The sequence below is a fragment of the Amia ocellicauda genome, chromosome 21 (genome assembly GCF_036373705.1).
Source record: "Amia ocellicauda isolate fAmiCal2 chromosome 21, fAmiCal2.hap1, whole genome shotgun sequence".
NCBI lineage: Eukaryota > Metazoa > Chordata > Actinopteri > Amiiformes > Amiidae > Amia > Amia ocellicauda.
Window position 1 is genome coordinate 19,324,027 of NC_089870.1, and position 141,926 is coordinate 19,465,952.

At 42.0% G+C, this 141,926-nt stretch overlaps 10 protein-coding genes and 1 pseudogene across 13 annotated transcripts; 5 read left to right on the top strand and 6 right to left on the bottom strand.

Annotated features, from left to right (window-relative positions):
* Positions 1-1,352: 1,352 nt before the first annotated feature.
* On the top strand, positions 1,353-4,646 carry nfkbiab (nuclear factor of kappa light polypeptide gene enhancer in B-cells inhibitor, alpha b). Its single transcript, XM_066694120.1, has 6 exons — positions 1,353-1,649; positions 2,578-2,683; positions 2,869-3,076; positions 3,322-3,410; positions 3,662-3,916; positions 4,070-4,646. Exons 1-6 carry the CDS (start codon positions 1,402-1,404, stop codon positions 4,100-4,102), a joined length of 939 nt encoding a protein of 312 aa, XP_066550217.1. The 5' UTR covers positions 1,353-1,401; the 3' UTR covers positions 4,103-4,646.
* A 4,906-nt stretch (positions 4,647-9,552) lies between these two features.
* On the bottom strand, positions 9,553-15,864 carry psma6a (proteasome 20S subunit alpha 6a). Its single transcript, XM_066694121.1, has 7 exons — positions 15,679-15,864; positions 14,728-14,822; positions 12,817-12,898; positions 12,268-12,423; positions 10,813-10,991; positions 10,212-10,306; positions 9,553-9,759 (listed from the first exon to the last, which is right to left on the bottom strand). The coding sequence occupies exons 1-7, from the start codon at positions 15,752-15,754 to the stop codon at positions 9,702-9,704; spliced, it is 741 nt and encodes a 246-aa protein (XP_066550218.1). The 5' UTR covers positions 15,755-15,864; the 3' UTR covers positions 9,553-9,701.
* Positions 15,865-17,725: 1,861 nt separating this feature from the next.
* Positions 17,726-38,778, bottom strand: prorp (protein only RNase P catalytic subunit). The gene is made up of 7 exons (XM_066694480.1): positions 37,288-38,778; positions 36,812-36,859; positions 36,169-36,301; positions 28,291-28,398; positions 18,563-18,711; positions 18,194-18,389; positions 17,726-18,000 (listed from the first exon to the last, which is right to left on the bottom strand). The coding sequence occupies exons 1-7, from the start codon at positions 38,226-38,228 to the stop codon at positions 17,869-17,871; spliced, it is 1,707 nt and encodes a 568-aa protein (XP_066550577.1). The 5' UTR covers positions 38,229-38,778; the 3' UTR covers positions 17,726-17,868.
* Positions 38,779-38,852: 74 nt separating this feature from the next.
* ppp2r3c (protein phosphatase 2, regulatory subunit B'', gamma) lies at positions 38,853-45,391 on the top strand. The gene is made up of 13 exons (XM_066694482.1): positions 38,853-39,041; positions 39,429-39,553; positions 39,723-39,827; positions 39,947-40,059; positions 40,323-40,420; positions 40,674-40,744; positions 41,499-41,631; positions 42,491-42,546; positions 42,752-42,827; positions 43,136-43,272; positions 43,391-43,528; positions 44,673-44,732; positions 44,828-45,391. The coding sequence occupies exons 1-13, from the start codon at positions 38,975-38,977 to the stop codon at positions 45,014-45,016; spliced, it is 1,368 nt and encodes a 455-aa protein (XP_066550579.1). The 5' UTR covers positions 38,853-38,974; the 3' UTR covers positions 45,017-45,391.
* Positions 45,392-45,785: 394 nt separating this feature from the next.
* On the bottom strand, positions 45,786-50,168 carry fam177a1 (family with sequence similarity 177 member A1). Of its 2 annotated transcripts, none has more exons than XM_066694484.1 (5): positions 49,887-50,168; positions 48,797-48,970; positions 47,728-47,794; positions 47,264-47,361; positions 45,786-47,041 (listed from the first exon to the last, which is right to left on the bottom strand). In XM_066694484.1, exons 1-5 carry the CDS (start codon positions 49,953-49,955, stop codon positions 46,841-46,843), a joined length of 609 nt encoding a protein of 202 aa, XP_066550581.1. In that variant the 5' UTR covers positions 49,956-50,168; the 3' UTR covers positions 45,786-46,840. The 2 variants fall into 2 exon arrangements, with proteins under 2 accessions (XP_066550581.1, XP_066550580.1); XM_066694483.1 differs by having other exon boundaries at positions 48,788-48,970; positions 49,887-50,154.
* A 1,042-nt stretch (positions 50,169-51,210) lies between these two features.
* Positions 51,211-59,712, top strand: fbxo33 (F-box protein 33). The gene is made up of 4 exons (XM_066694481.1): positions 51,211-51,784; positions 54,496-54,606; positions 55,095-55,777; positions 55,907-59,712. Exons 1-4 carry the CDS (start codon positions 51,357-51,359, stop codon positions 56,164-56,166), a joined length of 1,482 nt encoding a protein of 493 aa, XP_066550578.1. The 5' UTR covers positions 51,211-51,356; the 3' UTR covers positions 56,167-59,712.
* Positions 59,713-61,232: 1,520 nt separating this feature from the next.
* On the bottom strand, positions 61,233-70,856 carry LOC136716880 (melanoma inhibitory activity protein 2-like). Its single transcript, XM_066694288.1, has 19 exons — positions 69,801-70,856; positions 68,685-68,816; positions 67,544-67,565; positions 67,322-67,410; positions 67,145-67,213; positions 66,780-66,890; positions 66,518-66,589; positions 66,261-66,365; positions 65,624-65,746; positions 65,219-65,330; positions 64,777-64,823; positions 64,455-64,545; positions 63,692-63,830; positions 63,264-63,332; positions 63,052-63,112; positions 62,657-62,692; positions 62,317-62,384; positions 61,967-62,049; positions 61,233-61,459 (listed from the first exon to the last, which is right to left on the bottom strand). The coding sequence occupies exons 1-19, from the start codon at positions 70,095-70,097 to the stop codon at positions 61,293-61,295; spliced, it is 1,893 nt and encodes a 630-aa protein (XP_066550385.1). The 5' UTR covers positions 70,098-70,856; the 3' UTR covers positions 61,233-61,292.
* Positions 70,857-89,704: 18,848 nt separating this feature from the next.
* LOC136716904 (melanoma inhibitory activity protein 2-like) lies at positions 89,705-99,336 on the bottom strand. The gene is made up of 19 exons (XM_066694321.1): positions 98,281-99,336; positions 97,165-97,296; positions 96,022-96,043; positions 95,800-95,888; positions 95,623-95,691; positions 95,258-95,368; positions 94,996-95,067; positions 94,739-94,843; positions 94,102-94,224; positions 93,697-93,808; positions 93,255-93,301; positions 92,933-93,023; positions 92,170-92,308; positions 91,742-91,810; positions 91,530-91,590; positions 91,135-91,170; positions 90,795-90,862; positions 90,445-90,527; positions 89,705-89,937 (listed from the first exon to the last, which is right to left on the bottom strand). Exons 1-19 carry the CDS (start codon positions 98,575-98,577, stop codon positions 89,771-89,773), a joined length of 1,893 nt encoding a protein of 630 aa, XP_066550418.1. The 5' UTR covers positions 98,578-99,336; the 3' UTR covers positions 89,705-89,770.
* A 2,617-nt stretch (positions 99,337-101,953) lies between these two features.
* exoc3l4 (exocyst complex component 3-like 4) lies at positions 101,954-119,801 on the bottom strand. Of its 3 annotated transcripts, none has more exons than XM_066694595.1 (13): positions 119,585-119,801; positions 115,494-115,826; positions 114,209-114,430; positions 113,472-114,093; positions 112,655-112,772; positions 109,557-109,682; positions 107,256-107,350; positions 106,322-106,432; positions 105,454-105,577; positions 105,009-105,131; positions 104,563-104,718; positions 104,302-104,423; positions 101,954-102,756 (listed from the first exon to the last, which is right to left on the bottom strand). In XM_066694595.1, exons 2-13 carry the CDS (start codon positions 115,795-115,797, stop codon positions 102,582-102,584), a joined length of 2,298 nt encoding a protein of 765 aa, XP_066550692.1. In that variant the 5' UTR covers positions 115,798-115,826; positions 119,585-119,801; the 3' UTR covers positions 101,954-102,581. The 3 variants fall into 3 exon arrangements, with proteins under 3 accessions (XP_066550692.1, XP_066550693.1, XP_066550691.1); XM_066694596.1 differs by having other exon boundaries at positions 104,563-104,715; positions 115,494-115,829; XM_066694594.1 differs by having other exon boundaries at positions 115,494-115,829.
* A 594-nt stretch (positions 119,802-120,395) lies between these two features.
* On the top strand, positions 120,396-126,042 carry LOC136716941 (zinc finger protein 260-like). Its single transcript, XM_066694387.1, has 4 exons — positions 120,396-120,399; positions 122,149-123,402; positions 123,487-123,653; positions 125,905-126,042. Exons 1-4 carry the CDS (start codon positions 120,396-120,398, stop codon positions 126,040-126,042), a joined length of 1,563 nt encoding a protein of 520 aa, XP_066550484.1.
* LOC136717257 (zinc finger protein 678-like) overlaps positions 125,921-141,926 on the top strand; it is a 20,671-nt pseudogene continuing 4,665 nt past the window's right edge.

Here is a 141,926-nt window from a genome sequence, read left to right on the forward strand (position 1 = left end):
TATTTCCGGTTTTGCACATTTTCATCATAAAATTGCAGGTACATGAATGCAATTGGCAAAATTCAATAATTCCAGGCGAACTTTCCACAGTCAAAAACATAACCACCTCATGCACGTTTGTTGGACAGGGCTTAGACAGGGGGTCTCCTGAGGAAAGTTTGAGTGTTTTCTTCACAATATGACACAAGTGTTGTTGTTTCAGCACTAATATGATTACATATAGTTATTATGGATACATTTCCAGGACCAGTGAGGCATTTGCAAAATAATACCACAAGAAAAATAAATACAACTACTGATTACTGTCCATATAATAACATATCCGGAATGCATACAGAAAACGTGGGGCCAGGGTTATCTATCTGAAGCAGAATGTCGCACGGCAATTAATGTTGGGAAAATACAATGACAGTAAAAAGATCAAGATCAAGACTGAAAGGCACAGCCAAGAGCAGGGTCGAAGGGGGAGCAATACATCTGCAAAGCAGTTAGAAAAGGGTCATATAGGTTGTGACTAAAAACAAGACCAAAATCGAAATCAACACCTTGCTAAAAATAATAATTCTGATATATATAATTTTGTATTATAATTATCATTTTCCATTTTTCTGTGTCTGTGGGGGCAACCCCACCCACTTATTGAACTCCCCTATAGACTGTGAATCTACCCGTAGATGGGCCAGGTTATTTCCCCCAGAAAAAAAATCCCAAAACCTTCCACACGCAGCAAACGCAATGTGCGGGATTGAGCGGGTCCAGGACTCACAGCGGGCATGTGAAACTGCACCATTTCCTCTCATCTCACACTTCACAAAATTCCTAAAATGGGTAAAGCATCACAAATCTTCCTTTGCTGTACAAATGCATAGTGGGAAGAAACAACGTTGCGTTTTAAATGTTAAACTCAATGCTTGTGTTCATATGCAGAGTTTATATGTGAAAATATATTTGAAATGGATTTAAAACCATTAACCATACATATATGATCTGGTCTTGCATAACATATGTTATAACATATGCAGGTTTATAACTGTAATCAAATACAGCACTGTTCATAAAGTCAATCCCCTCATGTTCGTATTGATCATTGAAAATGAATAATTAGAAATGAGAATTAAACCTATCAGCTTTCTCACTCCACTTCAAGATCCATTCTCAATAAAAACGGCTATATACGGCGGGGACTTTGCCATTAAATGTAGACTGGGGTTGCATTAGTAGGAAACTACAGGTTCTCATTTTTACTAGCCTTCGTGCGGGGGTTTTGCTGTCGAGTTTCCCTCGCTCGCGGAAATCCCCGCGCAAGCCCCGCCCAGCGGCGCTATATAGAGGCGCGGCGGCGCAGGACGGACACTGCAGCTGCTCTGCTCACAGCCCTGCGGACCACGGCGCTGCACCGACATGGATACCTATCCTACTGTGAACGGTACCCGGGGGGATTATAACATGGGAGACCGGGATTCAAAGCTTGGAAAACAAGTGCCCTGCGTGGAGGACAGGCTGGACAGTGGCGTGGATTCCCTGAAGGAGGACGAGTATCAGTGCATGGTGCTGGAAATGGAGAACATGGACCTGACCCGAGCCGAGCCCGTGCGCAGGGACGACAACTGCGAGCCCTGGAAACTGCAAGTGACCGACGACGGAGACACGTACGTTTGAACTTCTGATGCTTTCACGATACGTCGGAGATCTAAAGCCCGGGGGGGGAACAAACAAAGAATCCTTTTTTTTGTGCAAAACCATTGCGCGCTGCAGCTCGGTTGTTACGTGTGGCAGACCCGTAGTGCGTCACTACCAGCTCAAACTGTAACGTCGCTGCAACGCTGTTACGCAATCTGTACAGATGCACGGCATATGTAAAAACACTTTACTAAATATTATTATTCTTCACTTTTTTTTTTCCACCAAAAAAGTGAAGAATAATATTTAGTAAATTCGTGTTTTTAGTTTTTCTTGCTGTTTGTGTAACAATTGTTGAATAGTTTGCACTATACATGTGCAAATGTTCAGTTAAAGGCAGTTCAATAGATGCACGGCATATGTTAAAAATGATACAAATATATACAAACGCAACATTTGTTAAAAATGTAATGGGCGTGCAGTGTTGTGCGCAGACGAAGCCTTTGAGAAGGGCTGTGTGTGCTGTATGTGCTGTATGTGCTGTGTGTGCTGTGTGTGCTGTATGTGCTATGTGTGCTGTGTGCTGTATGTGCTATGTGTGCTGTGTGCTATGTGTGCTGTGTGCTGTATGTGCTGTGTGTGCTGTATGTGCTATGTGTGCTGTGTGCTGTATGTGCTATGTGTGCTGTGTGCTGTGTGCTGTGTGCTGTGCGGACTCTGCGCTGGCGTCAGCTGGGCGGCGCTGGAAAGTCCCTGGCGCGCTGCCAGTACACAGGGCGCTGATAAGGCGCAAATGTGTCAAGCTGTTACAAGTGGAAATAACCAGAAAAAGCCCAGGCTTGCGAAACACCAAATTGCTCATTCGATGATTGTTCTTGGAGATTTTTTTTGACAGTGACTTTTTTACTAGTGTTGCATCTGAATTAAATCATTCTTTTCCCCCCTCTTTTAATACAGATTGCTTCACCTCGCCGTTATCCACGAGGCTACCGACTGCGCCATCCAGATTATTGAACAGTGTCGCAATGACCCCTACCTGAATGTGCAGAACAACCAGAGACAGGTAAATATTTATTTATTATACATTGCTCATATTTGTCCCAATAGAATCGCAACTAAACCCTCCCTCCACACACAAACACGCATCAAACAAAACTCGCATGCATTTAAAACACCACCAGGAAGTCCTGTATCAGACTCCTGTCCACTGATGTCACACTGATTGACCAATCTGCTCTTGTTTCTTAGACTGTGCTCCACCTGGCAGTGATCATGGAGCAGCCCCAGGTTGTGGACAAACTCCTAAAGTCTGGCTGTGATCCTCATCTTGCTGACGAGAGTGGCAACACCGCACTGCACATCGCCTGCAAACAGGGCTCCCTGCGCTGCTTTGGCGTCCTGATCCAGGGCTGTGGGCAGCACCTCTCCACCATCCTCAGCACCAACAACTACAACGGTAGGCACCAGTTCTTGGCCCTTAGCATAACTGAGGCCTTTGGGGACTCTTTCCATCCAGGCAGGTTATGCTCCTCGGTTTCTAATGCTGAATTGGAAACCAGTAATGTATTTAAGAATTGTCTTGATTTTAGTTTCTGTATGAGGCCTTGATCTTCGTTTTAGCTTAAAAGGTACTGATCCAGTTGCATTACCACTGAGGTTCTCCTGCCTGGCAATGACCAATTCTCTCCTCTTTTGTTACAGGCCACAACTGCATTCACCTGGTTTCCATCCATGGCTATCTCTCCTTGTTGGAAAGACTCATTCATCTTGGTGCTGATATTAATGCACAGGTAGGTTTCACTTCTGCCACTTTCACACTAATTGATTCCCAGATATCGAGGAGGCAAAAGCACAGGGCAGCACAGATCAGAGAGTTAATGCTTAAAGTGAAAGGATACAGTCTCGTGGACCAATGAATTGTCCAAGTTTTGTTCAGGCTCAGGCTGTTGAAAAGGCGTAGATGTAGATCCAGATACTTTAGTGTTTAGAGATCTATGCCCATGTTGCAGTCATCTAACCTGCCCTTGTCACGTTTTCACAGGAGCTGTGCAATGGCCGGACCCCTCTGCACTTGGCCGTGGACCTCCAGAACGTAGAGCTGGTGAAACTGCTCATCTCCAAAGGAGCTGATGTCAACAGCCTCAGCTATGGCGGCTACACCCCGTACCACCTGACCTACGGCCGGCAGAGCACTGAGATCAAGCAGCTGCTGTTGCCTCTGACTGCAAAAGAGCTGAGAGAGCTGCCCGACAGCGAATCCGAGGACAGCGAGGAGGAGGTCATGTCCGATGATGATGTAAGTATCTGAACTGTCCGTGCCTGCACCTACACTCATGAAATGTCTTGAAGAGTCTTTAGCATGTGGGGTCTAACCTGGACCCTTTTAGGGATGTATAGCAGTCTGAAATGTATTGGTAGCTAATATACGCTTTCTTTTCCTTTCCTCCAGTTATACGACGATATCCAGTTGGTTGGGCAGTAGTGGGCGTTCCAGAATCTCCATTGCTCTCTGGAATGGGCATGAAGCAGGAAAGTGGCAGCAGTTGGCAGGTCCCAGAATCAGTCTTGTCCAATCGCAAGTGCCAGCACAAGGCAGCGTGTTGCCAGGCTGTCGAGGGCACGGACAGGAGAGGAGGTCGAGCTGGCGAGACACGGGAATCGTGTTGGCTTAGGGATCGAGGGACACGGTGAACCCAAGAACACCACTGGGACCATGGGAAAACATGCACACCGCAGATGACCTGTCTGGTTTCTCCAAAGGACAATGAGTCCTTAATAAGCCATGATTTCACACCAACTTGTGTATCACGAGTATAACATGTATAGTGTATATAAGCAGAGATATATATATATATTTTTTGTTAATGAAATCTTGAAAACCAAAAAAAAAAAAAAGTGTATATTTGTAAATTGTTTATTTTTTTTCAAACCTGATGGAATGATGTGTAGAGTTTCATTTGTTTGGCTGATGCCTAAAATATCCAAACTAACTTGACTCCTGCAGAATAAAAAATACTCCATGTGAAGTATGTTTGATTTGCCTTCATTTATGGGTGTTGGGGTGGTAGGGGGAGAAGATGAAAAGGTTGCCCTCCGCAGTACATCTAATGTATTGTCCTTTGTCTAAAACTCTCAGGCAAAATTCACTTTTCAGTAGTTTCCTGATTAACCATATACTCTAATATTTCAAATGCTTTTCTTAGTCTAGAAACTAACCTATTCCCATTCAAGTAATCCAGCTCACTACACAACACTCCCTCTGAACTTCACTGCTTTTAAATTCTACTTTGACTATTCCTGTACAGTTATTAAAAAACACTTTAACCGAAGAACAAGTTAAAACGCGTAGAATCTCAGACAATTCTACTCGGCTTCCAAGGGCTACAGGCCACATTGTCAAACCGGATGAAAAGAAAACTGGGAGTTGAATCTGCAATGTTGCCATCAACCGGTTTTAATTTCTTTGGAAATCCCTACAGAGCAGTTCAAACTTGTACACCTGTATGTTTTAAATCCATCACATAGGAAAAAACTAGGTGTATTAACGTAATTGTGATCAAATTAAGAATTTAAAAGGAATTCAACCCCCCCCCTTTTTCCTCATTTGGAATTTCCTGAAAGGGTGGGAACATCCGCCTTCCACTACTGCACGAGCTGCATGGGAAATTTGAGCTGTACCAAAGTCCATGTGAGGAGGATCACGTAGGATATTTCCCTGGAATTATTTCACAGGGGATTCCTCACTAGATGGGGAAATAATAAATGCACATAGAGCAAAATTTCACAAAATGTCCAAGACTATGAAATCTAGTCGCTGGTTTGTTTATCTGTGAGTGAGTCACTCACAGCAAGAGCTTTTCTGAATTTCTATCTAGTTCTCAGGAACTGGCAAACTGGGCACTTCCACTTGCATCCTTAACAGCTATTTACTGAAACAAACAGTGACAACATACTCCAGTTATTCGTTAAAAAAAAATATGTATAGAAGCAAATCAATAGAAGGTATTGTAGTCTTGCAATTACAATATACAATGTATTTATTTGTTTTCATTAGATTTGAACTCCAAATACTTTGAGGTATGTTCCACTTACTCTTAATAACCCCTTTATGTATATTTGTGTTAGTTAAAACACCTCGCCCACTTGCCTTTCTTCCCAGCCACCTCCGATGTGAATTTGCATTTAAAGAAAACAATTTGGTGTTACAAAAAGTGACACTAAATTTGAACAGAAAGACAAGAAAGCTTAACACCTTCACATTTTCCAACCATGTGAACTATATTCCATTTAGGGATCAGATAAGACTAAGAACTGGTGTAGTGTAATTAGCTGTAGGACACTTTTGGATTAAGCAGAACTGTTTGACTGTGTTTCATCTTTTATTCTGTGGCAGGATCATGCATCATTAACATGGTGCAACATGAAATTAAGGTTAGTCAATTTACCCATTTTTAATGCAGGTTTCAAATACAAATTCCTTTCAGAATGATTTTCCTTTTTGACAAGAGGACTAGCTAGTGCTCCCAGTCAAAACTGCTGGTCTGAGATGAGAAAGGCAGTTTGATTGTTGCACACCCACACTGTAGAAAATTACTTTGAACTTTATAAATACCAATACAAATAGACTCTTCCCACACTGAGCAAAGCCACCACCACATTTTGACTAAGTTATGTTCCCTCTCCCAGCACACATTTGTAACCCCCTTAAAGAGAAACCCGAAGGAGCATTTGAAGTAGATATATATCCTTTTATTACTACTATCAATGTATATTATTTTATCCACAAGCTCTCAGGTCACGTTTGCATGAATCAGCTGTGAAGACAATTTTTGTCCTAATGCACACAATGCCAAGAAACAATACTGTGAACAGAACAAAGAAGCAACTTTGTCAACAATGTCAACTTTATAAATCCCCTAAGATATGAAGTGTGTAAATAATTGTGTTACAGTAACTGCAAAGGCTATGTTTGGATGTGGTTTCATGTAAATCTGTGCGCAAAAACTCCTGGGATTTTGCATTTCTTCAGTGCACCTTTGATGACTGCCTGAAGAAGAGAGATCAATGCCGTCTAGTGAATACCCTTGACTACACCTCGGTAATTTCTCATGATTCGGATCATCCTCTTGCAGACACTTCATAGTATTGGCAGTGACTTATTCGCAGCACTTAAATGCAAATGACTTCATGAGTCATAACTGGCAGCTGTCTAATCATCAAAAGCAGGAAATGCGCAAAAGTAAAATGAACAAATCATGCAGCTTGCCCGAGACCCAGAAATTTGGTCTCTTATGATTCAGTGCGATTAAAGAAATGACAGGGCCAGGGCATGAGCGGAAAATCCAGGACCTCAGAGGCAATTCAAATCCTGGAGTCGCTTAATCAGAAATGAAGCTCATTGGACCGCAGAAAACAAATGCAAATTGGTTTAGGTATACCGTTTAAGTACCTTGTTGAGTGCACTCTTCCAGGTAGGATGTATAGATTAATTACTAAGTTCAGTATAAGTTTGAATTTTGTTTTTGTTGCACAGCGACAGTCTGCCCATGAACGAATTGCATAAAAGGGCCATGCATTTCAATTTAAAAGGAAGGAACATGTATTTATTTTTTTAATGAGGTCACCCCAAAAAATAAGAATGCATGGAAAAAACTGTGGTCTGCTTTTTGCCATTATGCCACAAGTATGCTTTGTGATTCAATCCTGTGATTTACCATCTTTATTGCAGAATCGCAGTCTCAATCCAAAAGTCCTGTTCATCTGCCAAACATGCCCTCAAAAACAGAAGTTAGGTCACTGCTTAGTATATCTATACAAACGCACTGTGTTGCATTTGAAAAATATTCTCTCCAAACGCAACTTACTATAAAAAACATTCTACATATATTGAACATTCGTAAAGACAAATTATATAGAATATTTTGTTATTTTTAACTTTGCAAATGTGGTTTGGCAAACAAAATGGTAGGGATGGGTCCAGGGGTGTTTGAAAGAACCAAAGCTGAGAAGTGATGGTGGTCATGTGACCATTTGCGTACTTCTCTTTACCAAACAGGAAGTAAAGAGATAACTAATTCTCTTTTCCTCCACATTAAAACCCTGACAGAAATCCCCTACCTCTAACTGCCTAAAGAAACAGACTGACAAGAAGGGGACACAAACTTGTCCTCCTAAACCATTTACCAGAAGAGAGGCCGATAACTGCAGGACAGTATTTATAACTATTAGGATTATTAAAAAATGCATATTTGTATTACAGGTTTTATCTCTTAAGCAGTAAGTTGCATTGTTGCTCCAGCTCATCCAGAACTCTGCAGCTAGTTTGGTATTCTCTCTGCCCCGATTCTCACACGCTACTCCACTGCTCCGCTCCCTCCCGATACCGGCACGCATTCAGTTCAAGACACTGACCCTCACCTACCGCTGTCTCGACCACACTGCACCAAGCTACCTTCAGACACTCATCTCCCCATACATCCCCTCCAGACCACTGCGTTCCTCTAGTGCCAGAAGACTAACTCTGCCTCCTTCTCATCCCTGGCCCCTAAGTGGTTGAACGACCTTCCCACCGAAGTCAAAACAGCAGAGTCCCTGACCTCCTTCCAGCACTTACTCAAGACGCATCTTTTCAGACAGTACTTATAATATTAATCCTTTTAATCCACGTTAGATAGCACTTCACAGTTTTATTATGCTTCTTGCGTTATTGATGGATTTCCTCCTTGCTCCCTTTCCCGTCACACTTGACTCTGACCCTACATCTTGACAGCACTTAGCTTTTACTTTCCAGGTTGTAGGACCTCACTTACTGTACTTGCCTGTGTAAATTGGAAGTTGTAAAATGTATGATATTTTGAATTGCTATGTTTAATGTAAATTTGAATTTGTAATGTTTGATGCCTTGTACTTAACTATTCTTGCACTTTGTATTGCACTTATGTTGTAAGTCGCCCTGGATAAGGGCATCTGCCAAGAAATACAAATAATAATAATTGTTAAACAAAATTAAGCAGCTGTCAATTTTTTTATGCAGCCAATCACCTCCGAAGAGGAGGGAGCAAATGTGTCTCAGGGGTGCGTTACTATCGAATAATGTGTGTTGATGTTAGTAAACGAGTACTTTCGAAGTCTTTAATCAGGAAATCCAACTGCTTATGATGTTGCATGTTGGTTTTACAATCAAGGGTTCGTGGGATTACGATCAATGGAAGCGAATGAACGAAGTAATGCAGTTACCTTGTGGTAATTAAATGTTTGAATTACACACTGAAAACAGAAGCGAATCAGCCTATTAAGGTGGGTGCAGTGGTGCAACCCATTTTTTTTAGTATAATAATAGTAACAATATTGTGCGTTATCACATACAGTGCTGTACTGGTAAGCATAATTTCAAATCGAAACTCATACCGAGGAAATGTACCTGTCTAGCAACGACAGATGTTAGTTGCACCACTATAACCTGGATGTGGTAAATCTACCTGAATCAAGACGGAAAACAGGAGACACTTCTTCACACACAGAGGCGTCACAATCTGAACAAACTCCCCAGTGATGTGGCTGAAGAGACAATTTGGGAACATTCAAAAACAGACTGGATAGGAGCCTTGATCACTTAGTTATTAATGGACACCAAACGAGCACGATGGGGCGAATGGCCTCCTCTCGACTGGACACTGTCTCATGTTCTTATATACTATTTTACAGCGCATGTGTTGCATGATTACCATTACTTGTGTTGTTGTTGTTATGTGACGGTAACAGAGTATAAGGTCGTGTTACAGTCCAGGGAAGAAACGTATTAAAAAAATAATTTACAGTCATAGGTGTTCCAGTAAAACATTCCCTCTGCCATGAATATAAAAATGCAATTAAAAGATCCAGAAAAAAAAAATTTGAATATACTCAAGAAAAAAAAAAGAAAAAAACCCAAGCAACATTTTCCAAAACCTTATCTTTAATGGAACAGGGTAAATATACAGCAAACATGGTCATTCAGCTCTTGACCGGCAATCTAGACTCTTACGCAGTGTTCACAGGGGGTCGCTCTCTCTCCGGCCCGGGGCTGCAGCACCCAGGAGGACTCAATCTCGCTCCGCTAGAGACACCAGGTGTGTGTCGATCTCAGCTTCCGAGAGAATCCTGGGAGAGACGGACAACAGTGAGTCCGAGGACCGACCGACCGGCACATCACATCGCGACGAATTCATGAATATCACCAACAGACAACCATTTACACAGATACGCTTTCGGCCGCATACAGAGAGTGACACCGGAAAAAAATAAATAAAGGATAATTCTTCCTGACTGAACACAACCTGAGAGACCCTTATGTGAACTATCACTTTCTCTCCCCCTCTCCCTTTTCAAAGTTTCTGAAATGGAACTGAAAGAGTATTAAAATCCCTTCCTCAAATTAACAGCCTGGGGTCCATACAAGCAAACGAAAGTGAAAGTTTTTGTTTTTTTCCCCCTCTCCCCTAACATGAGCCGGATGTTTTTTTTCATGACTTCCTTCTCCTGTGCTCTGACTGGCTATCTGACAATCTTACACCTCCCGCTCATGTAAACGGGTCCAGCCAATAACAGCATACCTGAATTTAGGCTCTTCTGTTGTAATCACGCCGATCTCGAGCTCCGAGGGCTTGAAGTCGATGGACAGCACTGTGGACAGGCAGGTAATTGCTGTCTGCAGGGAAAGAAAAGGAAAGAAAAAAGGGCAATATTAATTTTAAAAGAAAATGCCAGGATTCCCAGAAGACTAAAATGCACAGTATAGCTGTGTGTATGGTTTTGCACCTATATTTAGAATGAGGCTGAAGAGAAATAGTGTCTCTGGCTTTTAAGATTTTTTTTTTTTTTTCCTATTTTCACTTTTTAGTTCTTTTTAAATTGAGGCTTAACTGCTCTTTAGTTAATAAACTGTGTCTAAGATACAAGATGTTCCCCAGATAATCCCATCAGCAGTGCTGGTTAATCATCATTGTCTCAAAAGGGTCATGTGCCCGACAAAAAAAAAACCTATGCTAATTCTCATATTTATCACAATAAAGCCCTTTGTTGCACATCCCAAGATGAAACCAGAAAATGCTGAGCACAGAAACATGAGGGGGAGGCCGAGGAATCATTTTAATCAACAGTTCAGGATTCCACAGACGAGATGTACACCAGAGAGCCGTGGGTTTTGCTTCTTACCTCTACGGTTTGCTCAAAGGTCCAGTCAAGTTTCTTCTTCACCTTCTTCTCAAGGAAGCTGGTGGCCTCTGTCTGTTTGACCCCGGCAGCCGTGGCTTTGAAGCCGCAGTAGTAGCCAGCCGGGTCACACTTGTATACCTGAGGGCCAAACTCCTCGTCCATCCCGATCATGATCATGCCTGCGGTGCAGAGAGACGCAGGACAATGAAGACCTGCTTCTGATGGGCTGAAACCACGATGGTCTCTCAACAAGGTATTTTAAGGTTTGAGCAAATCGAAGGTCTGATTTAGTTATGCCATGGTTTGCTTTTGCAGAAGACTGATCTAAGATCGCAGGCTTGGGTTAGGGAGTGGGAAAATGTGTCCTGTTCTCTCTAAACAGTTTATTTTCAATTACTGAAGTTGCAGCCATGTTAGTCCAAACTGCAGACATTTTATGTCCCCCCACGCTAAGCCCAGCTGCATGCTAATGTGCTTTAACTGGCTTTTTGTCATGCCACAGCAATTTCTCTGGCCATATAATTACAGCACACCAATCAGAAGAGAGGTGGGAGGGCCATCGGTCACGGTGTTATTTCATGTGTGTGAGGGTTTGACAACAACAGTAGCATTGTGAAGTCTTAGCCCGAGAGAAGAAACTAATGGTGACTAATCAAAATCAATAATACATCGGTCTGGAGATATAAAAGCACCTTAATGGGGGCATTATGGACCATAAAAAAGCTTTAAATATGAATTTGACAGAGTACATTAGTCAGAGTAATGATGTAAACAAAAACAGCTGGAATGGTATTTGACCAACCCATTTCTGTAGATGTGATTCGCCAAGGAACTAAACAGCAGCTCAGAATCTACATAATGTTTAGATAAATGAGTCTAACATTTTAATTTTCTGTGTACTGTGTTAATAATATCCGTCATTAAGATCTATAACTCTTTAACCTAGAGAAAAATATAATTATAGTCACACAATTTGCAACATAATGGCAATTTGCTCCAGTGTATTATTACTAATACACTACTGTACTCTACTGGAATACTCTTTTGCAAAGGGACAGACTTTTTTGGCTCTGTAATTGAACATTGGGTGGTAGAAGCAGAATCCCAGTTTAGGTATATCAGTTGCATTGGGAATTTTAACATCGTATCAAATAGTCTATCCCTTTTAAAAAGAGTTACAAATCTGTCAAACAAACAGGTCTCCTTTAAAGCATGTCTTTATGATGAATAACTGTGTTCCAGATCAACAAAAACAAAAACAGAATTATAATCACAGCCAGTTAAATGATATACATTCTGTCTGTAAGGTGTGATCATTTGAGCTCAAGTACTAAATCAAGTGTACATCACAATCAATGTCATTAACAACAGTGGGGAGGCATCAGAGGATAGTAAAAGACTGAAGACAAAACTGAGATAGTTTTATCATCCATCTTGTAATCTCTGTATACTTACAACAGCCAAGAGGTCTCATCTCAGCGTTCTGTGTGTACACCTGAGAGATGTCCGCGATTCTCTTACACAGCATGTCCACAGGGATCTCATAGCCATATTTATATTTCCAGTTTGCTGCTTCGTAGCGGGCTCTCTGGACTTGGGACCTGCTATCAGCTTGATGAAGAAAAATCAGACCACTGAGCGCAGGGCAAGTGGAAACGATACGAGCAAAGATGGCATCTAGTGCTCAACAGACCTCTTCTGTAACCCAAGAAAGTTCAAAAATGGTAATTCTCCCATTATGAAAATCACTTGTTTTATTTGTATTATTGTATTACACCCACACTTTGTCTGAGGTACCAGTTTTTTCCCCCTCAATCACAGGTCTTAACAACACTTTCAGGTTAAACTTTCAGAAACTTTTACACACTGGTCAAGTGTGCAATAAATTCAATGCATGTTACAAAAGTACCACTATTTAGCCATTGTGCATTGGAATTAGAGCATACCCTAGATCAGCTTCAGAAGGTGGAGAAATAGAGCTCAAGATATCAAAGCTTCGGTTACCTGTCATCCCAGACATCACACAACCGATGTTTTCAGTTATTCTGAACAAGTGGGTGACAGTGTTGGAGTCCAGAAGCTTGTCCTGGAAAAAATACAATATTTAAATCAGTGTGCACATGTAAAAAACAAAAAAACAGCCTCCAGCTTCCACTCTCTCTATTTCCTTAAATCAGTAATACGTGATTAAGATTATGATAGTAGCTGTATGTGACTGATATCCACATCACACTTTTACTGCCTTCAGCTTATCTGACTAATATTTACATGTATTTTCTCTTAATATACACTCACCTAAAGGATTATTAGGAACACCATAGTAATACTGTGTTTGACCCCCTTTCGCCTTCAGAACTGCCTTAATTCTACGTGGCATTGATTCAACAAGGTGCTGAAAGCATTCTATAGAAATGTTGGCCCATATTGATAGGATAGCATCATGCAGTTGATGGAGATTTGTGGGATGCACATCCAGGGCACGAAGCTCCCGTTCCACCACATCCCAAAGATGCTCTATTGGGTTGAGATCTGGTGACTGTGGGGGCCAGTTTAGTACAGTGAACTCATTGTCATGTTCAAGAAACCAATTTGAAATGATTCAACCTTTGTGACATGGTGCATTATCCTGCTGGAAGTAGCCATCAGAGGATGGGTACATGGTGGTCATAAAGGGATGGACATGGTCAGAAACAATTCTCAGGTAGGCCGTGGCATTTAAACGATGCCCAATTGGCACTAAGGGGCCTAAAGTGTGCCAAGAAAACATCCCCCACACCATTACACCACCACCACCAGCCTGCACAGTGGTAACAAGGCATGATGGATCCATGTTCTCATTCTGTTTACGCCAAATTCTGACTCTACCATCTGAATGTCTCAACAGAAATCGAGACTCATCAGACCAGGCAACATTTTTCCAGTCTTCAACTGTCCAATTTTGGTGAGCTTGTACAAATTGTAGCCTCGTTTTCCTATTTGTAGTGGAGATGAGTGGTACCCGGTGGGGTCTTCTGCTGTTGTAGCCCATCCGCCTCAAGGTTGTACGTGTTGTGGCTTCACAAATGCTTTGCTGCATACCTCGGTTGTAACGAGTGGTTATTTCAGTCAAAGTTGCTCTTCTATCAGCTTGAATCAGTCGGCCCATTCTCCTCTGACCTCTAGCATCAACAAGGCATTTTCGCCCCCACAGGACTGCCGCATACTGGATGTTTTTCCCTTTTCACACCATTCTTTGTAAACCCTAGAAATGGTTGTGCGTGAAAATCCCAGTAACTGAGCAGATTGTGAAATACTCAGACCGGCCCGTCTGGCACCAACAACCATGCCACGCTCAAAATTGCTTAAATCACCTTTCTTTCCCATTCAGACATTCAGTTTGGAGTTCAGGAGATTGTCTTGACCAGGACCACACCCCTAAATGCATTGAAACAACTGCCATGTGATTGGTTGGTTAGATAATTGCATTAATGAGAAATTGAACAGGTGTTCCTAATAATCCTTTAGGTGAGTGTATATTGTAATAGTAGTTAAAAAGAAGTTGCTTAATTACACACACAAACTGCACACAATCTGTGCCCAAATGCATTTGCGGTGTGGAAATAGTCTTATTACTGTGCTGCCTCCTGATCAGCTGATGCATGGCCTACTCACTGAACTTTCCTTACTATCAATGCATTTCTATTATAAAAGACTCCTAACACTTAATGTATTCTCCAGAATCAAAAATCAAACGGACAAAAACAATCATCCATAACTATACACCTATAATTTCAGTTGACAGGCTAAATGTGTTAATTGAATAAGGACATGGATGTACATTCAGAAAGGCTAGAATTCAAATATATAGGGCTGCAATTACAAATGGAGGCTGTGTTGTTAAATATGTGATGCTGAAGCCAGTGTTCACACACATACCGGCACTTTCTTCTGTGTGACGACAACCGCACAGTCCTTCCCCCGGACAGCGACTGACGTCAGGCCTCCCTGGTTGATCGCCTTGAACGCATATTCTGTTATATTAAAAAAACATATTGAAGCCATTAAAACAATACTGTAAAATCAATATATTTTTATTCTTATTCATTTTTATAAGGGAAAAAAAAACGAATTCTATATACATAAGAAGTAATGACATGTAGGTACTGGTGTATTTATTTTTGGTTCATGTTCAAAATGCACTTGATAATGCTCTTGTGTAAGTGGGTACCTAATGTTCCAATGCTTTTGAAATGCATAATACATTAATAATGTACTGATAGTTATTTAAAAGTATTAGCCTAGTAAACATTTTCATTATTGATGATGTATATATGCATTATATATATTCAATTATAGGCTCTAAATAAGTACATTTGTAGGTGTATCTTTAAAAAAAAAACGTGATCGTTTCTCTGAACAATACTGGTGCTCAGTGATGGCGAGAGACAGTGACATAAGGGCTTTGTGTTGCCGAGTTTGCTATTGTGATCTATGGGTTTCTAAAAATTACTAAAAACACTCATTTGCGAAACATAAAACACACAAAACACACTTTGTGCATGATGTGGCATCACATTTATCTATACAAAGCCTTACCGGCATGCAGTTAAGTTTCCCGGTGCGGCATTTTGCACAATTAGGCCTAGAGAGCCCGTGTCAGGATGACGTGAATTACGAACAATAAATACAAATAAACAATACGACAAGTTTAAAATGTCAAAGACGGAGAACACTTCGGTTAAACACAACTAATCTCTAAATACGGACGGGAAATATCAACATATATCGCTTGCTGTTCAGTGGGGGATGGGACCCGATAATGACTGAGCAGTTACTACAGATGCTGTACTTGTACGATAAGTAGGAGACACGAACTTCCGTACTAACCTACTTGGTAGAGTCTCCCTTCCGGAGAGAAGATGGTGATGTGTCGGTCAAATCCCGCACTGGATCCCCGGGACATGATGCTCTATTTCAATCAGTGTTTAGATAAATATAAAAGTGAACATATACGGCAAACTGAGAGAGAAACAACATGGACACATTGAGTTGACCCGGAAGAAGTATTCTCCAGACCCGCACTAGCACATCCGGGGTCAGGGGGTAAAGGGAGGGGTTGCCTAGGTGACAGAGCAGTTCTTGTTTTGGATGACTTGACACGTGACTGCTGTACACGAAAATCATAAAACCTTGTGATCTTATATTTATAGACAAGGGAAATGTATTAAAAATTACCAATTAAGTCGTTCTCATAATAAAATGTTCTTTATCTGCATTACAAATAATTGTATTGCCAAGTACTATAAAGCAATAAAAAAGGCAGAGTGTTAGGGTATATTGTGAAAAGTGTAGAATTGAGACCAAGGGCAGTGATGTTCAGACTGTACAATGCACTAGTTAGAGCTCATCTGGATACTGTGTGCAGTTCTGGGCTCCACACTTCAAGAAAGATATCGCTGCTCTAGAGGCAGTTCAGAGGAGAGCAACCAGACTTATTCCAGGTCTGAAGGGAATGTCCTACTGAGAGACTGAGGAACTGAACCTTTTCACCCTGGAACAGAGGAGACTACGTGGGGACTTGATTCAAGTCTTCAAAATCATGAAAGGCATCGACCACATCAAACCAGAGGAGCTTTTCCAGATCAGCAGGGACACACGCACCCGGGACACAAATGGAAATTGGGCTTCAAGGCATTCAAGACAGAAAACAGGAGACACTTCTTCACACAGAGAGGCGTCACAATCTGAACAAACTCCCCAGCGATGTGGTTGAAGCTGAGAATTTGTGAACATTCAAAAATAGACTGGATAGGATCCTTGTATCACGAAGGTGTGCTGTGGTAAGTGGCACCAAGACGTTAGCAGCTGATCCTGTAACTTGCGAGGTGGGACCTCCATGGATCGGACTTGTTTATCCAGCACATCCCACAGATGCTTGATTGGATTGAGATCTGGGGAATTTGCAGGCCAAGTCAACACCTTGAACTCGTGATTCATCAGACCAGGCCACCTTCTTCCATTGCTCCGTGGTCCAGTCCTGATGCTCACGTGCCCATTGTAGGCGCTTTCGGCAGTGGACAGGGGTCAGCATGGGCACCCTGACTGGTCTGCAGCTACGTAGCCCCATACGCCACAAACTGCGACGCACTGTGTGTTCTGACACCTTTCTATCAGAACCAGCATTCACTTTTTCAGCAATTTGAGCTACAGTAGCTCGTCTGTTGGATCGGACCACACGGGCCAGCCTTCGCTCCCCACGTGCATCAATGAGCCTTGGCCACCCATGACCCTGTCGCCTGTTCACCGTATTTAAATAGCCTACTTAATATATATAAACTGTGTGGCAGAGTTTTCTTTAATGTTCGTAAAATATTTTGAAAGCTGTACATTTTCATTGCACACAAATACAGCATTAAAGTGTTTTGATCCAATTAGGTAAAATCCACAGTGCTTAAAACATAATAATACAATTACACCAAAGAAACAAAGCTACAGTACTCTATTCTGCATTTAAATAAACCAGAAGAGAATTCCCTTAGAAATGTTTTCCAGTAGCCAAAATCTATAAAATTAGTATTATATAAGTATTAAAATTAGGATTGTTACACAACAAACATCAGTTGTGCCCACTTGCCAATAGCATAGAATTATGAAATGAGGCTTTTGTTAGTTTAATAGACTTTAACATTATTTGCATTTTATTGCCAATGCCATTTGTGTGAATCAATATACAATTTAACAGCATGGTTTCATTATCAAAAGTATACACATTTCTCTAAATGTCTATGTCAGTATTGATTTGGTTAGGCAATGCACCAGAAGTTGTCACAATAAAATACCATTATATGTTTGAAAATACAGGACTACAGAAATGAGTCAAAAGATAAATGGAAGTATTTCATCGTCTGTTATGATTAAATCAGAGAGGCCAAAGTTCACAAAGGAAACATTATTTATTTACTGAGATTATTTTATTTCTGTACATATAATAGCTCCTCTTCCTGGGCAGATGGAGGTGGAGGTGTTTATTTCCTGCAGAGTATTCATGACAATAACGCTGAAGAAAGGCGGCCCTCTTCACTTGTTTCTTGTGAGACACAGCCATGTTTTGGGGACCTCGTAGGTGCACCTCTCGACCCACTGTGGGTCATACGGAATGTGCCAGCAATTGTCATCTGTCTGGATGATTGTGTCATAGCTTGGTATTTGCTGGAATAAAAAACATTGATCAAATTGAGATGCGTTTCTTTTGAATATTTGAATCATACACATGCATCTGGACTGATGAGAGAGAACTGTCCTGGTGTCCACCTTTCCACCAATTCCCAGGGCAATTATGGTGCATTAAGAACTGACAATAATAATATCTTCTGATTTAATCAGCCCACCATGGACAATTTACCTGAAAAACAATTCTCCTCAGCGAAAGAAAGTTGGGCAGTACCATCTGGTGCCCGCGCTGCCACTTAAAGAAGAGTCGTCTGGTGCTGCTGTTGGGCAGACAGGCCTTGTGGTCCCTCATTAGGTCTCTGCTCACGAACTTGCAGTGGTTTCCTGAGTGCAGGGCTGCGTAGAGCAGGAACGGGTCATCTTCTGAGCTGTCTCAACGAAATATGACCAAGTAAACCATCAGCACAACTGTTATTTTCCAACTTTTTATTCGCAATACCATCTTCATTCTACACTTTACACATATACCAGACAAGGACATACAGGACTGATAACCAATCTGTATATATATAAATCAATATCCTTGGCTGTCCAGACTCACATGTTCTCGGTGAAGAAGCAGTCTGCTTTCTTCTGAATAAGAGACATGTTCCCCCGGTCCCAGGAGCGCGAGGGCCTCAGCATGTGCTTTCGACCCAAGACCAGAACTCTAAGGCCATCCTGGACCAGCTGGGACACCACGGCCAGCAACTGCAGGGACAGAGACACCGGCTCAGCTTTTCACATTGCTTGTAAGGGCGCTTCACTAAACAATGGCAGGGACAGGACTGCGGACTGTTCTGGTCGAATATCGAGTAGCTAGAATAAAATGCTGGCCATTGTAATATATTAAAAAGAAAACATGTATTTTGTTACCTTCCCATCAAGTGATACTTCAGACATACTTTTCACCTGCTTAAAGTTATCACTACTGTAAATATTCATCGCGACAGTGTGATCTAAAGTGTGTAATATGCTTACAAAGTCAGTTGCGCAGAGAGCTGGCTTTTGTTTCACAAATTTTTTTGTGAATGAAAAAAACCCCATCTATTAAACCTGTCAGGCTGCCAAGGTTTACAGACAACCTTTGAAGCATGACTTTAGTCTCTTTCTGAAGTTACAAACGACCAGAAAACTCACTTTGCCTAAACCACACTCGACAAGTGGGACTTAGGAAATGTGTATTATTGTCCTCTTCGTTTTAGGTCCCTCTCCTACTCACTCCGAGAGATTAGTGGGGGATATCCTGCTGCCCAGGAAGTGGTTGTAAGTGTCTCGACTGTGTGTGACTCGGCTAACACCAAAAACAGTCAAGCAGTAATAAAGGAAGTGTGGTATTGGGGGAAGGATGACTTATACTTCACCATGTAGTTTACCACCTCAAATATATCCCCGTCACTCCCTTCCACATTTCCCACTGGCTCATCCATTGTCTTTTTTAAATACAGTAAAATGTGCAATGGTGTATGAACAGTAAATAAACAAAACAACACCATAAATAATTTTAGTTCTTTGTGCTCCCGGGAAATTCCAGAAAGCTGGAAACAGGTACTAATGATGACATGGCAGATTCTGAAGTCAGCATGACAAGGAAGTATGACTTGTTGTCCCTTTTCTTTTTTTAACATTCGCATACTGCAGGTAGTACTTACAGAAAGTAACATTCCCTTATAGTATTTTACAGGACGCTCATAGAAGACTGACAATTTCTGATGCAATGTGCTTCACAAGATGATCGTGTAACACAAGAATGTAATAACATTAAACTAGAAAGTCACACGTTCTATCGATTTTAGGGAGACAGAAAACTGTGTGCATCATGGGTCGGGCTTCTTCAAGAGTTGCTGCACACAAGCCAGGAACATAGTAATAAATAAGGCGTTCATGGAAATAAATAGCAGAGATAAAAAGGTATATAGATATATTTGGTTTAATTAAAATAATAGAAAAGTTAAAAAAGAAAAATTTGCAGCATGAAGTGTCCCCTTGAAATTACTGGGTCCAACAAACACAGCTTATGTGAATATAGGTTAAAATAGGAAAAGCTCTGACCTTTGGCACTATATTTCATTCTTAATTTTCTGCTAATTTATTTTAAGGAAGTGGTGAACACATCAAGCCAGTTGAATTTTAATCTTGGAAACCACCACTTTACTGCAGTATCCTGTTTTAGATCTGAACTTTCCCCTTCTGGAGTTCAAACATGCTTGCACTACTTCTTTCTTTATTAACACCCAACCGTGTGAGACATGCGCATGAAATCTGCATGGTAAACTTCCTGCTAAAAACTCCCCTTTTTTTATCACTGCGAATATCAAAGAGCAGAGTGCCAGGGCAATTGTATAATAAAATCTGACTCACTCTTCACAGGAGACTGAATCATAAAACTGTGAATACACTGCATGATAGATACACTGTAAATATGTGACACTGTCCTACAACTTTTTCCCAAACCGTTCTCTTTTTCAGGAAGTAGAGCACTATATGAAAATGCATCCTGTGCAATCCCAGCAACCTGAATGTATTATCCGTGTTTCTCAGCATATACTCAAAGTGGCTGAGTGAAAAAAGGTGTTGTCTGTATACTTAGCTCAGAAAGGCTTCCATTAAGCTAACGGAAAAGTCAAACACATTCACCAGTAAGCATGCCTGAGCATAACTTGCAGAGATCACTGATATGCAATGGTCTATAATGTCAAAAATATGTTCCAAAAAAACAACAACACTGTCAATACAATGCCAGATCAGTAACGGTTTTCATTGTGAAAATGTATCAGATAAAACAACAGGCCTTCTCTTTGTAGGCCCACTTCTGTTTTCTTTTATTTGCGTTATTACGGAGCCTAAGTCTTTGTCTATCTTTATATCCCTTGGAGTGAACTAGGCTAGATTCAAACAGGTCCTATTCGAATAAAACAAAAAGACACAAGTTGAGAAAGTTCACGTTTCTGTCTGCACGCCCAGATACAAAACAAAGCCTTCACAACGTCAATGAATAAAGCACAGGAACTTGAGATCAGACTGCACAGAGGGAGAAATATAGAGTAACACACTGAATACCTCTGTAAAATGATCTGCAGTTTTGACTTACACTCATGCAATGGGCAAAAGGATGTGTCCCCTCAAAAGTGTACAACTTTATCCCTGCATGCTTCACACAGAAATATGCATAGTCTTCCATTTCAGGTTCAGCAGATGCTCAGATATGTATTTTGCTTGCTATTCTTGATGACACTATAGAACGTTTATTAGCGTGAGCAACCAACTTCAGCATTATTCTCACACAGTGCTATTATCAGTGGGAGGAACTATCTTTCTTCTCCGGAAGCTGACCGCACCAGATTGAGTTTGTGTTTTATGGAGAATAATCCTCAACAAATCAAGCAAAATCAAAAACCCATCTGAAAACGGCCTTGCATAGAAAGCAGAGGGCCACTTCTTTTTGCATTTCATCAGAGGACACAAGGAAAGTGTCCATGCGCTCTTTGCAGCTCGCACATATTTGTGTCTGTGTTGGAGTGAAGAGACGTTGCAGCAACTCAAAGGGAGTCGAGGATAGGCCCGGATTCTCCGCTCAGCCCCATCCTGCAAAATCCCCCCCAAAAAACAGCGTCCCCTGCACCCCAGCAGGCCGAGGCTGACGAATACTGTCTGGCGTGCCGTGCGGGTTCGTAAGAGCGAAAGAGACAGTTATGTGTCTGATAACTTCTCCCTGCCATCCCACAGGTTTTTAAGGTAACTCTCCCTTCCTCCCTCTCTTTCTCACTTTTGTTATCTCTTGCCGATCTGGGGAGTTTTTTTTTTTTCTTTTCTTTCATCTTCCACCCTGAGAAGAGAAAGTCCCTCGCCGCGGAGGGGAGGTACCAGCTCTGTTTGGAAGGAGGCCGCCAACACAAGGAATGTTTAAGTAAAATGGCGAGTGGGACACTGTCCAGCACACAACCCACCCAGTTGTTCCCAAGCCTCTTTCAACTGAAACTTTCAACAACTTTGGGGTTTCTGTTTAAGACACTGTGACTGTGAGTGGGTTTTACATATAGTGTTGTCTGCTTTCATTAAACTAAATATAAAAATATAGAGGACGGCTTGATACTGCAGACTGTTTTCTTGCAAGTAGTAGATGCTCATTAAAAAAGGTCTGTTATTACAATTGCTACCACATTTATAAAGCCAAATTATAATTGAAGTTTTAACTGTGATTACCTTGTTCCTAATTTCTGAATTCTTCCAAAAAAGCAGAGATCATACACATTTTTTTTTCTTTCTTTATCGAGGCAATGTTGTAAACTTCTGCTACTAGATACAAATCAGTTTCTTTATTGACCTCCTTGCACTTTTTAAAATGTAGGCTCACCTATGTGTTCAGTGTAAAAAGACACTGACTTCCTCTGGCCTGCTATCTGATGTAGGCTTTAGTTCAACGGTGGCAGCTGAGTAATACACATGAAAAAATGGACAATGAATTATAAAGCTGAAGTGAACTTAAAGAAATAAAGAATTCATCTTTCAGATCAGCATAAAAGTGTCACAGCTTCGCATTTAAATCTATCTGACAGTGTAAATCCTAGATACAAAGCGTTGAAGTGTCACAAATGAAACATTATCATCAGATTGCCACTCTTGTCAGTGTCTGTGGTTTGTTTCTGTGTTTTTGTGAATATGCACACTGTTTGGATCATCACAGTAGACTGAGGTTGCTGCTGCTGGTAACAAACAAAGCCACACACACACACACACACACGAACGCACAAAATTTGTAAAAAAAAAAAATCCACTTTTAATAACTTTTGTATTTCACTCCTAAGTTAGTCATATTGTAATAAAAGCAGAAAATCCCCCTATACTTCATTCACGCTTCTGAAAGGGGGTCTGTAGGCGTTCTTAAAAGTCGCTTCCTGCCCTGCAGTTGTGCGGCTGTGTGCAGCGCGGCGTACACTTGCTGCCTTTGCCATTTTACGGTGCATGAAAAGCAACCCACAGCTCACAAGGGGCTTTCTCAAACCCCCCACCTGCCCTCCATCACCCTACCAGACACAGACAGAGATCTTTCCTATTGAAAAGCCATCCGTGCAGCTTTGCTCAGGGTTGTGCTGTGGAAAACCTCAGACCCTTTTTCACTGATGAATCCCGAGGTCAAAGACACTGAAATGGGGGAAGCAAGTTCAGTCAAAACTTCCTTTTTATATTTTTTTTCTCTCAGTCAAGCTGTCATACACTTGACGTGTGACTAACTGGCCCTTTTTGGCTATTGACACAATATTCTTTCCTTCCTTTTGTAATACCAAATTAAACACAAATTATGTTGTGGCGTATGAGTTTGTCTTTCTGAAATCCTGAGTGGAATCAGTTCAGTCAGAACTTCTTCACATCAGGACACATCTCTGTGTGTTTTTGTCCTTTTGCTGCAGAAGTGCTGATGGCTGCTTTGCAATATTGCATGTGCTGAAACGTGTTTTCAGCCTCTTTGTTTTCACCGAGATTATCATAAGTGTGTGGTTGCTCTACATTCAGAGATAAGGTAAAATAACTCAAACTGAAATTAACCCTCAAAGTTTCCTCTCCCGTAGTTACACACTCAATAAGTCCTTTCCAATGTACAGATTTGTTTTGTCAGCTCCAAGAAATTAACACCTAGGTCCAATAATGACTGTAGCAATTTTTTTTTTAGCCTTTTGGTTTTGGTACCATGACAGTGCATCACGATTTCAAGGAAAACTGTATTGTAGGAAAAAAAGTGTTGTTTGTAAAGATGCCAAAACAAAAACGTTAGGTTGGGAAACTGGGTACATTTGCATTTTTCTGGTGAAAATGTGATACCTTACCTAAAGGCTAGTAATGCTTTATGATTTTACACAACCTGGGCGGCAAAGTGCACACAGGGTTTTCCCCCCGATTCTCTACATCTGTCAGACGAAGCCGGTTATGCAAACTGTGATGGAGCAAAGCTAACTATAATGCCGGTCAGAGGTGGAATTCAAGTAAACAGATTACTGATAAAGCAAAGCAAAAGGAAATATTCAGCCCAGGGGGTTCACTCAACTAACATAAGTCTTAAATGCCCTTGAAAGGAATATACTATTGTATTTTTTACTCAAGCAAATTATCTTTAAATGCATTCTGCTTCCTGGACAAGAAAAAAATGTTGTATGTATTAACAGAGGGGTGTGATTAGGAGGAAAATCAGGAAATACAGCTACAGTTAAATACTACAATCTATGGCCAACATAGCAATAAAACTGCGGTTACCGTTCTCAAAGTAAACCACATTCACAATTATCCCTCTCTATGAAGGCGAAGACACAAAAAAAGCTCCTTATCGAATTGATCAAACTCTGCCTTGTTTGAAAAAGGCTTACAATCATAGTCTGTACAGCCAGAAAAGTCAGGTGCAGTTTATATTGCTGTAGACTCTATTCACAATAAAGCAGAGAGAGAGGTCGTAGTTCTCTGCTGAAGTTTGGCTTGTTGGGCTTCTGTAGAACAATCTAAAAATACTGAAATTTCCCCTGCAGGAAGCCACTGTGGTGACAGTAGTCAGCTATCAGGTCTTCAAAGAAGCCTCCACAGGCCTCACCAAGCTGCCTCCTACTTACCAGCACTCCCCCTTCCCCGGGTCACATGACCAAGATTCCGCCCATGGGCTGAGGTCAGATGGAAAATACAGTTGTTACCTCTGAAGGGTCTGGAAAATTAGCTTAAAACTTATATAGGAAACTCCAAGCTCAAAAACATTGAGTTATGTCTCTGTCGAGCTATAAAATCCCCCCAGACAGAGCAATGGAACCTAGGATTGACGTTCACCTCTCTCGACAGTGTGGACTTCGCCAACAGCAACCAGAACATGTGTCTACACCTCTGTTGACAACGAGGCGCACACGTGCACGAGAGATGCATATGTCCTTGTGGAGGATACGACCTGAGCCGACTCAGGGGGCTGGACGGCAATTGGGGAATACCATGAGGGGGGGGAATTATTAACGTACAATATGTCACCTAAACCCTGTGAAGAATATCAGACATAGCGTTACTCTCTGGGTCAGCCTGCATCTTCCCGGCTCCAGAGCTGGAAAAAACGAGCTCAGTCCTCCGTCCTCATGGTAGGGCTTTGCTAATTGTCGCCTCTACTCATCACACATTCCTGTCCTGACTGGAGATGCGCTCCAGTCACGCGGCACTTCGGACTTCAAAAGACACACGTATTGTTCAAATGTATGTTATTATTTTCACAGCACTGTTGTATGTACAGCAGGAAATGCTGCATCAATCCGCAAGAATTAGCTTCCTTCCCCTGATTCAACGGATGATTAAGAACTCTGACCCAAAAAAAGGAAGACTAGTTTGCCAGTAATTCTTGTTCCAGTAACACAGAATAAATCTCTGTATCACTCACGTACGTAGTACAAGGTATGTCACATGTAACCTTTCATTTGACTGATGCATCATGATGCTCTGTAACAGAAATAAACAACCTAAACAAAGTTAATGTCCACTTTTTCACATCACAACAAGTATGATTTGTTTATGTTCTTTAGTCTGCTTCAAACATAGGGCTTTTTTAGGTTACTGCAGTAAAATATGTAAACACAGAAACTCACACACAAAAGGGAATTTGTGGTACACTAAAACTCCCAACAGTGTTATAGTGAAATAAACAAAGCAGGACGCAAGTTGACTGTGCTTTCCAGGATTTGTTTTTAGATGAAGTGTAAGTTTGGTAGAATTCAGTAAAGAAAACACACAAAGAAACAAATTAAGGTAATCACTACAATGAGAATTCATAATTACATGAGCAGTAGGTTCAGTTCATTGGTAGTGAAAATGTCAACCCAAGTTATACCTCTTCTTGGGTTGAGCTTTATGCCTCTAATCTCACAGACAGATCACTCTCAGGTTTGTAAAATGGGGGGGGGATCTGCATCTCTCAGGATGTGGTGCAATGTCAGCTGGTTCATGGCCTCATTTGAATGCGAAGAGTCTCCGTGTGTGTGTGTGTGTGTGTGTGTGTGATGGAATGAAGGAACCAGAAGGGTCTTTACCGCTGGAAGGTGGAAAATGTGAAGCGACTGAGATTTTCTACCTTGGTGGTGAGATGGTGTGATTCCACCAGTTTGTCATCACAGTGTATTGTGAGACTCCACATCCCCCCAGTGGCAAACACAGCACTACTACACTCTTCAGACGCACTGCCTCTGAATGAGTGAATCTGCAGTGGATCGAGAGTTATCTCTATTTGTGTTAAGGACACAGAGGAAGACGGCTTATCGGTGGAGCTGGAAAAGGGGGCTTTCCCTGCCATGTGTCTGCCCCGCACAACATCATCTCGGGGTTATGTTATAAGAGGAGTTTAATCAATGTGATGCACATCAGGAAAAGCCCGTCGAATTTGCAAATGTCTGATTTCGTGTCGTTAGTCTGTTCAAGTCTCACCACAGAGTAGTTTCACAACAGGAGAGTCTGCGATGCTTCCACTCTTTTCCTGACCTTTTCAGAGCCAAGACAGGTTTATACAAACAAAAACAGAAAGAAAGCTCTTGGCATCGGTGGTTCCGTTACAGAAGGCACAGAAACCCACGGAACAACCTTTAAAGTTCCCTGCAGAGCTTTAATTACATTCATGTGGGGAAATTCAGTCAGCATACGTATACACTTGTGTGAGAATCGAAGAAGAGGTCAGTGAGTCACTCCGAGAAAAGATTCCCCTTGGCTTTGCATCCTAACATAGCGACATTAGCCATGTTGTCATAGTGATGGTTTGTTTAACTCTTAAGCCACGCCTTGTACTTCAGCAGGGAGAATAATACACACAAAAAAGAATGAATCACACTGACGCTCGCTGTGAAGCAGGAAAGATGAGGCGATTGGCAGTGAAACCAGAAAACATTCCAGAAATTCCAGACCGAAGTACCGCAACTCCTTCTCTCAGTGTCCAGGTCTCCCTGTCCACACCCAGCTCCTGCCCCTGAGAAAAATGTCCATATATGGCCCCTATTTGATCTATTGCTCATTTTAAACTGAAGTGCAGGAAGAGGACAACCCCAAACTCGCGCCTCATTACAGCCTTCCCAAGTGTACGTATCCGCCAACACGCATTTTCCCAGCATTCATCGCTTTGCATCCCTCCCCCCCCCCAACACACTGCCTTTGCAACAAATCCTTGGCTGATTCCACCTAATGTCGGGGTTGGGGGGAGGCTTGTTCTCAAGACCAGGTCATCTGTCCCTTAGTCAAGTGAGTCTAGACCAAAATAAACTCGACCTCCTACTACATATGACTGTTGGGGTTGTCCGGACTCCCGAAATTAGAGAGGAGACGTTTACAGTAAGAACAGATGACTTCTTTCTCCAACTAGTGCCAGAAGGGCTAGACTGAAAAAAATCCCCATTTCTCAGTAGATTCCTTTTTATGTTGGAAAACTATTGTGTACAGTGCTCGTACAAATATAAAAACACATGTGAACCCCTTTGTGTATACAGTTCATAAATATCAGTCCATAAATATTTGGACAGTGACACAGCTGTCATCATTTTGGCTCTGTACACCACCAAAATGGATTTGAAAGGAAACAATCAAGATGTGCTTTAAGTGTAGACTTTCATATTTAATTTAAGGGTAGTTACATCCAAATTGGGTGACCGATGTAGGATGATGTGATGTGGAATGTTCTGCAATGACCAAGTCAATCACACAGTGCACCCACTTTGGATGTAAAAGATGAAAGTCTACACTTAAAGCACATCTTGATTGTTTCCTTTCAAGTCCATTGTGGAGGCGTACAGAGCCAAAATGATGACAGTTGTGTCACTGTCCAAATATTTATGGACTTAACTGTATGTAAATATATATACACATACACAATATCTATATATATTCATTTGTGAGGGACTTTTTCTCAGTGACCTATTCTGTGCATGAAAGACAGAGCCATGTATTTGTGGCTGTGGCTTGCAGCTTCCTTTGAATCTAATTCTGTAATGCTGCCATTCAGATCTTGCACTGGGTTTTTGTGAAGGTGTTTTTCCCGAATTGTGGGAGGTAAAAACCACAGCTAACTGGTGACCACCCTCATTTCCGACTGGCTTCTACCTGCTGTTAACCTGGAATAGTACTTCTGACAATGTTGCGCAATTGTTCTGGACATCTTTTTCTTGTTTAAACATCTCATTGCAGTATAGTTGTTGTGGGATATTTGCTTTATACACACAAGAAACTGTGTGTGAATTCCTGTTGTATAGGCCGAACTGACTTGTTTATCTGTAGTGGGGGAAAAAAGGGGAAAAGTTAAACACTCACTGTTTCTGACTGATTCCCTTGGGTCGAGGAATTGGCCACGTTGAGTCCGTCGATCACGACATCAAAGGGAGGCTTCCTCTTCACAAACCTTTTGAAGGTCTCCAGCTCCTGTTCGGGTGTAAAAGTGTATCTGAATGTGTGTCTAATTATACTGTCGTACACCGGACTACACTGTCTCAAGATTTATGAGATTGACAGGGTCTTAGCAGTGGGTCTCAATCAAAACTACAACAGCAGAGTTATCACTAAATTAAGTAGCTCTGTGCAGCTTTATTGCCATCATTGCAAAGACAAAGACACTGGAGGTGTGTTTAATTCATAAATTATGTTTAGAACAAGGCAGACGTTCTTAGACCAGTGCCTTTCAGAGCAGTTTAAAACCATGTGTAAGAATAACATGGACTCTTTGGGAAATATATTTGTTATCATCTCACAGATGCTTAATGAGGTGAAGGATATTTACTACACATAATATAATTGCTGACAATAATGTATAAAAACTAAACATCGCTGCAATCTTTACGTTTTACTTTCATTTACAGGTTTGTTTGCATGTGTTCCTGCACACATCCAGAAAAAAGTGCTTTGCTTCAGTTTCAAAACAGGATCCTGTTAATCTGGGGAATTTTCTGTAGTGCTTTTGTTGACATACATCTCATCCTGAGCAGCGCTAAAGGAAAATGCTGGCCAACAAAGCGTGCAAAGACACACACGGCTTCCAAGGAGACTGTTAATTAATCATGGAACCGATCAACAAAAAATGTGTTGTGGAACAGGTTTAATTTATCTTCTTAATCTCTTGGCTGTGTGCACGCTACCACCTGCGTTGTGTGCAACAGGATAGCTTGCAGTCACTCCAAATCCTGCTGCTGTCAACACACACCATGTTTCCAATAAGATCTTATTAATATCTTGAATACAGTAGGTTTGGTGTACCATTGCATGAGATGTGTACATGTTTTACTACTTAAACAAACACACTTCTCCTTTTCTGACATTTGTTTTCTTCCTTACTTTGTTTATTTTTTGTTGCCAATTTCCAGTTCCTTAATGCAAAAAAAAAAAAAACCTCTCCAGGCATTTCCCAGTAACTACAAGGTCAGACCACTTTCTATTACTTCCCCTTTCTCCGTACAAAGTCTGCAGATGCTTGATCAGAAAATTGATCTTCCTCCGGGGTACCGCCAAGCCACAGAGTTTCAGGACAGGAGACATTGTTGCAATACAGGTGAAACTCTGCTCCTTTGTGGCATAAGGGATACAAAATCTATCTTCTGGAGTTCCCTAAAATTACCAGGAGAGGGCTTTATTTGAGACTAAATAAAATAAAGTGAAGATCACAGTTTTTGTGTACCAGAAAGTCAAATGTGTGTGCTGTGGATTCGTCTTTTGACTGGCAATTCCTAATCGACTGAGGAAACCCATTTATTGTCTAATACTGTTCTCAGCAGGTCTTGGTTGATATCTAGTGATATCTTGCTGTGGCAGTTGCAGTTGAAATGCATGCGTCTGGACAGGGGAGCAGGAGAGCGAGTGTGGAGGGGGCAGGGTCCTGTGCGTGTCTGAATTTTAGGGGATTTCCTCACTGGGAGACCAAAGAGAGTTTTAACACCAAACATTGTCCTAACACTCTATGCGCTTTTCAATTCCCCTTGCAATCAAGACAAACTGGCCTTTTGGTTCCTGTAGTCGCATAGTGGGGGTAGTAGCCTCTGTAGAAACAAACCTGAGGGTTGCAATTTATCAAAGATTAAAATATAATCTTCACACACTTTCACACTTACAGTCTGTTTTTGCATCCTGAGCTATTTTCTCATTATAGACCAGATTCCAGTAGCTCAGCACACGGTGCAATTCTCAGAATCCGCAGACCCACGCATTTCTGAATGGACACAAATGGAGCTTGCATGCAAATAATTCAACTGCCTGCCGAAATACTTTTACATCGAGTGCTGAGGTCTTAGTTTCCCATCTGGAGATCATCTTATTTAGGATGGAAATCCTTCTGTCCCAAGTTTCCTTTGGGCTTTTTTTATATACAGATCCCATGTGTTCAAAATAGGGAAATTCCCGTTTTGCTTCCCATGTTGACTTGGAGAAAACATATCTTTTTGGCAGACATTAGTATTTAGCCTTTATTATAATATAGAATATAATGGAATATGTTTTTTATTATGTAATTGTGTTTCAAAAGCCCCCCATGCACAGTAACAAATAAAAAAACTGACCCTTTATAGCTTATATATTGATTTAGTGTACTGTCCTTGAGCTTTTTTTAAAGAAAATACAAAACTTGCCATGGCTTAGGTATGCCATAGGTACCTGGCGTGCGTTGGTCATTGTCTGGCCATGAGGGCAGAAGTACAGTAGGGAAGTTAAAACCGGGGAATCCCAGCCCGTATCGGCCCATGTGAGAACAGGCGTGTCAAGAACAGTGTGTTCCCATTGTGACTTTCTCAAGATAAACCTCTGTGAGCAGAACATGATATTATTATTTTTTTTTTTTAAAGAACCTGGTCACGCGCTTCATAACATACTTCACATGCTTGTCCCTTAGCCATGACGGCAGGGAAACGATAACTTAAAATTCCTTTAATCTGAGTGGTACTGAATTATACTTTTGTTGACTCAAGCGAAGAAGCAGAAATTTAGGAAAATCTGCTTTAGCGTGAATTGTGATGAGTGTCAACCTTTTTAATCTAACTCACTCTGTACACGTTGCAGATTATCAACTACAACAGCAAATAAGTTACAGCCACTTTTGCAAAGGTGGAGTGTTCATGTTAACTAAAGTATCCACCATTATTACCACATGGACAGAGTACACACTGAACAGTTGACGTTGGAACCAGGGTGTACTATTTAGGTGAGATATTGATTACGAAAGACAATGCAAAGTCATGTTTGATTCCAAAATATGTCCTTGTAGTGGTATGTTGTAAAGAGACTTGCTAAATCCGGTTCTGCTGCTGTGTTTGGCTGGCAAAACTAGAGGGACAGGATTTTTCTTACTTAAACACTGCGCAATACCTTAAATGCATGGCAGAAACAGTGTCACAAATGTGTTACTTTAGTTTAGCACATCCTTATGACCTAGTTTGGTATTAGACACACATTAATATTTTAAATATTTGGAAAGTAATTCGACTAAGGATAAGATTAAATCCAAACTTTGTAAATTAAGTCGCTACCAAGTACAGTTTTACAATTTTCTATTAGCGGGTGGGTCAAAGATTTGATTTAATCCTGGTATACACCTATAAAAACAGAGAGAATGATAAGCCTTCTATGCCCTGACTGAAATACATTCCTTCTATTCACCCCTGAGGAGGGAAATTTGCATCCATTAACATGCTAACGCTGGGATTTTTTTCTCTCTCTTCATGGTAACAGCTTGTTATTTTTTTCCCAGAAAACTAGTTTGAATTACACGGAAGTGATATATATACGAAAGGGAAGACAATACGACAACAAGAAAAGAACCAGAGTGTTGAAATTCTGTTCTTGCTAAAACTTTGAGTGCATGTTGCTGGTGCAGCCAGAAGAGGAAGCTGGACTGTGATGCACAACCTGCAGTAACCCAACCTGAGGTCTCGCCTCATGATGTGCAAATCTAGAAGCACTGTACATTCCCTGCTACTCAGAACTTAATGTGCCCATGTCTTGCTGTGAAATTAATGCCCTCTTTCACGCCTCATCTCTGTAATTATTAAACCGTTAAAAATGCTTGAAGACCCAGTACTGGGGACATATCGTTAAACTTTCATAGCTCAACATTCCTATAGTCTTTCAGCTTGTATTGATCTATAATACTGAGCACAACAGACTCAGATCCACTTCATAAAAAAGTCCCAATGCAAAGCACTCGTTTGTGTTTTATGGAAATACACTCCAACACAGACTGCTTAACCCACATGTTTCAGGTAAATACAAGCAGAAAACAAGTCTTTCCTCAAAATAAATAAATATAAATAAAATAGTATATATATAATTTTTTGTTTTGTTTTCCAATTTGAAATAAACTTAAGGTCCTTATGCATTTGTTCAAGGCTTGTTTCACTTCAACAAAGTTAATTTTCTGTTCAGGGTTAAAGTGTACAGAGAAGGGACTTTCCACTATCTGTTGTGAATAGCTCTCAGTAAGCAGCTGAAATTGGAAACCACTGTCTGTTGCTTTTTGCTGCTGCAGATTTTCTTTCAACATTCAGCAAAGTATGTGTTGTAGTGGATGCCTCTCGAAAAAAGAAAACGCATACCACATTAAATACAGAAAATCCAGACCCTTTATATGCAACATTTCCTTAGCTTCAACACCTACAAATAAAACACATCTTTGATAAAACAATAAGAAGATAAATGTAGACAAATATTAGTCAACACTTTCATCGCTTTGAAAGATTTTATCGCTCACAAAAGATGATATATCTGCAGGTACATTTGTTGAAATGGTTAAGATTCTAAGTATCCTGCATGCAATCCTAAACATTATTGCCCTAGATTTATTTTCTCACTGATTAAGAGGCTACTTTTATCCTGCGTACTGTGCATGTTGCACGCATATACGTATTTATTTAACTACTTATGTATGGATTTCTTTATCTTTAATTACGTTTACCTAGCTACAAAGAACAGTCAGCATTTGGGTCACTGCACATATTGTTGCAGTAATGCTGCAATAATACTGCACGCTTTTGCAGTATCAACCTGCCTCTGAAATGGTTTATTGTTCTTCAGGTCCTGCACACGACCAAAAACTAAACTAAACTGGATTAAAACCGCAATCCTGCATTAAAAACATCTGTAGAAAATGGTCTCCCTTAAACACAGTGAAATCCTAATTATATTTCTGTACAATAAGAAGTTTAAACATGCGGGGTAGCTGAAAGTTTGGGGATTTTGACGTTCAAAAGTGGAGACTGAGGTAAAAAACAACTGCATATTTCTGCCTCATGTTAAAATGCCAGCCTGCTTTGTAAAGTGGTGCTCCCTCCCTCTTAACACTAGACCGAAATGTGTGAAACAAACAAAAAAGACAATACTAACGCCTCAGCTTAATTGTTCCTTTAACTGCTTCTGGAATGTCTCTTTCCTTGCTCAAACACCCTTGGGGCCCCAGTGTACTATAAGAAACACAGAGCTTTGTTGTTTTGATTTTTTCTTTCTTTCTTTCTTGTGAGAGCCCTGCGCTAAGGAAGTACAAAGAGAAATAAGGCAGGGACATGTGCTGGAAATCCCCCGGCTTGGGCTAAATTAGGCGGCTGGCTCTGCAGAAGGCACAGCTTTCTATTTTGATTGAGCCACAGTGGCTGACCACAGGTGTTCTTCATTTCCTCCTCACAGCACCTTTGGTTCATCTCCTTTCAGTTCCTTAAGCCTCACGGGAGATTTTCCTGAAAGGTGCATGCATATGGGGGCAGGGAGAGGGGCGTGTGAAAACAAAAGCTGCACAAATAAGAATATCATCTGTTAGGCTACACTTGACCCTAACCTCTCCTCAGAACTACCGCCCTGTCTCCCTACTCCCCTTCCTCTCAAAGACCCTTGAGCGGGCGGTCCACAATCAGCTCTCTGCATTTCTTTCCCATCACTCACTCCTGGATCCTCTACAATCCGGCTTCCGCACAGCTCACTCCACTGAGACGGCTCTCCTGGCTGTCACTGACTCCCTCAGCTGTGCTCGGGCAGCCTCCCTCTCCTCAGTCCTCATCCTCCTTGATCTCTCTGCAGCATTTGACACCGTGGATCACTCCATCCTCCTCTCCTGCCTCACTGACCTTGGAATCTCTGGGACTGCTCTCACCTGGTTCTCCCCCTACCTAAGCGACCGGGCCAACCAAGTGACATGGCAAGGCTCCTCATCCACCCCCCAACCTCTCCTCACAGGTGTTCCCCCAGACTCCGTCCTGGGCCCCCTCCTGTTCTCTCTCTACACTCGCTCCCTGGGCCCCCTCATCGCATCCCATGGTTTCTCTTACCATTTTTACGCAGGTGATGCACAGAACTTCCTGTCTTTTGCCTCCTCTGACCCTCTCATCTATTCCTGTTTGTCTGCTATCTCTGCCTGGAAGCAATCACACCACCTCAAGCTCAACCTCTCCAAATCTTATCTCCTCTTTTCTCCCCCCTCTTCCTCATTTTCCTCATGACCTCTCCATCTCAATCCCCTTGAAATCTACGACTCTTTTCCTCTTCTTCCGCTAAGAACCTAGGAGTCACCCTCGATCCTGCGCTCTCCTACACTCAGCACATCACCACGCTGACGCGCACCTGCAGATTCTTCCTGAGCAACATACGCTGAATCCGACCCATCCTCACCGTCTACTCGACTCAGCTACTCGTCCAGTCCCTGGTCCTCTCCTGCCTGGACTACTGCAACTCCCTCCTGGCCGGCCTGCCTGCAACTACTACCCGCCCGCTCCAGCTCATCCAGAACTCTGCGGCTCGTCTGGTATTCTGTCTTCCCATGATTCGCACACGCTACTCCACTGCTCCGCTCCCTCCACTGGCTCCAGATAACGGCACGCATTCAGTTCAAGACCCTGACCCTCACCTACCGCTGTCTCAACCAGACTGCACCAAGCTACCTTCAGACACTCGTCTCCCCATACATCCCCTCCAGACCACTGCGGTCTTCCAATGCCAGAAGACTATCTCTGACTCCTCTCCACTCTCCTTCCTCCAGAGCTGCTACTTCTCATCCCCCTAAATGGTGGAACGCCCTTCCCACTGAAGTCAAAACAGCAGAATCCTTGACCTCCTTCCGGTGATTACTCAAGACACATCTTTTCAGACAGTACCTGTAATTTAGTCATTCATTATCCTGTAAGATTGCACTGATACAACGTTTTGTCATACTCTTGCCTTTGCATTAGTAGCACTTGTATTGTTTATGTTGATTTCCCCAATGCTCCCTTTCCCTTAACATCCTATCTGCACTTATCAGCTTTTACAATCTAGGATGTAAGACCTTATATATTGCTTACTGTATCTCCTATACACTTGTGTAAATTCTAAATGTGTAAAATGTATTATGCCTGAACTGTATTGTATTATTGTATTGTACTGTATTGCACTGTATTATTGCACTTTGTATTGCTCTGATATTTTGTAAGTCGCGCTGAACAAGGGTGTCTGCTAATAAATAAATAATAATAATAATAATAATAATAATAATAATAATAATAATAATAATAATAGGCTGGGAAAGAGGGCAAGTGGGAGAAAATATCAAATTTTCCCTGCTGTGTAATGCAGCATATTTCAGTGCATTGCTCAAATTTGTGTTTTACAGTTGTTTCCAATGCGATGCAATAAAGCACTTATGCATAATATAGCTTACAATAAAAAAATGCATTCCTGTAAAGAAGTACACTTTAGAGAAAGATAAGGACAATTAAAAATCATACAAGAGCAATTACAGATAGATATACACTATAAAGCTGCAAGGAGCTTATAGTCTAATACATGACACAGAAAGGGTAAACATTAATTTAAACTCTATACTTCATACCACATAGAAGGCTGCTTCAAAGGTCTACATTATGGTCTACAATATGTTGACTTTGTTCTCTCTTGGCTTCAAGAAAAAAAAAAGCGGTTTGGTTGCAGGCTAAAAATCAGAAACTGGATTTCCCCCTTATTTATTTTCAAATCTTTTTGTCCTGGTGTGTCCTTGGGGCCACCTAGTGGACAACCTTCAGAAACAAACATGTCCAAACATACACTTAGAGCCATGCAATCTCCCAGCTGAAAATACAGTGATGCACAAAATGTACGTATATAAAGCAAACATGTACAGATATGTTATATGCAGTGACTCTGTATAAAATACATGAAGGAGGAGAAGGAAAAGAAAACATCTAGACGAAATTGTCTTACTTCTGGAGTGGTCTTATTGAAGACATCTGGGCCCTCGATGACATCACGCATCACACTGTCCCTCAGCTGTCTGTACTCGTCCTCGCTCAGCTGAATGGACTCCAGGCCGGCTTTGCAGCTCTGACATACACCTCTGGGTAGTAGAAGGGCAATTACTCCTGGTTATTATTGTTATTGTGGCTATTAATGTGGTCTCAAAAAAAAAAAAAGAAAACAGTGGTCCCAAGCTAACCTTCTTCAAAATCAGCAGGCTTGCTATATGAAAATACTTTCCCATCTCAGCTCTTCTAAAGGCTGCTAAAACAAGTAGATGTGGAGGCAGTTTTGGAGATGCTATGCAAAATCGGAAATAGCAGAAAGTCCACTGGTTTGAGATCATCAGATGCTTGCAAATGTGTGTTTGTAAATAAACACACATTACTGTAGTGTCCCCCGCCCCTTCCTGTTGCCACTTTTAGTAATCGACTTATACGTAGAATGAGAGAAGGTATTTCCTGTCGATACAAATATACCATAAGACAAGAACTCTCAAGTCTAATTTTAGCTTGTGCAGAGGGATAACGAAGGATCATAAACACAGTAGTACTTGGTCAGTAAGGCAGGAACTCAGAAGAAAAGGAAATAAAGGTGAGAATTTCATTACCTGGCATTAATCGTGGCCCAGCTTCCTTTCCACTGGTTCCCTGGTAGACTTACAGGAAAAAAAAAAAACATTAATTTCTGCATTTGCTTCGGAATATCAAAATAATACACATAATAGACTTTCAAGTAATACATGAGCATATGTTTACTTAGACTTTTGAATAAGGTTTTCTAAAAAGTAGAGTAGTGAATGAAAGAGTATTGGAAAGCCACAATTGTGCAGCTTTTGTAAATATAAAGTCAGTGGCAAATGGGACCAATGTGATTTTTGTTTTTGTTTTGTTTATAAAATAATTTGACTAACTAGTAATTAAAACTAGGATAGAATTAAATCCAGAGTATTTTGGGCCCACTTCTCATTCAGAGTGCAGTTACCACAGGTGTCTTGGGATTAAATTGAATTGTTTATTTAGTTCTCACATATCACTGCAGTCATCTTAGACACAAAATATCATTGTGAGTCTCAGTGCAACCTACCTTTCAAACCAGGCCTTGATAGACCGTGCCAGTGCCTCATCTGGATAGATCTGGTTCTCTCTCATATAGAAGAGAATGGAGTGCAACTTGCTTTCACTACTAAGGTCCGACCCACTGTTGAACAGTAACTGCCATATGTCCTGCCTGGGATTAACCCCCTTCTCCATCATTTCATCATACAATCTCCAACCAGTTGCGGTATCCCCATGCTGGACAGCCCCATTGATGGCATCCGCATAGTTGCGTGCGGAGGGGGTGATGACTTTCTTGATGGTTTCCAAAAGCAGCAGACACTCTTGCCAGCGCTCAGTCCTGCTAAAGCCTTTAACAAACAGGCTGTAGGCCCCCATATCCAGAGTCTTGAAACGATTCTTCATGATGTCATACATGTCAAAGACCTCTGTGTGGTGGCTGCCATGGACACACACGGTCAGGTACCTCAGAAGGAGTTCGTAGCTCAGTGTTCCTGTCTCCATTGCCACGAAGGCCAAAAGAGACTTGGCAACATCAATGTCAGTGTTGGCGACCAGCATCTTCTCCATCATCCTCACCTCAAACCTTTGAGGAATCTTGAAGTTCTCCTTTAGATTCTTCCACTCCGTCACTGTCAGTGGGTGGCTCGGGATGTCACCCCCTTTAGCCGACACTTTTCGCCCGTCTTCATGTGGATCATCCCCCATTTTCCTCTTCTGGAACTCGGCTGTCCTGCTTGCTGTCCCAGCATCGAACACAGATTTGGGACGAGCTTGCCTTTCTTTGCCAAGATAGTCTTTCTGTTTTATTCCTTGTTTCTTGTATACCCCTGGAGGTTTATTGCCCTCTCTGGTGGATAAGCATTGCACATTCTTGTGCATAAAAAACAGGTGAGTCCTTGAGTAAATTAAACGTGGGTTTACCTTTTTAAAATGAGCTCTTGTGTATGAGAACAGTAGGGATCCCATCTTTAGAGATTCAAATGTGGAACTGCTTTGTATGAGTCCACATTAAAAGAGAAGCCTTAGATTTTCACAGGTTCAATACGAGAAAGTAGTTTACAGATGCCTAAAGTAGCACCATCATGCTTAGAATTAGTAATCTTGTAAATTCAAAAAGCAGAAAATAAAAAACGCGTTGCTTTTTTATGCAGCTTACTTTTCCAAGCTGTATCACTCAGCAGCCGTCTTTAGATATCGGCTGTGGTGAATGTCACAAAGCCTTGTAAAGTCGACATGTAGATTGTGAGAATACAAGAACAATTGTTTTCACAACTTGATATTAACCCATGGAAAGAGCTCTACTTTCTGTTCTGCTGATCTGAATTGAGTTCCGTTTTGCTTTATTCATTCATCATAGGATAACAATGTGAAGTATCACGGGTACAAATGATTAATTTGATCTGAACCGCTGTATAAATATGGACAAAGGTTATTTAACTACCACTAACAACTTCGATTAGATGAAAAAACATGCTCGTTGACAGAACTCCCGCAGAGTCGCATTTAATGACGCCATAAGAAAGCGACGAGGTGCTCGGAGGTTAAAGGTTATTTGCAGACTGCGCCTTCACTCCCTGTTAGCCAATCATCAGCGGCTATTGCGCTGTAAAAACAAATGGCATAGCGGAAGGGAGAGTGGAGCTTGTTTTGGGGAAGCTGGTGTTTTATTTTATTTTTTTATTAATGTGACTTTTAATTAGTCTACTATTGTAATGTCAGACAATAAAGTGGTGGAATGGAAGGAGTTACTGAAAAGAAGGCTGGCAGCTTCAAAGAAAGGTAAGCGAATAAGAAACCTCATTCATCTGAAAAGATAGATTTAGTATCGGTAGTTTATAAAATATTGCTGATTCAGAAGTGAATGTGTCAAAATCAAACTGTAACAAAATGAAAATGTATTCACTTAACTTGTCTTCTTAAGCAGTATATATTTATGTATGTATTTGTTTTGTTTTCTACTTCCAGGGTATTTTTAAAATAAACGAATAAAACCGTAAACGTAAATGCTTTCTGCACTAACTCTTTGTTTCTGTCCAATACGTATTGCCATTATAATAAAAGAGAAAATAACCTTTAAAATGCATATCATAATGGTTATAAATGCTTAATGCTGAATGTATGTTGAATTGAACTGGATACCATTCATTTAAAATTATTTTTGCACAGATGGCAAGACTGAGCAGGAGAAGAAAGAAGAGGAGATTAACCTTTTTACAAAACATTACTTGGAGTGGAGAGGAGGAGGGAAAAGGGATTTCTCTTACAAGAATATACCACGTTTCTATTACCGGGTAGGTGCAAACACAGATCCAATGAACATTTCAGTACTTTGACTGGCACATTGAAGCACAGTTGGGGGGCACAATCCCTGGGAATTTTATGCAAAATATTTGTGAAGGGTTTAGTTTTTAATTCATTTATTTGATTTAAATCATAAACATGACAATTGCCTTCCTGCAGCTCCCTGCTGAAGATGAGGTTTTGCTGCAGAAGCTAAGAGAGGAATCTCGAGCTGTGTTTTTGCAGAGGAAAAGCAGGGAACTTCTGGATAATGAAGAGTTACAGGTTTGTTACAAAAAATCCAGACTTTTGACATTTTTAACAAATTTATCTATGCGTTTTATTAGAGGTATTTGTTAGTCTTTCTTCAGTTAAATGCTATCTATCCCTGCTTTACATCATAGAACCTGTGGTTTCTGTTGGACAAACACCAAACGCCACCCATGATAGGGGAGGAAGCCATGATCAATTACGATAGTTTCCTCAAAGTAGGAGAGAAAGCTGGAGTGAAGTGCAAGTAAGTAAAAACTGGCCATGATATAGAGTACACACACTGTACAAAACTGGAGGCTGGAAAGGTTGTGATAGGAGTGGAATATGTAACTGAAAAGTAGAATCACTGCATCTGGCCACACTGTTACAAAATGCACCGTACTAAGTAGTTATTGATGTTCATAATATATATTTTAAAGCAAATAATCGATTATGATCAGGAAGGGGCTATTGGAAACCAATACATAATCTCAAATCAAATCTGTGACTGTTCTGTCCCCCAAACAGACAGTTCTTCACTGCTAGAGTTTATGCCAAGCTCCTGCACAGTGACCCGTATGGAAGGATATCAATAATGCAGTTCTTCAACTACGTCATGCGCAAAGGTTTGTCCTGAGTCCAGCTGCTCGTCTGTGATTAAAACAAACCAATTCCTTCCCACAGCATGTTTTCTGAAAATGGGAAGATAAGGGAAGTGTGACACCCAGTAGCTGCAAATGGTAGTGTTTCTTTATGCACTAATTAAGACCTGTCTGTTTGCTGGTATTTCTTGTATGTCCACATTTTTTCTCCCCTAATTATGGTGATTTTGATCAGTGTATCTCCTCAGTGAGTAACACAGACCCTCTCTGTCTCCAGTGTGGCTTCACCAGACAAGGATCGGATTAAGTCTGTACGACGTGGCGGGACAGGGATATCTGCGGGAGTCGGTAGGTGTTCTGAAATGGGACACCTTTTACAAATGAAACCTTTAACTTGGCACTACACAATTATGCTGCAATTCAGTGCATACTTCAATTTTTATTATTATTATTTTACAATGACTAGCTGCTCCCCCCAGCTCTCTCTTTTCTGGAAGTACTGCTGATGGATTTGAAAGACAATCCATGCAGTAACCTTGTGGTCTGAACTTGTGGAGATCATCTTGTGTAGTTGTCTGATCTGGCTTCAGAGCTTGGCAAGAATTGCAGGTTGATCATTCGTACAGTGTTTCCTTTGTTTTGTTGTAAAAATGTATTTAAAACATATTGAACTGACTTAAAATAGGCACACAACACAATATCATAATATGGAGGCTTGCCTACTGTCAGATGTATCAAATCATCATTTATGCAGGTTTGCTATGGCTGTTCTAATTGTGACGGTACAGAGAAGTGCTTTGCAACACTATTTGAGCTGAATATTGTTTTGATGAAAAAAGACTAGACTACATGCCTACAGAAATATGGAAATCCACAGTCAATAAACTTTATGCTGCAGTCTCTCTGTCTATTAGAAACTGTCAAGTCCTTTTCTGGACTGAGAGATGCTTTCTGAGGTAGGAATGATCCCTCAGATGTTTTCCTTCTGAAGGAGGCCTTGCATCTCCTGTTGGTCACGCAGCCTCAAGGCAGTGTGGCGCTTAGAAATAATCTGTCTGTGGGCGCCGGTGTCCTGAACTCTCAGCACTGTGTTGTTCGATAGGACCTGGAGAACTACATCCTGGAACTGATCCCCACACTGCCACAGCTAGACGGCTTGGAGAAGTCCTTCTATTCCTTCTACGTCTGCACAGCTGTCCGCAAATTCTTCTTTTTCCTGGATCCTCTTCGCACCGGTTTGTAGTTTTCATGAATTCGCTTCTCTCTTGCGTTTCTTTCAATTTTAGAACGCATATAGCCTTTTTTGTCTGATTTTAGATATGAAGGGAACAATTGCCCTGTCGTCTATAAGCCTACATCATTTTATTACACCACACTGACCTTGCAATCCACACCTAATGACTTTATTGCAAATAAATGTTTCTGTAGGAAGAACACATTCCAAATGATAAACATCGTCTCTGCTGTTCTAGAAATGTGTGTTTTTTAGCTGCTCGTGTGATGGCTAAGATTGCTGTGCTGTTTGCCTTAACCGAGCCTGCAGGGTTTTATTTGGCATGACTAAAAGAGCTGGGCTCAGTTCGGGAGCTTTGGGAACAGCAGTCTGGCTTCAGAAATCGGCCACGTCCCCTAGAGAGTTTATGTTGTCGGGTGATTAACTGTAATCTATTCTCACTGGTATACTGTATGCTATCCCAGTGAGAATAAAATTTGCCCAGTCAATCTGTCTAATGTGTGATAATTTGAGTAACCTGAGGTATATGAATGACAGTCTGTAATATCTATTTTATATCTGATTTAACCCTTCTGATTCACATAACGCATGCTATGTGTAAAATAAGTTGAAAAAACGTGAACAGTGAACAAAAAGTGACTCATCTGCTTTAGACAGCTTGCAGGTAATAGCAGTGGTGACCCTGAGATCAAAATGACTGTTGATTACTATAAAGAGATGTTTCTACAGAGCTGCCTGTTTCTGCTTTATAAAGACCTAGAAATTGGATTATGTATTCCCATCTCTGAATACTTTTTTATTTTTATTTATTGTGCTTTGCAAAAGTTTAACTTATTTTTACTACTTCTTTTTATCTGCAGGAAAAATAAAAATTCAGGACATTTTAGCTTGCAGCTTTTTGGATGATTTGCTTGAGGTAAAATGTATTTTATTTATTCTCATATTTTGGGTCTGCCTTGTTAAATACATTGAGGAACATCTAGAGAAGAGTTGCTTTTATTAATTCATCTCCACACATTCTTGAAATGTCACAACCTTGAGTTGGCAAATACTACGTCTGTTACGATCCAGTACATACCTGTGTCCTGCATACTGTTACACATCCCATGTTTGTGTTTCAGCTCAGAGATGAGGAGCTTTCCAAGGAGAGTCAGGAATCAAACTGGTTTTCGGCTCCTTCGGCGCTACGTGTTTATGGTACATCATAATATGCTTTATTTTTTCAGGCTGTTGGAATAGTTTTTGCATCTAATTCAGATAAGTCTTAATCAACTCCTCCTTAACCTGTGTTCATTTTAATATTCAAAAGAGAATGTAAAGGTGCAAATTGTAACTTGTCCCCCAAAGGTCAGCTAACAAATAGCATTGATTAGCTCCTTAGCAAGCAAGGAGTGCTGAAAGGTTACAATAAACAAATGAGAAGGACCTTTCTCATGCTCCTAGGAGTATGTTTATAAAATGAAATACCGGAGGTGCTGTATCTGAACAGTTTTGCCTCGTTGCAGGTCAGTATTTAAATCTTGACAAGGACCACAATGGGATGCTGAGCAAGGAGGAGCTGTCGCGCTACGGCACAGGAACACTCACAAACGTGTTTCTGGATCGGGTCTACCAGGAGTGTCTCACGTACGATGGAGAAATGGTAATTGCCAGCCTGTTACACCCGATATCGGATAAGCAATTGGCAAAATACAGATCATTTTATCTTTCCCTGTACATTATTTAAAACTGTGAGAATTGCCTTTTAAATTTGTTCTCAGGATTATAAGACGTACCTCGATTTTGTCTTGGCGCTGGAGAACCGGAAGGAACCTGCCGCCCTGCAGTACATTTTTAAATTGCTGGACATGGAGAACAAGGGCTACCTCAATGTGTTTGCTCTCAATTATTTTTTCAGGGTGAGTAATACTGGGTACAAGTTTATAGACTTACTGAAATGGCAACCATTTACTAATATAATGTATTTATTTCCTTAAAGCCTGTGCTAAATCCCACCCAACACATCAGGCCTAGCAGAAAATCTCAGATCAACTGCAGAGCCAGTGTGTTATTTCTGTGGGTACTTATTCACTAAAACAACCCCTGGATTAAACTTTATACCAGTGCTATAATAATTCTGATGTTAACTATTAACAGCCAATCTGCCAAGTTTAAATACATTCAAAGCATAAAACATGATCTATTTCGAATGTTACCATGATGTCTGAGCTGTTGCACTGTAGTGAAGATGGTCTCCTCTAGAGAAAGCCCACTTTGTTTGTTTTTCAAAAGATCTTCAGTGAAAGGAGTGTGGCGATTCCTCCCAACATGACAGTGAAACAAACCCCCTGCTGTCCCCCCAAGCCCTGCCTTTCTGCTTCCTTAAATAAGACTGTCTTTGTGTTAATTACAGTACGGCAGATAGAGCTCAGCTCCAGCCTTTTGCCTGAGGAAAGAAACTTCCTTTATGGGATGGGGGAGTTTATATGCAGAGCAGGTGCTTGTCAGGGAGAGGATTATAACATCGCTTTGTTAATTATTGTGGCATAGTCTTGAAATCTATTAAACATTGATGACTTTTTATATATACGTTTCGTACCAGCCAGTTCCTGGACTGTTTATTTAAGGTCTGTAAGAGCTATATGACATACTTGAACTAGATTCCCCCCCCACTAATTAACACAGCCTCTTTATATTACATTTATGTCTTCTATCCACCCAGTTGTTTTTAGCTTTAGTGAAAAAGCAAAATGATTTATTAGGCGTACGTGAAGGTACTAGACATTAAACCACTGATAATTTTTACAAGAATAGATGCACATTCTTTAAGTAATATTTCACTGCATGAAAAGGGTTACAAATTTGCAGCTAAATTGATGTTTATGCTTTTAAAAATCAAAACCAGTCCCCACATCTACACAAGACTGCATTTTTAGAGAAAAGTGTTGTCTTATGCAGTGCTGAGATCCTTTAAATGTTTTTCATTCCCCCTGTCGGAATTTCCCAATATGAAATGGTAAAGGTGTGGGCAGTCGGCTGACCTGTGCTCTTGTTTGCACTCAGGCTATCCAAGAGCAGATGAAACTACACGGGCAGGAGCCAGTGTCCTTCCAGGATGTCAAGGTAAGGATGTATTTAACATCAGGCTGTGAAGAAAAGTGCTTTGACTTCATTTACTCTTCTCTTTGACATTTTTTCACTTTGTTTTTGTGTCACAGGATGAGATCTTTGACATGGTGAAGCCCAAGGATCCATACAAAATCACTCTGCAGGACTTGGTGAACAGTAGTCAGGGGGACACCGTGAGCAGTATCCTCATCGACCTCAATGGCTTCTGGACGTATGAAAACAGAGAAGTCCTCGTAGCCAGCGACAACGACAGCAGCGTGGATCTAGACGACACATGAAGCTCGAGCTGAAACGAACGCCAGCGATCTGCTCCCTCTGGGGAAGTGTACAGTGTATTATAAAGTCCTATATTAACAGTGAACCGGTCAGTTTGTATTCCCAGTCCGCAACATGAACACATCCCCCATTTCTGGTTCCTCACAAAGTGCACAAACCAATGCATGTTATTGATCATTATTAAAAGTTTATTAAGCTGTATTATATACAAAATAAAATGCATTTCCTTCCGAATTAATTATAAAAAAAGCCTTCCACTGAAACATGTACATAAATAAATTATAAAATTGTTTTATAAACAATGTGAGCTAGTTTTACCTTCCTGTAGCAGACAGGGTGAAATGTAGTGCGAACAATTAAAGTAAGTGCAGACTGGGTTTCACTTGACTTACTCCCTTTTTGCAGACTTCATCCTCCCGTAGGCCACGACTCACCATTGCTGCCTTTGGTTTTAACATCCGGTCAATCTCTATTCATGGCGATAGCTGGCAGTCATGAGAGTAAGCTTGTGGTGGGCTTTATTTATTTGCATCTATCTTCTATAAAGGAAACCTATTATACCAGGACTGCAACATTGAAGTAATACAGATATGAAACTGATGGGAAGCATATAGCTGAATTAATAAGCTGCAGCTTTGGTGTCTAACTCTCCAAATCAGTAGCTGTCTGGTCCCGACTGAAGCAATTCATTTCTGCAAATACTGGGTGTTGTGTTCGAGGACCGCTACGGCAGTGTGTCACACATATGGCAAAGATAGACAGAAGACTGTGTCCGAGGTATATCAAGGTTTTGCTTTAAGAATCGCATACTACACTTCTGCATAGCGTACGTGAAACACCATCGGATCAGCAAGGAAGTTAAGGTGAGACAGTAAGATTAAGTAGCTAGGTTGGGATTTCCCTCTGATTTCCAATAGTCCACGCATTGGATAACCTAATACAGATCTGAAAGTAGCTGCTGAATCAGATCCCGACTGATTTTACATCGCTTTGGTATTTTATAATGTAGAATCGGATCCATACGCAGTGAACCCAACTTAGAAATACAGCTTCGAATGATGAGCCTGCATTCTTGTTATTATGGCTATCCACAACTACAAACAACAATTGAAAAAAAAAAAAAGGAAGATTCACAAAGATAAGTAGCACCAGCATTTTTCCAAAAAATAAAAGACTATTCAGGGTTTTTTTCCATTTCCCAGGGAGAGAGTCTTTGATGCTACTATTTGCATTTTAGGAAAAATACGGCGCTAGTAAATCATGCAAGTAAAATTAGTATCTGCAGAAAAGAACGCGAAACCTCAGGTAATCTGTAGTGCACAAGGGTCTCCGGAGGCGCCAGCTAGAATCAGTTCACCCATATGGCTGCGCATTTCCGACACGAAACTGCAATAGGTGACATAGGTACTAGGTTTCAATATACTCTTCTGGCAAGGTCTTCTCAGTCTCGTAAAACCTCCTCAGGCTTTGCGTGTAAAGGCCACTGGAATTATACAAATGTTTTAACAGAGGGATAGTTGCAGTAGACGTACATTAATCATTTTTCAGGGTTACAGATTTACTCATCGCGAGAGAGAGAGAGAGAGAGAGTCCTTCACAAGATCAGTGCTTCCCTACGAGATCTCTCTCACCTGTAGACTAATGATGACTTCACACAGGACATACCAGGAAAAGGTGGGTTGGGTGTTTGCAAACGTTACACACACACACACACACACATTAAAGGGGGAACAAATGGTTAAGTGAAGTCATGCGAACAGAGTGATGCTGAAAACATACGAAAGGTCAGATGCCCGTCTTCTTTTATTCTTCTCCTTCACGGCGGGTTAAGTGGGAATGGGAGCCGTCACTCTGTTGCTTTCCGAAATCACGTGGGGCTCCTTCTCCAGCTCAAAGGTGACGTTTACGAAGGACGCCGACGGCTCTGGCTGCTCCGTGTGTGGCTCCTGGCCCTGCGGGTTCTGCTGCTCCTCGAAACGCCGCTCCGCCTCCTCGGACATGCGGTTCTCCACCTCCTCCTCCTCCTCCTGCCAAACGCATCATTCAAAGGGACTGGGCTCAGTATTTTCAGCAGAGGAAAACAAAAACCTTTCACATAAAACAATGCTTTAACCCTTTACAGAAATACATTGGTTTTATATCTCATTTTATTTCAATTGCAATGCATGAAAGGATTAATCCGAGTCTCGGTCCGTGTACTGCAATTCAGCAACTATTTCTGAGTTATCAGTCCATTAATGGCCACATACCTCCTTCTTCACCCGGTAGTATTCGTCGATGGCATATTGGTATTTCGGTGAGGTGATGCCAAAGAGCGATGCCATCTTCTCTCCCATATAGTCACACACTGAAAATCACACGATGGAATAAGAAAATTCACAGGAAGGTGGAGTATATTAATGAGACTGATACTACACAAATTATTCAAAACACACATAAATCCATATATCTTTGTTTACAGAATTGGCAAGATTTTTTTATTCATCCCCCTTTAATGTGAACTGGAAAAAGAAGAATTAACTGGAAATATACTACATCCAGAAGCTAGCTTGAGTCTGCGGTGATAAAATGATACATGAAAGTTACCAGTGAGTCAGATTTACTCGGGATGGTATATCGAAGAGTGCAGAAATTGAATTGACAGAATCATTTATAAAAATAAAAATAAAGTGTTCCTCCATGACATGATCTTGCACACATTTCCGACACTTACCCGATATAGTTGAGGTGGCAACTCTCCACATGTGAAACCAGAAGTATGGTCCCCAGGTCAGCTTGGACTGGAAGGAATACACAGATAGATCAATTCAGTAAAATTAATTCAGCGCATGTCAGTAGAGAACTCCAACCACAACCACCTGGTTAGGGAATGTTTGGAGACAGAGCAGAAACTAGCAGGAGGTTTTAACTTAACTACACCCCTGGCAACTCAGACACCAGTCTAATGAGAAGCTGGACGCAACGGGAGTAGTGGGAAATGATGCTCATGGAAATGACTGCATTAGACTTCATCAATCAATCACTGTTTTTAGTGAGTAAATAAATAGACCAACGAAAAACAAAAGTGTAAACAGAGCTCTATTCATGCAAAAATTTAAATGTTTTCAGATCACAGTGTGTACTCGGATCACTGCCATGAAAAATCCACATAGCAGTCATGCTTTTTAATTTTAACTCTTTAAGTTCAACAAAACCATAAATCTTTGCTAAATCCTCAGAGAGAAGCAATTTGCATGACAAGAAAGGCCATTCATTAGAGCACATTTTCCATCTTTATTCAACATTGAAATTGTAAAGTAGAAAAACCCAGCAGCTTCTTTGTTTTAATAATCCGAACACCTACTATGTTTTACCCGCAGGCTCTGAACCCGATTTATTTCTTGTAAAGCACAAGTAACTTTCCATTACCTGCCAACAGCTCACTTTCACTCCAGCCTCTCCCTGATTGAACACTATGGCACACATTCAAGTAACACCTTCACATAGAGGCATTCAAATTGTACATTTAAAATAATTTAGACTAGAACATACCTGTCACTAGCTTCGTGGAGCTATGCCTTCACTTCTTATCAGTGTTGTTAACAAAAGGCAGTTTAGTCAAAGGTGTAAATGCCTAATTCTGCCTTAATAGCTTGACTGATATGCATTTATAAAGTACAAATATATACAAATAATATTTACAACTGCCCCCAAAAAGTGTTGCCCACACTGAGCCTTCCTCCTGCCAGTGTGTGGTACAGTGCAAAGATGGAGGGTGTTCAGGGCAGCCTTACTGGATCTACCGTGGGGAGTAGGTCTTTCTTCTCGGGTATCTCCTCCTCCTCTTCATCAGTGCTGTACTCCTCCATGGTCTCCCCACTGGCGAAGTGAATGACCCTGCGGGGCACCTTCTGCTCCTTCTTCTTGCCCATCTCGCCCAGTTCGACGTTCTCGAAGTCCTTCCCAACACCTGGGGTCTGCCGACACACACGAGACAGCAGTCTGATGTTTACTCACGAACAGAGCAGCACTTCTCTGATGTGCCGAGGGTCATGGACCTCAGAATGGCATCAAAACCAACACGTTGCATTAGTAAAACTGTAAATAAATCTGATTATATAACTCAACTAATAACCTAAATTAATATAAATTATAGCCACGAGAAGAACATGGCCAGATCCCATCGGTCATCTGTCATGTTTTTGATGACTTCATCCTCATTTAAGCCAAGACTCACCATTGATGCCTTTGGTTTTTTCCAACAGGTCAATTCATATTCATTTCAATAGTTTGCAATCATGAGAGTATGTCTATGGAGGGCTTTATTAAATGTTTTGGCATCTATCTTCTATAAGGTCACATGTTGCATTACTGAATAAGTCTGCAAATAACATGAGGAAAGAATCTCGGGGATATTACAACTAATCTAGTATAAACGAATACAATTTAGCGACGAGAAGAAGTTGGCCAGATCACATCTGTCACACATCTGTCATTGTCTTCTGAACCACAGTGGATCTGTCGGTGCGAGGGGTCCATTGTTCAGGCAGCACAAGCAGATGCCAAGACAGAATTTCTAATATATTTTAAAGGCTCAACAACGTCAATCGATCACAAAAGCCTGTGTTAATAATGACAATATAAAGACTACAAATTGTTAAGAACACGTAAAACATGACACCATCGATGCATGATGTCATATGCTGCATTTGAAAAAGAGACCTCAGCTTGTATTCAGTCATGAGTACCAGGAAATAAGTAAAGTATGCATTCCTAGCAACAACTGCTGAAACAGGATAGTGCACTATATTGCTCCTGGTTAAGATCAACAGAAGCAGCCTCGGTTACGGCTGGATCAGTTGTGCATTGACGATCAATAAATAGATACTTTACCTTTTCCATGTCCATATTCTGTCCCAAAGACACGTTTATGTTCGTGAGATACAACGACAACTGTGCCATCTCCCTTTCCCTGCACGTCTATGATGTAGGGCTGTGTTGCTTTTCTTCAGGGCGAACCAGGAAGTGACGTAGTATCTCCGACGCGTTTTCACGCAACCCACCGCTTCTCCGGGCAAGCCCCGCCCACACAGGATCCGAGGCGCTGTGATTGGTCACTGGCCGCACGCAGACACAATTGACAAGCATTTCCTGCAAGGTGATTGGCTGCATATGAAATGATGGACAGTCCTCCACTGACCAATGCCGGCGTCGCTTGCCCGGAGAAGGCGTGGGTTTCGTAATAACGCATCTCCGAACGGGCCTTCAGCACTGTGGAATAAATAATGTGTTCATAATATTAATAATAACAAAGTACCCATTATAATCATGTTGTTGTTTTAGTTATGCGAATATAAATAAACTGGACAGTCGGCGAATGAATATGGATGTCACTTGTTTTAAATTGTAGGCTATACAATATTACACAGAATACATTGAAACAGACTACAGATTAATTATTATGATTAGTAATAGTCGTCATATGGTTTTATCTTTAGTGGTGTTATACGGGCTCCAAACAATAACAGAAGGAGCCTATATAAAATCCAACAAAACTACCATTTAAAATGTTTCGTATTTGGATCCTAGTCAGCTAGCCTCACTATTGAGCACCAATAACAGTAAGCAAACTACTCTTTCTTTAGGCTTATTTGTTTTTTAACTATTTAAGCACATGATGTAAAACACGAGCAAGTTACACTGAATGCTTTTGATCATGTAAAGACTTGGCAAAATACCAAATAAACATATACATGCTTTAAGCACAGCTGCGAAGCAATATAATTTAAACTACAATTTCTAGATGGTTCTGGGTAGTGAAACTCGGTGAAGCCACAGGGCTCCCCCATGACAAGCCCGCAACGCCCGGCCTTTCTCCCTTTCCGCACCAGCGTCACGGCCGCCGGGGCGCATGCGCAGTGACGTCTGCAGACAGACTCCCTCTGCAGTAAATGTGGAGGTATAGCAAAAATAACAGGGATTGGACTGTACCATGTCCTAAAGTGTGTCAGGCGCCGTTATGTCACCTTGGAAAGGCGATCCACTGTTGCTATTCCTATGGGGAAATTATGAAAAAACATCTAATTTTCTGATTTAAAATGAAACGTATACAAAAAGTGTTTTTTAAATGCATGAACCACTAATTAACATCTGTTGACTATATTGAACACCCCCCTTGCACTGGCATCGTGGTGCGCCCCGGTAGTAGTGAAGGGAAAGCTGCTGGGCAATGTTTGTTTTCACTGGAGGGGCTCTGCGCGACAGCTGTGCCGCGGCGGGTTCTCGGTCGAGCGGCGTCCTAGCAGTGCGTAGCGGTTATTATTGTCTCTCTCTCGGGCCGCAACAGTCCACAGTCTAGCGGCCATGGCTCTGTGCGGGGGTGTCGGAGCCTCGGCCTTACCGAGCGAGCTGATCGTGCACATCTTCTCCTTCCTGTCCGCCCGGGACAAGCTGCGGGCCTCGGCCGTGTGCTCCCGTTGGAGGGAGTGCCTTTTCTACCCGACGCTCTGGACGGAGCTCAAGCTGCGGCTCGGCGGGGGCAGTGGCGGGGGCGGCGCCGGTTCCGAGGAGAGCCCGAAACTGGAGTTCCTCATGCGGAAGTTCGGCTCCTTCGTGCGGGAGCTGCAGCTGGAATTCGCCCCCATCGAGGGCTATCTCGGCCCGCTGCACGGCGGGGAAGGCAGGATGGAGTCCAGCGAGGACGACCCGCAGTTTGCCGGACGCTGGAGGGATGCTCTCCACACCTACCTGGATCAGGTGCTGTGCGTCCTGCGGAGTCTGAGGCATAACAGGTACTGCACTGCGATGAGGCGTCGTTTCAAATCAAAATAGCGAAGCTACATGTTGTCAGGTGCAGCGCTGGTTAGCCCACGGGTCACTCGTCTTAGTTACGTAATCGCTCCGGGCTTCCGTAGCCTCTGGGCTTCACGGGGATTAGCTCTACAAGTCATTAATGGTATTTTCATGCGTGTTTTCCTGGCTGCATGGTAGTCAAAACTGCTAGAGTCGCCTGACAGAGGAAGAAAACAAACCACTAGTTCATGATCGGTCATTTCCCCCCAGTCATACCAGGGATGCTGGCAGCCATTGCGTCACGAGTTGTGTTTTTCGAATGCTTACCTTGACCCCTGAACTCGGCTAGTGACCCCTGAACTCGGCTAGTGACCCCGGTGCCACTCTGCGCAGATAGTGATCTTGTCCCAGCTTCAGGCATTGTGTGGGTTGTGCGTTTGTTTTTGTATCAACCAAATGGTATTTATATTTCCAATGAGCTGATTGTATTTAAATTAAATTAATAAAGTTGTTTTCCGCCACTACGCAATTGCAGCGAGAGCGTTTAAAAAAGCTGTGATGTCGCAGAAGGAGCTAGATCTGTAGATCTGTGCGTGATCGCAGCCATTGATTTGTTCTCAACCCGTTCACCTTTGAAACTGCTGTTTTTCAGTTGTCATCATGCACAGCACGAATGGTGGAAACGTACAGTTTACCATATGTAGGAGACTTATTAAAATGATTGACGTACTTGGGATAAACTACTGCTGGAACTGTCGTTGGTGCCTCTGGATTTATAGCTTTAATCATCTGATGGAGATGTTTATTTGCACTACGCCCTGTATCCAAAAATGCTGCAAAATACAATCACTCCAGGTATCATTTGCATAGCTTTATGGTGAATATCCGACTATAACTCCTGTTGCAATGCATTACCTTGAGGAAATGCTTATTTAATAATTTAGTAATTATAAAACATGTCTGTCGATGACCTGTACTGATCATGATTACTTAATCTGGTTTTGTTTCAGGCTGTAGGATATCCACTGGTGTCGTCTGCTGTCGTTTTCATGCTTTAATGGACAGCAATGCCTGTGTGTTTGTTTGTGTGATGCAGAGCCAGGGTGGATGATGCGTCAGATGTCTATGCAAGTTACCCATTGAATGCGGGGGCGAAGCACTGTGCTTTAAAGGTTGCCCGTTTTATGTGTTTGAAACAGCATCTGTGCTTTATGCATTTGATTTGAATGGCCGTTAGGGACTTTTGGCATGCAAACACACAGTAGCATTCTTCATTTGACTCCAAATATGTAATGCGGACAACTGTAAGCTTTTTTTGTTTATATTGAATATCCTTGTCAGTCAGCAATGTGTCACTACAAAGGTCGACCAGTTTCCAGTCCTGCCAGTGGGTTTTTCCAGTTCTCTATGAACGTGGTGTCTCTTTACTAAATGCGTTGCTTTTTTTTCTGATGGTACAGCAATTCTGTTGTGTAGTAGGTCTGCTGGCATCCAAACCCAAAACAAAACAAACACACATGGCGTACAAAGTGATTTAATTCTATAGGACATAGTGTTTAAGAGTTTGCATGGCAAAATCAATAACAATTTAACACATTTACTTGTGTTTTCTAGTGTCAAACATATGTGATGAACTATCTCCACAGCACAATAGTTCAAACTGGGAAGAACCCCTTGACAGTTAAGTCTGTGTACTTGTGCTATGTGGTTTACAAAGCGTTATAATGCATGGGAAGTAGTTGCTTCAAGGTCACTGGCACAGATTGCAACAATCTGATTTGTTGAGGAACAAACCATGCCATATTATGATACTTGTTTTCAATGTGAACAATAAGACTTGTGATATTAGATTTCTTTGAGCTCTAAGCTGTTCCTATTAGAGTATTAAAGGATGTGTGTTGCTTATATGATGGAATATGGGGGCTGATGTCTAGTGCAAGATATCTTTGCGGCTTTATGTTGCATTTTAAATCCTATTATTCCATGAAACAGTGGCTCAGTCACTGTTTTCTTCTAGATTTTAAGAACAGTAATTAAAATGAGTGGCAGGTTTCTCCATTGAACAAGTGTTCTCTCCATGATTGTCACAATATTGTTCATGTGTAGTTTGTGGTACATCAGGATTGTTTTGTTCAGTCATTTGCTAATGAATGACATTGCATGACAATAGAGGCGTGTGGGTAATGTGTTCCAATATAGGCATAAGCATTTACCAATTCCAGCATCAGTGCAGCTTGTTTGATCATAAATGTACTGGACTGGAATATCTGCACATTATAATCTGTTTCACATCAATTTATGCAGTGTGGAAATCGCACTCATTTACAGTATGTGTAAAATGGAACAGGACGACAGGATGAAGTAAAATCCGATAATGTTTGGGAACAAAAAGGGTTCTCTTTCTCCAACAATGATTGCTTCTGTTTGAGCTGGTCAAGGAATACAGAGATAACTATGTCTGGAACAACAATGGTATTATAGCTTAGTTAAATGCATTATTTAAACAACAAAATCCAATTAAACTTTGTTTCTGCTGTCTATTTTGGTCTGTGGGACGTTTTCCCTTTTTTCCTGCACATGGTTGAACGCTACTGAACTGCCAGAGATTGGTAAAGCCTGTGATTGTAGCTAATTTAGGCCATGTCAAGCCCTGAGTAATATCCAGTAATGTTCCACTTGCTTGACTATCACAATTGTCTGTGTGTTTCAGGAACCTGCAGAAATTGAGCCTTTATGGAGACACCTGTATTCTCCAGGAAGATGGCATTTTGGACAGCACCCATCTCAGCCAGGTTGACCAGGGAAGCAAGAAAATAAAAGAGTGAGTCGCAGGAGAACTGTCCTGTTGATTTATTTTAAAGGGTATTTTATGGTACTTCCCTTTTATTACAATTTGCTTTTGTTTTTTTCTTTTTGTTTTTTAGAAAAATATGCAGTGACTAAAGTATCACTTGGAACAGGGGTTCTTAACCTTCTTTTTTAGCTAACTTTGAATCAACACTTGCATTTCAGGAGTGACATCCCAGGGGTGAAAATATCAAATTTTGGATGCTTCCATATGAGCTCCTGTTCATTGGAAAACCTGTATAATCACACATACAGGTTTTCCAATAAACATCAATTTACTAGCCTTTGATACAATTCATCTCCTTTTAGTGTACAATACTGATTTGACTGCAACCACCTTCAGAACAAACCCAACCTATGATGTAAGCAAAGTGTCGTGTAATTCCCCTGCTGTCAGTAGTGCACAGTTCCCTGGGCCCTGCTGAACGATGGCTGGTGTTAATGGCTCGTCTCCTCCTGCAGGATTCAGCAGCTGTTTGAGGAGATCCTTGCCAACAGCCGGCAGCTGAAGTGGTTGTCCTCTGCGTTTATGCTGGGAATGGTGACCCCTAACTCCCTGTCCACCATGTCCAACTCGAGTGCCAACTCCCTGGAGCACCTGAGCCTGCTGGACAACCAGCTGCCCTCGCTGGTCCCCGCCGCCGAGCTGGAGCGCCTGCTGCACCTGCGCTCCCTGGCCCTGGATTTCTGTGACTTCACCTCCGAGATGTGTCGCCTCCTCGCGGGCCGCGACCACACGCCACTGCACCGGCTCTCGCTGCTGCTCAACGGCACCTGCCTCTCAGACAAGCCCCTGGACGCCACGCCTGGCGACGACGACTGGAAGGCCCTGGTACGCCACAGCGCCAATCTGCGGGTGTACGTCATGGCCCTGGACGTGCGCAGCCAGGACCTGCTGCGTGTGCTGAAGCCCAGCCTGCCCCTGGAGAGGATCCACTTCGACAGCTACTCGACCTGCGCCTCCGAGGGCACCGTAGAGCTCATCTCCCTGCAGTACCACAAGACCCTCACCCACTTCATCCTCATGAGGGACCTGGTGGAGAGGGACGACGTCGGCTTCCCGGACCTGAGTGACAACCGCAATGAGGACCCGCTGGTGCTGCTGGCTTGGAGATGCACCCGTCTCTCCTTCCTGGTCATCCATGGTAAGTGTGTAGTGGAATGGTGCTTTTCAATTGAGCTTTCTTCTTTCCTTTACCCATTTTTGTTCCCAGAACCGGGTCTGGGTCTACAGACGTGTTTGAAAGCCTGTTGACGTCCCTCCGTTGTTGCAGGTTACACCGTGTGGGCGCACAACCTTATCGCCATCTCTCGCCTGCGTGGCTCCAACCTGAAGCTGTTGGCGGTGTCGGAGGAGAGCATCGACTTTGACCAGGAGTTATTCCTGGAGGAGGATCCTGTCAACAACCTCATCAAGGAAGTGTCGTTGGGACTCAACCGCCCCTGGCACCCCATGATGGACACCAGCGTGGTCCTCAGCGAGCCCACGCAGCACTTTTACAGGGAGATGCATCGCTTCAGTGAGGGTGTCTAGCCTGATGGCAGCACCTCCCTGTGGTCCCCTGTGGTATAACGGGGGCCCTGTCTTTTTATTTTATGTTTTCCTTTTTTCCTCCTTTCTGTAGTGTGAATTAACCCTTTATACGTGCTGTGTTTAATCAGTATTAGCTCTATATTTATATCTATCTATATATCTTGCTTCTTAATCGGAGAGTATAGTCGGGTATCGAGTTAGTAGCTAATGAGTGAGTGTGGGGGGGGAAGGGCTTTTTCACGGCTAGCTTGCGAGACTTTTTAGACGTGTGATATATATATTTTTGTATAGGGGATTCTAGAGTTGTCGTAAGCGAAGCGGGTCTGTCGTCGGTTGTCAATCCGTCCCCCGCCGCTGAGCCGACCAAGTCGACCGTCACTCTTCCGCATCTCGTGGCTCGAGTCTTCCGGCCGAGGATGGAGCGCTGATGGAAACGAGTCCAGCCCTTCAGCCCTCTTGTCCGACGCTTTTCCAAGATGTCGCTGTGTTCGGGTAGACAATCCTGCCGGTTTTCCGACGCGGAAGTACAGACGCACTGCCGCCGACATGGCTTTCCTCACCGCGGCCGCGGAGCCGAGGTTGGAGTCCCGATGTTGTCCGTGGTTCAGTAGGTTTCTTACTTCCCTCGCTCGGTGTCTCCTGAGCAGGAACACTCGTTGACATGGCAGTCCATTTTAAAATCCTTTTTGGTCCGTCTCAGGTAGGCAGCACGTTAGAAGATGTAAGAAGCAATCGGCCAGTCTGTCCGTCTGTTTGTTAGTCTTGAGTCACAGTTGCCTTGGACATCTAGTTGTTTCTATATCAAGGTTCAAAGCATTTTTTTATTTTTTTTTTGCATCTGCTGAGTTTGGGATGGAAAGAGAGAGGAAAAAAAGAAAAGCAATTGCTTGTTCCATATCTCAGGAATCTTGCGCCAATGGTACTTCTTTGTGATATAAGGCTTCTGTCTTGTGCTGTTGTCCAGGCCGTATGTGCCAGAAGGCTGAATACTGTGTGAATTTGAAAAGCTCTTACAAAACACAATTTAACTTTCCTATTACGTCATTCCCTCTGTAGTTTTAAAAAGGATAGACATCATTAGCATTCGTCTCTGAGACTTTTAAATATTTCCCAGCAGGTGGATTTTGTGTTTTTAAAGCTTACGATGGGGGGTATATTGCTTTTGCATAAATAGCAACAGGTAGATGTAATACTAACACCGTTTTAAGGATAAATGTACCCTTAAATAGAACATCGCTTTCCATCTCCGTTAGTCTAAACAAAAACAATGGTAACATTTCTACAGCATCCGCATGGTTTATTTCGGAAAGAGGACTTTTTCTGTGGTCTTCATTTCATTTTCTTTATTAATTTCGTTTATCATACGTGTAGAATTGTTCGTCTTGCAGTTTCAACACATACATTCCTAACATCAACAGCAGTTTTCGCTATTTCAGTGGATTCTAAACTTTGCATTGTACGTGCAATGAAGTGTTTTTAATCTGTTAATCAGCCCGAGTCAGATCAATGAATCCGCTGAACACCATTGAAACCGGGTGAAAATTCCCACAGATTACTAAACCTAACTATGCTCAGCAAAAGTTGAACACCGAGAATGCAGTCTAGAGACCTAAGATGCGATCGCAAAGGACATTGATTTTGCGTGATAAACATCTCAACCTGTCTGGTTGCTGTAGAATGCAATGTAATTTAAGCACAGTGTTCATGCTTGAGAAGAGCAGATCTGGAAGACAAAATATGAAAAGTTGTGTTCAGGGGATACTGTCTGTTATTTTAAAGGCCTATTCTTTTTAAAATACAACACCAACAGAAAATGTGAGCCTGTATTTGGAATTTGGTACATATACGTGGGTATTGCAGCCTTCTCAACGGGGCAGGGAGTCAACTCATTGAAAACTAATGATCTTTCATGCTGTGCCTAATTCCAGATCGCTTTCATCTCAAAATCAGCATTATCGGTTAATTTTTTTTTTTAGTTTTCGTTAATTGTCTGGTGAAGAATTATCTTTCTTGTGAGAGAGTTTACTTGCATCAGTTTTTGTGAGGTTAAAAAAAAAAAAAATGCATATATCAGACGGGAACGAAAATATTGTATGAATATCAGAAAGTACCACTTTCTTACCAGTGAACAACAGGAAACGGCCTTTCTCAGGGTAACTGTCAGACTAATTGATCGGAGAGGAGTCAATCTGCTCAGGCTTCAATATGAATGCTAGTCGTGAAAAACCTTTCTCAACAAGTCACTGGATTTTACTTCTGTCAGCGCCTGTGTCAGCTGCCAAAGATCATGGAAATACAACCCTTAAGAAGTGCCCACATGCTGGCAGGGGCAGGCCAATGGCTGGTCAGCCGAGGTATACTACTACTAGATTTACGTACTAAAAAGTCGAAGTTCGACCTGTGTGGTACACAGCTGTGCTGTGGCTTGGTCATCAACTTTAGAACTCTTTAACAATGCACCTGTTTCACTGTGAAGAGTGAATGTAATTTAAAAATCAAGGTTGGTTCAATCAAACCTGTAAGCTGCTATGAAACGTTAAGGAACATTCCACTGGGGAGATGAAAGGCCAAATGTCTGCATGAAATTATTTATTTTTTTACTTTAAATTCTTTGGAAGGGGATCCAGTAGTTAATAGATTAACTGGTCTATTTTAAGAGTTATGTTTTTTGCAGTGTGAAAAAAGCTAATTGCATAAAATACTTTCCCACCTCACCCTTTTCTTTATCAATCATCATGGCATATAAAGGGGGAAAATAACATGATGTGATCATACAGAATGTCCAGTTATTTCTTACAACTTGGATCTCCCATATATTTTCTTTTAAGTGTTTGTTTCAAAAACTTCATATGCATTCTCAATCGGATTTCTCTTATTGAAATAGGGAAGCTCTTACTACACACCATCGCTTGAATGCAGGTATTGGGAATTTACTGCCGCCTGTACCACTTCACCGACTCCAAAATCTATTTCAAAAATTGAATATCCCAGCCTTAAGATTGCTAGATCAAAGCTTGCTAATCAGAACAGGGTGTGACCTTGTGTGCAGTGGGGGGTTGACCATAAATGCTTCCTATTTTTTGGCTTATTCCAATTGATAGAAAAAATGTAAAACTCCATAATCTCCCGCTGTTTTCGGTCCACTGCTGTGTAGGTCAAAATCAAGCGGCACCAGACACATTTGTCCATGGTTGGCTTGCATAACAAAAACGTCAAACTATGCAAGAGGAATGCATATAATCTCTGGCTCTTTCATTATTTTATTTTTTTTCTCTGTAATCTAACTAAAAGGTAAGAACTTACTTGCAATGATACTTGGCCTTATTATTTTAAAATCTTGATGCTTCGGAAGCCAATTCAGTTTCAGGGGCAAACGTGGGTACAGACATAGTCTCTGTGAGACTTGCCAGCTGACCCCAGTTTTAAGTGGTACGAATGTTGTGCATTTATTGTTTAAATCAGGACAGTTTGCGATAATGAAGTCGTAAAGTGGCCACCGTGGGGTACTAGCAGTGCTAAGACCTGGCTGCTACCTTATAAACTTCGTCCGGATTCTATTTATGAACATGAGGAAAGTTTATAAGAGTGTTGTTTTACAAAAATGGTTTTACCATCTTAATGTTTAATATTTCGACAGGTGTGCACTGTCTGTATTTTGTCTCCAGCGAGCACATAGCGTTCGGATTTTATATGTACATCAGCAAACGTGAATCCACTGGCACAGTTGTGAACATGCCAGATGTGGTGAGATTTTATCTATTGAAAGTGATCGGATATAAAATAGAAAGAAGAAAAACCTGACAGATGTGGGTAAACCAGCCGAATGTGGATTGAATTAATGTTGAATGGTTTATGTTGAATGCATTTTCTTTTTAATCCGTAAATAAAAGCATTAAAAAAAAAAGACAGTTTGTTATTCTTGTTTACTAAATTATGATTGCAAATTGTGTGGTTTTGCACGTGACAAGGTTCCCAATTAGCATTTTGCATCAAGCATCAAAATAAGAGATGATAAAGATTTTCACTTAAGGATTAAGATTTTTTTTTTATACCATAGTTGTTTAGAAATTATGCAAATGCTAATTAAAGTTGGTGCCAAATATTGATAACCTGATTATGATGCATCATTTTGAATGGGTTAAAATAATCAGTGTTTTCAGCTGAAACACTTTTGAAAAACATTCTCACTTTGTTGTAATAAAAGTGAAAAATTGACTTCATTTCACTTCTGTCACAGGTTTGTTTAGATATGGAATCGGCACATTTACAGGCTGCAGGACTTAAACCTTTCTGCGAGTGACTTGCTGTTTGCTTCTCTTTTTTTTTAAAGAACTACACTTTCTGGGGAATAATATCTATATATGTATTGTCTGCCATAAACCCCGACCACGAACAAGTCACACAACAGAAAGTTGGGGACGTCAAAGCCAGCTTTTAGGATGATCATTTATTTTATTTGACACAGGGAAACTGAAGTAACGAATCGAAAACCAGACATTAAAAACGGTTTCTCATTTTATTCCAGATTTATTGCAAATAGACATTTCCGAATTGCAGATTTGTACCTAAAATATTATTGAAGCTTTCTAGTGCCAAAATACAAACCAATACATATGTTGAAGTTATCGAGGTATTGCTTTACAGGATTTTACGAATCTGTCGTGCTATAATGAAATGCAATAAACATGTTGTTAATCGATACAAGCTTATTTTAGTGTCTGATCGCTGCTGAATTGCTTTTCTGCATCATATTATTTTCATGTCATGATTAAATGCATTACTAATGCTTCACATTAAAGCAGCGATGGCAGGGACTGAATTAAATGCAAAGCGCACGATTGCATTACATTTAATTCAGTCCCTGCCATCGCTGCTTTAATGTAAAGCATTAGTATTGCATTTAATCGTGGCATTAAAATACTATGATGCTGAATGGGAAAGCAGGGATCAGACACTAAAAGAAGCTTGTATTGATTAACAAAGTGTTTATTGCATTTCATTATAGCACGACAGATTCGCAACATCCTGTAATGCAATACCTAGATAATATCAATGTGTATTGGTTTGTATTTTGGCACTAGAAAGCTTCCATAAAATACCAATTCAATTACAGCCAATTAAAAAAATCAAACAAACAAAAAAAATGGTGCACACAACTCCTGCCGTGTGAACGACACGCGTGTGCCTCGTCCGACCTCAGATGTCCTCCTGGGGAGGGGGCAGTTCTGGTCCCCACACTTTCCACAGCCTGGGGGTGATGGCGTGGGAGGGGGTCCCTGGACACTGTCTCGCACTGATGGGAGAGGAGAAAACAAAAAGGCCGAGTTGACACACAGACACAGGTATTTACATCCCCTTGTCTTCCCATGTGTGACTCCTCACTATTACACGGCTGGACACACATTTCTGTCAGCGCACAATAAACCGATTGAGACGACAAAAACACTCCCAGCCCACAGGCGGAGCCCCTCGAGGGGGAAAGAAGTCGGGGGTCCGCGTGGCAGCGCTCGCCTGCAGTCAGAGCGGTCAGAAGGATTCAAACATCTTCCAGATCCAGCCTTTCCACTGTATGAGGTCTCTGTGCTTGAGGCCGATCCAGGCACACGTGCTGTAGACGCCCCTCCACTGACTCGGCTCCGTTCGCAGGCTGACTGAGTGAGTCGACACACTAAGGCCTCCCAATAAAATACTGCGTTTCAGCCACTCCAGTCAGATTTACTCACACCTGGCCTCAGTGGAGCCTTTCTTTCCTGTCCCCCCCTCAATCAATCATGCTCCAGGAGGTAGGAGTATACGTCACCTCTCAACAGGGAGCTTCCAGGAACGCCCAGAGCAGACGGCTCTCTCTCCACCAGCTCGAGTCTAATCTGAGCCTCTGTGATCCTGCATGAGAACAACACTCGGTGAAAAACTGTGTTTACAAAACAGTCTATTACAACAGAGTCGTTCTGTTCAAATCGTCTGTAAGAAGCGGCACTTTATCAGTACTGTGACTTCATCTCTAAATCCGTCACCTGTGTTTCCTCTCTTTGTTTTTAGAATCAGTTGTGGTCAATTCCATGATCTGGTGTTGCCCGTGCGGTGGCTTGTATGGATGTATGAAATGTGTTCAGACTCCTGAGTGCCAGGATGCTTTGCCGTGGCTCTTACTTCTGTCTGAGGTGGCAGTTCTCTATCCTGAAGTCAGCCAGGTCTCGATCTCCTGCCCTTGCTGCCAGCTACACACACACACAAATAAACAACACAGACAACAAAACCTCAACAAAATGTAAACAATTTACTAAGGTAGATCTCTTTAACACGTGTTATTTATCTGCTATAAAAGAATAATAATAATACAATGAAAGAATAATGACATGCTTATTTTAGATATTGTTTTTAGCTCTGCTACACTTACGGGCCTCCACTGATGATCTAATGTGAAGAGGCTACTGTCTTATGCACGCAAACCAGTGATAACTGACAACTTCAGTAACTCGATCATACATACCCAGTTATAGTGAGCCGTCTTTTCATGGGCAGCGATCTGATGAACACAGAGAAAGCAGATTGTAAGTGACTGAGAGGGACTGCCCGGCTGTATAAAGGAATCTATATCACAAAACCGCGTGAGTGAATCACTGACTCTCTATTTGACACTGTTAAAAGGTGGCCCCATACAGCACGATAAAGACACCCAATTCAGGAAAACATCTTAATATCATCCCTGTTTTCTCACACAGACAAATCAGGTTCCGCTGAAAGTGTCAGTCACACTAAAGCTGAGCTGAGAGTCTGGCCTTCTCCGTTGGGTTTCTTGTCACCAAACTTGCGATATGTCTGCCCCATAGATTGTTCTCTCCTTTGACCTCCATGTTCTGTCGTTTTTACACACAGATAACAAACCTGACTCTTATAGGCCTGTTCAGTTCTCTCCAGCTCTTCTTCCAGTGCCTTAGATCTCTGCCTGCAATGAGATATGTATTTTTTAATCCTACAATGAGCGTTGAGTGTTTTAACTGTCACGCTGTGCAACTTTTCCGGAGTCTAGATCACTGTAGCTGCGCAGATCACGTCTGCCGAATAAATAACTTGTGGGATCGCCGTGTGATCTCTACCTGTAGCTGCTGAGCTCCTCCGCGGCCTCGTCCGCCTGCAGACGCCCCCTCACCTCCACATCCAGCTTCCTGCTCATCAAAGACAACAAAACCAGAGAATCTGCAGTTAGTGCAGAAAAATCTCAAATCCACACAGAAACTCAGTGACTAAAGTTGACCTACACATGAAGTCTCTCACAGTAAAAACTCTTCTCACAAAGGACTTCACCTGGTCAGTGTCAGCTGGTACTGAGGGGGATTTATACTTCAATTCTGTAAACAACCCCAACTTCACCCTAACCCATTCTGCCAGGCTGTCGTTCCCCTCAGTCAGGCGGGTAAAGCCAAAAGCTTCACATAACCACTCACTGACAATAAATGCTAGATCGGGGTTGTGAACTAGTGAAAGTAACCTTGTGTTTCTCGTTTGATCAGACACGATGACCTACCTGTGTAACCTCAGCTCGTTCTCCTGGTGTATCTCAGCCACGATCTGCACCTTCTCCTGGAGTTTCTGAGTAGCGCTGCGGGACCGGGCATTCTCACACTCCAGCAGAGCCTTATCGGCCTGAAGCTTTTCGAAGCGCTCTGCCAACGGGAACGGGAACAAATTACACTCTGACTGAAGCCGTGAGACGCCTGCAAACGTTTCAGCCCTTCAGTCGAGCTCTCCCCCCCATGAAGAACAGACACATTCACTGATATCTGGGCCACAGATGGCACAGTGTAGGGAAGAGATATTGAGGCATGTGTGGGAAAGCAGTATCACTATAAATATGCCCCCCTTTCAAAAAGTGGAGTCATGGTCTGGGCTCTGGACTCCGAGCTGGGGGTCGTGGGTTCAGTCCCAGGCGGGGGACACTGCTGCTGTACCCTTGAGAGAGACACTGTACCTACATTGCTCCAGTCAAAACCCAGCTGTATCGATGGGTCACTGTACTTAAAATAACAATGTGATATAAACTGGATAGTGGCGTCTGCTAAGAAATGTATTAGTAAAAAAGGAGAGATGGATTATTTTATCTTCATGGGACTGCAGGGCTGTGATCTTGTGGAAAACTGCTAATATGAACGATGGCTTTCGGATTGAACTCTAGGAGATCCCGGTGATGACCTCTCTCTTAAAACACAACACAATCCGTCAGCGAGACTTGTGTATGAAGAGATGCGTTCTGTCTGTGAAGGTGTGACTATTGTGTGTTTATTAACTACCTTGGAGATCTTTCCTGGCTTTCCCTTCATCAGCCAGTCTGGCAAAGACCCCGTTTCTCTCTTCCACCACCGATCTTAAGTCTGCATTCATCTGAACGGGAAAAAACAGAAATCAGCTCAATACTGAAGCTTCCCTTCAACGTCCTGTCAGTACAATTAAGATCCTGATGACATAATGGTGGGACAGTTTGATTATTGTCCTCAGCTATCGATTACAAAACGTCTCTGTGATACAGAATCACATGAAACACAAATACAAAGAAATGTAAAGACCAGCTGACACTTTGTATTGTACTGTATTGGGTTTTTGAATGAAACATACCTTTGCTGCATCAAGAAGCTGCTGTACTTTTTGCTTCTGATGTGTATCTGTTTAATACAGGGAGAAAACGTACATATTTTAATATCAAATAAGAAGAGACATTCTTGGTGACAGCATTATCCTATCTTTCTCCAAAACACCCTGATCTATATCGTGTGATGAGCAATGGGAATGATCTATCCTGCAGTCTGGAGATTTCCACCCTATTTAAAAAGGTCTGGATGCCCCACATAAACAGTTATGTCTTCAGAAGAGGTTTTGACTAAAATCACACTGATCTTTGTCAGCTTTATTGATAAACACACAAATGCTTTTATTGCATCCCAGTCCTCACTTGCTTTAAAGAGACTGAAGCTGAACTGTTTCAGTGGGTCGATTCAGGCCACATGATTTTAGGTTTCTATTGCAAAACAGCAAAACACAAACACAAGCTGATCTGTACCTAGACCATCTCCGTTCCCTGGGGCGCCTTTCCCGTTATTGTCCTTCCCATCAGCTTCCTCTTGCAGCTCGGAGTCCCAGTCCGTCAACTTCAGCAGGCGCTGTGTGAGAGTCTGACGGCACACAGAGAGGTCAGGGACCATGTACGAACACACACTCACTCCAGCAGCCCCAGCAGCAAAATCTATCCGTGTCACCGGCTGATGAAACTCATAACGATGGAGATTAACCCAGAGTTGCTGCCCATGCTTTACAATGCCCCACACACAACTTGAGGTTTGATAGCATTCCCGTCTGTATCACCAAAGCTCCCTCAGAACACCTGCAGCTGAACATAGAGAGGCGTCTCTGTGACAGAACAGGCCTCTCAGTTTCTCACTCACTACATGAAAAAACAGTCGTTAACCTGAATGTGCTCGTCCTTATTGGAGCAGTCCTCCTGCATGCTGCTCTGGGAGCTCTCACACATCCTGATCTGCTCAGCGAGGTCATTCAGCCGCTCATCCCACCCTTCTGCTTCTCGTAGAAGCTGGGGAAATAACCAAGCAAAGAAAAATCATGATCAGATATTTCGATCTCGCAGCAGCTGGGCGCTGACTTGTAACAGCGAGCCGTGGTTTGGTCACCTGACACAGGCACCTGAAGCTTAGCGTCACCCTCCCTGTAGACAGGCTGAACTCTCCCAAATAACAGTGCAGAATACACTCGATAAACACTGCTTTCAAGGGCAGATCACCACGTTAAATACTGCTGAGATAAATGCATCAGATAATGTCCAGATATGAGTTTAACTTGCCCCTGATGTGAAGAATAATTTATTTTTCATTATCTCCAAAGTAACTGTGTACAAATTATCTACAGGCAGAGGAATACACCCCCCTTTATCCTGGAACAACAGGACAAGTGCTTCAAAAATATGTATTAACAGCATTGTGTGATGTGAGATGTGAGGATCACCTGCCCCACAGCAACATGCATCACATGAAGCTTTTCTATTTTATAATCTTCACCACTGAGGAACAGAAACATGCAGTGACCCATACCTGGCCTTCACTCTCTCGAAGTTGACAATTCTCCTCTATTGCTGCTTGAAGATTTTTCTTCAGCCGTTCTCTGTTCATTTCGTGTATTTTAAAGATGGTCTGTGCCTAGACAAAAAGGTGTAAACATGTATGTTTGTTAGTTTTTTTAATTAATCTCCTTATGATAAATTCATTTAATTTAATTTAATCATTTAATTTACAAAGGAAACAACACAAATAAACCAAAGTAAATCAAAGTAAGCAGCACATCAGCTTACCTGCTCCATCTGCGATTTCTGCTCTCTGGCTTCTTCCTCCATGTTCTTCAGCGATAACTGCATTCCTGCCAGCTGTCCACAACACACACATTCACTTATTTTCATTACATGGCAATGATTTCCATCTCACCTCAATAAACACAACACAATTCCAGGCTTCAGTTACTGGCCCATATCCATCACACCATTCTCTGTAATAACGAAGACCAAAGAGGTATGATCAGCTCTATAGACCTTTCTTCAGAAAACAGTTCATTCTTACCAGGTCATCTTGCTCTGATCGTGAGGCCTTCTCAGAGTCCAAGTCCTTCTCTATGCGATCCAGTTCGTCCAGTATTTCTCGATTGGACTGCACCAGATCCTTAGACATTTCCTTCAGTAGCAAGAACGAGAAGAAAGTGTCTCAATTCAAAACCTGCTCATTTTCAGCTGTAGAGAATGACGGTGCCAATATGATTTTTATAGTCACAGTGTAGGATTTCTGCAACAGGCAGGACAAAGTCTTCATTAATAAAAGTTTATTCACACCAGGAAAGGGAGAATATTTCTGTGTCTGACTATTTCAGAAAGGAGATTCTCTCTTAGTCAAGTGATTGACTGAAGGTGTTCTGTTATATATTTCATTACCAGCAGGTTTGCCCTCTCGGCTTGTTCTGCAAGTTCGCCATTTCTCAAATCAGCTTCCAGTTGTTCTAACTGTAAAATAAAGATAAATCCATCAATATCTCCAGGCAGCACAAAATTCACTATACAGGTGGATTTACACTCAGATGAAAGGAGAGGAAGTGTGTAAGACCATCTTACTTTCTGTTTGCGTTCGCTGAGGACGTCCAGGACTTTGCATTTCTCCTCAAATGCGTCGGTCACTCTCTGCCCCAGTTTCTTCTCCTTTCCTGGAAAACAAAACAAGATTCTGTCAGTAATTGACTCTACGTTTATAGTCTGTAGGTCTACAGACTTGACTCCCGAATATTGCGATTTGTTCAAACTATATGAATTTCAGTGATAAAATCTCAGTCTACTCACCAGCATACAATCTGCTTTTTATCTGAAAGGGGAAAATATGAGAGAAAAATGTATTAGAAGTTAGCATTAATCAGGTTAAAACTGTTAGTAACAACCTAGAAACTGGAATGTTCTTTACAAAAATATGTAACAATAATTATAATCTTCCATTACATACTATTTTCTATACATTTAACACGATTAATAAGGTATGCCTTTAGCAGTGTAGACTGTGGAGGTTGATATTCTTGCAATAATTGAATTAACCTGCCCTGCACTGCATGCACAGACTGAGTTCTTTACTTCTTTACTTTAGCTTTGAGTAGCTAAACTGACTTTGTGTCAGATAGTACATTTGCATTATAATTCTTGAAACAAGTGTATTTTATTGTACGTGTCACAATGCATTACATACATAACACATGGCCAAGGCTTGCCCATCAGCACACAGCCCTTAACTGGCCTTGGAACTACAGGCATCTTGATCACCTTTACTGGGGGCTCAGTCTCATGGGACGACCGTCCCCCTTTTCAGCCCCTGAGAATGGATCAGTGCCTGGACAATGTCCACCAGGAACACTTTCAGAGTGTCAAACCTCCCTCTCCCAAATGCTTCGACATCACGGCGCTAAAGCAACCAGCTATTATTGACGGCAATATCAAGAAGCTGCCAAAAAATCTGCCGATGCAATTTTAGAGGTGTGTGAAACAGAGCTAGCATCATGTCTGCCAAGCGTACACCGCCCATGTGTGTATTGTATTGCTTCACAATTTAAGGGCAAGACACCAGCAATTAATAATAATAATAATAATAATTCAACTACTATTAAATAATTATATTGATTATATTGGTATTATTCAGAGGGCTGTCGTAGCAGGATCGTTCAATCTCTGGCATTTCTGAGGTTTTACCAAACGTCCGAAAGTTGGTCACGTGACAATCACATCGCTTTTTACTTTTCTTGGGGCTCATATATACAGACAGTCCATGACTGAGAACAAGTAAACACAAAGACACCATTTCTACCAGACAGTAATGTTATGTTAAGAGTCGGCACAATAACATCAGCCTATGCAAACCCTCTTGTTCCAGATTGTGAAATGAATCCTCCTTTTTCTCCTAATAAAGTAACAAATTATATAGAAACTCAAATACACTTACTGAACGAAAGGCTCTGCAGAGGAACATCAATATGAATATTCCTCCCAAAAATGCCATTAGGGGGACCACTTCCCAGGGCAGCCCAGAAAAGTGTGGTCTAGGCATCTTACTCCCTGGCACAAATGAGACAGCCTGAAGAGAAAGTATGTGTTACACAACAGACACACAATGAGTGTACAGCCTGCATGTTAAGAGATAAACATTGTACACCTATTCATGATCTAATCTTTTAAACAATCAGCACACAAATAAGGCTTCTTGACATGTGAAACATGGTTCAGGTCACCATCGTTAGTCAAGCAGACTGCGGGAGAGTCTGAGCCAGGAGAGCTGCACCAGTATTGGTGTTAAAATCCTGCTTTATCCCTCATTACACTGGGATTTGCCTTATTTCACAACCCTGCCATTTTAACACTCATCAATGCAACATTATTGCGTTCACACAGCCATTATTCTGACCAAGGAAATGAGGATTATCTTTTCCCTTCGGACAGCACCATGATCTCACATTGCATGGCAAGTGTCACTTTATTATATATATTGTTGTATTACAAGCTAACTTATATAAATATTGTTTCAATTAACTATCATTTGGACAGTAGACTGCATTCAGAGCATGTGTGAGATCATTTGATAGCAAATTGTCTATCAGATGAGTCCTATTATTGACCAACGGCACAGCAGATGCACAAAAACCACAACTAGTTGTTTCTTAAGTCAACTTCATGTAACGCCAAACAGGGCAAAATATGGATGACAAGAGTCTGGCTTTGACCCAGATCACTCACTTCACCACTTGAAGCTTTTTAATGAAGAACTGTTATGGTAAAATAACGACTTGTAAAAGAAGAAATGTGTCAGTCATGGCACCTTGAGTATCTCTATGATCACAAAAATACAGATAATGTACCAAGTTCAAATGTTCAAAATAGCCACAGTCACAGACATCACTAGAAATAGCTATACAGGTACCATTTTCTTGCACTGGCTACCAGATCGTTTTGAAGACAACAAATAAATCAAGAACAAAAACTGAAGCTTTTTATATAGATAATTAAAAAAACATACATACATACATATCAATCAATGCAATAATTATGCAGGATGTTCACTTACGTGCTTCACCTCCTCCACGTCTAAGGAGTAGAACACTTTTGCTGTCATGCGAGTACCAGTAGTAGCTGTAACAACTATGTCCTTAATTCCTTCCTCTGTCTTTGTATCTGTGTTCACTGAGGTCGATTCGTTTTTGCTCAATGAAACACAAGAGTGAGTCGGAGAAATCGCCGAGATTAAAATCGCACGTGTTATAGCCAGGCACAGAGTCACCAACTGTGTACAATGACCTTGACGTACGTGCCTAGAGACCTCCCCATTGGTGACGTGTATATTGCTGTTTGTGACGTCATACATTATAGAACGCTGGACAGTACGCCCAAACAGCACTTCATACCGGCCCAGAACAAGCTTAACCAATTACAATACGTGTCGTTAAATAAATGCATAACACATCTATAACATCGTGCACTTGGGACACAATCTTTATATTGTATGGCACCCCTTTATCTTGTCCTGATGACGTTGTAAAAACTCAACAACCTCTCACATCAGACTCAGATCATTATTCCATATGATATCCCTCCATATTAGCTTCCGTATGAAACTCAACAATAAATGTCTTTTTACTCACATTATGCACAGTACAGTAGCCTATGCATATGCATTGTAGCCTCTACAGCTGTGTAGCAGCTACTCCCCCTGCAATCAGACTCAAATGCGGGTGTTTGTGCACAGAAAAATTAGGAGAAATGTAGCTACTCACACTTGTTGTCACTTGCTAACAACGTGACATCTCTGACACTGACAAAGCGTCCACATCAGGGACCAGTTTCTGAGTAGTTGGGGATTTTCATGATGTGGTTCAGATGCCCGTGTGAGCCGAGGGCGCAGGTCGCTCTTGCTCAGGTCCATTATGGGGGACGGCGGCTCACAGCACAGCATCTCTGAGGACAACATGTTCAAGTCCACGTCGGCGATGCAATCAAAGCAGCATCTCTCGGCCTGGCGGGTCATTTCTTGTGATCAGCCCAGCGCCTAGTGGACACAATGGGAACTACACGTCTTCATTACTGTAGTTTCAGAGATGATGTGTTTTAGGAATTTAAATGTTTGACTTCCCTGCCCTGGACTGAAACTGTTAGATCAGGCAAATTTCCTTCCCAATGACAAATGGTCCCACAATTCAATTATAACCTGAATTCCAAGCACAATAAACTATAATCTATAAGCAATGATGTAATTAGAGTGTTGCTCTCTTGCAAGATCTGTATTAATTATTATTATTATTATTATTATTATTATTATTATTATTATTAGTAGTAGTAGTAGTATTAGTAGTAGTTATTGTTATTAGTAGTAGTAGTAGTAGTAGTAGTAGTAGTAGTAGTATTAGTCTATTGTTCTATTAGAAGATTATTATCTGTAGTATTTGTATTACTATTTACTAAGGTGGTGAAATGCAACAAAAACATTTCCACCACAACATAAAAACTTTTCCACCACAACACAACAAATACTTTTCCTCAATAGAAATAAGGAGGAAGGTCTGACTTTAATTGAGACCTGGGGGAGAATCTGTTTGGTAGCATTATGAATTAAATAACTGCTAAATTGATACAGCAGGGGAGCTGTTTGAAGCTGTTTGAAGATCTAATTGTCTCCTATAATTGATGTGCTCACAATAGGATATAAACTTATCTTGGACTGGTGTCGCTCCTTGCTTGAGACCACTCTCCCCCGTATACTGTGTGTCACAGCCGAGAAAATGGGTCATTCTATGAAACGGTGCCCTTTATAGTATGAACTACGTTTAAATTAAACAAATTTGTTATTATATGTGTTTGTTTCTCATAAGATAAACTGAAAACAAACCATTTAATGCTTGTATTAGGCATTTAAAACACTTTCATAGTCTTCATTTTGACCTGTCCCCCGATATGGTTTTCCAACTTGTAATAGCCATTAATCTAATAAAATTAAGTAATATTATTTTTTGTTTTTAATAATGTAAAGTTAAATGTGTCCTTTCAGTCCTGAAATATACACTCACCTAAAGGATTATTAGGAACACCTGTTCAATTTCTCATTAATGCAATTATCTAACCAACCAATCACATGGCAGTTGCTTCAATGCATTTAGGGGTGTGGTCCTGGTCAAGACAATCTCCTGAACTCCAAACTGAATGTCTGAATGGGAAAGAAAGGTGATTTAAGCAATTTTGAGCGTGGCATGGTTGTTGGTGCCAGACGGGCCGGTCTGAGTATTTCACAATCTGCTCAGTTAGTGGGATTTTCACGCACAACCATTTCTAGGGTTTACAAAGAATGGTGTGAAAAGGGAAAAACATCCAGTATGCGGCAGTCCTGTGGGGGCGAAAATGCCTTGCTGATGCTAGAGGTCAGAGGAGAATGGGCCGACTGATTCAAGCTGATAGAAGAGCAACTTTGACTGAAATAACCACTCGTTACAACCGAGGTATGCAGCAAAGCATTTGTGAAGCCACAACACGTACAACCTTGAGGCGGATGGGCTACAACAGCAGAAGACCCCACCGGGTACCACTCATCTCCACTACAAATAGGAAAAAGAGGCTACAATTTGCACAAGCTCACCAAAATTGGACAGTTGAAGACTGGAAAAATGTTGCCTGGTCTGATGATTCTCGATTTCTGTTGAGACATTCAGATGGTAGAGTCAGAATTTGGCGTAAACAGAATGAGAACATGGATCCATCATGCCTTGTTACCACTGTGCAGGCTGGTGGTGGTGGGGATGTTTTCTTGGCACACTTTAGGCCCCTTAGTGCCAATTGGGCATCGTTTAAATGCCACGGCCTACCTGAGCATTGTTTCTGACCATGTCCATCCCTTTATGACCACCATGTACCCATCCTCTGATGGCTCCTTCCAGCAGGATAATGCACCATGTCACAAAGGTCCAATCATTTCAAATTGGTTTCTTGAACATGACAATGAGTTCACTGTACTAAACTGGCCCCCACAGTCACCAGATCTCAACCCAATAGAGCATCTTTGGGATGTGGTGGAACGGGAGCTTCGTGCCCTGGATGTGCATCCCACAAATCTCCATCAACTGCAAGATGCTATCCTATCAATATGGGCCAACATTTCTAAAGAATGCTTTCAGCACCTTGTTGAATCAATGCCACGTAGAATTAAGGCAGTTCTGAAGGCGAAAGGGGGTCAAACACTGTATTAGTATGGTGTTCCTAATAATCCTTTGGTGAGTGTATATTTCAAATACAACTATAATTTAGTCATGTCCCTAGTCTTCCGTCAACCCTGTTACTTTTATGAAAATCACCCTGTGGACTATTTCACAAATTACATGACTCTCAGCAAGTGGCATCATCTGGCTCTTTTGAACAGCATGGTGCAAGGATAAGGACATGTTTCCTGCTTTTAATAGATTTAATAAATGTTTTCTAATGTTTGACAGAGTGGGACAAGCTTATCATGTCAACCGTTACCCTTAATTAATGTAGTAAACATATCTATATATATATATATATATACACTCACCTAAAGGATTATTAGGAACACCATACTAATACTGTGTTTGACCCCCTTTCGCCTTCAGAACTGCCTTAATTCTACGTGGCATTGATTCAACAAGGTGCTGAAAGCATTCTTTAGAAATGTTGGCCCATATTGATAGGATAGCATCTTGCAGTTGATGGAGATTTGTGGGATGCACATCCAGGGCACGAAGCTCCCGTTCCACCACATCCCAAAGATGCTCTATGGGGTTGAGAACTGGTGACTGTGGGGGCCAGTTTAGTACAGTGAACTCATTGTCATGTTCAAGAAACCAATTTGAAATGATTCGACCTTTGTGACATGGTGCATTATCCTGCTGGAAGTAGCCATCAGAGGATGGGTACATGGTGGTCTTAAAGGGATGGACATGGTCAGAAACAATGCTCAGGTAGGCCGTGGCATTTAAACGATGCCCAATTGGCACTAAGGGGCCTAAAGTGTGCCAAGAAAACATCCCCACCACCACCAGCCTGCACAGTGGTAACAAGGCATGATGGATCCATGTTCTCATTCTGTTTACGCCAAATTCTGACTCTACCATCTGAATGTCTCAACAGAAATCGAGAATCATCAGACCAGGCAACATTTTTCCAGTCTTCAACTGTCCAATTTTGGTGAGCTTGTGCAAATTGTAGCCTCTTTTTCCTATTTGTAGTGGAGATGAGTGGTACCCGGTGGGGTCTTCTGCTGTTGTAGCCCATCCGCCTCAAGGTTGTACGTGTTGTGGCTTCACAAATGCTTTGCTGCATACCTCGGTTGTAACGAGTGGTTATTTCAGTCAAAGTTGCTCTTCTATCAGCTTGAATCAGTCGGCCCATTCTCCTCTGACCTCTAGCATCAACAAGGCATTTTCGCCCACAGGACTGCCGCATACTGGATGTTTTTCCCTTTTCACACCATTCTTTGTAAACCCTAGAAATGGTTGTGCGTGAAAATCCCAGTAACTGAGCAGATTGTGAAATACTCAGACCGGCCCGTCTGGCACCAACAACCATGCCACGCTCAAAATTGCTTAAATCACCTTTCTTTCCCATTCAGACATTCAGTTTGGAGTTCAGGAGATTGTCTTGACCAGGACCACACCCCTAAATGCATTGAAGCAACTGCCATGTGATTGGTTGGTTAGATAATTGCATTAATGAGAAATTGAACAGGTGTTCCTAATAATCCTTTAGGTGAGTGTATATACTGTTAGGTCCATAAATATTTGAACAGCAACACAATTGCCATCTTTTTGGCTCTGTACGCCACCACAATGGATTTGAAATGAAACAATCAATATTTGATTGAAGTGTAGACTTCCATCTTTAATGTGAGAGTAGTTACATCCATATTGGGTGAACGGTGTAGGAATTACACCGATTTGTATATGTGGTCCCCCCAATTTTAAGGTTTCAAAAGTAATTGGACAAACTAATATAATCATGAATTAAACTGTGAGTTTCAATACTTGGTTGCAGATCCTTTGCAGTCAATGACTGCCTGAAGTCTGGAACCCATAGACATCACCAGATGCTGGATTTCTTCCCTGGTGATGCTCTGCCAGGCCTGCACTGCAGCTGTCTTTAGTTCCTGCTTGTTCTTGGGGATTTTGCCTTCAGTTTTCACTTAGAAATCAAAACAAACCAATCAGAGAGAGAGCAATAACATTAAGTGTGGCCAAATGAACTATTTGGTACATTCTTAAAAAGAAAGAACGCGCTGGTGATCTCAGGAACACCAAAAGGCCCAGAAGACCACAGGAAACATCTGCGGTGGATGACAGAAGAATTATTTCCCTGGTGAAGAACAACCCCTTCACAACAGTTGGCCAGATCAAGAACACCCTCCAGGAGGTAGGCGTATCTGTGTCAAACAGAAGACTTCACCAGAGTAAATACAGAGGGTTTACCACAAGATGGAAATGGAAACGGGAAGACCAGATTAGAGTTTGACAAAAAACATCTAAAGAACCCTGTACAGTTCTGAACAACATCCTCTGGACAGATGAGACAAAGATCAACTTGCCCCAGAATGATGGGAAGAGAAGAGTATGGAGAAGGGAAGGAATTGCTCATGATCCGAAGCAGACCACCTCATCTGTGACGCATGTTATGGCATGGGCAGGTATGGCTGCCAATGGAACTGGTTCCCTTGTATTTATTGATGATGTGACTGCTGACAAAACAGCAGGATGAATTCTGAAGTGTTGAGGGCTGTATTATCTGCTCAGATTCAGACAAATGCTTCAAAACTCAGCTTCACAGTGCAGATGGACAATGACCCGAAGCATACTGCGAAAGCAACCTATTACCTTTTTAAGGTGAAGAAGTACAATGTTCTGCAATGGCCAAGTCAATCACCTGACCTGAATCCAATTGAGCAGCATTTCACTTGCTGAAGGCAAAGCGGCCCAAGAACAAGCAGGAACTAAAGACACTGCAGTGCAGGCCTGGCAGAGCATCACCAGGGAAGAAACCCAGCATCTGCTGATGTCTATGGGTTCAGACTTCAGGCAGTCATTGACTGCAAAGGATCTGCAACCAATTATTGAATTTAATTAATTAGCATGTTAGTTTGTCCAAATACTTTTGAGCCCCTAAAATTGGGGGGGGGGGGGGGGCACATATAAAAATGGGTGTAATTCCTACACTGTTCACCCAATATGGATGTAACTACCCTCAAATTACAGATGAAAGTCTACACTTAAAGCACATCTTGTTTCCTTTCAAATCTATTGAGGTGGCATACAGAGCCAAAATGATGACAACTGTGTCACTGTCCAAATATTTATGGACCTAACTGTATACATATATTTATTTCAAAATAATTGTTAAAAACTACAAAAAACCTGTTTTAAATGCTAACCATTTGTTTGCTTTACCTTCATCACATGGATAGTAATGGCCAGTTTAGGCCTAAATCGTCAACCCTGTTACATTTTTAACGGTAACAAGGTTGACGTAAACACTTGGAAATGTACATATTTACTAACCATATTATAAGATAATAAAAACTACACCCTAATATGTCTACCTATATTAATAATAGCGAACAGGCCAAAAAGATCAACTTTAGTCTCCTGAGAGCACGAGACGTTCTACCACATAACAGGCAAGTAATATGGGCAAGAATATGTTTTTATCACTTTTCAGACAGGGTTTCTTCCTTGCCAGACTCACATAAAGGCCCTTCTTCTGGAATGCGATGGAGACTTTTGATACATGAACACATTTCAATTATTAGTAAATTGTTTTAATTTTTATTTTGATTTGACATGGTGCTCAAGGCTTTGTCTATCAGTGAGGAAAAATCTGAATTGAATCTACTTCAAATTCTGAATCTGAGACCAAAACATTGAAAAAGTTGGGTGATGAATACTTTTCAAGGCTCTGTATGATGTACATATATGGTGTTTCAATTATATCATTAGGGAGGGAGGGATGTGTGTTTCACTCTCCTGAACAAGACTGGATCTTATTTAAAACTGCTCAAGCGGTAGTCAAAACATTTAAAATATGAAATAAAACACTCTGAAATTTGAAGTTACACATCTCTTGTATGTATGTTTTCTAGCAAACTGAAGTGCTTTTTCAGCATAAATTTCAATTCCCGGGCTAAGTTGATTTAAAAAAGTGTTTTTCAAATAGCATTTGTACACAAAGGGGCACTTAAAGGGCAAAAATATGTTGGAATTATTCGAAATATGTAATTCTGACATGTTTACCTACTAACGTATATGTCAGTAACAGGGTAGGCATTCAGGGTAATGTAAGTAGATGTTGATGTATAGGAAACAGAGGGTGGCGATTAGAGGAGTTGCTTCTAACTGCTGGTGTCTTTGGTCTATATCTCAGTTCAGTTTAACCCTATAGAAAGCGAATCTGTGGCCTAGCCTAATAGGAGCTGATTGAATATGTCGTGTTAATTGTCAGCACAGCCTGACTGGCGCAGTGGGAGGCAGGTGTAGATTCAGTGATTGCGGCCGGTTTGTGTGTCTGGTCGGCAGCAGTCCTACTCTCTCTTCAACACAATGCCAAATCCCCTCAAATATTTTTAAAAACAACTTTTAAAAAGTGAAAAGGCACCTGTTTCGTAGAATGACCCAAATATCAGTTTTTACTAAAAGGTGTATATTTGTGCAGGCTGCATTATGTTCATTCACTTCACTTTTCCTTTACTTTACAGCCATTTAAAGTAACTGTTTAAAACAACATTCACAGAAGTCTGAACTGTGGGATAAATGCTTCAGGTATTCATTTGTAAACAGGCCCAATCTGAGCTCAATGGGTGTTAATACAAATCAGTAACACCACATTTTACTGATACAAATAAAGCTGTTTGTCAACACAATTTCCATTGGTCAAGTTTTTATAGTACATTACATATTTTTCAATCTTTCTAACTAACTTTTTTAAACTGATGTTATGACACAGAAAACGTTTAACCTTAATATGTATATATATATATATATATATATGGGTATTATTTGTATCATTCGTATTGTAACTTAAAATGGCTGCTTTCTGCACATATCGTGCAATAGCTCTGTGAATTAGAAATGTATAATACACACGAGTCATACTTTGAAATTGTACAATATGTGTTTTAAGATCAGCCAAATACATACCGAAAAAATAACGTCCTTAATAAAACTATTGCACTGAAAACATGTCAGTATTCACTTGCAATCGTAACGTTATTTTTTAATGTAAAAAGAGGACAACAACGACAACAACACGATCAAGGTCCTGTGTAGTTCAAACCCAGTACCGACAGTCGTTTTATAATATAATAAATACCAGTTTTGCACAATACAGCCTTCTGTTACAAACGGCAGCTCAGGGCTGTTTGAAGACTTAACCTCATTCATAGTTTAAAGAGCGAATTGTCTCGTTTCACAGCATCTCCAATACCTGTGAAATGGCCTGGGAGTGAAGATATTAGGCGCAGATCTGTGAACAATCATTATTTTTCTACTTAAACTAAATTCATAACGTAGACTATAATTAATAATACAGTATATAGCATGTTAAGCGGTTTAAAAATGCGATTATGAAGTGTTTATGATGCATCGTGTGGTTTATTTATTTATGTATTAATAAAACCTTATTATGATTTAATTTATATACTCTATTTTATGTACACATTATTCCGAGGTACATTTATTTATTCATTCATTAAGGTGGTTATTATACATTATTCTGAGGAAACGTTTATTAACTTAAGACTGATTATTTAAGTTTATTTTTATTTATTATAGCTATAATTATGTTTATTTATTATAGTTATGTCAAGTTTGATCTGTTACTTATAAGAATGCATGTGTTATTTTTATTGAGATTATTAATTTATTATGCTTTATTTATTTATATAATTTAATAAAATGTGTATTGCTGTTATTTAACCAGCTAAATATATTATTGTTTAATCGAGTAATTAATGAATGTATTAATATTCTTAAGTTATTTTTGAAACATTATTATTAATTTTGTATCCTTAGTTATGTTTATACATTGTTATATACTTTTATGTGTTATTTTATTATTTACATTCATAACGTTGTATTTAAGTGTATGATTTTTGTGTGTGTGTGTGTTTATTGCTTGTATTTAGCCGGTTATATATATTTCATAAATAACTCAATAAATGAATTATTAATATTCTTCTTATTTTTATGATTATTGTTATGATTGTTATTTGTCTATTACGATTATGATTGCTGTCATTAGTTATGTTTAATATATGTGCTTATTATAATGCTTTATTATTCCTATGCTTATTTATTAAACCTTATGGATGTGTTCATTTGAAATGATTAACATTGATTAGATATAAGACCCTATCAGTTGGTTTCACAGACCTTGATTAGCACTAGTCTTGAACTACTCTACCTAAAATAACATTGGATAGTCCAAGACTAGTGGTAATCTGGGTCTGGGAAACCAGTCCTATATGTTGTTTCTCCAAGGTGTAGCGAGGTTGGGGGTAAAAACCTTAGTTCCTGCGATTTATAAAGGAACCGCCACTCTTTGATGATATGGAGTGACGGCAGGGAAATGGGGTCCATGTGTCGAATTATATTCACTGCATCGAAATGAAGGATGGCGAGCGACCAAGCGGCGAGGGCTGCGTCAGGGAGGTCTTTAAACAGTAGCGATGCCCAACACACAGCACTGCACTCTCATAGCGCACAACGCTGAGGGTTTTAATGAAGTATTTGGTGTGAAATGTTGTGACGCCACACATTGTAGCGCAGGACAGTAAGACCTTGCGTTTCACTGACAGTGCTTTCAATCAGCCTAACACCAACTTCCTCCCCGTGAGATTGAGCGCTTTGCCTAAACCTCTGGGTTTTGAGGCTCAGAAGAAAGGCTGGTTCTGCAATTTAGTCAACGCGGCAGGAACTCAAAGTTAAAGAGGGTCCGACCCGGACCGCTCTTATTACAGTGTTGATACCATGATAGACCACGAGGGCAGAGTTCTTCAAATGGTACGATGCGGTTCATGGCGTTGTTTTCGATTTGAGAAAGGAATTGGACGCCTACTGTAAAAGTAATGTAGTGACCCTTAAAGAGGCGTGAGTCTGGTTTTGAGCCGAGGTCAAGATCTCGTGTCCACACCCTTCGCAATAAACCACCATAGTGTCTCTGCACGAAAGTGAGAGCCAGTTTCTTACAGACACACCACTTAGGACAGCATTGGGTTGCAGATATAGAAACATGTAGAAACAGTTCCCCAGGGAGTATCGGTCATGAGTCACAAGAAACAGTGAAAAGCCTTAAACCCGGCACACACCAGTGTGTCGTGTCGCTTCAAACGTGACGCGCAGCAGACAGGGCCACTGGAGCATTCTGTTCAAATTCTGTTCCACAGCCCAGATCGCCGGAGCTGCGGCAGCACTTGAATGCAAGTCACCTTGGAAAAACTCCTGTGCCCAATATATAACAACCCACGGGATCACCGTGTGATCTCTGCCTGTAGCTGCTAAGCTCCTCCACAGCCATGCTGATCTTCTGGTCAGCTTCTCGTCCGTCTGCAGATGCCCCGTCACCTTCACATTCAGCTTCCTGCTCATCAAAGACGACAAAACCAGAGAATCTGCAGTTAGTGGAGAAAAAGTCAAAACAAACTAAGGTGACTGAAGTCTCATTGACCTGTACATGAAGTCTTTCATAGTAACTCCTTTTGATTAGGATTTATCGCTGTACATTAACTCTTCCCACAAAAGACTTAATATTTTCACCTGGTCAATGTCTGCTGTTACAAGGGGGAATTTATTATTAAAACTGGGAGTAAACAACCCCAAATTCACCTGCCCACTTCCGTTTGAAAATCTATGAATTAGAGCCCTGCATTTCAGCCCGAGCCCGACGGGCCCCGACTTATTTACGCCCCTAGGGCCGGGCTCCGGGCCAATTTTCACGTCATAGTTCAAACACTGGCCGGGCATTGGGTCTGTTTTAGACTCCTCCCCCTTTTTATATTTCAGACATGAATTAATTCAAAGAAACTATGAGAAGTTGATGATGGTAAAACAAACATGGAAAGATGTTATATAATCTATCACACTGACACGCATGACACAGTCTGCTCACACACACAGGTTTCCCACGGACAACACGAGAGCAGCGTGTCTTCAGCGCAGCTGGAAGAGGACAGAAGAAAGCAGGACTGGACTGAAACCTTCCACTGTGGACGCAGTGCTTTTTCTCCACGATGCTCTGTGAAACACTGTTCTTCTGGCTGTAGCCATGTTAAGACTAGGAGGCTGTCTTGTTTTTTGTTTGATTGGACTTTATTTTCATTAGTCTAACTGTTGGAAACTATTGGACATAAGAATGGCCATGTTCTGTGGTGGCGCCTTGATTTTTGAGGTCAGGTAAAATAACCTGCGTGTTTTATTTTATTTTATTTGTTTGGATCGTACAGCCCGTTCGTTCGTTTTTCCGCACGCCGTTGTGAGCAGCAGAGCAGCCTGCCTCAGCTTGTCAAAAATGCCTTTTTACTGTGGTGGTGATAATGAACATTTAAACTAACATTGTGTGATATGCTTGAAGTGTTTTATATCTATCGATTTTATTGTAGGCAAGTCAGGGGTTGATTTGAGAGGCTAAATTGATCAAACCTGATCAACTCACTGGATGCTTGATCGTCACTTTAAAAAACAGAAACTTTTTACTAATTTTTACTAAATTTTTACTAATTTAACAATCAAAAAATGCTCCAAATGTTTTTCTAAATTAACTTAATAAAGAAACGAAAAGAAATATAACTACTTTGCAATAAAAAACAAACCTGAACTATTTTAATGGCTGCAACAGTAGTATAGACTGTTTAATTGAAAAAACATAAAAGAAAACACGGGCTCCAGTGGGACTCGGGCCGAGAATTGTGATAAGCTGAGCTGTCGGACAAGGGCCGGGCTGGGACCTGAGCGTCTCGGGCCAGGGCTGGGCTGGGGCCTAGATTTGAGGCCCGTGCAGGGCTTTACTATGAATATTTGCTTCTACTGCACACCCCTCCCCATTCCCACCTCCTCCCCAGTTGCTCGTTGCTTCATTCCTCTTAGCAGGGGGGGTCCGACAATCCAGACCATTCTGCCAGGATGTCAAGCGGTTATAACTAAAGCTTCATATACCCAATCACTCACACTTATCGCTATTTTGGGCTAGTGACCTACCTGTGTAACCCGAGTTCCTTTTCCAGGTGTATCTCAGCCATGATCTTCACCTTCTGCTGGAGTTTCTATGTGTCGCTGATGGACTTGACACTCTTAGACTCCAGCAAAGCCTTATCAGTTTGAAGCTTTTTAATGCGATCTGTCAGAGGGCACAAAACAAACGTTGTTGTGGGGGTATTCTACACTCACTGACACCAGGGCCTCGCTGACGGAGGTGAGCATGTCCAGGCGCAGCGAGTGCAGCAGCAGGTTGTGCTCGGTCAGGACGGCCAGCAGCAGAGTGCAGGTGTAGCAGCCTCTGCAGCAGCTTCACAGAACTGAGGTCACACGCACACACTCACACACACGCACACACACGCGTATGCACACGCACACACACACACGACAATCACTGGGCTGGTAGTCAACAAAACACCAGCCAGCTCCTTCTACAGTATTGGTCAAAATAAAATCTATTCAAAGTCTTCTTAAAACTGGAATACTTTATAAAAATAACACTTTATATGAATACAGTTAAAGAAGCCATGCAGTTGTGCAAGTATTGTTTTAAAGCAAATGCTGTCCAAAACTTTAACAAATGGAAATGCTGCAGGTGGTAGGAGTATGTCACCTCACGTGTCGGTCCTACGCTCTCTGCCTGAAGACAGTGTTCAGGTCTTGGATGAACCATGGGTCTCTTTTGGTATTCCTCAACAGCTCATTCTTACCCGTTCATCTTGCTCTGATCATTATGCCTTCTGGGACTCCAAATCCTTCTCTAAGTGATCAAGTTCCTCTAGTAACTCAGTATTGGACTGTTCTAGTTTCTTAGACATTTCCTTCAGTAGCAAGAAGAAGAAGAAAGTGTCTCAAAGATTCTCAATTCAAAACCTGCTCATTTTCAGCTGTAGAGAATGATGGTGCTATTATGATTTTTATAGTCACAGTGTAGGATTTCTGCAACAGGCAGGACAAAATCTTCAGAAATAAAAGTTTTATCACACCAGGACAGGGAGAATTTTTGTGTGTCAGAAAGGACATTCTTCCTTAGTCAAGTGATCGAGGGCATTCTTGGATATGTATTTAATCACCTGCAGGGTTTCTCTCTCAGGCGTGCTCTGCGGGGTCACCATTTTTCAAATCTTCTTCCAGTTAAAAATCAATCCATCCATATCTTCTGGCAGTACACAATTCTCACCCTCTGAAACACAAGGAAAGTAAGTGTGTAAGACCATCTTACTTTTTGTTTGCATTCACTAAGGGTTTCCAGGACTTTGCATTTTTCTTCAAATACTTCAGTTTGTGCGAGTTTCGTCTCCTGCAGTAGAACATCAATATGAGAATTACTCCCAAAAATGCCATGAGGAGGACCACTTCCCAGGGCAGCCCAGAAAAGTCTGGTCTAGGCCTCATATTCTCTGGCAGAGATGAGTCAGCCTGAAGGTAAAGTATGTGTCACACCACAATAGACGCATAATGAGTATATAGCCTGCATGTTAAGATATAAACATTGTACACTTATTCATGATCTCATCTTATAAAGGAACAACACACAAATAAGGCTTCTTGACATTTGAAACATGGTTCAGGTCACCATCTTTATTGCTGTCAGATCTGGGAATGCCAGGAGGGGTGGACCCAAGTGTCAGGCGCAGTGGGACCTTGTGTAGGTCTATCTATATGATCACACCACTAGAAATAGCTGTACAGTTGCCATTTTCCTGCACTTGCTACCAGTTAGTTTTGAAGACACCAGACAAATCACAAACAAAAACTGAAGCTTTATATATAGATATTTGAAGAAACAAACACACATACATATATAATCAATGCAATAATTTTGCAGGATGTTCACTTACATGCTTCACCTTCACCTTCTTCGTGTAGTAAATTCTGGCTGCCATCAGTAGATGTACCAACTAAGTCATTGATTCCTTCCTCTGACCTTGTAGCTGTTTTCACTTTGATGATGTTTTTGTCAATAGAACATAGAGAGAGTCGGAGATATTGCTGAGTTTAAATCACACGTGTTATAGCCATGCAAAGTTGACCTACTGTGATGGGTATCCCTCATGTACGTTGCGTGAGACCTGCCCCCATTGATGAGGCGCGCCTTTATTGTGGTTTGTGAGATCACAAATTGTAGAACTCGACACTGACGACGGTGGAATTAGTTTTTACAGTGACAGTAACCAAACAGGTGTTCAATTAACAATTAATAACAAGGAGACCAATATTTGTGAACAGCTAGCTTGTGTGAGTTTTTATTAGCATCCTTCTTAAACCTTCTGTTCCACATCTTTATATCCCATATCTTGAGATTGTAACCCCCTAGTAATGAGCAACACGTACACCAGAGCTGTAGTGAACTCCAAAGTGATTATTTATTGCAACTCTCCTAATTATACATTCTAATCTAGGGAAGCCTCCGTAGGTCAAACTATGCTTTAAAATATCTTTACACCCCTGTGATACAATGAGAACAACAGTAACACAACCCAATGCAAAACATGTGCATATGTACAGTCTCAAATATTCATGTTAGTGATGAATCTTAAATCATTCACTTTAAAATAAACATTTTACCTGCATGACTTTTAACAATCTTCAAGATGTACCTGAGGATCTTCTCAATACAGGAAAACAGAACAGAAAATCTTCAGTGTTTAGAGAGTATGACCTAGGGCTACTTCCTGCAGGACGGTTGCTTTCTGTTCTATGCATTTGGATCTTCGATTCGCACCACATCGTATCTTGACAGTGGTTTCAGGCTTTTTGTTGCTTTGTCCTAATTTTGTTTCAGTTTCCTCTTCAACAACTCTTGCTACTGCTTCAGCTCTTCTGCTGCTCCTCTGAACAGCAGGATCTCAGGATAGTTGGAAAAGTAATCTATCACTAGCAGATAGTCTTTGCCATTGAGGTGAAATATTAACTTTTTGCCTTGGTGCTGTTGGAAGGTCAGCAACTGTCATGGACTCCCTTGCTTGCATGTTGTGATATTTTAGACAAGTTTCACAATTACCTATCATCCTTTCGATATCCAGATTCAATCTCGTCCAGTATATATTGCCTCTCTAGCTCTTCTCTTGGCTTTTTCACTTGTCATGAGCATGTCTTGACTCGTATTCTGTGATACAACTATTCTGTCTCTGCGGAGCAGTCGCTGTGGTCTGATCTGGTAGTACTGTACACATGAGCCCTTGGACCAGCCTTGATGCAGATTTGTGTCCCTTGCTGTCTCTTCTGCAATCTGCTTTGATTTGCTCTGACACAGGTCAGAGAATCGCATTTACAAAATTAACAAATATGTATTTCTCTCTGTATCATTTCGATTAACATTTACAATAAGTTAAGTATCCTATATTAGTGAGCAAGGGGTGGCGCAGCTAAGTGAGGTAGCATACCAGCGCAAACCACATAATGAGAGAGTGAGACACAGATGTGCACACAGTTCAAGCATGCAAGGAGCAAGTGCAAGACAAGTACAGTAAAGCAACAAAGCCGGACGCAAGTGTTTCAGATGTGCTAAATGAAGTATCTACACTCAGTGAGGAAGAAGATGAGGGACATTTTCTGGGAGAGGTCACAGACGTTGCTGACGCAAACAATGCGTGGAAAGTGAGACTACTAATACAAGAGTAAAATAGAGTTCAAGATTGACATGGGGGCAGATAAGTGTCATTTTGGAAAATACTTTCTCAAATAAAAATTATCCTCCACAGCTTAAAAGCACAGCAGCAAACTGAGACCCCAGGGGGTGAACTGAGCTGTGTGGGTCAATTCACAGCCACTACTAGACAAATGGGGCAACAGTTGAGTTTCAAGGTCTTTGTGAAGAAGGGGTTAGCTGTGAGTAATCTCCTAGGCTGTCATGTTGCGGTAGCAATGGGATAAGTAAAGAGAATAGAGGAACTCAAATGTGCTTACCTAACAGAGCTAGGCAATCAAAATAACCCTTAATGATGATCCTGTACCCTACAGTGTTCATACAGCCAGACGTGTTTCTGTCCCAAGGTGAGAAGTGTGGAGAGATTGAGGAGATCAAAGAACCTACAGTGGTGTGCATCCAAGGTTCCTGTCCCCGACAAGAACGGGCCGGTGAGGATATGCGTAGACCTGAACCCACTAAATAACACAGTAAAGAGGGAGACGTATGTTTAACCCAGCATTGAAGATATCAAAGCTGGCCAATGCAAGGGTATTCTCACTGCTAGCAGTGGCTTTTGGCAGATACCATTGGACAGAGAGTGTGCTAAGTTAACAACATTTAGGCCCATAACCCCCTTTGGAAGGTATTTCTTTCATATGCTTCCTCTTGGGATAACGAGCGCCAACAGGGGGAAATCTTCCAATGTGGGATGTCTGAGCACCTGAAACAGCGACAGGGCGACATTCTAGTGTGTTCAGACAGGCCCGAGGAGCACGAGAGAAGCTCCACAGCGCTCTTCAGACACGTGTTTCCTAAATGATTTATCATCGCAAATGCTTGTGCTGTTTTGCAGGTGACAAGGTTCCTGATTAGCATGTTGCCTCAAGGATCAAAATAACAATGACAATGTGTTAAAAGAGATGGTAAACATATTTTCACTTGAGGATTAAAAAAGGAAGGAAAAATGAAGGATGGGATATACCCAGGATGGGTTAAAATAAATGTCCTGTACTACAGTGAAGTAAAAAATCATGAATATGTTATTTTCCTGTTGATTTCTTTCTACACAAAAGAAGTGTTCTTTTAAAGACACGCAACTCCTGTCAGGAGCCTTCAGACAGTTTGTGTGTGTGTGTGTGTGTGTGTGTGTGTGTGTGTGTGTGTGTGTGTGTGTGTGTGTGTGTGGTCGAGTGCATCATTAAGGAAACCACTATGTGGCTGAAACCAAATAACTATAGAGTTAAAAAAGAGAAAAGCCAGCACATTATACTTTATTTAGTTGTGGCAATCGAGTATTTAAAATGCATGATGTAAGAAGCCACTTCATTCCCCAGTGCTGGACTGGTTCATACTGGTCTCAGCATTTTCACTCATGTTTCTGGGCTCCTTATAACGGCCCTCACAGGTGGGAATCTAGGAATCTGTAAGAGCAGACAAACTTAGAAAGGAAAACTTTATTTTTTACACTGTACACATTATCAATGTAATATTAGTGCCTGTTCTCCACAACCATCAGGGACCAGTCTGGATGGTTTTAAGACTAATAATTGTGTGTTAAACTTAAAACATGCAGATGTTTTAACATTGTTCTCCTGTATATGTAAGTAGAAATAATGAAATCCCCTATGGCAAGGACTCTTCTGTACAATGCCGCTCTATTCACAATATTAAACAATGTATATGAGAACATAAGAAAGTGTCCAGTCGAGAGGAGGCCATTTGCCCCATCGTGCTCGTTTGGTGTCCATTAATAACTAAGTGATCGAGGATCCTATCCAGTCTGTTTTTGAATGTTCCCACATTGTCTCTTCAGCCACATCGCTGGGGAGTTTGTTCAGATTGTGACGCCTCTCTGTGTGAAGAAGTGTCTCCTGTTTTCTGTCTTGAATGCCTTGAAGCCCAATTTCCATTTGTGTCCCGGGTCCATGTGTCCCTGCTGATCTGGAAAAGCTCCTCTGGTTTGATGCGGGCGATGCCTTTCATGATCTTGAAGACTTGGATCAAGTCCCCACGTAGTCTCCTCTGTTCCAGGGTGAAAAGGTTCAGTTCCTCAGTCTCTCAGTAGGACATTCCCTTCAGACCTGGAATAAGTCTGGCTGCTCTCCTCTGAACTGCCTCTAGAGCAGCGATTTCTTTCTTAAAGTGTGGTAATGAAAGTGAGCACTGGCACAATTTCAGCATGGAGAGAGTAATGACCTTCAGGCCGTTAGGTTTCACCCATGAGATGCACGGATCTGGCTCGTATTTGCAGTGATCGCAATGCCGCTGTGGCAGGGAGGGGGTTAATTGTCCCTCCCTGTCTGCTCAGGGACTGCAGGTGGTTGGGGTGATTGATCAATTAAGGTCAATCAACCCCAGCCTCCTGCTATATAAGGAGGCCTCAGCCGCCCATGAGGGGGTTGGAGAGTTGAGTTGGTTTGGGAGAGTTAGGGTGTGTGGTGTGTGTGGTGTGTGTGGTGTGTGTGGTGTGTGTGGTGTGTGTGGTGTGTGTGGTGTGTGGGGTGTGTGGGGTGTGTGTGGTGTGTGGGGTGTGTGTGGTGTGTGGGGTGTGTGGGGGTGTGGGGTGTGTGGTGTGTTGTGTGTGTGGGAACAAGCAAGTGGGTTTTTGTATGCTTTGCTGTTTTGTTTGTTTTTGGTATTGACACAGTGAAGTCTTCAACCATCCTGTGTCTTTCGCTTTGTGTATCTTTTTGGTTGGCCCTCGTGCCCGTTTGAGTTGTGCATTTATGTAATAAAAGTCCTGTTCTTTTGGTACCTGAGGTCTCTCTGAGCCTCCATTCCTGGCCGCCCCACCGTAGCCGCTCTTCACAATGTTAAACAATGTATATACATTTAAAAACCCTCAGTTTTAGAGAACATTTGTAGAATCAAAACTCGTGTTGAGGTTTGAATCTGAATTTCTACATTAAGGGCTCTGCATCGATGGAGGGGGACGATTGGGAAACTGAGGTCTGCTGTTCATATCCTTTGTTTATGATGTAATAATCCGATACATTACAGTATCTGTCATTATAATATTCAAAAGCTGCAGAGTGAAAACTTCAACAAACTAAAGCGTTTCCTGAATAAAACCTCAATGCTTCTGTGTGTTAAAAAAAAAATTGCCGCAAAGAAGTCCATCCACAAAGGCCTGCAAAGTCATTCACTGGTTTATTACAGAAGGACCGATACGATTCTCAGAATCTCAACTGTTTTCAGCTGAAACACTTTTGAAAAACATTCTCACTTTGTTGTAATAAAAGTGAAAAATTGACTTCATTTCACTTCTGTCACAGGTTTGTGTAGAAAGGTTTAGATATGGAATCGGCACATTTACAGGCTGCAGGACTTAAACCTTTCTGCGAGTGACTTGCTGTTTGCTTCTCTTTTTTTTTTTTAAAGAACTACACTTTCTGGGGAATAATATCTATATATGTATTGTCTGCCATAAACCCCGACCACGAACAAGTCACACAACAGAAAGTTGGGGACGTCAAAGCCAGCTTTTAGGATGATCATTTATTTTATTTGACACAGGAAACTGAAGTAACAAATCGAAAACCAGACATTAAAAACGGTTTCTCATTTTATTCCAGATTTATTGCAAATAGACATTTCCGAATTGCAGATTTGTACCTAAAATATTATTGAAGCTTTCTAGTGCCAAAATACAAACCAATACATATGTTGAAGTTATCGAGGTATTGCTTTACAGGATTTTGCGAATCTGTCGTGCTATAATGAAATGCAATAAACACGTTGTTAATCAATACAAGCTTATTTTAGTGTCTGATCGCTGCTGAATTGCTTTTCTGCATCATATTATTTTCATGTCATGATTAAATGCATTACTAATGCTTCACATTAAAGCAGCGATGGCAGGGACTGAATTAAATGCAAAGCGCACGATTGCATTACATTTAATTCAGTCCCTGCCATCACTGCTTTAATGTAAAGCATTAGTATTGCATTTAATCGTGGCATTAAAATACTATGATGCTGAATGGGAAAGCAGGGATCAGACACTAAAAGAAGCTTGTATTGATTAACAAAGTGTTTATTGCATTTCATTATAGCACGACAGATTCGCAACATCCTGTAATGCAATACCTAGATAATATCAATGTGTATTGGTTTGTATTTTGGCACTAGAAAGCTTCCATAAAATACCAATTCAATTACAGCCAATTAAAAAAATCAAACAAACAAAAAAAATGGTGCACACAACTCCTGCCGTGTGAACGACACGCGTGTGCCTCGTCCGACCTCAGATGTCCTCCTGGGGAGGGGGCAGTTCTGGTCCCCACACTTTCCACAGCCTGGGGTTGAGGGCGTGGGAGGGGGTCCCTGGACACTGTCTCGCACTGATGGGAGAGGAGAAAACAAAAAGGCCGAGTTGACACACAGACACAGGTATTTACATCCCCTTGTCTTCCCATGTGTGACTCCTCACTATTACACGGCTGGACACACATTTCTGTCAGCGCACAATAAACCGATTGAGACGACAAAAACACTCCCAGCCCACAGGCGGAGCCCCTCGAGGGGGAAAGAAGTCGGGGGTCCGCGTGGCAGCGCTCGCCTGCAGTCAGAGCGGTCAGAAGGATTCAAACATCTTCCAGATCCAGCCTTTCCACTGTATGAGGTCTCTGTGCTTGAGGCCGATCCAGGCACACGTGCTGTAGACGCCCCTCCACTGACTCGGCTCCGTTCGCAGGCTGACTGAGTGAGTCGACACACTAAGGCCTCCCAATAAAATACTGCGTTTCAGCCACTCCAGTCAGATTTACTCACACCTGGCCTCAGTGGAGCCTTTCTTTCCTGTCCCCCCCTCAATCAATCATGCTCCAGGAGGTAGGAGTATACGTCACCTCTCAACAGGGAGCTTCCAGGAACGCCCAGAGCAGACGGCTCTCTCTCCACCAGCTCGAGTCTAATCTGAGCCTCTGTGATCCTGCATGAGAACAACACTCGGTGAAAAACTGTGTTTACAAAACAGTCTATTACAACAGAGTCGTTCTGTTCAAATCGTCTGTAAGAAGCGGCACTTTATCAGTACTGTGACTTCATCTCTAAATCCGTCACCTGTGTTTCCTCTCTTTGTTTTTAGAATCAGTTGTGGTCAATTCCATGATCTGGTGTTGCCCGTGCGGTGGCTTGTATGGATGTATGAAATGTGTTCAGACTCCTGAGTGCCAGGATGCTTTGCCGTGGCTCTTACTTCTGTCTGAGGTGGCAGTTCTCTATCCTGAAGTCAGCCAGGTCTCGATCTCCTGCCCTTGCTGCCAGCTACACACACACACAAATAAACAACACAGACAACAAAACCTCAACAAAATGTAAACAATTTACTAAGGTAGATCTCTTTAACAAGTGTTATTTATCTGCTATAAAAGAATAATAATAATACAATGAAAGAATAATGACATGCTTATTTTAGATATTGTTTTTAGCTCTGCTACACTTACGGGCCTCCACTGATGATCTAATGTGAAGAGGCTACTGTCTTATGCACGCAAACCAGTGATAACTGACAACTTCAGTAACTCGATCATACATACCCAGTTATAGTGAGCCGTCTTTTCATGGGCAGCGATCTGATGAACACAGAGAAAGCAGATTGTAAGTGACTGAGAGGGACTGCCCGGCTGTATAAAGGAATCTATATCACAAAACCGCGTGAGTGAATCACTGACTCTCTATTTGACACTGTTAAAAGGTGGCCCCATACAGCACGATAAAGACACCCAATTCAGGAAAACATCTTAATATCATCCCTGTTTTCTCACACAGACAAATCAGGTTCCGCTGAAAGTGTCAGTCACACTAAAGCTGAGCTGAGAGTCTGGCCTTCTCCATTGGGTTTCTTGTCACCAAACTTGCGATATGTCTGCCCCATAGATTGTTCTCTCCTTTGACCTCCATGTTCTGTCGTTTTTACACACAGATAACAAACCTGACTCTTATAGGCCTGTTCAGTTCTCTCCAGCTCTTCTTCCAGTGCCTTAGATCTCTGCCTGCAATGAGATATGTATTTTTTAATCCTACAATGAGCGTTGAGTGTTTTAACTGTCACGCTGTGCAACTTTTCCAGAGTCTAGATCACTGTAGCTGCGCAGATCACGTCTGCCGAATAAATAACTTGTGGGATCGCCGTGTGATCTCTACCTGTAGCTGCTGAGCTCCTCCGCGGCCTCGTCCGCCTGCAGACGCCCCCTCACCTCCACATCCAGCTTCCTGCTCATCAAAGACAACAAAACCAGAGAATCTGCAGTTAGTGCAGAAAAATCTCAAATCCACACAGAAACTCAGTGACTAAAGTTGACCTACACATGAAGTCTCTCACAGTAAAAACTCTTCTCACAAAGGACTTCACCTGGTCAGTGTCAGCTGGTACTGAGGGGGATTTATACTTCAATTCTGTAAACAACCCCAACTTCACCCTAACCCATTCTGCCAGGCTGTCGTTCCCCTCAGTCAGGCGGGTAAAGCCAAAAGCTTCACATAACCACTCACTGACAATAAATGCTAGATCGGGGTTGTGAACTAGTGAAAGTAACCTTGTGTTTCTCGTTTGATCAGACACGATGACCTACCTGTGTAACCTCAGCTCGTTCTCCTGGTGTATCTCAGCCACGATCTGCACCTTCTCCTGGAGTTTCTGAGTAGCGCTGCGGGACCGGGCATTCTCACACTCCAGCAGAGCCTTATCGGCCTGAAGCTTTTCGAAGCGCTCTGCCAACGGGAACGGGAACAAATTACACTCTGACTGAAGCCGTGAGACGCCTGCAAACGTTTCAGCCCTTCAGTCGAGCTCTCCCCCCCATGAAGCACAGACACATTCACTGATATCTGGGCCACAGATGGCACAGTGTAGGGAAGAGATATTGAGGCATGTGTGGGAAAGCAGTATCACTATAAATATGCCCCCCTTTCAAAAAGTGGAGTCATGGTCTGGGCTCTGGACTCCGAGCTGGGGGTCGTGGGTTCAGTCCCAGGCGGGGGACACTGCTGCTGTACCCTTGAGAGAGACACTGTACCTACATTGCTCCAGTCAAAACCCAGCTGTATCGATGGGTCACTGTACTTAAAATAACAATGTGATATAAACTGGATAGTGGCGTCTGCTAAGAAATGTATTAGTAAAAAAGGAGAGATGGATTATTTTATCTTCATGGGACTGCAGGGCTGTGATCTTGTGGAAAACTGCTAATATGAACGATGGCTTTCGGATTGAACTCTAGGAGATCCCGGTGATGACCTCTCTCTTAAAACACAACACAATCCGTCAGCGAGACTTGTGTATGAAGAGATGCGTTCTGTCTGTGAAGGTGTGACTATTGTGTGTTTATTAACTACCTTGGAGATCTTTCCTGGCTTTCCCTTCATCAGCCAGTCTGGCAAAGACCCCGTTTCTCTCTTCCACCACCGATCTTAAGTCTGCATTCATCTGAACGGGAAAAAACAGAAATCAGCTCAATACTGAAGCTTCCCTTCAACGTCCTGTCAGTACAATTAAGATCCTGATGACATAATGGTGGGACAGTTTGATTATTGTCCTCAGCTATCGATTACAAAACGTCTCTGTGATACAGAATCACATGAAACACAAATACAAAGAAATGTAAAGACCAGCTGACACTTTGTATTGTACTGTATTGGGTTTTTGAATGAAACATACCTTTGCTGCATCAAGAAGCTGCTGTACTTTTTGCTTCTGATGTGTATCTGTTTAATACAGGGAGAAAACGTACATATTTTAATATCAAATAAGAAGAGACATTCTTGGTGACAGCATTATCCTATCTTTCTCCAAAACACCCTGATCTATATCGTGTGATGAGCAATGGGAATGATCTATCCTGCAGTCTGGAGATTTCCACCCTATTTAAAAAGGTCTGGATGCCCCACATAAACAGTTATGTCTTCAGAAGAGGTTTTGACTAAAATCACACTGATCTTTGTCAGCTTTATTGATAAACACACAAATGCTTTTATTGCATCCCAGTCCTCACTTGCTTTAAAGAGACTGAAGCTGAACTGTTTCAGTGGGTCGATTCAGGCCACATGATTTTAGGTTTCTATTGCAAAACAGCAAAACACAAACACAAGCTGATCTGTACCTAGACCATCTCCGTTCCCTGGGGCGCCTTTCCCGTTATTGTCCTTCCCGTCAGCTTCCTCTTGCAGCTCGGAGTCCCAGTCCGTCAACTTCAGCAGGCGCTGTGTGAGAGTCTGACGGCACACAGAGAGGTCAGGGACCATGTACGAACACACACTCACTCCAGCAGCCCCAGCAGCAAAATCTATCCGTGTCACCGGCTGATGAAACTCATAACGATGGAGATTAACCCAGAGTTGCTGCCCATGCTTTACAATGCCCCACACACAACTTGAGGTTTGATAGCATTCCCGTCTGTATCACCAAAGCTCCCTCAGAACACCTGCAGCTGAACATAGAGAGGCGTCTCTGTGACAGAACAGGCCTCTCAGTTTCTCACTCACTACATGAAAAAACAGTCGTTAACCTGAATGTGCTCGTCCTTATTGGAGCAGTCCTCCTGCATGCTGCTCTGGGAGCTCTCACACATCCTGATCTGCTCAGCGAGGTCATTCAGCCGCTCATCCCACCCTTCTGCTTCTCGTAGAAGCTGGGGAAATAACCAAGCAAAGAAAAATCATGATCAGATATTTCGATCTCGCAGCAGCTGGGCGCTGACTTGTAACAGCGAGCCGTGGTTTGGTCACCTGACACAGGCACCTGAAGCTTAGCGTCACCCTCCCTGTAGACAGGCTGAACTCTCCCAAATAACAGTGCAGAATACACTCGATAAACACTGCTTTCAAGGGCAGATCACCACGTTAAATACTGCTGAGATAAATGCATCAGATAATGTCCAGATATGAGTTTAACTTGCCCCTGATGTGAAGAATAATTTATTTTTCATTATCTCCAAAGTAACTGTGTACAAATTATCTACAGGCAGAGGAATACACCCCCCTTTATCCTGGAACAACAGGACAAGTGCTTCAAAAATATGTATTAACAGCGTTGTGTGATGTGAGATGTGAGGATCACCTGCCCCACAGCAACATGCATCACATGAAGCTTTTCTATTTTATAATCTTCACCACTGAGGAACAGAAACATGCAGTGACCCATACCTGGCCTTCACTCTCTCGAAGTTGACAATTCTCCTCTATTGCTGCTTGAAGATTTTTCTTCAGCCGTTCTCTGTTCATTTCGTGTATTTTAAAGATGGTCTGTGCCTAGACAAAAAGGTGTAAACATGTATGTTTGTTAGTTTTTTTAATTAATCTCCTTATGATCAATTCATTTAATTTAATTTAATCATTTAATTTACAAAGGAAACAACACAAATAAACCAAAGTAAATCAAAGTAAGCAGCACATCAGCTTACCTGCTCCATCTGCGATTTCTGCTCTCTGGCTTCTTCCTCCATGTTCTTCAGCGATAACTGCATTCCTGCCAGCTGTCCACAAAACACACATTCACTTATTTTCATTACATGGCAATGATTTCCATCTCACCTCAATAAACACAACACAATTCCAGGCTTCAGTTACTGGCCCATATCCATCACACCATTCTCTGTAATAACGAAGACCAAAGAGGTATGATCAGCTCTATAGACCTTTCTTCAGAAAACAGTTCATTCTTACCAGGTCATCTTGCTCTGATCGTGAGGCCTTCTCAGAGTCCAAGTCCTTCTCTATGCGATCCAGTTCGTCCAGTATTTCTCGATTGGACTGCACCAGATCCTTAGACATTTCCTTCAGTAGCAAGAACGAGAAGAAAGTGTCTCAATTCAAAACCTGCTCATTTTCAGCTGTAGAGAATGACGGTGCCAATATGATTTTTATAGTCACAGTGTAGGATTTCTGCAACAGGCAGGACAAAGTCTTCATTAATAAAAGTTTAATCACACCAGGAAAGGGAGAATATTTCTGTGTCTGACTATTTCAGAAAGGAGATTCTCTCTTAGTCAAGTGATTGACTGAAGGTGTTCTGTTATATATTTCATTACCAGCAGGTTTGCCCTCTCGGCTTGTTCTGCAAGTTCGCCATTTCTCAAATCAGCTTCCAGTTGTTCTAACTGTAAAATAAAGATAAATCCATCAATATCTCCAGGCAGCACAAAATTCACTATACAGGTGGATTTACACTCAGATGAAAGGAGAGGAAGTGTGTAAGACCATCTTACTTTCTGTTTGCGTTCGCTGAGGACATCCAGGACTTTGCATTTCTCCTCAAATGCGTCGGTCACTCTCTGCCCCAGTTTCTTCTCCTTTCCTGGAAAACAAAACAAGATTCTGTCAGTAATTGACTCTACGTTTATAGTCTGTAGGTCTACAGACTTGACTCCCGAATATTGCGATTTGTTCAAACTATATGAATTTCAGTGATAAAATCTCAGTCTACTCACCAGCATACAATCTGCTTTTTATCTGAAAGGGGAAAATATGAGAGAAAAATGTATTAGAAGTTAGCATTAATCAGGTTAAAACTGTTAGTAACAACCTAGAAACTGGAATGTTCTTTACAAAAATATGTAACAATAATTATAATCTTCCATTACATACTATTTTCTATACATTTAACACGATTAATAAGGTATGCCTTTAGCAGTGTAGACTGTGGAGGTTGATATTCTTGCAATAATTGAATTAACCTGCCCTGCACTGCATGCACAGACTGAGTTCTTTACTTCTTTACTTTAGCTTTGAGTAGCTAAACTGACTTTGTGTCAGATAGTACATTTGCATTATAATTCTTGAAACAAGTGTATTTTATTGTACGTGTCACAATACATTACATACATAACACATGGCCAAGGCTTGCCCATCAGCACACAGCCCTTAACTGGCCTTGGAACTACAGGCATCTTGATCACCTTTACTGGGGGCTCAGTCTCATGGGACGACCGTCCCCCTTTTCAGCCCCTGAGAATGGATCAGTGCCTGGACAATGTCCACCAGGAACACTTTCAGAGTGTCAAACCTCCCTCTCCCAAATGCTTCGACATCACGGCGCTAAAGCAACCAGCTATTATTGACGGCAATATCAAGAAGCTGCCAAAAAATCTGCCGATGCAATTTTAGAGGTGTGTGAAACAGAGCTAGCATCATGTCTGCCAAGCGTACACCGCCCATGTGTGTATTGTATTGCTTCACAATTTAAGGGCAAGGACCAGCAATTAATAATAATAATAATAATAATAATTCAACTACTATTAAATAATTATATTGATTATATTGGTATTATTCAGAGGGCTGTCGTAGCAGGTTCGTTCAATCTCTGGCATTTCTGAGGTTTTACCAAACGTCCGAAGGTTGGTCACGTGACAATCACATCGCTTTTTACTTTTCTTGGGGCTCATATATACAGACAGTCCATGACTGAGAACAAGTAAACACAAAGACACCATTTCTACCAGACAGTAATGTTATGTTAAGAGTCGGCACAATAACATCAGCCTATGCAAACCCTCTTGTTCCAGATTGTGAAATGAATCCTCCTTTTTCTCCTAATAAAGTAACAAATTATATAGAAACTCAAATACACTTACTGAACGAAAGGCTCTGCAGAGGAACATCAATATGAATATTCCTCCCAAAAATGCCATTAGGGGGACCACTTCCCAGGGCAGCCCAGAAAAGTGTGGTCTAGGCATCTTACTCCCTGGCACAAATGAGACAGCCTGAAGAGAAAGTATGTGTTACACAACAGACACACAATGAGTGTACAGCCTGCATGTTAAGAGATAAACATTGTACACCTATTCATGATCTAATCTTTTAAACAATCAGCACACAAATAAGGCTTCTTGACATGTGAAACATGGTTCAGGTCACCATCGTTAGTCAAGCAGACTGCGGGAGAGTCTGAGCCAGGAGAGCTGCACCAGTATTGGTGTTAAAATCCTGCTTTATCCCTCATTACACTGGGATTTGCCTTATTTCACAACCCTGCCATTTTAACACTCATCAATGCAACATTATTGCGTTCACACAGCCATTATTCTGACCAAGGAAATGAGGATTATCTTTTCCCTTCGGACAGCACCATGATCTCACATTGCATGGCAAGTGTCACTTTATTATATATATTGTTGTATTACAAGCTAACTTATATAAATATTGTTTCAATTAACTATCATTTGGACAGTAGACTGCATTCAGAGCATGTGTGAGATCATTTGATAGCAAATTGTCTATCAGATGAGTCCTATTATTGACCAACGGCACAGCAGATGCACAAAAACCACAACTAGTTGTTTCTTAAGTCAACTTCATGTAACGCCAAACAGGGCAAAATATGGATGACAAGAGTCTGGCTTTGACCCAGATCACTCACTTCACCACTTGAAGCTTTTTAATGAAGAACTGTTATGGTAAAATAACGACTTGTAAAAGAAGAAATGTGTCAGTCATGGCACCTTGAGTATCTCTATGATCACAAAAATACAGATAATGTACCAAGTTCAAATGTTCAAAATAGCCACAGTCACAGACATCACTAGAAATAGCTATACAGGTACCATTTTCTTGCACTGGCTACCAGATCGTTTTGAAGACAACAAATAAATCAAGAACAAAAACTGAAGCTTTTTATATAGATAATTAAAAAAACATACATACATACATATCAATCAATGCAATAATTATGCAGGATGTTCACTTACGTGCTTCACCTCCTCCACGTCTAAGGAGTAGAACACTTTTGCTGTCATGCGAGTACCAGTAGTAGCTGTAACAACTATGTCCTTAATTCCTTCCTCTGTCTTTGTATCTGTGTTCACTGAGGTCGATTCGTTTTTGCTCAATGAAACACAAGAGTGAGTCGGAGAAATCGCCGAGATTAAAATCGCACGTGTTATAGCCAGGCACAGAGTCACCAACTGTGTACAATGACCTTGACGTACGTGCCTAGAGACCTCCCCATTGGTGACGTGTATATTGCTGTTTGTGACGTCATACATTATAGAACGCTGGACAGTACGCCCAAACAGCACTTCATACCGGCCCAGAACAAGCTTAACCAATTACAATACGTGTCGTTAAATAAATGCATAACACATCTATAACATCGTGCACTTGGGACACAATCTTTATATTGTATGGCACCCCTTTATCTTGTCCTGATGACGTTGTAAAAACTCAACAACCTCTCACATCAGACTCAGATCATTATTCCATATGATATCCCTCCATATTAGCTTCCGTATGAAACTCAACAATAAATGTCTTTTTACTCACATTATTCACAGTACAGTAGCCTATGCATATGCATTGTAGCCTCTACAGCTGTGTAGCAGCTACTCGCCCTGCAATCAGACTCAAATGCGGGTGTTTGTGCACAGAAAAATTAGGAGAAATGTAGCTACTCACACTTGTTGTCACTTGCTAACAACGTGACATCTCTGACACTGACAAAGCGTCCACATCAGGGACCAGTTTCTGAGTAGTTGGGGATTTTCATGATGTGGTTCAGATGCCCGTGTGAGCCGAGGGCGCAGGTCGCTCTTGCTCAGGTCCATTATGGGGGACGGCGGCTCACAGCACAGCATCTCTGAGGACAACATGTTCAAGTCCACGTCGGCGATGCAATCAAAGCAGCATCTCTCGGCCTGGCGGGTCATTTCTTGTGATCAGCCCAGCGCCTAGTGGACACAATGGGAACTACACGTCTTCATTACTGTAGTTTCAGAGATGATGTGTTTTAGGAATTTAAATGTTTGACTTCCCTGCCCTGGACTGAAACTGTTAGATCAGGCAAATTTCCTTCCCAATGACAAATGGTCCCACAATTCAATTATAACCTGAATTCCAAGCACAATAAACTATAATCTATAAGTAATGATGTAATTAGAGTGTTGCTCTCTTGCAAGATCTGTATTATTATTATTATTATTATTATTATTATTATTATTATTATTATTAGTAGTAGTAGTATTAGTAGTAGTAGTAGTAGTAGTAGTAGTAGTAGTAGTAGTAGTCTATTGTTCTATTGGAAGATTATTATCTATAGTATTAATATTACTATTTACTACGGTGGCAAAATGCAACAAAAAACATTTCCACCACAACATAAAAACTTTTACACCATAACACAACAAAAACTTAATACATTACAACATAAACGTTTCCTCAATGATTTGTGACAAGATGTTTGTTCCTGCTTTCTTCTTCATTGTGCTTTTGAGTTTCGTTTCCATAGCCCTCATCCAGTGGGCAGCTGTGTAAACTTCGCCCATCATTGCTAGCTTTACCACATTGTGCCCAGGGGTTTAATGTGTTTATGTCGCTCACCCCTCGGTCTGTCCAGGCCAAATCCCCTGAAACAGCAGACAAGACATGGAGGGCAAAACAGTGCCCACAAAGCCAGGGCTTTACTCATGCCATGTCCTACACAATGCCCGCTTGTACTATTTCACCTGTCGCTGCTGTGTGGACGTATGGACATATCTGGCTGATCTGGAGTTCCAACTCCTTGACCTTACATTTTTCAGGGAGAGTTTCCCTTCAAATGGACTCTGCTGCAGTGACATTACGGCGCTCAATGGCACTTCTTGTCTGGTCATTGTTGACTGTAACTCGGCTGCTGTCCAACAAGAGTCATGTTACTTAAACGAAAGATAACCTACAACAAAACCGTACCTCCTTGTTCAGGCTACCTACACAGTGTGAACAGATTCCTCTCTACACATCTACTGCTAATCATAACAGAAAGAGGTCCAGATCACAAATCCAAAATAACAGCCACAGTCCAGAAGTCAGAAGTTCATTTTATCGAGTCAGGTTCTCATACAATCAGGGTGTAATTCGGTCAGGGGTCGTTGCTGAAGCGGTGGATTTGTCTACTTTGGTTAGTTTCTCTCTCTATCGCCCTTCTTGTCCTTCCTCCAGCGGATACTGAGACGCGCTCCTGGGGCTTCATACAGCTTTACAGAAATATAAATATAGTAATATTATGGACACTACCATCTGATGAGTCAAGTGGGAAGCATAGTTTTGTTATTTTGTACATTCTTAAAAAGAAAGAACGCGCTGGTGATCTCAGGAACACCAAAAGGCCCAGAAGACCACAGACAACAACTGCGGTGGATGACAGAAGAATTATTGCCCTCGTGAAGAACAACCCCTTCACAACAGTCGGCAGGGTTCCCACGGCGATCAGATTTTTATTTTCCATGACTTTTCCATGATCATTTTCTGATTTTCCATGAGTAAATTATTTATTCAACTAATAAAGAGTACACAGAGATCTAAATGCAAAATTAAACCTAGTAATATTTGATCAATGTATATGTAGTATAAATGTTAATTACAGAAGAAACTATACAAAACCACATTAACAATCTGTATTTGAATGATTTTAGCAGTAATTCTGAATCACCTTGAATATAAACTATATATACTATTAAATTAATTAATAAAAACATACATTCAAACATTACGATATACAAACAGTCAGTTCAGTAGGGGCCTACAGTAATCCTACAGTTTGTTTTAAACTTGAAAGTTTTTGATTATTATTTAATCTATCTTTCTAAATAATAATAATAATAATAATAATAATAATAATAATAATGATTTTCACCAATAAGTTACCAGGTTTGTGTGTTTGAGGAGTTTGGATTTTACTGATTTATACCCATTTTTTAAAACACTCGATATTATTTTCAGTTTCTTAATGGTAATTCTTTTTTATGAAATACTACTTCACAAGCTTGTTTGATAATACGACATTATCTTGCCAACACTCACATCTAAGTTGTTCTGCAGTGTACAGCTCTATATGATTGGCTCACACACAGAGGTTGGTCAGCATTGTGGCATTGAGGACAGAGCTGGCGCTGACAGAATAAAGCAGTATGTAGAAAGCAAACGGCACCAGAAACTCAGCAAAAGTGAGCTTTGGGATAAACAGTGTATATTGGTAACTTTTGTAGAACTTGTTTGTGGTTTTGAAATACAATTTTATTTGTTAAATAGAACAATATGTAGTTATTATTTACTTGATTTTAAATAAATATGCATATCATACATTTGGCTATTTAATTTAAACGCAACGGACACTTCGTAAAGTTTGAGCATTGAATGTAGGCAGGGGTTCTCAACACTGGTCCCATTTAAAATCAAGTAAATAATAACAATGCATATTGTTCTATTCAACAAATTATATTTTATTATTTCAAAACCACCGATGTAGGCAATAGTAAAACCTTTTTTTTGTTCATCTTATTAAACCCGATAATTTTTTTTGCACTGATTTTCACCCGGGTTTAGTGTTTGTTCAGATTTTTGCTAAATAAAAAACAGAACACTTTGTGTATGATAATGAGAAAACAACAATTAAAGCAGCATTTCATCTTTATTTCACAAAAACAACATTTCAATCTACAAGAGATCATCAGGATAGTCACGATCGCATACACGGATTTACGTCATTTTTTCCAGAGCTGTATAATTACTAATGTATTTCTTCAAAGAAACAAAATCACAAACTCTTAACAGACAGAAAAAGCAATACACAATTGATCCACTACACACTGATAACATCTGCACTGCACAGGACAATAGTGCGCTGAGGAACTGTGATGGCTCCAGTTGTTTCACCAGAGAAAAGTCAGAGGGCAGACGAGAGAGGCTGGCTATGGGACATGCGGCCACTTCATGAACACTGCGAAGCCTGTGAGTGGACTGAGGCCCAGCACTGCCCCATGTGGCTGACTGATGAGCTCACAGGCCCGTCTCCACCTCCCTCAGCAGGGGAAACCTGCCGCCTGCCCGATTAGCCTCCCAGCTGCCCAGTAACAAGACTGCGGTTTGAACTGGAGTAGTGTGTGAGGGGGGAACAGAACAAGCCTTTTGGATGGTAGATCAGGCATGATCTATATTCCTCCCATCCAGTCTTCACAGTTATTGTGCATGAGTGGTGTCAGACTCTCCAGCAAAAAAACAAGTTCGGTCCGCAGGGGACTCAGGACAGGGAACAGTCGATGGTGGGGACCTCGATGGTGCCGAAGAAGGCTCTGCTGGGGTCCCGGCCAGACTCCAAGTTCGACTGCAGCTCCTCCAAGTGTCTCAGGATCGCCCGTTTCTCCTCACCGTTCATCAGCCCCCGGAAATACAGCACCGCAGACACGTGCTTCTTACTGGGGGGAGAGAAAATAAGCAACAATAACATTCTGGTCAAGGGCCTGGAATGAGATCTGAGGAACTGGCAGAACAAACTGGTCTGGCTCGGGTCCCTGGGAAAGGAGACGCCACTGAGCGGGCCCTGCAGGACGGGGCAGTATAGTCCCACCTCTGTCAGACAGGAAAATAAAGTCACTTTAGAGCTGTGTGTGTCTGCAGTGTCAGCAGGTCCGTGATGGACTGCTTGGTGCCTAATAATGGTAAACCATTATTTACAGTTAAGTGTTTCTCCAGCTGGATACAAATTTAAAATCACAGATTCCGGATTGTTTCAGAGAAGTGAGTAAGACTGGAACCTGTTTACATGACTGGAAAGCTGGTACAAATTGATTTATTAGAGTTAATAATATGATTATACAAGTACTCTGGGTACAGCAAGGCAATGCTGGTACAAAGACTTGATTGACAAGTCTCTTACAAGTTGAACCTCTGTCCAAATCCACCTTCCTGGGTTCCCACACTGTAAGGCAAATCAGGAATTGAATATAACAGGTGTTTAGGGCTTCAAATTGTTTATAAGAAGTTCTTTATATATTTATCTCTTTGATCTGTGAAGACAATGGTTATCTATGATCTTACAGAGCAAAGCAGTCTGGTGAGGGGTTTCAAGTGCAGTAATTGATTCACAAGGACTGGAGTAAAGGTTGTAGAAATGTCATTAAATACTGTTTTATTGGTGTAAGTATTTTACATTTCAAAATAAAAAACAATCAATACAAATTTAATACTTATGATTAAAATTTTAAAAGTCAATTCTTAAAATCACCTACAATTTTTAAAATCTTAGTGATTAATAAAACAAATAAACTCAAATAAACATGTGCTTAAACAAAACAAACGTGATTAGAGCAAACTGCTACCAACATAAAAGTCAAATACATTGAAAATAACTGAAAATGCACTGGACAAATTAAAAAAAACAATTAAAAAGGTAAAAATAAAAAACAAACCAAAACGGTCCAATGCATTTAAAATTAAATCCAAAACGGTCAATGTATTTGACAAATAAATAGAACAAAACTAAACCAAAAAAAAAACAACAACTAGTGTTTTAAAAACAACTAAATCTTTAAAAACAGTTAAAATTCATTTTTAAAAGTCATTTTAAAAGGCAATCATTCATAAAATAGTTAAAAGATCTTGGACTCGGGCTCCAGCAGGGGGAACTGACCGTCCCCGGGGGTGGGTCCCATCATGGGAAATGTCATTAAACACTGAACAGATCCACAGATAAGGAGAGGTGCAGACTGGGAGGGGGCAGGTTCCTTTTGCTCTCCCCACGCGTGTGTTTGTGGCCGCCGCCTTATGGGAGGTGGGTAATACCAATACATATGTAGATCTACAAAACATATTCATACTGCAAAGCATAAAAAGTTGAAAACCCAAGTAAAGGTGTGGCGTATCTACAGACGCCCCCCGGGTCCACACTGAGCCCGGGACGGTCCGCATGCACAGTGGCCATTGCCACAGCACCGCCCCCCCTCCGCCCACACTGAGCGTACCTGATATCGGGGTAGTCTCGGACCAGCGGTTGCAGCCCGTTCTTGATGTCACTTTTGTTCTTAGTGCCGATGATGTCACACAGCTGCCCCCCCACCGGGCGCAGCCAGTCACAGGTCGTGCTCTGGGGGGGCGAGAGGGCACAGAACATTATTACTATTGTTTCTATTGCTTCAATGAATAATTGGGGCTTGCCTTCGATTCTCAAGTCGCATTGCTCAAGAGAGGCTCACCGGGCCCAGCTCTCGGGGACGGTCGCTCACCAGGTTATCAAACAGCCGGTCCAGCACCTCCCACTGCTGCCTCATCTTGGCCGCTGCCTCCTCGTGCTTCCTGTTCTTGCAGGAGTAGCTGTTCTTCAGGACCTGAGAGATGTACTGCTTGGCAAGGTGGTAGTGGACATCATTCACGAAACCCTGCTTTCCACGGGAAAGTGGAGGAGAAAGAAAAACAGAAACAAACAAACAAATAGATACACATAGATAAAGACCCTGCCCTTGGTGTTCTGCGATTTCAGTATATGCGTGATCACAGCATGTGATGTGGGTGGGCAGGGAGTACTGGCGGCCATGAGAACTGGGATTCGATTCCACTTGTGTGCTCGCTGTGTCCAACCTAATACAGCCATTAGACCAGTAGTGCACAAGAAAACTTACATACGACCAGAGGAGGCCATGTGTGTGTGTGAGCCCCCCACCCAGCCCCTCACCTGTATGTACGGGGGCTTCATTCTGCGGTAGTGCTGGGAGACCTCCTCCATGATGTCCACTATCTTCTGGAAATCATTGTCGGTGAACAGCCACTTCCTGGTCATCATTCTCCTCATGTAGGGCTGCGGCACAAACTGCAAACATCAGTCTTCACACTGGGGCAGCAAAACTGGACAAGTGGTCAGACAGAGTCTACTGGGTCACAGATTCACCAGGAAGTGACCACCATCCAAAACCCCAGCCCGGGAACACAGTGGACACATGTAAACCCTAAAAGCAAGCTTTACTCATTTTCAGACCCAGGGGGCATCAGAGGTCCCTGTGCATCTTCACCACAAACACACAGTTCCTGGAATTACGGTTTCATCTTGTGGGTTACGATTTTACAAAAGAAGAAGCTGGGATAGAGTCCAGTTCTCTCACACACTCACACACTGGCCTCACCTTGAGCCCCTCCATCAGCTGGTCCAGTAGCGCCGCTGTGAAGCCCTGCACCCCCCCCTCCAGCTCCTGGATTAACTCCCCCACCGGCACCGGGCTGCTCTCCTTGTACTTCTTCACTTGATCCCTAGGTGATTAAAACATCAATTAATCAATCACTTAATCAATCTATTAATGAAGCCCATTTGACAAACGCGAGGGGAAATGTCTTCAGGTTACACGTCAGTTTTACTGGGAGGTACAGTGCTCTTTCTGTCCCGGACAAAAGACAGAGTTTGATTTGTGACAGGGTGACCTACCCCTCACCCCCTCGTCAATTGCTTGATATTACAAGAGTCAGTGACCCCCCTGGGTGGCACAACAATCATTTTAAGGAGCCTCTGATCTCCAACAGAAGGAGACACAGAGAAACTAGACACACACTGATTTGCCCTGTTTTGCCTCAGGCCAACGTGCTGGTTTTGTTTTGTGTTTGTCTGAATGAAGTGTTTTATTTCTCTACCATGAAGGATTCTCTCCATAGGAGCCTGTGTTTCCTAACAGGTTAACCATCTCACACCCACACATAGTTTGGACACATCCAAGCAGACCAGGGTGCACTCCGGTGCACTCTTGTGTTCACTGTTTGACCTTAGGCCTGGGCAGAGAAAGAGTCCTTCATGGCACATGACCGCATCATGTATGGAGCTCATGGCATAGAGGCGTTCCATTGTGATTGGCTGAGATTAAACCTATAAGCTTACGACGGAAAAAAGGCGAAGTAATCGCTTCTAGGTCACCAGTATCTCAGACACAAGGTCAAAACATGGAATTTGTTCCTTCAAGAAACCCGTAGGACACATCCACTTGATCAAGGGGATGGGGGACTCACGTCAGGTTCGAGAAGCTGTTGACGTAGGTGACGAGGTAAGCGACCTGCAGCAACTGTGGCTGTGAGGGGGTCGGGGGGGTGCTGCTCCATTCCCTGAAGTCGACCTGAAACCTGCAGGACAGAATCAGGACAGAGGACAATCGGGGTGCATGTCATGAGATCTTTTTAACAAATGTGGTCGAGGGGTGGAAACACACACCAGGTCCACCTGCTCAGTGGCAACCCCTCCTGTTTCCCAGCTTCACAGAATCAGAAATTATTAAAATATCTAATTCCCTTGAGAAAAGCAGTGGACCACACTGTCCACTCTGGTGCCACTGATCTATAACTAGACAGGCATTGTTGAACTTTTGGCCACAAAGTGAGGAGGAGGCTGTCAAACTAGTGAGGAAGAGGAGGGGAAGAGGGGTTGTGGGTGGTGTTGGTGAAACTGTTGGACTGGGAGGTTTAGAGAGTTGTTGGTCTGAAGGTTAGAAATGTGAAATTTCTGTCCCAAACAATTTGACACCCCTTTCAAGCAGCAAGAGGCTTCACTGCCTGTCACGGGCCCCCACCTCCAGAGGATTTCCCTTTGCTGCAGGAGGAAGGAGGGAAGAGGGAGTCACGGCTTACAGACCAGGGAGGCCTGCATTACCTGAGAGACCCAGGCAGTGTGCTGTGTCATTAAATAAGAGAGACCTGCGCTGTGGAGATGAGCCCACGGATGCAGTTTTCATTTTGTTGACACAGACGGGGCCTTTTTGCACTCGCATGGCAAAGATAGAAAAAAACACCAACTTTCCAGACACTCTTGGGCTGCTTCAAAATGAAATAAATAATCCCAAATCCTGCAGGGTGAAATATAAGTCATGCAATAATAATAATAATAATAATTTACAAAATCCATTGGTTTTGCAATAATAATAATAGTAATAAAACTGGTTCATTCCCTTACTGTTTGGAAAAGTGTTTCAGTTCCTCTGTGCAGGTGGACACGACCTCCTGCTCCAGACCGATCTCTCTGGAGTTCTTCACGTAGCCGTGGATCAGCTGTGGAAGAGCAAACCCACAGGCCGGTCAGCGCCAAAGCAGAGGAGGCGAGCGCATCTATTGGCCCGTGGTGTGTACTGCAGGTGTCACTCTGTGGGACACTGGTTGTGGACAGACACGTCTGGCACACCCCAGAGGACGGCTCAGCATGTCCCTGTGTGTCGGTGATGTCTCGCATGCATGTCAGACAGAGGCGGCTCATCCGATTAGGCAACTGAGGCACGGCTTCACTAAGAATTAACAGTTTAATTAATAATAATAATAATAATAATAATAATAATAATAATAATAATAATAATATACTGAATATTCGATTTTTTTTTTGTTCGTTTTTGTATCCGTTGAAAGGAAATACAAAAAATGATATGCAACTGAACATATTCTTTGTATAACTTCCCTATAAGCGCAGTAGTGACACTATTCAATACAGACTCGTCCAACCCAGAAGCACAGTGAGGCCAGAAACAGGACATCAAGATCCTTCCTTTAAATACCCATGAACCGGCTACTGGAGACAGCGCTCTTGCCAGGTCAGGTGAAAACATTGCTGGTTGAAATAATAACGTGTTTGTGTTAAGAAGATGCAATTGGTTTTTTTTTTTATAAATCTTAAATCTTAAATAAATGAGGCAGGTTTTCCATTATATGGATAGAGAGAAAAGCGCCATCGGAAGTCTTTGTGACTTACATATTGCATATTGACAGAAGAAAAGGGGGAGTTGTTTAAATAGAGGATCTTTGATGATGTTCCCTGATGCCGGAAACAGGACATGAGGCACAGTAACCACAGCATGGTGAGGCGCCGTTCAGTTTGTCCCACTGCACCTCTGTACCCCATCACTCTGTACAGCGGAAGTGGAGTTGAACTTGAACATGCCAGTTTTGTGGTTAAGAATATTATTAGTTTTGCTGTATTTCTTTTACATTTAAAAAAATAATTATATGCAGAAGGACGTTGTGAGTAAGCTAAAACAGTGCGGGTTTTAAGATCTGACAAAGAGAGACGTGTCTTTGTGAAACCTGTAAAAACCTGTGCTGGACGTTTTTAGAAAGACAGGACACGAAGCAGGCAGTTTCAGCTGTCCGTATGGAGTACATAATGGCCGACCGGTACCACTGGGACTAACACATCTGCTGGTCACATGGTTGTGTGTCAATCTGTGTAGACGAGTGATGGTCACTGGAAAAGCCCGTCACAGTGCCGCTTTGCACAGCTCATAACAGGAGCACAGGACTGAGCAATGGGGTTTCCCTGAATACATTTTACTTCAAGACAGAATGCGAATCGCCCTTCACTACAAGTAAGGTACATACTTTTCTTTATTTTTGTAATGGAGGTATTTGCTAAATGCATTGCCACGGCATCACACTTTTTGTTGTTGTTAAATGATTTCTGAGATATTTAGGTTCGCAGCTAACTCAACATGTTGCCACATTGTGTATTTATATTGTTAGGAGTTCCATGCAACGAATGAGTATAAATTGAGTGTGTACTATATACGTTGTTGAAGTCTATTTTTGTCCCTTTTTTGTTTTTAAGCAAATCTTTGTGCTTAAAGTGCTGGTGTTGTGTTTTTAAACTAATTCAGGTATAATGGCTTCTGTTTATACATGGTGGTGTTATTATTATTCTGCAGTTAAATAACCTTAAATCCAAAGAAAACCCATCTTGGTTTTAGTGTGTTGATACTCGGCTGTAAAACGCATTAAATGCAATTAACCTGTAGTCCGTTTTTTTTGTTTTTATTTGTCCTGATACGTGCCTCACCTGTCTAAAATGTCACCAGCCGCCACTGACGTCAGGACATGATACGTACACATCTCCAACTGCATGAAACTGTTAAAAATCACAATATATGTTCTAATGCAGTGGGTCTCAGCCCTGGTCCTGGAGGGCCCCTACCCGCTGTGTTTTGTTCCAACTGAGCTCTCAATTACTTAATTGAGCACTTAATTGAAGTAATGGTTGGAACAAGAGCCAGCAGGGTGAGGCTCCTCCAGGGCCAGGGCTGGGAGCCCCTGATCTAATGGCATGTTCTCCACTGTGTCGTAGGAGCGCCAAACGTGTCCACTCCGCAGTTCTGCAGTTTGCACGCTACAGATGCCTGTGCCGGCCAGCTGTGTTTGGACGCTGTGTGCAGTGTGTGTCAGGGGGCGGTCAGTGTGTGGAACGCAGGGACACGTTGGCTCCAGTGTGTCACAGTACCTCACACACAGTGATGTGCATATCGGAGTGGTAGTAGTCATTTAATATCTCTGGCTCCTTTTCCTTTTGCCACACTTCCTCCAATTCCAGTTTCACTGCGTTCTTCAATGAGGTTCTCAGCTTCTCCTGAAAAACACAAGGAAAATCCACAATTATCAAAGTCTACTACTAGTACTAATATATATATATATATATATATATATATATATATATATATATATATATATATACACTCACCTAAAGGATTATTAGGAACACCTGTTCAATTTCTCATTAATGCAATTATCTAACCAACCAATCACATGGCAGTTGCTTCAATGCATTTAGGGGTGTGGTCCTGGTCAAGACAATCTCCTGAACTCCAAACTGAATGTCTGAATGGGAAAGAAAGGTGATTTAAGCAATTTTGAGCGTGGCATGGTTGTTGGTGCCAGACGGGCCGGTCTGAGTATTTCACAATCTGCTCAGTTACTGGGATTTTCACGCACAACCATTTCTAGGGTTTACAAAGATATACACTCACCTAAAGGATTATTAGGAACACCATACTAATACTGTGTTTGACCCCCTTTTGCCTTCAGAACTGCCTTAATTCTACGTGGCATTGATTCAACAAGGTGCTGAAAGCATTCTTTAGAAATGTTGGCCCATATTGATAGGAGAGCATCTTGCAGTTGATGGAGATTTGTGGGATGCACATCCAGGGCACGAAGCTCCCGTTCCACCACATCCCAAAGATGCTCTATTGGGTTGAGATCTGGTGACTGTGGGGGCCAGTTTAGTACAGTGAACTCATTGTCATGTTCAAGAAACCAATTTGAAATGATTCGACCTTTGTGACATGGTGCATTATCCTGCTGGAAGTAGCCATCAGAGGATGGGTACATGGTGGTCTTAAAGGGATGGACATGGTCAGAAACAATGCTCAGCTAGCCCGTGGCATTTAAACGATGCCCAATTGGCACTAAGGGGCCTAAAGTGTGCCAAGAAAACATCCCCCACACCATTACACCACCACCACCAGCCTGCACAGTGGTAACAAGGCATGATGGATCCATGTTCTCATTCTGTTTACGCCAAATTCTCACTCTACCATCTGAATGTCTCAACAGAAATCGAGACTCATCAGACCAGGCAACATTTTTCCAGTCTTCAACTGTCCAATTTTGGTGAGCTTGTGCAAATTGTAGCCTCTTTTTCCTATTTGTAGTGGAGATGAGTGGTACCCGGTGGGGTCTTCTGCTGTTGTAGCCCATCCGCCTCAAGGTTGTACGTGTTGTGGCTTCACAAATGCTTTGCTGCATACCTCGGTTGTAACGAGTGGTTATTTCAGTCAAAGTTGCTCTTCTATCAGCTTGAATCAGTCGGCCCATTCTCCTCTGACCTCTAGCATCAACAAGGCATTTTCGCCCACAGGACTGCCGCATACTGGATGTTTTTCCCTTTTCACACCATTCTTTGTAAACCCTAGAAATGGTTGTGCGTGAAAATCCCAGTAACTGAGCAGATTGTGAAATACTCAGACCGGCCCGTCTGGCACCAACAACCATGCCACGCTCAAAATTGCTTAAATCACCTTTCTTTCCCATTCAGACATTCAGTTTGGAGTTCAGGAGATTGTCTTGACCAGGACCACACCCCTAAATGCATTGAAGCAACTGCCATGTGATTGGTTGGTTAGATAATTGCATTAATGAGAAATTGAACAGGTGTTCCTAATAATCCTTTAGGTGAGTGTATATATATATAATGGATAAATGTTGATATGCTACAGATTTTTTGGTTTTAGTGGGTTACAGTATATTGTTTAAAAACTGTAAATGTGTGTGTCTAGTTTAATCGGATGCACACATTTCAGGATTGTATTTGGTTTCTGCTATCAATTGGACATAAACTAATTCTGAGGACTTTCTTATAAACATCTTCAAGCAAGCCTTGGAAAGCTAATATCTGTCACTACTAGAGCAAATGGAAACAATAGGGACACTAATTTGGGTGTCTATTCCCAGTTCCAAAAATAGTTCCCCAGCATGAATCTATTGTATCTCTCTTGTACTGTAGTGCTACTGTTACTTTCACACATTCATTTGCAGTTCTACTATACAAACCTGTAGCAAGAGTAATGCGTTAAAGGAGTCGAGTTGTGCCGTTTAAAAGCCACAAACTGTCTTCTCAATCTGTTACAGGAAGGCATATCTACTAGCACATTGTCACTCCTACACTCTGCACTTCTGTTGCTACAGCTTTCCCCTTAGTCTCTTCTGGGTTTCTGTGTATTTATACCTGATTAATGAATAATCACCTGTGCTTGCTCCTCCTCCATACAGCTCATTAACTCTGTGTATTCATACTGCTTTGTTCTGGGTGCTCCTCACAAAGTCTTGTTTACTATATTGTGACATTTCTGAGCATTTATTCCAGTCATATTGATCCCCCGTGTATCTGACTTGTGTTTCCCCTTTTGACCTTCGATCTGAGATTATCCTGACCAGCTTGTTTGCCTGATCCCTGACTGATTATCGACCTCAACCTTAGCATTGCTCTTGTTGTTACTTTTTGCTGGCCCTAGTCCCCTCGCTTGTCCTGACCTGACCTCTCGCTCTGCGCCTGGGTCCACCTTCCCTGGCATTCCCTGGGATTACACACATATCTTGATGATGATTTCAATAATAAAAATAATAATAATAATAGGTTCTAGATAAACGCACCCATCCTTTGAGTGTGCCGTGTTTAAAAAAAAAAAAGTGCTCGGAAACATTATTGCAATGATTGAAGCACAATACTAGTTTAGTACTGGATAAGAAACCAAATAGCAAATAGCCCTACTTTATTGTTGCACATGGAAGAGTTTTCTTATGGCAATGCAATGCTTGTCTTAATGTTGTCTGTACACATTTTGCTCTTCCTAATAGTTCTTGACAGAAACCTGGGTATTTATTAAACTGTAACTTAACAACGATAGCCAGGTTTTACAAAAAGCTCTGGAACTCAACCAGCGCCAGATGCCCCTTCGGCTGTGGAAACGAGGCATCAGTGTTTTAGCCAGTGTCTGCCGCAGTGCTTGGAGCTGGAGTCTGTGGCCCAATAGGAGGTTTTACCTGTAAGTCCTCAAGGAAGTACTGGTGAGCCATCTCCATCTCGTCCTTGTCCAACAGTGGCCCAAGGCCCTCGCTGCCCATCTCCGGCTGCAGAGTCGGGCTGCCCATGATCTTCTCACTGCAGAGCAAGCGAGGAGGTGGAGTTCAGGATCCTGCTTGAACTCTTAGGAACCCAGAGTGACTAATTGGCCACACAGAGACAGGCCTGCAATGCTGGGGAGATTATATTCCTGTCAAGGTATTTATGACACTGATGACGCTGGGCTGTTAAGGTCGAAGCTCTCTGAAGCACATGTCAGAGGTGCGCCCTGTCAGCGGTCAGACTGGGCCACCACCGCACGCACATCTCAGAGCAACCAGCGGGTCACACGCCCACTGTGACCAAAACACCTGACCTCTGTCATGGGGGGGTGCCCTTTTCCTAATCTGGGAATGCTGAATACTGAAACAGGCTCACATACACAACTTGCTCTGTTGCATACAGTCCTGATGGCCCCCCTCCCCAGTGCGGCCACGTGTTGCAGCTCAGCGCAGGTGGCCTGGACTCGAGACCTGCCCACAGGGTGGCAGCTGCTTTGTCATAAAACCCATGTTCTGGCCATGAGAGCTGTTGGCACTTGGATAGAGCACAGAACACAAGAGCCTGCGATCATGCTTTTGTTCATAAAGGTACATGAAACGGAGCCCTAAGATACTAGACCCTGTTCACCATGCTGGGTCAAGAGAGTTAATAACTGATACCTGTGGGGGGGGAACAGTAGGATACTTTTATTAATAAAGAAATCCTCCACATGGAAGCAGGCAGGCCGGGGCTCACCTGGGATATGTGCCGATGGTCCATTGGAGGAGGTGGTAACTGTCTCTCATGTCCAGCTTTTGATGCAGGATCTGTTTGAGGTGATGGGAGACAGCCTGGTGGTAGCAGTCCCTGTAGGCGCTGAAGACCGCGAAGCTTGGGGGGTAGACGGCCTGCAGCTCCTCCTTCACGGTCTGCAGGTCCCCCACGATGGCGGCTCCCAGCAGCCCCAGGTGCACGGACAGCCAGGAGGGGTCCTGCTCCTTGGCATCCAGCTGCACGCTCTGGATCGTGACCTGCACCCCTTCTTGCACCCCACGTGTCCACGTCTCCTTCCACGTCTCGGGCCCCGACACCTCGTGGCTGCTCTCCCCACCGTCCTCCTCGATGATAGCTGCCACATCCCCCAGCAGCTCCTTGGTCCGGCTGGGCAGCCTGGTGGAGTCCCTGACGATGCCCCTCACCTTGTCCCGCAGGGCGTTGTACAGGAGGTTGAGGTCCTTCTCCTTCCTGGCCAGCTCGATGGTCCCCTCCGCCTCCCCGGCCGCCTCCTTCTCCGCCTGCAGCTCCAGGCGCAGAGACAGCAGGTTCAGGTGAGCGTCCTCCAGCACCTCCGTGTCGATGAGCTTGCTGATCTGCATGACTGCGAGGAGACAACTCAACCATCAATCAATCAATCAATCAAGGACATCATCAGTAAGTCAGATCTTCACCTGCAAAGGAAACCAGCGGCATGGACTTCACCCTGAGCACCTCACCTGACAGCGGGGGGCTGGGGATCACTCGGCTCTTGGGCTGCTTCTCGCACTGCTCCTCCTGCAGCAGCTCTGAGCTCGGTGCCTCCGTCAGGGTCTGCAGGGCCTCCACCTGGGGCCCCTTGTCCTTCTTTAGCCTCCAGCTGAACCTGCCAAAGCCCGCTTGCTTCAGCGTGGAGGCAGAGCCAGACTCTGCCGGGCTGACGCGCTGAGATTCGGGAGCGTCTGTGAGGAGAGAAGAGCCAGTCAGGGAGGGTCTTCTGTTCTGTGCCATCCTTTCTGCCCTGGCTTCCATTCTTCTTTCATGGTTTCACTGAATGACAGCCATGTGTTTTAGAGACGGTTTGGAAATGTATGCAGCTCAGTTTCGGTTCAGCGTGGAGGGTGGCTGGGGGCCTGGTGAGGGGCTGCCGTTCTGCCCCCAGGCCTTCATGCTGAAGCGCCCATATTTCTTGAAGGGAGAGGTGGCCTTGGGGCTGTGGGATCCTCCTGACCTTTGACCTGGTAGAGTGAGAACTGAACTGTCCCTAAACTGTAGTTTAATCTCCTCTTTCCCCGTCACCAGCACTGACACACTAGTACAGTATTAATAATATTCACTGCTTCCATGGGCGTCTCTATCCATTACAACTGATCAGGGTTTACAACAGTACAGTACAATAATAGTCAATAATAACACTAGTGTATTGCAACTCTACACAAAGCACTGTTTTACACAAGTGGAAGACCAGCCCTGTAGAAATCCCTCCTGCTTGTCTTCACCCCCACAAACATCTGAAGACTTGAGTCATAGATGGATTTTGTCCTTCGTTGCCTGGAGGATTCTGAATGAGATTCGTATTTGGCATTCAAGAAGTAGTGTGAACTGTAATCTGCAGGGCGACCAGTAAGACCGGATTTATTTTTAATAGCATAAAAAAATGTATTGAAATAGAAGAATAAAGGGCCCACTCAAAACTAACTAAACAGGTTTGTTCGGTCTAACTGGTGATAATACAATAGTGAGTACTGTGATACAGGGCTCGTCTACACAATGGATACAATCATTTACTGTCTCCCCTGGTATTGCGTTGAATCAGTGCAATTTTACAAGATAGTAAATGACTAAATTACAAGTAGAGTCTGAACGGATCTCTTGGTGTGAAGTGATTTAAATCCATACTTGCTCACTCCACATCCACCTCCTGTCTCCCTGCCCCCTTACACTCCCTGTGACCTTGGGCTGAGGTCAGCTGATGTGCCCCCGAATGAGCTTTGCTTTTCTAACTGAGAGCTGTGTGTCACTTACTTGTGGAGTCCAGGGGCTGCGACCCCATCTCGGAGTCTTCCTCATTATCGTTGGTCTTCTGATGGTTGGCTCCCTCGTACTTCGACCTCCTGCGGAAAGGGAGCAGGAAACTCTCCCTGAAGCTCCTCCTCACCTTCCCCAGGACCCCCCGTGGCCTCTCGAACCCGAGCCCGTCCGCCTGGGCCCCACCATCCTCCGGCATGTCCTGTCCGGGAGCCTCTGCCTCGGGGACGGCCATGGCAGTGTGGTCGTCTGAGCCCCGGACCTCGGCCGCCTCCACTTCTCCCTTGGCCTGCTGGGCCATTCAGAGCCCGTGTGTCATCGGCCAGGCGCCTGCTGTGCAGCGGGGAGAGGAGAACAGGAAGGGCTGAGAATAGGGAAGCCTGAAAGTGTCCAGGTCAGCAGTGCGAGCCAAGGACGGAGAAATTAGGAAAAACAGGCCGTGTGGGTCTGCAGCCCGTACGTGTGTCAGCACTAAAGGTTTTTAGATTATTTTTGTTTGTTTTTTAGACCTTTTCTCTGCACTAAAATGGACAAATTATTAATTATTAACAGAATTTAGACTGATATCATAACATTAATTGATAACGTATTAAACTTTTATATAGTTGTGATTTTTTTTTTTTCACTCCCACTTCGAAACACTTGATGTCTTTAGAGAGACTTCCTTCGGGAGAAAAGATCGACTTAAACTGACGTCACACTACACGATTTCTACAATCTGACCCGCATCATCACATTGTAGGCACCGATATTTTGCGGAGACCTGGGTCAATTACAGATACTAATTGTTATTTGTATTTGAAAATATTTTCCCTTTATTAGAGTATTTTTAAATAACCTGCCCCAAAACAACCATTGGTATTTGAAGTATTTTAATAAATACGTATGAAAATCTTATTCTCCTGGCTGTGTGACACTGATCACGTCACCCTACATAATTGGTGATCGAGTCCTAAATATTAAACATTACAATAGAGAACTCAAGCATCGTACTTAGTTAACAAGTTCATCATGACACCTTTTTGTGCAAGTCTACAAGTCTGCAGCAAAATATCAGAAATAAACAATAAATAACCCAAACAGTTATCAAAATGTTATGTTGGGTGTGCCAGAAAATGAAACGCACACACAAACATTGCCACAGCATTCACCTTTTTAAAAACGTTGTAAATCATATGACATTATTTTGGCAAATATATACAGAAATGCACATACCTTCCTAACTGTGAAATTTACGATTGTGATAAAGGACATAAGGAGACAGCTTTGAAGTTCTGTGTTTATGACCTGTTCTCACCAAAGTACGACAGATAACACATCCATGCTGGAAGACCCCCAACCCAACTGACGTATGGGCTGCCATTCAAGGCACTTTATATATTCCATAGACCAGGGCAACAAACCCAAATACAAACTACATGCTGCTAACAGAAGTGTTTCCCAGCTTCTCCCTCAGTTTGATAACAAACAGTGAAAGGTGACTACCAAAAAATGAATAAGTCATGTTTGGTCTTAAAAGAAAGAGCATTGCCTAAACCAACCATTGAACCATTTATATTTCACTTACAATGCAACATTAACATTTGGTAAGAGAAGTATTCACACATCCTAATGGATCCTCCACTAACATGGGCATCAGACGCCCCCCCTGGGATTCCAAGAAGACTCAAATTGTGCATCACCCAGCGAGAACACCTGGCTTGTTTGGCATTAACTGTAAGGTCCTGCTTTGAGGGTCTTGAAAATGTAATTGATAGAACTAAAACTTGACAATATAGAGAGTTAGAAACTCTAGGTTACATCTGAACCACTTTCACTTTCCTCAAAGCCATCACACCCCCAAACACACATCCTGTAGGAATCAAGGGAGAGGAATGGCAAAGACTGCTTCAATTTGAATTTCAATTTATTACCCCAAACCTGACCAATCAGAAATTTGGAAGGAAAGAGTTTAGAATCTCTTTGTCTAAAAACCACAATTACAAAAACCCTAGTTGTGTATGGGATCTAAATTGTAGGAACGGACAGCGTAATCATAATTGTAGAACCGTCTCGGAAATAAGTGGAGAAGTCGCGGAGACAAAGCAAATAGAACTTTAATCGGGCCGGCTCGGAAGCTCCACTGTCAGAAATAATTCCTTCAGTGAGGCTTAATGTTTACAGACATGAGTACAACTTTTATAGGGAAAATGACATAACATCTTATGGCCGTTCATCCAATCAGAAGATACAGGTCCGGGTCCGTTTTACGATCTGTCCTCCCGTGAAGAGGTGATGGATACAAAAAGCAGATGTCCGTCTTTGATGTGCACTAGGAAGATGCGATCCCACGGTGGTCATTTACCTAGTGTCAATCGCTCAGTAACAGAAACATTCCTGCCTTATCTGGAGAAACGATTAAGTCATAAACAAATTCACAGCAGACATCTGTAGGCTATTTCGGCACTGTGTAATCTTTCATTACTGACAGGAGTTTCTAACAAATCGACCTTGTTGACCCTTTTCTTGTCCTGCTAAATCTAATCTGGTACCAATGCTAGTACCAATACAAAACATTAAATAATTATCACAAAACACTTTCTTCAACTTCCTATACAGAGTCTTCAATAATGCTTGTTGGTTATGTTATGTTTTGTACCTCGAGTCAAAACTCGAGTATTGGACAGGTCTCCTCTCACTCTCACTTTTAATATTATCCACCCTGCTTGTCTCTATCCTATCTTTGCAAATACATGTTGTCTATTTACATTTTTAATAAACCTATATCTTGTATAAAACGAGACAGCCTCAGGGTTAATTCATGCAGATCAACCTCACCGCCAATCTGAATTCATATTAGTTACAGTATTGTGGTAACTTGTGTATCAACCTCGTCTAGTTTTCAGAGGATTTGACCGCTGTGGGTTGTATTTGTGGGGGTCACTAGATAACAGGACTTTATTCAGCAATTATTATTTCTTCTGGTATTTGATACCAGATCAAAATGAAAAGTCCCAGGTCAATCGAAAGTACTTACTAATAAAACAGTAACTGTAATGATAAATTCAACAATTTGTCCATTGCAACATTTTGGCTGTGTCATAACAGATCAGCATCCTTTAATTTCATTAAACTATTTACAACATGACACCCACACTTACTTATTTGGATCAGTAATATCAAGTCTCTCTAGCTTAGACATATATTAGTTATATCTGTCTGATCAAGGTGAACTGTGTAATTGAACTTTCATCGCATTGAAAGTCAATACACAAATGCTGAAGATGCTGATTGATTCAGGAAGTGGTAGAAATTTCATAGGAGAAGATCTTTAAGAGAGTGTTTTCAGACTAAGAAAAGATGTTGTGCTTATGCTCAGATTACACCACTCCAGTGTGTAGGATATTTTGAAGCTCAGCTAGCATAGCAGGATAATGTAACATAGGATTAAAATGCCCCAAGAACAAGCAGGAACTAAAGACACTGCAGTGCAGGCCTGCCAGAGCATCACCAGGGAAGAAACCCAGCATCTGGTGATGTCTATGGGTTCCAGACTTCAGTCATTGACTGCAAAGGATTTGCAACCAAGTATTGAAACTCACAAATTAATTCATGATTATGTTAGTTTGTCCAATTACTTTTGAGCCCCTAACATTGGGGGACCACATATAAAAATGGGTGTAATTCCTCCAATATGGATGTAACTACCCTCAAATTAAAGATGAAAGTCTACACTTAAAACACATCTTGATTTTTTTCAAATCCATTGTGGTGGCGTACAGAGCCAAAATGATAACAATTGTGTCACTGTCCAAATATTTATGGACCTAACTGTATATTCCTAGGCCAGGATTATTTTTTACATGTATAGATTTTACTTGCTTTGTTTATGTTTTTGTGTATTTCAAACAACAAGCCCAAGAGTTTCCCCTAGCTTCATATCAACAATTTAATAGATTAAAAAACTAAAATGTGTTTCATGCAGCAAGTTCTTGCATGCTTACATGTTTAGTACAGAAAACAGACAAAACGCATTAGTCTGAAAATCAAACGGAGACACTAACTTGGCAATGTAAGGTCCTGCGTTGTTAACAGGCGGAACTACTTACCTGTGGAGCAGAGCCAAAGTGAGCCCAGTTGCAGAGTATCCTGCTTATAAAGGCAGATAAAGGCTAATTCACTCTCTTTCCTGGAAAATCCCCTTGCAGCACCTTAATCCAAATCATTTCACTGCCCAACGGCCTTAACAATGTAGTGCAGCTATTTTGTCCTCTGCTATTTCATGTTGTTATCAGAGTGTCAGTTGGGAGTTTTCTGGAGTCAAAAACTAAAATGTCATTTTAATCACCCCACCCAACTACATCACCTGTACCGGCAGATCCAGCCTATTTCTTTCATCCAACCCACACACTTGGAGCTGGGCCAAATGACTAACAAGTCCCTATATCACTTCAGTATCGGTTTTCAAATTTGTTTTCTGTGAATAGAAAAATATCAACACTTTGCAGAATAGGAAACATTACATGTTTTTTTCATCATTTTTTTATTGCCAGCAATTACATATCACCTGGACAAAGTGCAACAACGATCAAAAAGATTCTCTCTGCTAATAAATTATGTTGATTATTTCTCCATACTTTTGTCAGATCAAGCAAGAACTATATTGCGACATGAATAACCAGAATGTTTGGCTCTGAATATAAATACTTATTATGTTATTATTATTTTTATTTCTTGGCAGACGCCCTTATCCAGGGCGACTTACAACATATATATATTTATAAAGGAAGAGACACAATGTGAGAGAGCGAGAGACACAATGAGAGAGAGAGAGAGAACTGCAGAGTGCCTTGAGTATATATCTTGTTTGTAAATCTCCATCTATCACTATTATACCTTACAGCACACCTGCCAATCGCTATGGGTAAGATGGGAAAATTTGTATTTTAACTCTAGAGAGACAGCAGCTGGGAATTCCTGGCGAATCCCAGATCACCCCACTGGCTTCAAATGGGAACAGTGGGGTGGCATCCTATCCTTCACCCACTAAAACCTAACCAGGTTTCCTGCCCCTGAAATGAGGAGTCATGTGAGAGTTTCTGTTTGTGTGAGTGTGGGAATGATTCAACGACCCAGCGTCTCTGTGGACTGTCCAGTCCACGTGTCTCTCTAGCAGATAAACTTCCCTTGTGAGCTGCTGCTACTGAGTTACATTTCTTTGTCAAAAGGTTAAAGCTCTCCATGGAGCAGATTCAATAACTATCAATCTCTTGGGGTCCATTTGATAGCTTCGTTTGTCCATTTATTGTAACATGTAATCTATAACAAACCACTACCGTAGTTTCTTACGACTGAAATGCCTGCAGAACACGTAGATGTTAAAGCACTTTCACAATAATCCATTTATCTCAATCCAATCTTAATCTTAGCATCCTGCATTCCTCACCTATTCGATATTTTAGGAAACTAGAGTTTACATTAATTCCAATTAGCATATGAATTTATAAATACCTATATCAGTCATTTTTCCTTATTTCAGATTTCGCAACAATATTATTATTTTAATATTATTTTTTTCTTAGCAGACGCATTTATGCAGGGTGACTTACAAAATATAAAAGCTTCACAAATAAAATTACAGATCAAAGTGCATCGGTAAAATATACAGTTAATACAAAATACAAGTCCTACATCCTGGATTGTAATAGCTAATAATTGCAGACAAGAAGTAAAGTCATAGTTAAGAGCTAAGGAGAAGGGAGCATAGGGGAAATTAAAATAACAAGAGTAATGTCAATGTTAAAGCATGTAGTATGATGAAACATTATATAAGTGCAAAATTGCTGGAGAACTGAATTACTCGGAATAAACTACTAAATTACAGGTACTGTGTGAAAATATGTGTTAGTAAAATATGTGAGTAAGCTGCAGAAGGAAGTCAAGGACTCTTCTGTTTTGACTTCAGTGGGAAGGTCATTCCATCACTTAGGGACCAGGGATGAGAAGGAGCGGCTCTGGAGGAAGGAGAGTGCAGAGGCGGCAGAGTTAGTCTTCTGGCACTGGAGGACCAGAGAGGTCTGGTGGGGATGTATGGGTAGACGAGTGTCTGAAGGTAGCTTGGTGCAGTCTGGTTGAAACAGTGGTAGGTGAGGGTCAGGGTCTTGAACTGGATGCATGCCGCTATCGGGAGCCAGTGGAGGGAGCGGAGCAGTGGAGTAGCGTGTGCGAATCTGGGCAGAGAGAATACCAGACGAGCCGCAGAGTTCTGGATGAGCTGGAGCGGCGGGTAGTAGTTGCAGGCAGGCCGGCCAGGAGGGAGTTGCAGTAGTCCAGGCGGGAGAGGACCAGGGACTGGACAAGCAGCTAATTCGAGTAGTTGGCGAGGAAGGGTCGGATTGCAGGTGCGTGTCAGCGTGGTGATTTGCTGGGTGTAGGAGAGCGTAGGATTGAGGGTGACTCCTAGGTTTTTAGCAGAAGAAGGATAGATTGTCGTGGATTCCAAGGGGATTGAGGTGGAGAGGTCAGCAGAAGGTGAGGAAGAGGGGGAAAAAGAGGAGGTCTGATTTGGAGAGGTTGAGCTTGAGGTGGTGCGAGTGCATGAAATTATAATGTTACAGTGCCTGTCCTCATAGCTGCTGTTCTCAGTGCTCTTCTCGTGTCTTCTCTCCTCCAGGATCTGTAGAGGCCAGCGCTCTCCCTGACTCTGAGGACAGGACTCCCACTGAGCAGCAGCGCTGTGAGCAGGAGTGGGGCTCCAGTCTGAGGCAGGGCACAGAGCCCACAGCTACTGAAGATGAACAGGGGCTAACTGAGCAGCACAGCAGCAGACCCATTAAAGAGGAGCTCAGTGGCCTGGAGCCACAGACTGAGGGGTCAACACAGGGACCCAGGGCACTGGGATCTGAGTGTGGACCCAGTGCAGCTGGTGCTGAGCTTGGCTCTACAGGAACACAGACTGGACCCAGTGTGGTGTTTGATCACATTAAATCAGAGCCCAATGAATCAGAGTTAGACACTCATACTCCTCTGAAGGATGGACTCTGTAATCTTAAACTGGAGAATATTACAGGAGGCCTCAGTGACCTGGAACTAGAGCTCAGTGTGGATTGTGAAACAGAATCCATTGCCTTGGAGACAGGGCTGAGTGGAGGGAGGGACAGTGCAGGGAGGGGTGAGAGCCCATCGACTCAGTGTAGACAGCTGCGTCCCCGACCCTCCAGCTCCCACACAACCCCCTCACAGCAAACTCTGCAACATCAGGGCCGCCATTGGTGCTCCGAGTGTGGGAAGAGTTTCAGTAAGTTAGGAAACCTAAAAACTCATCAGAGGATTCACACGGGAGAGAAACCTTACTGCTGCTCCCAGTGTGGGAAGAGTTTCAGTTTGTTACAAAACCTTAAGCGTCACCAGCACACTCACACAGGAGAGAAACCGTACTGCTGCTCTGAGTGTGGGAAGAGCTTCAGTGAGTTAGGAAACCTTAATGCTCACATGCGCATTCACACAGGAGAGAAAGCATACTGCTGCTCTGAGTGTGGGAAGAGCTTCAGTGAGTTAGGAAACCTTAATGCTCACATGCGCATTCACACAGGAGAGAAAGCATACTGCTGCTCCCAGTGTGGGAAGAGCTTCACACAGTTAGGAAGCCTCAAATCTCATCAGTACCTTCACACAGGAGAGAAACCATTCTGCTGCTTCCAGTGTGGGAAGGGCTTCACCCGTGCAGCATACCTTAAAGCTCATCAGCGCATTCACACTGGAGAGAAACCGTATCAGTGCTCCCAGTGTGGGAAGGGCTTCAGTGAGTTAGGAAACCTTAGATCTCATGAGCGCATTCACACAGGAGAGAAACCATATAGTTGCCCTCAGTGCGGGAAGAGTTTCAATCGGTTAAAAAGCGTTAAATCTCATCAGCGCATTCACACAGGCGAGAGACCATACTGTTGCTCCCAGTGTGGGAAGGGCTTCAGTCAAGTTGTACACCTTAAATCTCATCAGCTCATTCACACAGGAGAGAAACCATACTGCTGCTCTCGGTGTGGCAAGAGTTTCAATAACTTAGGAAGCCTTACATATCACATGCGCATTCACACAGGAGAGAAACCGTACTGCTGCTCCCAGTGTGGGAAGGGCTTCAGTAACTTAGGAAACCTGCAATCTCATCAGCGCACTCACAAAGTAAAGACATCACACAAAAAATAGTTAAGAAAGTAGGAGGTAGGGGTGGCCAATATGAACGGAAATTTATATTTTACGGTATTTTTCTCTGTCTGGATGATGTGATATCACAATATACTTTCATGAGCCCCTCAACTATGAATACTAATATTATTAATGGTTCTGCCCCCTTAGTAATTTCTGATGCTCCCTTGCTGAGTTAATTCTGTTGGGCCTGGTTTATTTCCAAAAGTATACTGGGACCTGGTTACAAAGCCACTGTGTTGCCACAGCTTTGAGCTCTACACAGTGTAATGCATCGATTCTCAAAGTTGGGGTCACAACGTGGGGTCGCCTGATGTAAATATATTTAAGCATTTTGCATTGAATAAATACTTGCATTAAAAACCGTACTTATTGCAATTCTCTTGCCGTTGTTCCAAAATACATTTTTATTACACAAACATGATCAGATGTACACTACTGCTCAAAAGTAACAAATAAACAATCGGAGAAAAAAAAAACATGGAATTGTTTTTAATCTAAATTTTTGACACGTCAAATTAGCCACCTTTTGCAGATATAACGGCCGAACACACTCGTGGCATTCTTTCTACAATGTAGAAAAAAGATTAATCACACGGATATCTAAATATCTTAGAAGGTGCTGGGTATCGAAAAAGATAAAATAATTAAAGAAAAAAGAAATACCAGCACACTTACTACAGCTCCCAAAAATAAAAAGTATTTATTTAGCCCATGATCCTGATGAAGATCTCTGGTAGATCAAAACGTTGCTTCAAACCTGTGAGGCATGGGCTGAATAAATATTTTTTAGAGCTGTAGTAAGTGTGCAGGTATTCCTTTCTTCTTTTTTCTTTCTACAATGGAAATCAAATATTGTTCGGAAAGTTCTTCCCAACACTGTTGCAGAAGTTGCCACCAATGTTGCACTTTGCTTTGTTGCTTTGCTTTCACCCTTCTGTCCAGTTCATCCCAAACCAGCTCGATGGGGTTTAAGTCTGGAGGCTGTGCTGGCCATTCCATGATTTGAAGCCTACTGTCTTGTTCTTTTCTTCTAAGGTAGTTCTGACATAGCGTGGAGGTATGTTTTGGGTCAGTATCTTGCTGTAGGATAAACCCCTGACCAACTAGTTGTGGTTCAGGGTGCCACTCACTCCGTGCAAGTCACCAAGTCTGGATCCAGCAAAAGAGCCCCAGACCATCACCTCCTCCATGTTTGACACATTGAGGAACCATCCTTTCGCCTACTCGACAGCATACAAAACCTGCATGAAGAACCAAAGATTTCAAATTCAAATCGGTCCATAAGACCTTCTTCCAGTCTTTTTTTGTACACTTTATAATGGTCTTTCTTCCTTTGTTAATTGCCTTTTTCTCACCATTGTGTTCGCAATATACTACTTCCTGCAGTACAGCACTGTCCAAATAATGCCTAAGAGGGTGTATTAATAGTCTGTTCCAACACTACTTTTATACAGACAGAGTTTTTATAAGTAATCAACAAAAGTTAAGTACAATATAAGTTGTAATTAATTTTATAAGTATGTGAGTATTTAGCCCTTAAGTATCCCAACAATGAGCAGGAATACAGATTATTAAAGGGTCGTAAAGCTACTTAATCTGATATGAACTGATTGAGTGGCCCCCTTTCTGATTGCACAGTACATTTTGAAGTCAGTCCTGATCACAGATGTTCATGCAATTGAAGTTCCCCCTTCGTGATCCACCAGCTTCATAATGTACAGTGTAATCAGTTCATATCAGATTAAGTAGCTTTACGACCCTTTAACAATATTTAATTAGTAGAATGTTTTATTCCTGCTCAGTGTTGGGACACTTAAGGGTTAAATACTAACATACTGATCAAATTAATTACAACTTTTCCTTTTTGTGCAATATTATATTTACACTGCTTTCGAATTTACATCAAAATTGTGATTTGAAAGAAATACGCATGTAAAACATTTTGTATGTATTATGGATTTCGTTGCCAGGTGTGTAACTTACAAATGCACACAATACATGAACATTAGGTTAAAATGTATACGTACACCAATAAAACATGCATATTATTCCATTGTTGAACTGTCAGTCTTTAAAATATTATACTTATGTTGTGCTTTGCCATATCTAGCATGAAATTCATAAGATCCTTGATGACACGCCCCCCAGGCCTCCCAGTTTGTCGCACAGCCGCGCTGCTCCTGCGCAGTTCCTCTTGAGCAGCTGCGCGGCTGTGCGCATTTAGCCGGTGGCTGCGTCGCCTGCTGACGTCTCACTGGAGTCTGCGCAGTCTGCGGCCCGGTGCTACTGCGGCAAGGGCTCCGTCGGCGGCGGCGGCAGTGTCCGTTCTCCCGCCGCTCCCGGCTCCTCTGGGTTGAAATAGTGAAGATACGTGTTTCTGTATCGTTTTGCTTTAACGGTTGGGAGAGCGGCTGTCCTCGGCTCCGGGGAGCTGACGGGGGCGCTGGGACGGACGATGGCGGGGCGCCGAGTGCAGATCGCCCGCAGCCAGCGAGAGAACGCGGCGCTGAGACCGGGCCTGCGGGAGCTCCGGGCGGCGAGGCGGAGCGAGGGGAGCCGGGGCTCTGGAGCGGACGGGCCGCCTGAGGAGAGCCGAGGAGAGGCAGAGACCGGAGGGGCTGCTGCTGGTAACTGATTTATTATTGTGTGTAGCGTAATTTTTATTCGTTTCTGAAATATATATTATTAGAAATTAAAATACATTGAAGTACATTGATAAATAAGAAACGCCCATTAGCTTTGCCAGAAGCACTGTATTTAAACATAATCATAAAGCCCTTTCTAAGCGAGGAGCTGTTTGAATGAATGTCCCTTGTTGTTCATGAAATATGCTCAGCACTTCATTTCTGTATAATGGTGTTATTTTGATTAAATAGCTTAGTGCTAAGGCTAAATACTAAGTAGTAGTAGTACAAGCATGAAAAGATTGTGCCAACTTTTTTTTTTTTAAATAATACATAAAATAGGAAATAAGTATAAATATATATTTCGATTCATTTCAATTTTTACTGTATTTATGTATTTCGTATTTATATTTTAAATAAATGTGTACCAAACAGCAGGTCTATGATTGGTACGTGGTATAGTTGTTATTAAACCAGTGCAGATGTTAAAGCACTCCCCCAATGAATGCATGAAGTGAGAAGATGGTAAGGAGCCTTATATTCCAAAAAGACATGAAAGTTCAAACCACAGCATTGTAAGCAACATTTTCTGTTTTATGCACCTACATTGTGTGTTTTGTATATGTACAAATGGCTCCAAGCTAGCAGTTCTTAAAACTGTCAAATGAAATTAAATACTGACCTATGTTTGCATTAATAGTACAGTATTTCACAAGGAAACAAGATGTAAAACAGAATTTCAGTTTAATTATTGAATACAGAACCTGCAGCATCAAGGCAGGTCAAAAGTAGATGCACACTGACATATAGCCAATAGAGAGGAAATAGATGATAGCATAACATACGTTAGCACTGCGTTTAAAGTCTTGGGGGGGGGGGGGCAGTACTAAATAAATCATGTTATTTAATTGTGAAATAGGGGCGGTTCCTGACGGTCTCTCGATGGGAGGACAGTACTATCGGCAACTATTAATACAGGGGGGCATTTGGCTGTGAGGGCAGGCACATCAGTGATATTAGGTAAATAGTCAACACCAAAGTCTTAAACTTAGTCAACATAAGATTGTACATAAGTGCATTGTACAGTTTGAACGTTACTGCCCTTGTTTTAGAATTGAGAACAAGGGCAGTGATGTTCAGACTGTACAATGCACTAGTTAGAGCTCATCTGGATACTGTGTGCAGTTCTGTGCTCCACACTTCAAGAAAGATATCGCTGCTCTAGAGGCAGTTCAGAGGAGAGCAACCAGACTTATTCCAGGTCTGAAGGGAAAGTCCTACTGAGAGACTGAGGAACTGAACCTTTTCACCCTGGAACAGAGGAGACTACGTGGGGACTTGATTCAAGTCTTCAAAATCATGAAAGGCATCGACCACATCAAACCAGAGGAGCTTTTCCAGATCAGCAGGGACACACACACCCGGGGACACAAATGGAAATTGGGCTTCAAGGCATTCAAGACAGAAAACAGGAGACACTTCTTCACACAGAGAGGCGTCACAATCTGAACAAACTCCCCAGCGATGTGGCTGAAGAGACAATTTGGGAACATTCAAAAACAGACTGGATAGGATCCTCGATCACTTAGTTATTAATGGACACCAAACGAGCACGATGGGGCGAATGGCCTCCTCTCGACTGGACACTTTCTTATGTTCTTATGTTCTATTGTTGACCCACATTATCACAACTTTTTATTGTAAAAAATTCAAATTAACTATAAAGGCTGTGACTATTTGTCTATAAATGAATATTTTCCAGTTACATCTGTAACTGACCGTCTAATATATATATATAATATATTTTTTTTTCAATTTGTATACATTTTCATTCAATTGCCAGTTTAGCAATGTGAGCTGCAACTAAAATGCCTTAACATTAGCGTCCTTGTGGCAATGTTTTCCGATCACAAAAGTACAAAATGTATAAGACCTATCTAGCTAATTTATACAGTCTACTTGACTAAATGGTTTAGTTTTCCACGTTTCATAACATACAGACTGCCGGTCTACGTTCGGAAACGCACCTGTGTGTTCAAGTTACAGTGAATACAAAATAAATAGCAGTAGCTTGCTGTGTATGTAATCTTAATGTTTGTTGCTCCTCTTTCCTTTACTGTCATTGCTAGTGTCGCAGAAGGGTGTTTGGCTTTTAGGGGGGTTAATATACCAGCTGTAGATTTGTGGTAGTCCAGTTGCACTGCACATATTATACACATATGTGCTTCTCTGTAAGGAAGCCATGGGGCGCGTTGTAGCACAGATTTCTGCAGATATGCGCAGATCTACAGAATTCCACCGATTGTGCGTATATGGACTTTGTCAATGCAACTATTATAATTCTAAAACACTTTGATCCAGGTCATTAAAAAGTCAGTAATTATGACAGTAAGTCATTATTTTTCCACATCCTTAACCTGCAGGAACCTTGCTTCTGCTTCACTGCTCTCCAAGAAACATGTCTTCCTGGACTGAAGGCTGTCCAGATGCCATATATTTTCAAAAAACATGATACTGCGGTTTGCCAAATCAACTGACATACCAACACTACAACGTTAACAAATTAATTCGTATTTTGAAACATATCGACCAATATGCTATGAGAAACTAAAACAAGTTGAGTTCATGTACAAACAGTATAAAAGTTGTGTTTTGTGACACAGGTATTTGGTAGAGGATTTATGATGCGTATGGTAACCCTATTAGTACAAACTGATTTTAACAAGGTGTTGTCACTTCTGATTCGTCACCTGTTGTCTATCTGAGATGATTTAAAAAGTTTCCTGCAACTCACATCTTGACATGTTTTCTTCATCTGAAAGGAGGTTCCGTGTTAACCTGGGTTTATTTTTTGTAATTAACTTGTTACTATTTCACCGGTGTGTGCTGACAATTATGGATATGTGTGTGTGTGTTGTAAAACAAACTCACAACCAAGGTTTTCTTTATTAATAATACTATTAGAAAGGCTTAACTGGAGAGAGAAGTAAGAATACACACAACATCAGTTGAGATGTTTAATATTGTAGTATTCCATTTACCTTCATCATTTACTTCCGCATAGCTCACTCCACTGAGACGGCTCTCCTGGCAGTCACTGACTCCCTTAGGTGTGCTCGGGGGGCCTCCCTCTCCTCATCCTCCTTGACCTCTCCGCAGCATTTGACACAGACGATCACTCCATCCTCCTCTTCTGCCTCGCTGACCTTGGAATCTCTGGGACTGCTCTCACCTGGTTCTCCTCCTACCTCAGCGACTGGACCTACCATGTGACATGGCAATGTTCCTCATCCACCCCCCAACCTCTCCTAACAGGTGTTCCCCAAGGCTCAGTCCTGAGCCCCCTCCTGTTCTCTCTCTACACTCGCTCCATGGGCCCCCTCATCGCATCCCATGGTTTCTCCTACCTCTTCTACGCTGATGATGCCTAGATCTTCCTGTCTTTTCCCTCCTCTGACCCTCTCATCCCCTCTCACATCTCTTCCTGCTTGTCTGCTATCTCCACCTGGATGCACTTGCACTACCTCAAGCTCAACCTCTCCAAATCAGATCTCCTGTTTTTCCCCCACTCTTCCTCACCTTCTGCTGACATCTCCATCTCGATCCCCTTGGAATCCACCACACTCTTTCTTCTTCTGCTAAAAATCTAGGAGTCACCCTCAATCCTGCGCTCTCCTACACTCAGCACATCACTACGCTGACACGCACCTGTAGATTCTTCCTGAGCAACATATCTGACCCTTCCTTACCGACTGCTCGACTCAGCTGCTCATCCAGTCACTGGTCCTCTCCCGCCTGGACTACTGCAACTCCCTCCTGGCCGGCCTGCCTGCAACTACTACCCGCCGCTCCAGCTCATCCAGAACTCTGCGGCTCGTCTGGTATTCTCTCTGCCCCGATTCGCACACGCTACTCCACTGCTCGGCTCCCTCCACTGGCTCCCGATACCGGCATGCATCCAGTTCAAGACATTGACTCACCTAACGCTGTCTTGACCACACTGCACCAAGCTACCTTCAGACACTCATCTCCCCATACATCCCCTCCAGACCACTGCGCTCTTCTGGTGCCAGAAGACTATCTCTGCCTCCTCTCCACTCTCCTTCCTACAGAGCCCTTGACCTCCTTCCCGCGCTTACTCAAGACGCATCTTTTCAGACAGTACTTGTAATATTAGTCCTTTTAATCCCCGTTAGATAGCACTTCACAGCATTTTATCATGCTTCTTGCGTTACTAATACTTGTATTATTGATTGATTTCCTCCTTGCTCCCTTTCCCGTAGCCCTTGACTGTGACCTAACATCTTGACAGCACTTAGCTTTTACCGTCCAGGATGTAGGACCTCGCTTCCTGTACTTGCCTGTGTAAATTGGAAGTTGTAAAATATATTTTGAATTGCTCTGTTTAATGTAAATTTGAATTTGTAATATTTGATGTCTTGTACTTAAACTGTATCCTTGCACTTTGTATTGCACTTATGTTGTAAGTTGCCCTGGATAAGGGCGTCTGCCAAAAAATAAAAATAATAATAATACTAACAATGAAGTCTGGGGAAATGATCAAACCTGTTTTGTCTGATAAGTATATCTCAGCATGCTCCCGTTGTGTTTGTAGACTGGTTCATAAAACTGGAGGTTGGGTTGGTGACGTGCCAAGCTCAAGTCGAGTCGCCTATCTGGCTCGAGTCACTTCAAATCATTAGTTCTGCCTGTTCAAGACATCTTGATTTAATCTGATTATTTTATTACAGGAAATCAATACGATATATATATACAAATGTCTGTGCTTTATTGGGTTGGATGTTGAAGAAACCAGTGTCATGATTTATGTTAATATTAGCATTAAAATAATAACTTCCTGTCTTAGCCTCCGTTTGTGGTTTTCCTGCTTTTAACTTAAGGCCAGACATGTCCAGAAGATAAGGGATGCTTCCGTTTCCATGACTGGAGGAACCCACTGGTCATACAGCCCGAGAAATGACTCCGATGCCACACTCTCTTGCAAGCCCATGATTGGATAAAAGCTGCGATACCACACATCATTTGATCTGTAAAAGCTGTAACGTTCTGCCCCAAAGTCACTCTCCCTTGCCGGCTTGTAATAAAGATTCTATTTCTCCACTTCATTAAAGAAATGTTCTTCAGATGTAATGAATAATACCAAAATGATACAGATAGTTTCACAGTTTCTCAATTATATTACCTTATAATTAATTCCGTTACCACATGAAAGGAAATATTGTGGGATTTAATTTCATATGGAGAGAAACTGAGGCCAACTGCTGTCCTGACCCTTGGCTTGACCTTTCTTTAAGTAGACAATTATTCATTCCTTGACAGACTTACAGGATACGAGAGCAATCAAAGTGCAATAATACTGTACAAAACTACAAATTAAATATAGAATTACAGTTAATAAATTCAAAAACTTTTTTGGCCACTAGCCACTGTGTCTGGTAGAAGGAAAAAAAACTTACCACCCACTTGGTATTTTTACCAGCCAAAGGGAAACATCACCAGAAATGCATGAGGGTGCGTAAATGTGTGGTGAACATGTTAAAACATTACCTTTTATTCAGGTAATGAATCAATCACAATAACAAAAGCTAATCGCACACCTGTATAGACTCTTAGACACGTGTGTATGAGGGAAAAGGATCTGGATAGAAAAAAACATGCTCCCACACACTGTTTCTACTTGCAAGTGTTATAAGGTCTTTGATCAAAACATTGCATTCTATTGAATTATAACACTTGCAAGTAGAGACCGTGTACGGGAGCATTGTTTTCAAATGAATCAATCACATATGCAATAACATGGCAGCTAATGGGGATCTGTATAAACACACTAAACTAACACATGAGAAGGGGTGTTATATGGTGACACACTCACTCTTCATACTCCTCTTCCTCTTCAGTGCTACTTCTCTGGGTTGCCGCACGTCATTAAAAGTCATTACCTTTCAAAATATGTTCTTATGGCCCTTAAAAGTCATTGTTTATAAGCTACAATGTAAAAGTCTGTTTCTCTCTCTCATCTGCTCTCGCAGCAGCACATAATCAGACACCTGCTGAGAGAGGTCCTTTGGATTGGGTAAAAAATATAATCTATAGGGATGATGACGGACAGTAATGTCCTTTCCATTGGTCAATACCATGAATACCATGCATGCCAGCAAAGTCGCACTGTAAACAAACTGCACATGGTTCTCTTCAGCAAGATCTCAGCTACGCAGCACAAAATGCATGTCTCTATCACAAATTGTTTCCACATGAATTAATACATCGTAATTGATGAATACTTATCTGACACAACAACTTTGTTAAATAAATATCTATGTAAAAATGCATTATTAGAAGACTTATGGAAATGGCATAATAACAGCAGACCCGTCAACTCTCGTATTATTATTGTTGCCCGACATTATCACAACTTTTTATTGTCACAATTTAAAATTAACGATTAAGGTTGTGACAATTTGTTGATAAAGAAATATTTTGCAATTACATCTGTAACTGACTGACCAATATATTTTTCTTTTTCAATTTTTATACATTTTCATTCAATTGCCGGTTTTGCAATGTGAGCTGCAACGAAAATGCATTAACATTAACTGTGGCAATGTTTTCCGGTCACAACAGCGAAATATAAAATGTATAAGACCTATCTATGTAGCTAATTTATACAATCTACTTGACTAAACGATTGACTTTTCCACGTTTACAAACCACACTCAACACACAAACTGCTGTCTCTGTTCAGAAACACACCTGCGAGTTCAAGTTCCAGCGAATACAGAATAAACAGCAATAGCTGGCTGTGTGTATATTAATGTGTTCGTTGCTCCTCTTTAAATATCTCCGCTTCTTAATGCGAAGATGTGTGCTGGACTTGAGACAGACAGGGAAGAGATCAGATACATTATGTCGGAATATATAATCTCAAGTGCCGCGTGTGATCACAAAGAAATTACAGTTGGGTTTCCCTCTAAAACATTAAGGACTGGTTTAATAAATGCGTCCATAAGTCCACAAATGCTATGACTGAAACGCGTGCACTTTAGTTTAATTATAACCTGCTATATTGTAGCTGGATGATTAATCGTGAAACGTGTGTATTTTGTTTCAACTGTAACTTGCCCTGGTTAAGGACGTCTGCTAAGTAAATTATAAATATTTAATACGGCAAAAAGTATTGTTTGCAGTTACAAATCTGCAAAAAGAGTAATAAATTAAGGGAGTCACGCTGTGCCGTTTAAAATACATATCTACTAGCACAAACGATGATGATAATAATACTAAATAGCAAATATGTATTGTTATTGTTGGACATGGAAACGTATTCTTATGGGGACGTGCTTGTCTAAATATAATGTTATCTCTACACGTTTAGCTATTCCTAATATCTCTTAACAGAAACGTGTATTTATTATGCTGTTTAAAATCATGTAAAGCAGAAAGAATAAAATAGACACAAAAGTCCTCTCCGTATCGCTCGTAGTGTTGTTCTCTGCCTTTGTTTTTAAAACTGAACACAAAACAAACCCACAATCGCGCTGCTCCTCCCATAAGAGGGATGGACTTCACAACGGCCAGGTTTTACAGAAAAAGCTCTGGGACTCCGGCACGGCACGGCACGGATGCTTAAGTCAGTGGAACCGAGGCATAATTGATCCAAGGATCCTATCCAGTCTACTTTTGAATGTTCCCAAATTCAGTTCAGTTCGGTTCAGTTCCTCAGTCTCTCAGTAGGACATTCTCTTCAGACCTGGAATAAGTCTGGTTGCTCTCCTCTGAACTGCCTCTAGAGCAGCGATATCTTTCTTGAAGTGTGGAGCCCAGAACTGTCCACAGTATCCAGATGAGCTCTAACTAGTGCATTGTACAGTCTGAACATCACTGTCCTTGTTCTCAATTCTACACTTTTGACAATATACAACATTTTACAACATTTGTAAAAAAACGAGAGACTAGGCACATGCATTATGCACACACACACACACACACACACACTGTTAGTATCATATAGCTTGCAGGGACTCGATTCAAGATACAACTCGGGTACAATGACATAACTTAACCATAAAGAATAATACTTTGTATCATCAAATGACGGCACACACAAGCATTATTCATTAATAATATTTAGTGTTAAGCACTATTGCTCATATTGACCCTTGTCGATTTTAAACCACAAACGAATACGTGAAAATACACTGTACTTATATTACAATTATCATTGGAATACCTAATGTGAGTAAATTACAATACAAAGAATGGTTAGTTTTATATTTGAGTAAATTCAATGACATACAGTACAATAAATCTTATACTCACAGGCGTTGAAGTGCGTCTGTCCTCACTTATTCCAACTGGTTTTAATTGGGGGAAAAAAAATCCCTGGGCCAAATGAATGTGAATACATTCAGCAGGCGCGATGTGCCAGCAAGACTCTTTCCGTAAGATCTACAGTCACAGCCCACACCCAGCAGGATATAAGCTGCTCCTGCCACAGTCACCATGCTGCTGCTGTTGAATTGCATAGTAGAAATGGTCAACACTGCTATGTATGATCATGTATTTCTCCAAATAATAATACAAATAAAATGGACCAGCCAAAAACATAGATCTTTCTTATAAACTCATTATTCACGTAAATACATCATTGATGAACTGCATTTCTTACCCTGTGTGTCTGTGTAAACAAGGTCACTGTCTCACTGTCTCACTGTGCTGGTACTGTGCTATAGTGCAACCCTGATACCCAGAGGAACAGAGTCTGATAAGAACCAGTTTTCTCCATCAATTTGGGCTTGATACATCATACAAACCCCCTTATATTAAAGATTTCGTATGCTTTAATTTCCCCCAGTTTAACCATATGTGGGTTTTCCAAATGGGTTGTCAGACAGAAACCGAACTTGCACTCGTCACGGGACAGACATGTGGGTCCTGTTATCTCTCTCTCCTGTCTGGTCTGCATAAAAGTGCCTGTAGTTCATAACTTCTCTAAGACTGTTCTTGAGATCGCCTCTTAACCTTTTCCTTGCAGCTGCTAATAAAAACCTTTTGACATCTCTCTCTGGATTTCTGCAACTCTTCAATCATAAATTACATAAATGTACAGTTTCTGTACAATCAATTAATCAAATTAGACCACAAGTGTCAATATGTCAGTTAAAATCACTATTTTAGTGATTCAGTCTCAATCCAGCTGTTGTGCAATACTTGGGGCAGGTACTGCCCCTCTCCAGCAGCAGGTGTATTATGGGGCGTAGTGGTGAAACATGGGAACTGCAGGCCGCCCCTCTTTCTACACGACTCTGAGCCCTGAATCAGTCTTGAATCAGTCTGCACGGCTAGGCAGCTGTAAAGATTGTGAACAAATTGTTAAGGTACAACCACTTCACCAGAAGTAAACCCTTCAGGTTCCCTGGACTAGGATATCCTCTGGACTAGGATAACCCAGTGCCGTCAGTGCAGGATGGTGGATCCTCCGCAGGAGACGAGCTCGGGAAGAAAAAAGTCACCGACACAATGCCAGATCGTTTGTCTTTGAGACATTTGATTTAGACTAGATTGTATTTTGCAGTTTTCTTTTTTCTAATGAATGGATAAGTTAGCTAGCTTTAGTTTCTCATTTCTTATACACATTCATATTCAACTCCAGCACCCCATCATTTCTAGGAAGAGAGTCATTCATTGTGGATCTGGGCCAGCTCTGCCAGCAAGAGTGCATATTCTGCCCGGGGCACTGATAAATCAGAGGAGAGCATAGGTGGTCTCCCCTGCATCCTAACCCAAGGTGTGGGAAAGGGAATCCCAAACACAGCCTCATAGGCCAATATCCCAGTAGTCTTACTGGGAGTCAGGCGTATTCCAGCCAACACCAGTGACAACAGCACATCCCAGTCCTTAATTTGAGTTCCAGACTTTGCTTTAGTCATTTTTCTTTTTAATAGTTTGGTTCACTCGTTCCACCACCCCAGAAGACTGTGGGTGGTAGGGAATGTGGAATTCCTAGGATTCAAAGATTTGATCAAAACCTGAATCATTCCCACCGATACTCAGGTACTGCTTATTCACTTCCAGTCTCGATAAACAAGATAAACAAGAATTGTGACATACTTACAAACACATAGATTTCCTGCTTCAGATGCCACACATCAGCACAGCGCAATATTACAGTACCATATTTTGGTACTCCATGCTCCAAGACCTCTAGTCCATGTTTTCAGTAGCTCTCAGTTACAGCACTAAAGCATAGAGTCTACTTACTCACCTATTACCTAATTGTAACAGCCCTCTAGTCCAATATACATCAGTCAGTCAGCAGCTCTTAGTTACAGCACTAGGGCATTTAGAGTCTACTGCCTAACTGGAACAGCCCTCTAGTCCATCATGTTTTGGATACAAGTAGCGAGCAGTTCTTAGGGTACAGAACAAAGGCAAAAAGAGACTACTCACCAAATGTATCCCGGACGAGCCCCCAAATTGTTAAGGTACAACCACTTCACCAGAAGTAAACCCTTCAGGTTCCCTGGACTAGGATAACCCAGCGCCGTCAGTGCAGGATGGTGGATCCTCCGCCTAATATAACCCCTAACACACTCGACAGTTTCGGTTGACATATCTGCACGGTTTGCCTAGCAGTAGATGACGTGGGACTCTATCTTATTTCTGGTTTGTCTGAAGAGCAGCATGTATATTGTTTATGTTATCAGATCTGAGCTGTTCCTCAAAATATAATATAAATATAGGGAGATTGTGGTTTGACATTTCCAATATAGAGTTGAGGGGATGGCCGTGAGTTCAAGTGTCTAGACTTTCACAGAAATAGTTATGCACGAGTATGTTATTTATGTTATTTCTGCAATAATGACAAATTTCAGCCCCCCTTGCCACGGCAACGTTTCCAGTGAGATATGACAATGTTAACTCTGCAACTTCTGTTAAAGGCTAATCCTACAATAATACAATATAATGAGTTACATGGTTACAGTAGGTTAAATAATCAGTATGCCTACCAAACTTAATTATCCCCAATTATCCCCAGTATATGAATATGTTATATAAAAATCCTTGTACTCTGTTCTCCCAACATGCAGAGTATTATAGAGTGGGTATATACAATACATAGGGGGCAATTTTACCCCAACACAAAGCGTCTGGGGCTGCGCCTGCTGTGTGGGTGTAGAGTTTCCTAAAAAAAAAAAAAAAAAACATTTGAATGACTACAATTACAACTTGGAAATTAAACAGGTTGGCCCCGACTGACCAGATTTTCATATATTACTCAACAAACCAAGGACAAGGGGATAACGAACAAAAGGACATTTTCTAGTGCATGGTATGAATAGAAAACTCGGCTGCTCTACACGGAATACAGTATTGTTGTCCCGTCCCGTCATCGTTAGCAGGAGATAATGGACTAACACTGGGGTGAGAGATTTGAAACTTCAGAAAGAGCTAAGAAACAAGAAACGGAAAAATAAACTGAAAAGGGGACACATCCCCCTTGAAAGGCTGATCATATTTCTTGTCAATTTAAAAACTGACATATCCTTCTCATTGTTGTGAAAATACGTATCATTTGGAGTAGGCTATTTTTTTACTTTTAGTTTATCCTGTGCCTTTTTGTCGGGGATGCTTGTGTAATAGGATGAGGGAAATCCATCTTTAAAGTAGGCAACTGGAGTGTTTTGTGGGCTACCATTTGCAATGGTCTCAGTAGGCTATTTACCGTCTGTAATTATAGCCTAAAACTCAGTCACAGGTAACTCTCCTCTTACCTGAATTCCATTAATTTTTCCCGTCATTATTCAGATGAGGATGCCACTGCATCAGATTGCTGCTTCTAAAATAGTTTAATATTGTTAATTCAGTTTTGTATATCAATCAATCACTAGTTTGTATTTATTCCTTTTTGGGAGGCTGCCTTTTTATTATTTGTTCTTAATGCATTTTTGTCTCTAGGTTTTTCAATCAACTATTGTCTTTTGATTATTTTAATTAACAATTGATTAAATCAACTTCAATCTACTAAAACAGTACACGGTATAAAGGTTGTGTGTTTTGGGGCATAGGTACTTGATTAAGGCCTTAAAACAATGTCTTGACCAGCACCAATCAAACCAAACACTTCAACAATAGTAACAACATGTAGTAAACTATTTTGTACAAACTTTACAAAGACTACAACTGTAATGAGATGTAGTCACTTCTGATAGATAAGCCTGTAACCCATTATCTATCTGAAGATGAAAAAATGCTTCTCCAACCTGTTCTTATTCTTCACATCATGTGAGAGGAGGGTTCAAGTTAACTTGTATTTATTTTATGTAATAAATTTGTTCTTTATCTGTCTATCGTGGGATTTACTGAAACCACTACAATGGACATTTTTGCAGTGACTTTTTCATTGTTTAGTTTTATCCTATAACATGAGACAGCATTGTGCACAGATGCACACAAACCTGTCATTATTTGCATCCTGTGCCTCAAAGCAAGCTGGTGCTATTTGTTACAAAACTGAAGCCTTCTGACAGTTGATTGGTGGTAAATCGCTTTGGTTCCCTTCTACAGTTTGCGACAGTCTAACAGCATACCGCTAACACTCACTTATTGGTCCCACACTGATCAGCTAGGATTTCCTAGAACAGGAAAAAACAAAGCTAGCACTTTGTGTCTTCGAAAGTTCATAAGTCAGGGACATCCTTTACATAAGTAATTAATTACTGTGATGATTGATTTGTTTTCTTGATGACTTTAGGGTTCGTTAAATTATAATGTTACAGTGCCTGTCCTCATAGCTGCTGTTCTCAGTGCTCTTCTCGTGTCTTCTCTCCTCCAGGATCTGTAGAGGCCAGCGCTCTCCCTGACTCTGAGGACAGGACTCCCACTGAGCAGCAGCGCTGTGAGCAGGAGTGGGGCTCCAGTCTGAGGCAGGGCACAGAGCCCACAGCTACTGAAGATGAACAGGGGCTAACTGAGCAGCACAGCAGCAGACCCATTAAAGAGGAGCTCAGTGGCCTGGAGCCACAGACTGAGGGGTCAACACAGGGACCCAGGGCACTGGGATCTGAGTGTGGACCCAGTGCAGCTTATGCTGAACTTGGCTCTACAGGAACACAGACTGGACCCAGTGTGGTGTTTGATCACATTAAATCAGAGCCCAATGAATCAGAGTTAGACACTCATACTCCTCTGAAGGATGGACTCTGTAATCTTAAACTGGAGAATATTACAGGAGGCCTCAGTGACCTGGAACTAGAGCTCAGTGTGGATTGTGAAACAGAATCCATTGCCTTGGGGCTCAGTGAAGGATGGGACAGTGCAGGGAGGGGTGAGAGCCCATCGACTCAGTGTAGACAGCTGCGTCCCCGACCCTCCAGCTCCCACACAACCCCCTCACAGCAAACTGTAAAACATCAGGGCCGCCATTGGTGCTCCGAGTGTGGGAAGAGCTTCAATTGGTTAAGGAGTCTTCAATCTCATCAGCGCATTCACACTGGAGAGAAACCATATTGCTGCTCTGAGTGTGGGAAGAGCTTCAGTGAGTTACGAAGACTTAACCGTCATCAGCGCACTCATAAAGGAGAGAAACCTTACTGCTGCTCTGAGTGCGGGAAGAGCTTCACTCAGTTAGCAAACCTTAAATCTCATCAGCGCATTCACACAGGAGAGAAACTGTTCTGCTGCTCCCAGTGTGGGAAGAGTTTCAATTGGTTAAGTAGTCTTAAATCTCATCAGCGCATTCACACTGGAGAGAAACCATATTGCTGCTCTGAGTGTGGGAAGAGCTTCAGTGAGTTACGAAGACTTAACCGTCATCAGCGCACTCATAAAGGAGAGAAACCTTACTGCTGCTCTGAGTGCGGGAAGAGCTTCACTCAGTTAGCAAACCTTAAATATCATCAGCGCATTCACACAGGAGAGAAACCGTACTGCTGCTCCCAGTGTGGGAAGGGCTTCAGTTGGTTATCACACCTTAAATCTCATCAGCGCATTCACACGGGAGAGAAACTGTACTGCTGCTCTGAATGTGGGAAGGGCTTCACCCACGTAGCATATCTTAAATCTCATCTGCACACTCACACAGGAGAGAAACACTACTGCTCTGAGTGTGGGAAGAGTTTCAGCCAGTTACGAAGCCTTAAACGTCATCAGCGCACTCACACAGGAGAGAAACTGTGCTGCTGCTCCCAGTGTGGGAAGAGTTACCATCAGTTAGGAAGCCCTAACCATCATCAGCGTATTCACACAGGAGAGAAACCATACTGCTGCTCCCAGTGTGGGATGGCCTTCACCTGTGCAGCATATCTTAAATCTCATCAGCGCATTCACACAGGAGAGAAACCGTACTGCTGCTCTCAGTGTGGTATGGGCTTCAACCGTGCTGCATATCTTAAATCTCATCAGCGCATTCACACACGAGAGAAACCACACTGCTGCTCCCAGTGTGGGAAGAGCTTCAGTCAGTTAGGAAACCTTAACCGTCATCAGCGCACTCACACAGGAGAGAAACACTGCTGCTCCCAGTGTGGGAAGAGCTTCAGTCAGTTAGGAAACCTTAACCGTCATCAGCGCACTCACACAGCAGAGAAAACTGCTGCTCCCAGTTTGGGAAGAGCTTCAATCATTTAATCAACGTTTAAACTCATCAGCGCATTCGCACAGGAGAGAAACCGTACTGCTGCTCCCGGTGTGAGAGTAGGTTCTGTGTGTTAGAAAGCCTTAGATATCACAAGCACATTTACAGAGGAGAGCATTAAGACCCAGCAATAGCCTTGAATATGGCCATTACTCGATTGTTCCTCCTGAACAAAGGCTGGTTTCTCCTTCTGAAAAGGTCCAGTTTACTATATCTTTTCAAAGTTTGAATACTAGTAATAATTATGGTGATTTTGTGCCAACAGCCAAAGAATTTCATTATTGCTAAATCCAATTCCAAAATATAACTTGATTTGAGCATTCATTTTGTAAAAAATGTGTTAGAAAAGGATGAGTGAAGGATGCTGATCTGTTATGATACAGTTAAAAAGTTGCTAATTTTGTTATAGTTTTGCTTTTATTGTTTTTATTAGTATGTACGTTTGATTGGCCAAGGACTTTAACCTGGAGTTTGGCTTGTTTGCCTGGTATCAATATCAGAAGCTGAATAACGTCCTGTTATCTACTGACCCCCACACATCTAACCCACAGCGGTCAGGTCAATACTTTACTAATATGAACTCCGATTAGCAGTGAGGTTGATCTGCAGGAATTCACTTCACATTTATTAAAAATGTAAATGGACAACCTGTAAAGGCAATGATACGATAGAGCAAAGGAGGGTGGTTAAGATTAACACAGAAAGTTTGGGTGTTTTCACAGTTGGTTCATTCCAGCCATTTTATGTGAACTCGGAGCAGTTTGCTAAAAGGTTTACGCATTTGTGAACGCTCCAAATGACCTCAGACCCCTCTGAAGCGAACCGAATTTGGACCATCTCGGGAGGTTGTCTCAGTACGGTTCGTTTCAGGTCCTCAGTGTGGTTCGCTTAAAGGCTGGTTTATACTTCTGCGTCTGCGTCTCTGCGTACATGCACAGGCGTCAAGCAGATGCTCGCACGGCTGTCTGC

Excerpts from the sequence above, each read along its gene's own strand:
- exoc3l4 (XM_066694595.1), bottom strand. The coding sequence starts at position 115,797 with ATGGCCCAGCAGGCCAAGGGAGAAGTGGAGGCGGCCGAGGTCCGGGGC. Across the intron at positions 104,719-105,008 it reads TGAAGCCCCCGTACATACAG|CAGGGTTTCGTGAATGATGT; the intron begins GTGAGGGGCTGG and ends TCCCGTGGAAAG. Across the intron at positions 102,757-104,301 it reads CGAGACTACCCCGATATCAG|TAAGAAGCACGTGTCTGCGG; the intron begins GTACGCTCAGTG and ends CTCTCCCCCCAG.
- LOC136716941 (XM_066694387.1), top strand. Across the intron at positions 123,403-123,486 it reads TCATCAGCGCATTCACACAG|GAGAGAAACCATACTGCTGC; the intron begins GCGAGAGACCAT and ends TCATTCACACAG. Across the intron at positions 123,654-125,904 it reads CTCATCAGCGCACTCACAAA|CCGGTGGCTGCGTCGCCTGC; the intron begins GTAAAGACATCA and ends GTGCGCATTTAG.
- nfkbiab (XM_066694120.1), top strand. The coding sequence starts at position 1,402 with ATGGATACCTATCCTACTGTGAACGGTACCCGGGGGGATTATAACATG. Across the intron at positions 3,411-3,661 it reads GTGCTGATATTAATGCACAG|GAGCTGTGCAATGGCCGGAC; the intron begins GTAGGTTTCACT and ends ACGTTTTCACAG. Across the intron at positions 3,917-4,069 it reads AGGTCATGTCCGATGATGAT|TTATACGACGATATCCAGTT; the intron begins GTAAGTATCTGA and ends CCTTTCCTCCAG.
- ppp2r3c (XM_066694482.1), top strand. The coding sequence starts at position 38,975 with ATGTCAGACAATAAAGTGGTGGAATGGAAGGAGTTACTGAAAAGAAGG. Across the intron at positions 43,529-44,672 it reads CTCTCAATTATTTTTTCAGG|GCTATCCAAGAGCAGATGAA; the intron begins GTGAGTAATACT and ends GTTTGCACTCAG. Across the intron at positions 44,733-44,827 it reads TGTCCTTCCAGGATGTCAAG|GATGAGATCTTTGACATGGT; the intron begins GTAAGGATGTAT and ends TTTGTGTCACAG.
- fbxo33 (XM_066694481.1), top strand. The coding sequence starts at position 51,357 with ATGGCTCTGTGCGGGGGTGTCGGAGCCTCGGCCTTACCGAGCGAGCTG. Across the intron at positions 51,785-54,495 it reads CGGAGTCTGAGGCATAACAG|GAACCTGCAGAAATTGAGCC; the intron begins GTACTGCACTGC and ends TGTGTGTTTCAG. Across the intron at positions 54,607-55,094 it reads GGAAGCAAGAAAATAAAAGA|GATTCAGCAGCTGTTTGAGG; the intron begins GTGAGTCGCAGG and ends CTCCTCCTGCAG.
- LOC136716880 (XM_066694288.1), bottom strand. The coding sequence starts at position 70,097 with ATGTATGACGTCACAAACAGCAATATACACGTCACCAATGGGGAGGTC. Across the intron at positions 66,891-67,144 it reads CCGAGAGGGCAAACCTGCTG|GAAATGTCTAAGGATCTGGT; the intron begins GTAATGAAATAT and ends TTGCTACTGAAG. Across the intron at positions 62,050-62,316 it reads AACTGCCACCTCAGACAGAA|GATCACAGAGGCTCAGATTA; the intron begins GTAAGAGCCACG and ends GTTCTCATGCAG.
- fam177a1 (XM_066694483.1), bottom strand. The coding sequence starts at position 49,955 with ATGGCACAGTTGTCGTTGTATCTCACGAACATAAACGTGTCTTTGGGA. Across the intron at positions 47,795-48,787 it reads TACTCCCCACGGTAGATCCA|TCCAAGCTGACCTGGGGACC; the intron begins GTAAGGCTGCCC and ends TATTCCTTCCAG. Across the intron at positions 47,042-47,263 it reads ACTACCGGGTGAAGAAGGAG|GAGGAGGAGGAGGAGGTGGA; the intron begins GTATGTGGCCAT and ends TGCGTTTGGCAG.
- prorp (XM_066694480.1), bottom strand. The coding sequence starts at position 38,228 with ATGGGATCCCTACTGTTCTCATACACAAGAGCTCATTTTAAAAAGGTA. Across the intron at positions 36,860-37,287 it reads ATCAAGGCCTGGTTTGAAAG|TCTACCAGGGAACCAGTGGA; the intron begins GTAGGTTGCACT and ends TTTTCCTGTAAG. Across the intron at positions 18,390-18,562 it reads TGCTTCTTCACCGAGAACAT|CTCAGAAGATGACCCGTTCC; the intron begins GTGAGTCTGGAC and ends TCGTTGAGACAG.
- LOC136716904 (XM_066694321.1), bottom strand. The coding sequence starts at position 98,577 with ATGTATGACGTCACAAACAGCAATATACACGTCACCAATGGGGAGGTC. Across the intron at positions 94,225-94,738 it reads TTCGAGAGAGTGAAGGCCAG|CTTCTACGAGAAGCAGAAGG; the intron begins GTATGGGTCACT and ends TTATTTCCCCAG. Across the intron at positions 90,863-91,134 it reads AGACGGCTCACTATAACTGG|CTGGCAGCAAGGGCAGGAGA; the intron begins GTATGTATGATC and ends GTGTGTGTGTAG.
- psma6a (XM_066694121.1), bottom strand. The coding sequence starts at position 15,754 with ATGTCCCGGGGATCCAGTGCGGGATTTGACCGACACATCACCATCTTC. Across the intron at positions 12,424-12,816 it reads TGTGATGTCTGGGATGACAG|CTGATAGCAGGTCCCAAGTC; the intron begins GTAACCGAAGCT and ends TTCTTCATCAAG. Across the intron at positions 9,760-10,211 it reads ACAGAAGAGCCTAAATTCAG|GATTCTCTCGGAAGCTGAGA; the intron begins GTATGCTGTTAT and ends CGTCTCTCCCAG.